General features: G+C 49.3%; 2 protein-coding genes across 2 annotated transcripts; both read left to right on the forward strand.

Annotated features, from left to right (window-relative positions):
* Window positions 1-41,515: 41,515 nt before the first annotated feature.
* Window positions 41,516-73,052, forward strand: LOC135056827 (tumor protein p63-regulated gene 1-like protein). Its single transcript, XM_063962466.1, has 5 exons — window positions 41,516-43,187; window positions 50,562-50,653; window positions 50,812-50,988; window positions 51,174-51,330; window positions 72,494-73,052. Exons 1-5 carry the CDS (start codon window positions 43,014-43,016, stop codon window positions 72,686-72,688), a joined length of 795 nt encoding a protein of 264 aa, XP_063818536.1. The 5' UTR covers window positions 41,516-43,013; the 3' UTR covers window positions 72,689-73,052.
* Window positions 73,053-76,954: 3,902 nt separating this feature from the next.
* Window positions 76,955-111,886, forward strand: P3H3 (prolyl 3-hydroxylase 3). Its single transcript, XM_063962467.1, has 15 exons — window positions 76,955-77,406; window positions 82,878-83,030; window positions 83,215-83,392; window positions 84,745-84,876; window positions 85,783-85,916; window positions 95,494-95,583; window positions 96,790-96,842; window positions 96,933-96,964; window positions 97,324-97,448; window positions 97,532-97,627; window positions 102,553-102,700; window positions 103,406-103,523; window positions 105,974-106,049; window positions 106,716-106,856; window positions 111,367-111,886. Exons 1-15 carry the CDS (start codon window positions 77,035-77,037, stop codon window positions 111,532-111,534), a joined length of 2,016 nt encoding a protein of 671 aa, XP_063818537.1. The 5' UTR covers window positions 76,955-77,034; the 3' UTR covers window positions 111,535-111,886.
* Window positions 111,887-130,204: the final 18,318 nt, after the last annotated feature.

Raw genomic sequence — 130,204 nt, forward strand, 5'->3', positions numbered from 1 at the left:
CCGACCTGATCGTAGCTGTGCTAAATTTAGCACAGCTACGATCACTTACACTGACATGCGGGGGGACGCCCAGCACACGGCAAGTCCGTCCAACACGTCAGGCCGCCCCCCCCCCCTCCCCGCATTAGTACAAAAGCATCGCACAGCGGCGATGCTTTTGTACTTGAAGAGTAACTCCCAACCAGCACAGCTCCTGCGGCTGGCCGGGAGTTACTTGTCGCTGCCCGGGTCACAGCGGCTGCGTGTTATGTCACACAGCCGCTTCGGCCCGCCCACCTCACGGTCCGGCCACGCCTGCATTGGCCGGACCACGGCCGCAAAACGGCGAGCAAACGCCGCGGTGCTGCCCCTCCCACCCAGCGACCGCCTCTGCCTGTCAATCAGGCAGAGGTGACCGCTAGGGAACGACAGCCGTCGGCTGTCAGCCATGTGCCGGCGCACTGCGGTGCCGGTGCATGTGCAGTTTTGACCTGATCGCTGCACTGCGATGAACTGCAGCGAGCGATCAGGTCAGAATGACCCCCATAGGACGATGCAGTAAAAGGATTTCCCCCCTCCCCTATGTACAGCGCAGAGACTTGCTGCAGATGCAGTGGCATACCCTCCAGCTGCACCTTTTTGGCAGGTACAGTAAAAAAAAATGTATGGTCTGTACCGATTTTTGGCTCTCCAAACTTCCAGTGAAAGTATGGGGAAAGGGGCGTGGCCACGGGTACAGTGACGAATTTGCTGCGATTTGTATGTGTAAATTGTTGGAGGGTGTGTTGCTGCAGATGCAGTGGGCCTATTTTGGGGTGTGGACCTGGAGCTGCAGCTCCATCAGCCCCACTGTTAATCCTGCTCTGAGAACACACAGCAGCCAAAGGGCAGAGCCTCCCATTGGATGTAACCTGTGTGGGAGGGCGTTTCTCGCCCAATCAGCTGTGGACTGGGTGTGATAGACCTGCTGCTAACCAAATGAGAGCTCCTAGCCACGCCCAGCGTTATACACACAGGCACAGAGTTACAGATCTGGGCAATTATATAGGAGATTTTTATTATTATTTTTTTTTGGGGGGGGGGGCTGCCTATTTTGTCAGTCCTGGGCCCCACAATTTCTGATGGCGGCCCTGGTACTCAGTACTTGGTTTGGGCCCTTTTTGCATAAATGACTGCCTCAATGCGGAGTGGCATGGATTCTATCAGCCTGTGGCACTGCTGAGGTGTTATGGAAGACCAGGATGCTTCAATAGCGGCCTTCAGCTCTTCTGCATTGTTCCGTCTCATGTCTATTATCTTTCTCTTGGCAATGCCCTATAGATTCTCTATGGGGTTCAGATCAGACGAGTTTGCTGGCCAATCCAGCACAGTAATCCCACGGTCATTGAACCAGGTTTTTTTACTTTTGGCAGTGTGGGCAGGTGCCAAGTCCTGCTGGAAAATGAAATCAGCATCTCCATAAAGCTTGTCTGCTGAAGGAAGCATGAAGTGCTCTAAAATGTCCTGGTATGGCTGCATTGACTCTGGACTTAATAAAGCACAGTGGACCAACGCCAGCACATGACATGGCTCCCAAAATCAACACAGACTGTGGAAACTTCACACTGGACTTCAAGCATCTTGGATTGTGTGCCTCTCCATTCTTCCTCCATACTCTGGGACATTGGTTTCCAAATGAGATGCAAAATTTGCTCTCATCAGAAAAGAGGACTTTGGACCACTGAGCAACAGTTCTTTTTTTTCTCTAGCCCAGGTAAGACGCTTCTGACATTGTTTGTTGTTAAGGAGCGGCTTGACAAGAGGAATCCGACATTTGAAGCCCATGTGAAGCTCCCCCACAATTTTGAATGGCCTTTTCCTGACAAACCTCTCCAGGCTGCGGTCATCCCTGCTGCTTGTGCACCTTTTTTCTTCCACACTTTTCCCTTCCACTTAACTTTCTATTAATGTGCTTTGATACAGCACTTTGAGAACATCCGACTTCTTTTGCAATTTCCTTTTTGAGACTTTCCCTCCTTGTGATTGTGAATTGTACTGAACCAGACTGAGAGACCATTTAAAGGCTCAGGAACCCTTTGGAGTCGGTTTGGATCAATTAGCTGATTAGGGTGTGACATTTTTAGCCTACAATATTGAACCTTTTCACAATATTCTAATTTTCTGAGATTCTGGATTTGGGGTTTCCTTAAGATGTAAACCTATACTTGCCTACCTGACCCTCTCCATGAGGGAGAAAATGCTCTGTTCCTGGACTTTCCTGGTAATGTATGATTGCCATCACCTGTGGTGAGCTAGTTAATTGATAAGAAAGGTGTTTCACCACAGGTGATGGCAATCATACATTACCAGGAAAGTCCAGGAACAGAGCATTTTCTCCCTCATGGAGAGGGTCAGGTAGGCAAGTAAACCACAATCATCAAAATTATAACAAAGGCTTGAAATATCTCACTTTGCATGTAATAAGTCTATATAATATATCAGTTTCACCTTTTAAGTTGAGTTACTGAAATAAATGAACTTTTGCACGATATTCTAATTCACCTGTAATGCACACAGAATTATTGCACACAGGTGTCCTGTTTGTGGGAGACACAGTTTCTTGTCATTTTATTGGGTTACACAATATACCTGAGTTCTAGCCTCTCACATGCATTAAGACTCAGCAAGGCGTCATTGATGCACCTGAGGGAATTACCTGTCTGCAGTAATAGCGACGTCGCTGCTAGTTACTACTGCATGCCTTATAATACTGTCCTGGGGGTAGTCATAAAAAGGGGCTTTGTCATACTATGACAAGGGACAATACAGGTCCACAGGTTTGCGCCCCACTTGCAAAGTGCTAGGTGGACCAGAACCCACCTCCCCTAAATACACCCTTGAATCGGCATGTTAAACAGACAAAACGTTATTGCACTAGCCACCTGTGCCTGAACGTAGGTCGTACATTCCTGCACTAGGGATGGTCATCAGTGGGTTACCCATCGATGGTCACCATCAACGGTACCAATGATGGGTAACCCCGATGGTGCAAAACCATCTGCAAGGGAACCATTAATGGTTTCACCCACTGATGGTCTTCCCTGCTTTACTATTCATTAAGCTATGAGCCAATCAGAGCCAGGGGCAGAGTTTTGATTGCATATCGGGGGCGGAGCTAAGTTCTGTGCCCCGATACCTTGAAAAATAAGAATTTACCTACCGATAATTCTATTTCTCGTAGTCCGTAGTGGATGCTGGGGACTCCGTAAGGACCATGGGGAATAGCGGCTCCGCAGGAGACTGGGCACAAAAGTAAAGCTTTAGAACTACCTGGTGTGCACTGGCTCCTCCCCCTATGACCCTCCTCCAAGCCTCAGTTAGGATACTGTGCCCGGACGAGCGTACACAATAAGGAAGGATTTTGAATCCCGGGTAAGACTCATACCAGCCACACCAATCACACCATATAACTTGTGATCTAAACCCAGTTAACAGCATGATAACAGAGGAGCCTCTAGAAAAGATGGCTCACTACAGCAATAACCCGATTTTTTGGTAACAATAACTATGTACCAGTATTGCAGACAATCCGCACTTGGGATGGGCGCCCAGCATCCACTACGGACTACGAGAAATAGAATTATCGGTAAGTAAATTCTTATTTTCTCTAACGTCCTAAGTGGATGCTGGGGACTCCGTAAGGACCATGGGGATTATACCAAAGCTCCCAAACGGGCGGGAGAGTGCGGATGACTCTGCAGCACCAAATGAGAGAACTCCAGGTCCTCCTCAGCCAGGGTATCAAATTTGTAGAATTTTACAAACGTATTTGCTCCTGACCAAGTAGCTGCTCGGCAAAGTTGTAAAGCCGAGACCCCTCGGGCAGCCGCCCAAGATGAGCCCACCTTCCTTGTGGAATGGGCTTTTACAGATTTTGGCTGTGGCAGGCCTGCCACAGAATGAGCAAGCTGAATTGTACTACAAATCCAACGAGCAATAGTCTGCTTAGAAGCAGGAGCACCCAGCTTGTTGGGTGCATACAGAATAAACAACGAGTCAGATTTTCTGACTCCAGCCGTCCTGGAAACTAGTGATGAGCGGATTCGGTTTTACTCGGTTTTACTCGGTTCTCAAAACGGCATCTTATTGGCTCACGGATGTCACGTGTTTTGGATAGCCAATAAGATGCCGTTTTGAGAACCGAGTAAAACCGAGTAAAACCGAGTAAAACCGAACCTCGCTCATCACTACTGGAAACCTATATTTCCAGGGATCTGACAACGTCTAGCAACTTGGAGTCCTCCAAGTCCCTAGTAGCCGCAGGCACCACAATAGGTTGATTCAGGTGAAACGCTGAAAACTACCTTAGGGAGAAACTGAGGACAAGTCCTCAATTCCGCCCTGTCCGAATGGAAAAACAGATGAGGGCTTTTACAGGATAAAGACGCCAATTCTGACACGCACCTGGCCCAGGCCAGGGCCAACAGCATGACCACTTTCCATGTGAGATATTTAAACTCCACATATTTAAGTGGTTCAAACCAATGTGACTTTTGGAACCCAAAAAACTACATTTAGATCCCAAGGTGCCACTGGAGGCACAAAAGGAGGCTGTATATACAGTACCCCTTTCACAAACGTCTGAACTTCAGGGACTGAAGCTAGTTCTTTTTGGAAGAAAATTGACAGGGCCGAAATTTGAACCTTAATGGACCCCCATTTCAGGCCCATAGATACTCCTGTTTGCAGGAAATGTAGGAATCGACCTAGTTGAAAAATTCCTCCGTCGGGGCCTTACTGGCCTCGCACCACGCAACATATTTTCGCCAAATGCGGTGATAATGTTTTGCGGTTATATCTTTCCTGGCTTTGATCAGGATAGGAATGACTTCATCCGGAATGCCTTTCTCCTTCAGGATCCGGCGTTCAACCGCCATGCCGTCAAACGCAGCCGCGGTAAGTCTTGGAACAGACAGGGTCCTTGCTGGAGCAGGTCCCTTCTTAGAGGTAGAGGCCACGGATCCTCCGTGAGCATCTCTTGAAGTTCCGGTTACCAAGTCCTTCTTGGCCAATCCGGAGCCACGAATATAGTGCTTACTCCTCTCCATCTTATAATTCTCAGTACCTTGGGTATGAGAGGCAGAGGAGGGAACACATACACTGACTGGTACACCCACTGTGTTACCAGAGCGTCCACAGCTATTGCCTGAGGGTCCCTTGACCTGGCGCAATACTTGTCGAGTTTTATAAACATGTGGAAGACTTCTGGGTGAAGTCCCCACTCTCCCGGGTGGAGGTCGTGTCTGCTGAGGAAGTCTGCTTCCCAGTTGTCCACTCCCGGAATGAATACTGCTGACAGTGCTATCACATGATTTTCCGCCCAGCGAAGAATCCTTGCAGCTTCTGCCATTGCCCTCATGCTTCTTGTGTCACCCTGTCTGTTTACGTGGGTGACTGCTGTGATGTTGTCCGAATGGATCAACTCCGGGTGACCTTGAAGCAGAGGTCTTGCTGTCTTTGCTGAGCTTAGAGCATTGTAAATGGCCCTTAGCTTCAGGATATTTATGTGAAGTGATGTCTCCAGGCTTGACCATAAGCTCTGCAAATTCCTTCCCTGTGTGACTGCTCCCCAGCCTCGCAGGCTGGCATCCGTGGTCACCAGGACCCAGTCCTGAATGTGCGGCCCTCTAGAAGATGAACACTCTGCAACCACCACAGGAGAGACACCCTTGTGCTTGGTGACAGGGTTATCCGCTGATGCATCTGAAGATGCGACCCGGACCATTTGTCCAGCAGGTCCCACTGGAAAGTTCTCGCGTGGAATCTGCCGAATGGGATTGCTTTGTAGGAAGCCACCATTTTTCCCAGAACCATTTCATTGATGTACTGAGACTTGGCTCGGTTATAGGAGGTTCCCGACTAGCTCGGATAACTCCCTGACTTTCTCCTCCGGGAGAAACACCTTTTTCTGGACTGTGTCCAGGATCATCCCTAGGAACAGAAGACGAGTCGTCGGAATCAGCTGCGATTTTGGAATATTGAGAATCCAATCGTGCTGCCGCAACACTACCTGAGATAGTGCTACACCGACCTCCAACTGTTCCCTGGATCTTACCCTTATCAGGGAATCGTCCAAGTAAGGGATAACTAAAATTCCCTTCCTTCGAAGGAGTATCATCATTTCGGCCATTACCTTGGTAAAGACCCGGGGTGCCGTGGACCATCCATACGGCAGCGTCTGAAACTGATAGTGACAGTTCTGTACCATAAACCTGAGGTACCCTTGGTTCGCAATCACTGCTCTGAGTGACTCAATCTTGAATTTGAGCCTCCGTATGTAAGTGTTCAAGATTTTAGATTTAGAATCGGTCTCACCGAGCCGTCCGGCTTCGGTACCACAACAGTGTGGAATAATACCCCGTTCCCTGTTGCAGGAGGGGTACCTTGATTATCACCTGCTGGGAATACAGCTTGTGAATGGCTTCCAAAACTGCCTCCCTGTCAGAAGGAGACATCGGTAAAGCCGACTTTAGGAAACGGCGAGGGGGAGACGTCTCGAATTCCAATTTGTACCCCTGAGATATCACCTGAAGGATCCAGGGGTCTACTTGCGAGTGAGCCCACTGCGCGCTGAAATTCATTAAGACGGGCCCCCACCGTGCCTGATTCTGCTTGTAAAGCCCTAGCGTCATACTGAGGGCTTGGCAGAGGCGGGAGAGGGCTTCTGTTCCTGGGAACTGGCTGATTTCTGCAGCCTTTTTCCTCTCCCTCTGTCACGGGGCAGAAATGAGGAACCTTTTGCCCGCTTGCCCACGAAAAGACTGCGCCTGATAATACGGCGTCTTCTTATGTTGAGAGGCGACCTGGGGTACAAATGTGGATTTCCCAGCTGTTGCCGTGGCCACCAGGTCTGAAAGACCGACCCCAAATAACTCCTCCCCTTAATAAGGCAATACTTCCAAATGCCATTTGGAATCCGCATCACCTGACCACTGTCGTGTCCATAACCCTCTACTGGCAGAAATGGACAACGCACTTAGACTTGATGCCAGTCGGCAAATATTCCGCTGTGCATCACGCATAGAAATGCATCTTTTAAATGCTCTATAGGCAATAATATACTGTCCCTATCTAGGGTATCAATATTTTCAGTCAGGGAATCCGACCACGCCAACCCAGCACTGCACATCCAGGCTGAGGCGATTGCTGGTCGCAGTATAACACCAGTATGTGTGTAAATACATTTTAGGATACCCTCCTGCTTTCTATCAGCAGGATCCTTAAGGGCGGCCATCTCAGGAGAGGGTAGAGCCCTTGTTCTTACAAGCGTGTGAGCGCTTTATCCACCCTAGGGGGTGTTTCCCAACGCACCCTAACCTCTGGCGGGAAAGGATATAATGCCAATAACATTTTAGAAATTATCAGCTGTTATCGGGGGAAACCCACGCATCATCACACACCTCATTTAATTTCTCAGATTCAGGAAAACTACAGGTAGTTTTTCCTCACCGAACATAATACCCCTTTTTGGTGGTACTCGTATTATCAGAAATGTGTAAAACATTTTTCATTGCCTCAATCATGTAACGTGTGGCCCTACTGGAAGTCACATTTGTCTCTTCACCGTCGACACTGGAGTCAGTATCCGTGTCGGCGTCTATATCTGCCATCTGAGGTAACGGGCGCTTTAGAGCCCCTGACGGCCTATGAGACGTCTGGACAGGCACAAGCTGAGTAGCCGGCTGTCTCATGTCAACCACTGTCTTTTATACAGAGCTGACACTGTCACGTAATTCCTTCCAACAGTTCATCCACTCAGGTGTCGACCCCCTAGGGGGTGACATCACTATTACAGGCAATCTGCTCCGTCTCCACATCATTTTTCTCCTCATACATGTCGACACAAACGTACCGACACACAGCACACACACAGGGAATGCTCTGATAGAGGACAGGACCTCACTAGCCCTTTGGGGAGACAGAGGGAGAGTTTGCCAGCACACACCAGAGCGCTATATATATACAGGGATAACCTTATATAAGTGTTTTTCCCCTTATAGCTGCTGTATTTTTAATACTGCGCGTAATTAGTGCCCCCCTCTCTTTTTTAACCCTTTCTGTAGTGTAGTGACTGCAGGGGAGAGCCAGGGAGCTTACCTCCAACGGAGCTGTGAGGGAAAATGGCGCCAGTGTGCTGAGGAGATAGGCTCCGCCCCCTTCTCGGCGGCCTTATCTCCCGTTTTTCTGTGTATTCTGGCAGGGGTTAAATTCATCCATATAGCCCAGGAGCTATATGTGATGCATTTTTTTTGCCATCCAAGGTGTTTTTATTGCGTCTCAGGGCGCCCCCCCCCCAGCGCCCTGCACCCTCAGTGACCGGAGTGTGAAGTGTGCTGAGAGCAATGGCGCACAGCTGCAGTGCTGTGCGCTACCTTGTTGAAGACAGGACGTCTTCTGCCGCCGATTTTCCGGACCTCTTCTGTCTTCTGGCTCTGTAAGGGGGCCGGCGGCGCGGCTCTGGGACCTATCCATGGCTGGGCCTGTGATCGGTCCCTCTGGAGCTAATGTCCAGTAGCCTAAGAAGCCCAATCCACTCTGCACGCAGGTGAGTTCGCTTCTTCTCCCCTTAGTCCCTCGATGCAGTGAGCCTGTTGCCAGCAGGTCTCACTGAACATAAAAAACCTAAAACTAAACTTTTCACTAAGCAGCTCAGGAGAGCCACCTAGTGTGCACCCTTCTCGTTCGGGCACAAAAATCTAACTGAGGCTTGGAGGAGGGTCATAGGGGGAGGAGCCAGTGCACACCAGGTAGGAGTCCCCAGCATCCACTTAGGACGTTAGAGAAAGAATAAAATTAACATTTGGTGGTTGTGTATCATCGATGGCGGGGAACCATCTGGTTCTCCCCCATTGATAGAAAAACTATTCTACATCAGCCATAGACCATCTATGATTTTGAATCATCGATGGTCGATGGCCATCCCTATCCTGCACATTTCAGCGGCACAGGCAGAGGGGGAGGCAGGGGCAGCGATGGCTCCTGATAAGAATTACAGCTTGCTGCCCCACACTTGCTGGGTAGGGAGGCCAATTCCAGGCCTTTTTTTCAATCGCGGGTATCGGGATTGAAAAAAGGTCAATCCCACCATCATGGGTGGGGTCCGGGCTCGCAGGCGGCAAGGTACGGTCTGGGCGGCTGGCATCAGACTGTGCAGCGTGACCTCTGACATCATGTCACGTTGCACAGTACACACTGCTGGGGGCAGGGGGAGCCAGGCAGCTTCTGAGCCTCCTGAGGACGCTCAACGCTGCCCAGCATTAAAAAAAACAATGGGGCAAGTAAATCCCGCAATCCCGGGGATTGGAGCTTCCGATCCCAGGATTGAAACCCGGCAGTTTTTTGGCCTAAATCCCGGGATCCCGCCCATCCCGATCCCGTGATTGGCCTCCCTATTGCTGGGCAACAGGGAAGAAGTGTCCCAGCAGATGGCACCCCTAGGCACGAGCATCAGTGGCGGAACTAGCGAGCGGTGGGCCCATGTGCGACAAAATGGCTTGCCCCCCCCCCCCCCATCCCATCCACGTCCACCCCCTCACCCCTGGAGAGGATCTGGTGAGGGGAACCTGCTCAGGGCCAGAGAAATGGATACCTGGCCACAGTGTCGTAATAACTAGACGTTTTAGCACTGTGTGCAAGAAACGGCATCGGAGCCCCACCCCTGCATGCAAAACAGGGGCAGTGCGCGCCGTAGGCGCGCGCAAAAATACTTAGTGGCGTGGCTTCGTGGGGAAGGGGTGTGGCCACAAAATAATACCAATTCATAAAACGGTGCACAGTAGTCTCCATTATTCAAATTACGCCGCACAGTAGCACCACTACACCAGGTAGAGACCCTTTTACACCTCACGGCGGACAGATTCCTCTTTTTACACATTACAGCAGACAGCGTCCCCTTTTTACACATTACGGCAGACAGCGTCCCCCTTTTTTACACATAACGGCAGACAGCGTGCCCTTTTTACACATAACGGCAGACAGCGTGCACTTTTTACACATAACGGCAGACAGCGTGCACTTTTTACACATAACGGCAGACAGCGTGCACTTTTTACACATAACGGCAGACAGCGTGCCCTTGTTACACATAGCGGCAGACAGCGTACACTTTTTTCACATAACGGCAGACAGCGTGCCCTTGTTAAACATAGCTGCAGACAGCGTACACTTTTTACACATAACGGCAGACAGCGTGCCCTTTTTACACATTATGGCAGACAGCGTGCCCTTGTTACACATTACGGCAGACAGCGTGCCCTTGTTACACATTACGGCAGGCAGATTCCCCCTTTTTACACATTACGGCAGGCAGATTCCCCCTTTTTACACATTACGGCAGGCAGATTCCCCCTTTTTACACATTGCGGAAAGCAGATTCCCCCTTTTTACACATTGCGGCAGACAGTCCCCCTTTTTACACATTGCGGCAAGCAGATTCCCCGTTTTTATACATTGCGGCAGGCAGATTCCCCGTTTTTACACATTGCGGCAGGCAGATTCCCCCTTTTTACACATTGCGGCAGGCAGATTCCCCCTTTTTACACATTGCGGCAGGCAGATTCCCCCTTTTTACACATTGTGGCAAGCAGATTCCCAGTTTTTACACATTGCGGCAGGCAGATTCCCCGTTTTTACACATTGCGGCAGGCAGATTCCCCCTTTTTACACATTGCGGCAGACAGTCCCCATTTTTTCTAGAAAAGAAAGAAAGAAAGAAAGAAAGAAAGAATTATACTTACCCTCTCCGCTGGCTCAGGCTCCTCGGTGCAGCGTCAGACGATTCCCGGGCAGGAGTGAAGGAGGAGGAGGGAGGTGGAGGAGGGAGCCGCAGCAGCGCTGTGTTATTGGTGGAGGCGCTGCTGCTGCTGCCCCTCTGCTTCACTATAGGCTGTTCTCGGAAGACAGCCTATAGTGAAGCAGAGGGGCAGCAGCAGCAGCAGCGCCTCCACCAGTAACAAAGCGCTGCTGCGGCTCCCTCCTCCGGCTCCCTCCTCCTCCTTCTCCCCCGTACCGCTGCTCCTCTCCTCTCTGGGCGGCTGTGCACTGCGGGCAGCGGTTGCCCGCAGCGCACAGCGGCATGTAATGAGTCAGTTTGACTCATTACATGCTTTGGGCCCCTGGACAGAGGCGGGCCCCAGTGCAACGCACTGGTTGCACTGGCGGTAGTTCCGCCTCTGACTAGCATGGTGGCAAATCCGCCACTGCCAGGTCAGTCACTAAGGCTAGTCAGTGGAACTGAAATCTTACAGTTGGATCAGAAATAAAAAATGGAAATATACTGTACATGTAAAAAAAATACATCGTGAGGGCCCTAGACACATTACCGGGTCACCTCACGCCCATTTTTATTTTATTTTAAATGCACTATAGGATTTATTTCGTGTAGTAGGTGGGGAGTGGACAAGACTGGCTTATATTACAGAAAGCAATAAAACACATTTGCCTCAATAGGAAAAAAAATAAAACACAATGGCTGCCGATAGTAATAAAAAAAAAAACTCTTTGTCTCCTGACAGGTACACATTGGCCCCCACAGGACTAAATAAAATACACTGGCCCATGCCAGGAAAAAAAAACCCACTGTACAGTAGAGATGAGCGCCTGAAATTTTTCGGGTTTTGTGTTTTGGTTTTGGGTTCGGTTCCGCGGCCGTGTTTTGGGTTCGAACGCGTTTTGGCAAAACCTCACCGAATTTTTTTTGTCGGATTCGGGTGTGTTTTGGATTCGGGTGTTTTTTTCAAAAAACACTAAAAAACAGCTTAAATCATAGAATTTGGGGGTCATTTTGATCCCAAAGTATTATTAACCTCAAAAACCATAATTTACACTCATTTTCAGTCTATTCTGAATACCTCACACCTCACAATATTATTTTTAGTCCTAAAATTTGCACCGAGGTCGCTGTGTGAGTAAGATAAGCGACCCTAGTGGCCGACACAAACACCGGGCCCATCTAGGAGTGGCACTGCAGTGTCACGCAGGATGTCCCTTCCAAAAAACCCTCCCCAAACAGCACATGACGCAAAGAAAAAAAGAGGCGCAATGAGGTAGCTGTGTGAGTAAGATTAGCGACCCTAGTGGCCGACACAAACACCGGGCCCATCTAGGAGTGGCACTGCAGTGTCACGCAGGATGGCCCTTCCAAAAAACCCTCCCCAAACAGCACATGACGCAAAGAAAAAAAGAGGCGCAATGAGGTAGCTGTGTGAGTAAGATTAGCGACCCTAGTGGCCGACACAAACACCGGGCCCATCTAGGAGTGGCACTGCAGTGTCACGCAGGATGTCCCTTCCAAAAAACCCTCCCCAAACAGCACATGACGCAAAGAAAAAAAGAGGCGCAATGAGGTAGCTGTGTGAGTAAGATTAGCGACCCTAGTGGCCGACACAAACACCGGGCCCATCTAGGAGTGGCACTGCAGTGTCACGCAGGATGTCCCTTCCAAAAAACCCTCCCCAAACAGCACATGACGCAAAGAAAAAAAGAGGCGCAATGAGGTAGCTGACTGTGTGAGTAAGATTAGCGACCCTAGTGGCCGACACAAACACCGGGCCCATCTAGGAGTGGCACTGCAGTGTCACGCAGGATGTCCCTTCCAAAAAACCCTCCCCAATCAGCACATGATGCAAAGAAAAAGAAAAGAAAAAAGAGGTGCAAGATGGAATTGTCCTTGGGCCCTCCCACCCACCCTTATGTTGTATAAACAAAACAGGACATGCACACTTTAACCAACCCATCATTTCAGTGACAGGGTCTGCCACACGACTGTGACTGATATGACGGGTTGGTTTGGACCCCCCCCAAAAAAGAAGCAATTAATCTCTCCTTGCACAAACTGGCTCTACAGAGGCAAGATGTCCACCTCATCTTCACCCTCCGATATATCACCGTGTACATCCCCCTCCTCACAGATTATCAATTCGTCCCCACTGGAATCCACCATCTCAGCTCCCTGTGTACTTTGTGGAGGCAATTGCTGCTGGTCAATGTCTCCGCGGAGGAATTGATTATAATTCATTTTAATGAACATCATCTTCTCCACATTTTCTGGATGTAACCTCGTACGCCGATTGCTGACAAGGTGAGCGGCGGCACTAAACACTCTTTCGGAGTACACACTTGTGGGAGGGCAACTTAGGTAGAATAAAGCCAGTTTGTGCAAGGGCCTCCAAATTGCCTCTTTTTCCTGCCAGTATAAGTACGGACTGTGTGACGTGCCTACTTGGATGCGGTCACTCATATAATCCTCCACCATTCTATCAATGTTGAGAGAATCATATGCAGTGACAGTAGACGACATGTCCGTAATCGTTGTCAGGTCCTTCAGTCCGGACCAGATGTCAGCATCAGCAGTCGCTCCAGACTGCCCTGCATCACCGCCAGCGGGTGGGCTCGGAATTCTGAGCCTTTTCCTCGCACCCCCAGTTGCGGGAGAATGTGAAGGAGGAGATGTTGACAGGTCGCGTTCCGCTTGACTTGACAATTTTGTCACCAGCAGGTCTTTCAACCCCAGCAGACCTGTGTCTGCCGGAAAGAGAGATCCAAGGTAGGCTTTAAATCTAGGATCGAGCACGGTGGCCAAAATGTAGTGCTCTGATTTCAACAGATTGACCACCCGTGAATCCTTGTTAAGCGAATTAAGGGCTGCATCCACAAGTCCCACATGCCTAGCGGAATCGCTCCCTTTTAGCTCCTTCTTCAATGCCTCCAGCTTCTTCTGCAAAAGCCTGATGAGGGGAATGACCTGACTCAGGCTGGCAGTGTCTGAACTGACTTCACGTGTGGCAAGTTCAAAGGGCATCAGAACCTTGCACAACGTTGAAATCATTCTCCACTGCACTTGAGACAGGTGCATTCCACCTACTATATCGTGCTCAATTGTATAGGCTTGAATGGCCTTTTGCTGCTCCTCCAACCTCTGAAGCATATAGAGGGTTGAATTCCACCTCGTTACCACTTCTTGCTTCAGATGATGGCAGGGCAGGTTCAGTAGTTTTTGGTGGTGCTCCAGTCTTCTGTACGTGGTGCCTGTACGCCGAAAGTGTCCCGCAATTTTTCTGGCCACCGACAGCATCTCTTGCACGCCCCTGTCGTTTTTTAAAAAATTCTGCACCACCAAATTCAAGGTATGTGCAAAACATGGGACGTGCTGGAATTTGCCCATATTTAATGCACACACAATATTGCTGGCGTTGTCCGATGCCACAAATCCACAGGAGAGTCCAATTGGGGTAAGCCATTCCGCGATGATCTTCCTCAGTTGCCGTAAGAGGTTTTCAGCTGTGTGCGTATTCTGGAAAGCGGTGATACAAAGCGTAGCCTGCCTAGGAAAGAGTTGGCGTTTGCGAGATGCTGCTACTGGTGCCGCCGCTGCTGTTCTTGCGGCGGGAGTCCATACATCTACCCAGTGGGCTGTCACAGTCATATAGTCCTGACCCTGCCCTGCTCCACTTGTCCACATGTCCGTGGTTAAGTGGACATTGGGTACAACTGCATTTTTTAGGACACTGGTGAGTCTTTTTCTGACGTCCGTGTACATTCTCGGTATCGCCTGCCTAGAGAAGTGGAACCTAGATGGTATTTGGTAACGGGGGCACACTGCCTCAATAAATTGTCTAGTTCCCTGTGAACTAACGGCGGATACCGGACGCACGTCTAACACCAACATAGTTGTCAAGGACTCAGTTATCCGCTTTGCAGTAGGATGACTGCTGTGATATTTCATCTTCCTCGCAAAGGACTGTTGAACAGTCAATTGCTTACTGGAAGTAGTACAAGTGGGCTTACGACTTCCCCTCTGGGATGACCATCGACTCCCAGCGGCAACAACAGCAGCGCCAGCAGCAGTAGGCGTTACACGCAAGGATGCATCGGAGGAATCCCAGGCAGGAGAGGACTCGTCAGAATTGCCAGTGACATGGCCTGCAGGACTATTGGCATTCCTGGGGAAGGAGGAAATTGACACTGAGGGAGTTGGTGGGGTGGTTTGCGTGAGCTTGGTTACAAGAGGAAGGGATTTACTGGTCAGTGGACTGCTTCCGCTGTCACCCAAAGTTTTTGAACTTGTCACTGACTTATTATGAATGCGCTGCAGGTGACGTATAAGGGAGGATGTTCCGAGGTGGTTAACGTCCTTACCCCTACTTATTACAGCTTGACAAAGGGAACACACGGCTTGACACCTGTTGTCCGCATTTCTGGTGAAATACCTCCACACCGAAGAGCTGATTTTTTTGGTATTTTCACCTGGCATGTCAACGGCCATATTCCTCCCACGGACAACAGGTGTCTCCCCGGGTGCCTGACTTAAACAAACCACCTCACCATCAGAATCCTCCTGGTCAATTTCCTCCCCAGCGCCAGCAACACCCATATCCTCCTCATCCTGGTGTACTTCAACACTGACATCTTCAATCTGACTATCAGGAACTGGACTGCGGGTGCTCCTTCCAGCACTTGCAGGGGGCGTGCAAATGGTGGAAGGCGCATGCTCTTCACGTCCAGTGTTGGGAAGGTCAGGCATCGCAACCGACACAATTGGAATCTCCTTGTGGATTTGGGATTTCGAAGAATGCACAGTTCTTTGCTGTGCTGCTTTTGCCAGCTTGAGTCTTTTCATTTTTCTAGCGAGAGGCTGAGTGCTTCCATCCTCATGTGAAGCTGAACCACTAGCCATGAACATAGGCCAGGGCCTCAGCCGTTCCTTGCCACTCCGTGTGGTAAATGGCATATTGGCAAGTTTACGCTTCTCCTCCGACAATTTTATTTTGGTTTTGGAGTCCTTTTTTTAATGATATTTGGTGTTTTGGATTTGACATGCTCTGTACTATGACATTGGGCATCGGCCTTGGCAGACGACGTTGCTGGCATTTCATCGTCTCGGCCATGACTAGTGGCAGCAGCTTCAGCACGAGGTGGAAGTGGATCTTGATCTTTCCCTAATTTTGGAACCTCAACATTTTTGTTCTCCATATTTTAATAGGCACAACTAAAAGGCACCTCAGGTAAACAATGGAGATGGATGGATTGGATACTAGTATACAATTATGGACGGGCTGCCGAGTGCCGACACAGAGGTAGCCACAGCCGTGAACTACCGCACTGTACTGTGTCTGCTGCTAATATAGACTGGTTGATAAAGAGATAGTATACTCGTAACTAGTATGTATGTATAAAGAAAGAAAAAAAAACCACGGTTAGGTGGTATATACAATTATGGACGGGCTGCCGAGTGCCGACACAGAGGTAGCCACAGCCGTGAACTACCGCACTGTACTGTGTCTGCTGCTAATATATAGACTGGTTGATAAAGAGATAGTATACTCGTAACTAGTATGTATGTATAAAGAAAGAAAAAAAAACCACGGTTAGGTGGTATATACAATTATGGACGGGCTGCCGAGTGCCGACACAGAGGTAGCCACAGCCGTGAACTACCGCACTGTACTGTGTCTGCTGCTAATATATAGACTGGTTGATAAAGAGATAGTATACTCGTAACTAGTATGTATGTATAAAGAAAGAAAAAAAAACCACGGTTAGGTGGTATATACAATTATGGACGGGCTGCCGAGTGCCGACACAGAGGTAGCCACAGCCGTGAACTACCGCACTGTACTGTGTCTGCTGCTAATATATAGACTGGTTGATAAAGAGATAGTATACTCGTAACTAGTATGTATGTATAAAGAAAGAAAAAAAAACCACGGTTAGGTGGTATATACAATTATGGACGGGCTGCCGAGTGCCGACACAGAGGTAGCCACAGCCGTGAACTACCGCACTGTACTGTGTCTGCTGCTAATATATAGACTGGTTGATAAAGAGATAGTATACTCGTAACTAGTATGTATGTATAAAGAAAGAAAAAAAAACCACGGTTAGGTGGTATATACAATTATGGACGGGCTGCCGAGTGCCGACACAGAGGTAGCCACAGCCGTGAACTACCGCACTGTACTGTGTCTGCTGCTAATATAGACTGGTTGATAAAGAGATAGTATACTCGTAACTAGTATGTATGTATAAAGAAAGAAAAAAAAACCACGGTTAGGTGGTATATACAATTATGGACGGGCTGCCGAGTGCCGACACAGAGGTAGCCACAGCCGTGAACTACCGCACTGTACTGTGTCTGCTGCTAATATATAGACTGGTTGATAAAGAGATAGTATACTCGTAACTAGTATGTATGTATAAAGAAAGAAAAAAAAACCACGGTTAGGTGGTATATACAATTATGGACGGGCTGCCGAGTGCCGACACAGAGGTAGCCACAGCCGTGAACTACCGCACTGTACTGTGTCTGCTGCTAATATATAGACTGGTTGATAAAGAGATAGTATACTCGTAACTAGTATGTATGTATAAAGAAAGAAAAAAAAACCACGGTTAGGTGGTATATACAATTATGGACGGGCTGCCGAGTGCCGACACAGAGGTAGCCACAGCCGTGAACTACCGCACTGTACTGTGTCTGCTGCTAATATATAGACTGGTTGATAAAGAGATAGTATACTCGTAACTAGTATGTATGTATAAAGAAAGAAAAAAAAACCACGGTTAGGTGGTATATACAATTATGGACGGGCTTCCGAGTGCCGACACAGAGGTAGCCACAGCCGTGAACTACCGCACTGTACTGTGTCTGCTGCTAATATATAGACTGGTTGATAAAGAGATAGTATACTCGTAACTAGTATGTATGTATAAAGAAAGAAAAAAAAACCACGGTTAGGTGGTATATACAATTATGGACGGGCTGCCGAGTGCCGACACAGAGGTAGCCACAGCCGTGAACTACCGCACTGTACTGTGTCTGCTGCTAATATAGACTGGTTGATAAAGAGATAGTATACTACTAATATTATATATACTGGTGGTCAGGTCACTGGTCACTAGTCACACTGGCAGTGGCACTCCTGCAGCAAAAGTGTGCACTGTTTAATTTTAATATAATATTATGTACTCCTGGCTCCTGCTATAACCTATAACTGGCACTGCAGTAGTGCTCCCCAGTCTCCCCCACAATTATAAGCTGTGTGAGCTGAGCAGTCAGACAGATATATAATATATATAGATGATGCAGCACACTGGCCTGAGCCTGAGCAGTGCACACAGATATGGTATGTGACTGACTGAGTCACTGTGTGTATCGCTTTTTTCAGGCAGAGAACGGATATATTAAATAAACTGCACTGTGTGTCTGGTGGTCACTCACTATATAATATATTATGTACTCCTGGCTCCTGCTATAACCTATAACTGGCACTGCAGTAGTGCTCCCCAGTCTCCCCCACAATTATAAGCTGTGTGAGCTGAGCAGTCAGACAGATATATATAATATTATATATAGATAATAGATGATGCAGCACACTGGCCTGAGCCTGAGCAGTGCACACAGATATGGTATGTGACTGAGTCACTGTGTGCTGTGTATCGCTTTTTTCAGGCAGAGAACGGATTATAAATAAAACTGGTGGTCACTGGTCACTATCAGCAAAACTCTGCACTGTACTGAGTACTCCTAATGCTCCCCAAAATTAGTAAATCAAGTGTCTCTCTAATCTATTCTAAACGGAGAGGACGCCAGCCACGTCCTCTCCCTATCAATCTCAATGCACGTGTGAAAATGGCGGCGACGCGCGGCTCCTTATATAGAATCCGAGTCTCGCGATAGAATCCGAGCCTCGCGAGAATCCGACAGCGTCATGATGACGTTCGGGCGCGCTCGGGTTAACCGAGCAAGGCGGGAAGATCCGAGTCGCTCGGACCCGTGAAAAAAAACATGAAGTTCTGGCGGGTTCGGATTCAGAGAAACCGAACCCGCTCATCTCTACTGTACAGTATATTACACCAGCTGCTGTGATGGCCTACATATAATACCAGTACAGGTGCCCATCACTACACCGCCCGGGGGGCACATCATGTTATATTGGCTGTGTATGCCTGCACATTACACCAGTAGTGCTGCCACTTGCAGCATAGCGGCACGGATATCCATTATTTTACACCAACGTGGTTCCTAATAAACATTAATCATAGAAGGATAGTCATCATGTTGTAGCGTATAGATTTGGATCACATTATACCAACAGAGATAACCAACACATCCAGGGCCGGTGCAAGGTGTCTCTGCAGCCTAGGAAAAGTTTCAGCCTAGCGACCCCTAATCTGTAACACCCCGCACCTCCCGGAGGTATCTTCATACATAGCCAGAGAAAAGGGATGACACTCAAGGACTTTTAAAATGAAAAGATATATTGTAATATATATAAACGTTAGGTGGCATATTAGGAATCGAATAGGACACTGAGGCCAGTTTCTCTAATGTGCTGTGCAACCCCCCCACCCCCACCCCCACCCTCTGTGGTCCTGCAGAAACCCCCATGGGTTACTTACCTTATGTTGTGTTCCCTCATTATTGGCAGGGTTCTTCCTACAGTCGGCCGCATTATAACGATGCTGCTGGGTGCAGACATGCAGACATGTAGCCAGGTACTGCTCGCTGCTGGAGAGCCGGGATCCAGGAGGAGGTGAATCCATACTTACCTACTTTCTAATTCTCCCCTCCGGGAGAGGGCCGGAGAGGAGACAATGCAGGAGACTTCAGGGGGCGGGGCCGGGCTGTAACATAATCAAGCCCTGCCCCCACATCGGGAAAATGACGCGTTTCGCGTCATTTGAACCCCTCCCCACGGACCCGCGAATACGGGAGAGTATGTCTCCATCCTGCCCGCATCACTAGGGTGCGAGCAGGATGCGGGAGACCTGTCTACTCTTCCGGAGGTGCGGGGGGGCTACCCCAAAAAACGGGAGCCTCCAGCAGCTTCCGGGAGAGTAGGCAAGTATGGGTGAATCAGGGCTATGAAGAGCGGCCGTGGGGGCGCCCCTCAGGAGCCATAGTTATATCTGCCTCCTATGTGCCTTCACATGACTCGATGTTACGTGTGTCGGCACGGAGGAAGCGCTGAGGCACTATGCAGCGCAGCCTGATAGCGGCCGCTGCACCTGATTAGACCTGCAGCCGCTGCCAGTGCAGTGTAAAAGGAGGATGTCGCGTACAGAGACACCCTTCACTTTATTGCTTGATGAATTCAGTGGCGCCTTCCAAGGGCCGGTGCCCCTAGGCAGCCGCCTAAAGCTGCCTAATGGGAGAGCCGGCCCTGAGTATATCGGCAGAGATCCCAATAACATGAGGAATGTATTGTGACAGCTCCTCGTGCTCATTCTGGGGGAGCCAGAGACTGAGTTCACAGGTAAAGCGGGACAAGAGGACTGGTCTCCAGTGCAACGCCTCAGCTTTTCTCAGCTTTATAAAATGAGCCCTTCAACACTAATGTAATAGCGCCTCCCAGTGGGTCAATTAGCACTCAAAACTGTATTATGCGTTAATTAGCGTTTGTAGTGCTGAGGGAGCAAAATACAGGACGGTCGTTTTACATTTTAGCACTTCTTTTCACTAGTCTTTTCAGTTTGTAAATGTAATATTTATTTAAGCAACAATGCGAGTTGCAATGTAGAATGTGCGCAGCTACTATATAAATGTTTGTGGCAGATGAGACTGATGGCGTTTCAGGTGCTGCCTCGCGCAGAGCAATCATTAGGTGTATTTTGCATTGTGCTAAATTCCATTAAAATAACCACCTCTCATTACTACGCAAATTACCTTGTGCAACTTTTACTAAACCTTTCACATGAGATGGGGGCATAGGCCACGGCTCATGGGGGAGTGCCTCAAGTCAGGAGGGCCTGGCTTCGCGGCACGCTCTGTATACCGGCCACAGGTGGGAGACGGAAGGAGGGCGGGCGGCCGAGCAGAGAGCCGGAAGGCTGCATTGCCCGGCCAGCCCCACTCTCTGTGTGGTTGGGGCGGCCCATTCAGCCATCGACCCTTTTGACATTTGCCAGAAGAGCCAGGTGGCCAGTCCGGCTCTGGCCGTATGGCAGGTGTAGTTTCTCTGCCTGAGTATGGTCTCTTGTGTGAGGGGTTCAGCAGTGGTGAAGAGAGGGGGGGCTCTTTACCAGGGCCCGGGCCTGTTTTTAGAGGCCTGGTGAGGGCTCGTGTCCCACTGCCCCCCTCCCCTCCTGCAGAGTGCAGCTCCTTATAAACGGGCGAGAGAGAACAAACTGCTGCAGCAGCCTCTCTCCCCAACCCACCGCACCCCCATCACCCTTGTTTGCCATTTAATTTAACTTTTTTTTAAAGACCAGAATCTGGCCACACCTCTCCCCACTGGCCACGCCTCTAAACGCTGACAATCGGAACACGCGCTGTGCGACTCACAACATCGGCTTACTGCGGGCAGCATCGAGATGCTCTGCATATGTATCTCAACTGCTACCATTTGGGGGTCCATGCAATGCCAATGACTGTTCCAGAGAGGTGACTGGAGGGTGGTTTTCGCCGGTGGGCGTGTCGACTGGCGTGCAATGTACCAGTGGACAGTCTGTTGCTCTAATGCCCAATGGCGCTGCTGATTTATGCTCGATTAGAGCCGCAGCCGGTGGGAGTCTCAGTAGACAAACCATCATCTGCGGAATTGGCATAAGCTCGCTGTAGCGGCTACAACAAAAGGCGCAGTCACTATCGCTTTTGCGACCACCACTGAATCAGGCCCTATGTGTTGTATGTATAAAATGCGTTGGGTACAGGATGCTGGCGGTCAGCATACCGACGCCGGGATCATGGCTGCTCAAATGCCGGCAGGGGGGTGAGCGCAGCAAAGCCACGCTGCGCTCGCCACAGATTCTACTCCCACTCTGCGGGTGTTGAGGACACCCACGAGTGGGAATAGCCCCTATTAGCCGGGATTCCTGCTGGCTGCATTGTCAGTGGTCGGAATTCCGGCGTCTGTACCCTGACCGCCGGGGTCACGACTGCCGGCAATGTAACTACATCCCGTCTAAAATACACCCTTTTTTGCTGGCACAAATATCCCCAATTATATCACTTTTTAATAGTTCAGTTGCAATTTGACTTATTTTTCTCAAAATCTGCTGCCCAAATATGCCGAGAGCTGGCACTGCCAGTCTGTGTATCCTGGTACTGGCAGGAGCAGGGCATCAGGTGGTGAGTCTGTCTGGCACAATGGAGGCTAAATGAACTGGAGTGTTAGCGGTTATTGATGCTTTCCCGTGTCCACCCTGCTCATCCATAGGAGGTGCAACTGATACCACAGTCCTCCTGCAACATTTTGACAGGAGCCACCTATAAATACTCTGTGCTGCTGTGAGCATTTTAAGCAACTGGGCAAAACCATGTTGCTCTGCAACTCAATTCAGGTTTGCCCTTTAGATGTCGGAATCAACCAGTGTTCTACCTATTTTTCTACACAGTCAGGTGGGTAAATGTAACCATTACTATAGTCACAATATAGGTACATCGTGATCCAAGATCCAACAAAGAAGAATCTACTGTTTGGCTGATCTCCATCAGAGATGCTTTGTTATTACCCCAGTCTGCAGGTGCCAACAACTCACAGGAACAATAGCGTACAGTATATATCAGATAGAACACTAATTATTCCACCTGTGCATCTGAGGAGATCCACATACCAGGAACAATGACAGGACAGGTGAGAGAACCAACAAGATAATATTACACCTCACATACCAGGAACAGTCACAGGACAGGTGAGAGAACCAGCGAGATAATATTACACCTCACATACCAGGAACAGTCACAGGACAGGTGAGAGAACCAGCCAGATAATATTACACCTCACATACCAGGTACAGTCACAGGACAGGTGAGAGAACCAGCGAGATAATATTACACCTCACATACCAGGAACAGTCACAGGACAGGTGAGAGAACCAGCGAGATAATATTACACCTCACATACCAGGAACAGTCACAGGACAGGTGAGAGAACCAGCGAGATAATATTACACCTCACATGCCAGGTACAGTCACAGGACAGGTGAGAGAACCAGCGAGATAATATTACACCTCACATGCCAGAAACAGGCGCAGGACAGGTGAGAGAACCAGCAAGATAATATTACACCTCACATGCCAGGTACAGTCACAGGACAGGTGAGAGAACCAGCGAGATAATATTACACCTCACATGCCAGGTACAGTCACAGGACAGGTGAGAGAATCAGCGAGATAAATATTATACCTCACAAACCAGGAACAGTCACAGGACAGGTGAGAGAACCAGCCAGATAATATTACACCTCACATGCCAGGTACAGGCACAGAACAGGTGAGAACCAGTGAGATAATATTACACCTCACATGCTAGAAACAGGCGCAGGACAGGTGAGAGAACCAGCCAGATAATATTACACCTCACATGCTAGAAACAGTCACAGGACAGGTGAGAGAACCAGCAAGATAATATTACACCTCACATGCCAGGTACAGGCACAGGACAGGTGAGAACCAGCGAGATAATATTACACCTCACATGCCAGGTACAGTCACAGGACAGGTGAGAGAACCAGCCAGATAATATTACACCTCACATACCAGGTACAGTCACAGGACAGGTGAGAACCAGCGAGATAATATTACACCTCACATGCCAGGTACAGTCACAGGACAGGTGAGAACCAGCGAGATAATATTACACCTCACAAACCAGGAACAGTCACAGGACAGGTGAGAGAACCAGCCAGATAATATTACACCTCACATGCCAGGTACAGGCACAGAACAGGTGAGAACCAGCGAGATAATATTACACCTCACATGCTAGAAACAGGCGCAGGACAGGTGAGAGAACCAGCCAGATAATATTACACCTCACATGCTAGAAACAGTCACAGGACAGGTGAGAGAACCAGCAAGATAATATTACACCTCACATGCCAGGTACAGGCACAGGACAGGTGAGAACCAGCGAGATAATATTACACCTCACATGCCAGGTACAGTCACAGGACAGGTGAGAGAACCAGCCAGATAATATTACACCTCACATGCCAGGTACAGTCACAGGACAGGTGAGAGAACCAGCAAGATAATATTACACCTCACATGCCAGGTACAGTCACAGGACAGGTGAGAACCAGCGAGATAATATTACACCTCACATGCCAGGTACAGTCACAGGACAGGTGAGAGAACCAGCGAGATAATATTACACCTCACATGCCAGGTACAGTCACAGGACAGGTGAGAACCAGCGAGATAATATTACACCTCACATGCCAGGTACAGTCACAGGACAGGTGAGAGAACCAGCAAGATAATATTACACCTCACATTCCAGGAACAGTCACAGGACAGGAGAGAACCAGCGAGATAATATTACACCTCACATGCCAGGTACAGGCACAGAACAGGTGAGAGAACCAGCGAGATAATATTATACCTCACATACCAGGTACAGTCACAGGACAGGTGAGAGAACCAGCAAGATAATATTACACCTCACATGCCAGGTACAGTCACAGGACAGGTGAGAGAACCAGCAAGATAATATTACACCTCACATGCCAGGTACAGTCACAGGACAGGTGAGAACCAGCCAGATAATATTACACCTCACATGCCAGGTACAGTCACAGGACAGGAGAGAACCAGCGAGATAATATTACACCTCACATACCAGGAACAGTCACAGGACAGGAGAGAACCAGCGAGATAATATTACACCTCACATGCCAGGTACAGTCACAGAACAGGTGAGAACCAGCGAGATAATATTACACCTCACATGCCAGAAAGAGGCGCAGGACGGGTGAGAGAACCAGCCAGATAATATTACACCTCACATGCCAGGTACAGTCACAGAACAGGTGAGAACCAGCCAGATAATATTACACCTCACATGCCAGGTACAGTCACAGGACAGGTGAGAGAACCAGCCAGATAATATTACACCTCACATACCAGGTACAGTCACAGGACAGGTGAGAGAACCAGCGAGATAATATTACACCTCACATACCAGGTACAGTCACAGAACAGGTGAGAGAGCCAGCGAGATAATATTACACCTCACATGCCAGGAACAGTCACAGAACAGGAGTGAACCAGCGAGATAATATTACACCTCACATGCCAGGTACAGTCACAGGACAGGTGAGAACCAGCGAGATAATATACACCTCACATGCCAGAGACAGGCACAGTCCAGGTGAGAGAACCAGCCAGATAATATTACACCTCACATACCAGGAACAGTCACAGGATAGGTGAGAACCAGCGAGATAATATTACACCTCACATGCCAGGTACAGTCACAGGACAGGTGAGAGAACCAGCCAGATAATATTACACCTCACATACCAGGTACAGTCACATGACAGGTGAGAGAACCAGCGAGATAATATTACACCTCACATGCCAGATACAGTCACAGGACAGGTGAGAGAACCAGCAAGATAATATTACACCTCACATACCAGGTACAGTCACATGACAGGTGAGAGAACCAGCGAGATAATATTACACCTCACATGCCAGGTACAGTCACAGGACAGGTGAGACAACCAGCCAGATAATATTACACCTCACATGCCAGGTACAGTCACAGAACAGGTGAGAGAACCAGCCAGATAATATTACACCTCACATACCAGGAACAGTCACAGGACAGGTGAGAACCACCAAGATAATATTACACCTCACATGCCAGGTACAGTCACAGGACAGGTGAGAGAACCAGCAAGATAATATTACACCTCACATGCCAGGTACAGTCACAGGACAGGTGAGAGAACCAGCAAGATAATATTACACCTCACATGCCAGGTACAGTCACAGGACAGGTGAGAGAACCAGCCAGATAATATTACACCTCACATACCAGGAACAGTCACAGGACAGGTGAGAGAACCAGCAAGATAATATTACACCTCACATGCCAGATACAGTCACAGGACAGGTGAGAGAACCAGCGAGATAATATTACACCTCACATACCAGGAACAGTCACAGGACAGGTGAGAGAACCAGCGAGATAATATTACACCTCACATGCCAGGTACAGTCACAGAACAGGAGAGAACCAGCCAGATAATATTACACCTCACATGCCAGGTACAGTCACAGGACAGGTGAGAGAACCAGCAAGATAATATTACACCTCACATGCCAGGTACAGTCACAGGACAGGTGAGAGAACCAGCAATATAATATTACACCTCACATGCCAGATACAGTCACATGACAGGTGAGAGAACCAGCCAGATAATATTACACCTCACATGCCAGGAACAGGCGCAGGACAGGTGAGAGAACCAGCAAGATAATATTACACCTCACATGCCAGAGACAGTCACAGAACAGGTGAGAACCAGCCAGATAATATTACACCTCACATGCCAGGTACAGTCACAGGACAGGAGAGAGAACCAGCCAGATAATATTACACCTCACATACCAGGAACAGTCACAGGACAGGTGAGAGAACCAGCGAGATAATATTACACCTCACATACCAGGAACAGTCACAGGACAGGTGAGAGAACCAGAGAGATAATATTACACCTCACATACCAGGAACAGTCACAGAACAGGTGAGAGAACCAGCCAGATAATATTACACCTCACATGCCATATACAGTCAAAGGACAGGTGAGAGAACCAGCGAGATAATATTACACCTCACATACCAGGTACAGTCACAGGACAGGTGAGAGAACCAGCAAGATAATATTACACCTCACATGCCAGATACAGTCACAGGACAGGTGAGAGAACCAGCGAGATAATATTACGCCTCACATGCCAGGTACAGTCACAGGACAGGTGAGAGAACCAGCAAGATAATATTACACCTCACATACCAGGTACAGTCACATGACAGGTGAGAGAACCAGCGAGATAATATTACACCTCACATACTAGGTACAGTCACATGACAGGTGAGAGAACCAGCGAGATAATATTACGCCTCACATGCCAGGTACAGTCACAGGACAGGTGAGAGAACCAGCAAGATAATATTACACCTCACATGCCAGATACAGTCACAGGACAGGTGAGAGAACCAGCAAGATAATATTACACCTCACATACCAGGTACAGTCACATGACAGGTGAGAGAACCAGCGAGATAATATTACACCTCACATGCCAGATACAGTCACAGGACAGGTGAGAGAACCAGCCAGATAATATTACACCTCACATGCCAGGTACAGTCACAGGACAGGTGAGAATCAGCGAGATAATATTACACCTCACATACCAGGAACAGTCACAGGACAGGTGAGAGAACCAGCAAGATAATATTACACCTCACATACCAGGTACAGTCACATGACAGGTGAGAGAACCAGCGAGATAATATTACACCTCACATGCCAGATACAGTCAAAGGACAGGTGAGAGAACCAGCCAGATAATATTACACCTCACATGCCAGGTACAGTCACAGGACAGGTGAGAATCAGCGAGATAATATTACACCTCACATACCAGGAACAGTCACAGGACAGGTGAGAAGCACCAAGATAATATTACACCGCACATGCCAGGTACAGTCACAGAACAGGTGAGAGAACCAGCCAGATAATATTACACCTCACATACCAGGAACAGTCACAGGACAGGTGAGAACCACCAAGATAATATTACACCTCACATGCCAGGTACAGTCACAGGACAGGTGAGAGAACCAGCGAGATAATATTACACCTCACATACCAGGTACAGTCACAGGACAGGTGAGAGAACCAGCCAGATAATATTACACCTCACATGCCAGGTACAGTCACAGGACAGGTGAGAACCAGCGAGATAATATTACACCTCACATGCCAGGTACAGTCACAGGACAGGTGAGAGAACCAGCGAGATAATATTACACCTCACATACCAGGTACAGTCACAGGACAGGTGAGAACCAGCCAGATAATATTACACCTCACATGCCAGGTACAGTCACAGGACAGGTGAGAGAACCAGCCAGATAATATTACACCTCACATACCAGGAACAGTCACAGGACAGGTGAGAGAACCAGCAAGATAATATTACACCTCACATGCCAGGTACAGTCACAGGACAGGTGAGAGAACCAGCCAGATAATATTACACCTCACATACCAGGAACAGTCACAGGACAGGTGAGAGAACCAGCAAGATAATATTACACCTCACATGCCAGGTACAGTCACAGGACAGGTGAGAGAACCAGCCAGATAATATTACACCTCACATACCAGGAACAGTCACAGGACAGGTGAGAGAACCAGCAAGATAATATTACACCTCACATGCCAGGTACAGTCACAGGACAGGTGAGAGAACCAGCCAGATAATATTACACCTCACATACCAGGAACAGTCACAGGACAGGTGAGAGAACCAGCAAGATAATATTACACCTCACATACCAGGAACAGTCACAGGACAGGTGAGAACCAGCGAGATAATATTACACCTCACATGCCAGGTACAGTCACAGGACAGGTGAGAGAACCAGCCAGATAATATTACACCTCACATACCAGGAACAGTCACAGGACAGGTGAGAGAACCAGCAAGATAATATTACACCTCACATACCAGGTACAGTCACAGGACAGGTGAGAGAACCAGCAAGATAATATTACACCTCACATGCCAGGTACAGTCACAGGACAGGTGAGAGAACCAGCCAGATAATATTACACCTCACATACCAGGAACAGTCACAGGACAGGTGAGAGAACCAGCAAGATAATATTACACCTCACATGCCAGGTACAGTCACAGGACAGGTGAGAGAACCAGCCAAATAATATTACACCTCACATGCCAGGTACAGGCACAGGACAGGTGAGAGAACCAGCGAGATAATATTACACCTCACATACCAGGTACAGTCACAGGACAGGTGAGAGAACCAGCAAGATAATATTACACCTCACATGCCAGGTACAGTCACAGGACAGGTGAGAGAACCAGCCAAATAATATTACACCTCACATGCCAGGTACAGGCACAGGACAGGTGAGAGAACCAGCGAGATAATATTACACCTCACATACCAGGAACAGTCACAGGACAGGTGAGAGAACCAGCGAGATAATATTACACCTCACATGCCAGGTACAGTCACAGGACAGGTGAGAGAACCAGCGAGATAATATTACACCTCACATGCCAGAAACAGGCGCAGGACAGGTGAGAGAACCAGCAAGATAATATTACACCTCACATGCCAGGTACAGTCACAGGACAGGTGAGAGAACCAGCGAGATAATATTACACCTCACATGCCAGGTACAGTCACAGGACAGGTGAGAGAATCAGCGAGATAAATATTACACCTCACAAACCAGGAACAGTCACAGGACAGGTGAGAGAACCAGCCAGATAATATTACACCTCACATGCCAGGTACAGGCACAGAACAGGTGAGAACCAGTGAGATAATATTACACCTCACATGCTAGAAACAGGCGCAGGACAGGTGAGAGAACCAGCCAGATAATATTACACCTCACATGCTAGAAACAGTCACAGGACAGGTGAGAGAACCAGCAAGATAATATTACACCTCACATGCCAGGTACAGGCACAGGACAGGTGAGAACCAGCGAGATAATATTACACCTCACATGCCAGGTACAGTCACAGGACAGGTGAGAGAACCAGCAAGATAATATTACACCTCACATGCCAGGTACAGTCACAGGACAGGTGAGAACCAGCGAGATAATATTACACCTCACAAACCAGGAACAGTCACAGGACAGGTGAGAGAACCAGCCAGATAATATTACACCTCACATGCCAGGTACAGGCACAGAACAGGTGAGAACCAGCGAGATAATATTACACCTCACATGCTAGAAACAGGCGCAGGACAGGTGAGAGAACCAGCCAGATAATATTACACCTCACATGCTAGAAACAGTCACAGGACAGGTGAGAGAACCAGCAAGATAATATTACACCTCACATGCCAGGTACAGGCACAGGACAGGTGAGAACCAGCGAGATAATATTACACCTCACATGCCAGGTACAGTCACAGGACAGGTGAGAGAACCAGCCAGATAATATTACACCTCACATGCCAGGTACAGTCACAGGACAGGTGAGAGAACCAGCAAGATAATATTACACCTCACATGCCAGGTACAGTCACAGGACGGGTGAGAACCAGCGAGATAATATTACACCTCACATGCCAGGTACAGTCACAGGACAGGTGAGAGAACCAGCGAGATAATATTACACCTCACATGCCAGGTACAGTCACAGGACAGGTGAGAACCAGCGAGATAATATTACACCTCACATGCCAGGTACAGTCACAGGACAGGTGAGAGAACCAGCAAGATAATATTACACCTCACATTCCAGGAACAGTCACAGGACAGGAGAGAACCAGCGAGATAATATTACACCTCACATGCCAGGTACAGGCACAGAACAGGTGAGAGAACCAGCGAGATAATATTATACCTCACATACCAGGTACAGTCACAGGACAGGTGAGAGAACCAGCAAGATAATATTACACCTCACATGCCAGGTACAGTCACAGGACAGGTGAGAGAACCAGCAAGATAATATTACACCTCACATGCCAGGTACAGTCACAGGACAGGTGAGAACCAGCCAGATAATATTACACCTCACATGCCAGGTACAGTCACAGGACAGGAGAGAACCAGCGAGATAATATTACACCTCACATACCAGGAACAGTCACAGGACAGGAGAGAACCAGCGAGATAATATTACACCTCACATGCCAGGTACAGGCACAGAACAGGTGAGAGAACCAGCGAGATAATATTACACCTCACATGCCAGAAAGAGGCGCAGGACGGGTGAGAGAACCAGCCAGATAATATTACACCTCACATGCCAGGTACAGTCACAGAACAGGTGAGAACCAGCCAGATAATATTACACCTCACATGCCAGGTACAGGCATAGGACAGGTGAGAGAACCAGCCAGATAATATTACACCTCACATACCAGGTACAGTCACAGGACAGGTGAGAGAACCAGCGAGATAATATTACACCTCACATACCAGGTACAGTCACAGAACAGGTGAGAGAGCCAGCGAGATAATATTACACCTCACATGCCAGGAACAGTCACAGAACAGGAGTGAACCAGCGAGATAATATTACACCTCACATGCCAGGTACAGTCACAGGACAGGTGAGAGAACCAGCGAGATAATATTACGCATCACATACCAGGTACAGTCACAGGATAGGTGAGAACCAGCGAGATAATATTACACCTCACATGCCAGGTACAGTCACAGGACAGGTGAGAGAACCAGCCAGATAATATTACACCTCACATACCAGGTACAGTCACATGACAGGTGAGAGAACCAGCGAGATAATATTACACCTCACATGCCAGATACAGTCACAGGACAGGTGAGAGAACCAGCAAGATAATATTACACCTCACATACCAGGTACAGTCACATGACAGGTGAGAGAACCAGCGAGATAATATTACACCTCACATGCCAGGTACAGTCACAGGACAGGTGAGACAACCAGCCAGATAATATTACACCTCACATGCCAGGTACAGTCACAGAACAGGTGAGAGAACCAGCCAGATAATATTACACCTCACATACCAGGAACAGTCACAGGACAGGTGAGAACCACCAAGATAATATTACACCTCACATGCCAGGTACAGTCACAGGACAGGTGAGAGAACCAGCCAGATAATATTACACCTCACATACCAGGAACAGTCACAGGACAGGTGAGAGAACCAGCAAGATAATATTACACCTCACATGCCAGATACAGTCACAGGACAGGTGAGAGAACCAGCGAGATAATATTACACCTCACATACCAGGAACAGTCACAGGACAGGTGAGAGAACCAGCGAGATAATATTACACCTCACATGCCAGGTACAGTCACAGAACAGGAGAGAACCAGCCAGATAATATTACACCTCACATGCCAGGTACAGTCACAGGACAGGTGAGAGAACCAGCGAGATAATATTACACCTCACATGCCAGGTACAGTCACAGAACAGGAGAGAACCAGCCAGATAATATTACACCTCACATGCCAGGTACAGTCACAGGACAGGTGAGAGAACCAGCAATATAATATTACACCTCACATGCCAGATACAGTCACATGACAGGTGAGAGAACCAGCCAGATAATATTACACCTCACATGCCAGGAACAGGCGCAGGACAGGTGAGAGAACCAGCAAGATAATATTACACCTCACATGCCAGAGACAGTCACAGAACAGGTGAGAACCAGCCAGATAATATTACACCTCACATGCCAGGTACAGTCACAGGACAGGAGAGAGAACCAGCCAGATAATATTACACCTCACATACCAGGAACAGTCACAGGACAGGTGAGAGAACCAGCGAGATAATATTACACCTCACATACCAGGAACAGTCACAGGACAGGTGAGAGAACCAGAGAGATAATATTACACCTCACATACCAGGAACAGTCACAGAACAGGTGAGAGAACCAGCCAGATAATATTACACCTCACATGCCATATACAGTCAAAGGACAGGTGAGAGAACCAGCGAGATAATATTACACCTCACATACCAGGTACAGTCACAGGACAGGTGAGAGAACCAGCAAGATAATATTACACCTCACATGCCAGATACAGTCACAGGACAGGTGAGAGAACCAGCGAGATAATATTACGCCTCACATGCCAGGTACAGTCACAGGACAGGTGAGAGAACCAGCAAGATAATATTACACCTCACATACCAGGTACAGTCACATGACAGGTGAGAGAACCAGCGAGATAATATTACACCTCACATACCAGGTACAGTCACATGACAGGTGAGAGAACCAGCGAGATAATATTACGCCTCACATGCCAGGTACAGTCACAGGACAGGTGAGAGAACCAGCAAGATAATATTACACCTCACATGCCAGATACAGTCACAGGACAGGTGAGAGAACCAGCAAGATAATATTACACCTCACATACCAGGTACAGTCACATGACAGGTGAGAGAACCAGCGAGATAATATTACACCTCACATGCCAGATACAGTCACAGGACAGGTGAGAGAACCAGCCAGATAATATTACACCTCACATGCCAGGTACAGTCACAGGACAGGTGAGAATCAGCGAGATAATATTACACCTCACATACCAGGAACAGTCACAGGACAGGTGAGAACCACCGAGATAATATTACACCGCACATGCCAGGTACAGTCACAGAACAGGTGAGAGAACCAGCCAGATAATATTACACCTCACATACCAGGAACAGTCACAGGACAGGTGAGAACCACCAAGATAATATTACACCTCACATGCCAGGTACAGTCACAGGACAGGTGAGAGAACCAGCGAGATAATATTACACCTCACATACCAGGTACAGTCACAGGACAGGTGAGAGAACCAGCCAGATAATATTACACCTCACATGCCAGGTACAGTCACAGGACAGGTGAGAACCAGCGAGATAATATTACACCTCACATGCCAGGTACAGTCACAGGACAGGTGAGAGAACCAGCGAGATAATATTACACCTCACATACCAGGTACAGTCACAGGACAGGTGAGAACCAGCCAGATAATATTACACCTCACATGCCAGGTACAGTCACAGGACAGGTGAGAGAACCAGCCAGATAATATTACACCTCACATACCAGGAACAGTCACAGGACAGGTGAGAGAACCAGCAAGATAATATTACACCTCACATGCCAGGTACAGTCACAGGACAGGTGAGAGAACCAGCCAGATAATATTACACCTCACATACCAGGAACAGTCACAGGACAGGTGAGAGAACCAGCAAGATAATATTACACCTCACATGCCAGGTACAGTCACAGGACAGGTGAGAGAACCAGCCAGATAATATTACACCTCACATACCAGGAACAGTCACAGGACAGGTGAGAGAACCAGCAAGATAATATTACACCTCACATGCCAGGTACAGTCACAGGACAGGTGAGAGAACCAGCCAGATAATATTACACCTCACATACCAGGAACAGTCACAGGACAGGTGAGAGAACCAGCAAGATAATATTACACCTCACATACCAGGAACAGTCACAGGACAGGTGAGAACCAGCGAGATAATATTACACCTCACATGCCAGGTACAGTCACAGGACAGGTGAGAGAACCAGCGAGATAATATTACACCTCACATGCCAGGTACAGTCACAGAACAGGAGAGAACCAGCCAGATAATATTACACCTCACATGCCAGGTACAGTCACAGGACAGGTGAGAGAACCAGCGAGATAATATTACACCTCACATGCCAGGTACAGTCACAGAACAGGAGAGAACCAGCCAGATAATATTACACCTCACATGCCAGGTACAGTCACAGGACAGGTGAGAGAACCAGCAATATAATATTACACCTCACATGCCAGATACAGTCACATGACAGGTGAGAGAACCAGCCAGATAATATTACACCTCACATGCCAGGAACAGGCGCAGGACAGGTGAGAGAACCAGCAAGATAATATTACACCTCACATGCCAGAGACAGTCACAGAACAGGTGAGAACCAGCCAGATAATATTACACCTCACATGCCAGGTACAGTCACAGGACAGGAGAGAGAACCAGCCAGATAATATTACACCTCACATACCAGGAACAGTCACAGGACAGGTGAGAGAACCAGCGAGATAATATTACACCTCACATACCAGGAACAGTCACAGGACAGGTGAGAGAACCAGAGAGATAATATTACACCTCACATACCAGGAACAGTCACAGAACAGGTGAGAGAACCAGCCAGATAATATTACACCTCACATGCCATATACAGTCAAAGGACAGGTGAGAGAACCAGCGAGATAATATTACACCTCACATACCAGGTACAGTCACAGGACAGGTGAGAGAACCAGCAAGATAATATTACACCTCACATGCCAGATACAGTCACAGGACAGGTGAGAGAACCAGCGAGATAATATTACGCCTCACATGCCAGGTACAGTCACAGGACAGGTGAGAGAACCAGCAAGATAATATTACACCTCACATACCAGGTACAGTCACATGACAGGTGAGAGAACCAGCGAGATAATATTACACCTCACATACCAGGTACAGTCACATGACAGGTGAGAGAACCAGCGAGATAATATTACGCCTCACATGCCAGGTACAGTCACAGGACAGGTGAGAGAACCAGCAAGATAATATTACACCTCACATGCCAGATACAGTCACAGGACAGGTGAGAGAACCAGCAAGATAATATTACACCTCACATACCAGGTACAGTCACATGACAGGTGAGAGAACCAGCGAGATAATATTACACCTCACATGCCAGATACAGTCACAGGACAGGTGAGAGAACCAGCCAGATAATATTACACCTCACATGCCAGGTACAGTCACAGGACAGGTGAGAATCAGCGAGATAATATTACACCTCACATACCAGGAACAGTCACAGGACAGGTGAGAACCACCAAGATAATATTACACCGCACATGCCAGGTACAGTCACAGAACAGGTGAGAGAACCAGCCAGATAATATTACACCTCACATACCAGGAACAGTCACAGGACAGGTGAGAACCACCAAGATAATATTACACCTCACATGCCAGGTACAGTCACAGGACAGGTGAGAGAACCAGCGAGATAATATTACACCTCACATACCAGGTACAGTCACAGGACAGGTGAGAGAACCAGCCAGATAATATTACACCTCACATGCCAGGTACAGTCACAGGACAGGTGAGAACCAGCGAGATAATATTACACCTCACATGCCAGGTACAGTCACAGGACAGGTGAGAGAACCAGCGAGATAATATTACACCTCACATACCAGGTACAGTCACAGGACAGGTGAGAACCAGCCAGATAATATTACACCTCACATGCCAGGTACAGTCACAGGACAGGTGAGAGAACCAGCCAGATAATATTACACCTCACATACCAGGAACAGTCACAGGACAGGTGAGAGAACCAGCAAGATAATATTACACCTCACATGCCAGGTACAGTCACAGGACAGGTGAGAGAACCAGCCAGATAATATTACACCTCACATACCAGGAACAGTCACAGGACAGGTGAGAGAACCAGCAAGATAATATTACACCTCACATGCCAGGTACAGTCACAGGACAGGTGAGAGAACCAGCCAGATAATATTACACCTCACATACCAGGAACAGTCACAGGACAGGTGAGAGAACCAGCAAGATAATATTACACCTCACATGCCAGGTACAGTCACAGGACAGGTGAGAGAACCAGCCAGATAATATTACACCTCACATACCAGGAACAGTCACAGGACAGGTGAGAGAACCAGCAAGATAATATTACACCTCACATACCAGGAACAGTCACAGGACAGGTGAGAACCAGCGAGATAATATTACACCTCACATGCCAGGTACAGTCACAGGACAGGTGAGAGAACCAGCCAGATAATATTACACCTCACATACCAGGAACAGTCACAGGACAGGTGAGAGAACCAGCAAGATAATATTACACCTCACATACCAGGTACAGTCACAGGACAGGTGAGAGAACCAGCAAGATAATATTACACCTCACATGCCAGGTACAGTCACAGGACAGGTGAGAGAACCAGCCAGATAATATTACACCTCACATACCAGGAACAGTCACAGGACAGGTGAGAGAACCAGCAAGATAATATTACACCTCACATGCCAGGTACAGTCACAGGACAGGTGAGAGAACCAGCCAAATAATATTACACCTCACATGCCAGGTACAGGCACAGGACAGGTGAGAGAACCAGCGAGATAATATTACACCTCACATACCAGGTACAGTCACAGGACAGGTGAGAGAACCAGCAAGATAATATTACACCTCACATGCCAGGTACAGTCACAGGACAGGTGAGAGAACCAGCCAAATAATATTACACCTCACATGCCAGGTACAGGCACAGGACAGGTGAGAGAACCAGCGAGATAATATTACACCTCACATGCCAGGAACAGTCACAGGACAGGTGAGAGAACCAGCAAGATAATATTACACCTCACATGCCAGATACAGTCACAGGACAGGTGAGAACCAGCAAGATAATATTGCACCTCACATGCCAGGTACAGTTACAGGATAGGTGAGAACCACCAAGATAATATTACACCTCACATGCCAGGAACAGTCACAGGACAGGTGAGAGAACCAGCGAGATAATATTACACCTCACATACCAGGTACAGTCACAGGACAGGTGAGAGAACCAGCGAGATAATATTACACCTCACATACCAGGAACAGTCACAGGACAGGTGAGAAACAGCGAGATAATATTACACCTCACATACCAGGTACAGTCACAGGACAGGTGAGAGAACCAGCGAGATAATATTACACCTCACATACCAGGAACAGTCACAGGACAGGTGAGAATCAGCGAGATAATATTACACCTCACATACCAGGTACAGTCACAGGACAGGTGAGAGAACCAGCGAGATAATATTACACCTCACATACCAGGTACAGTCACAGGACAGGTGAGAGAACCAGCGAGATAATATTACACCTCACATACCAGGTACAGTCACAGGACAGGTGAGAATCAGCGAGATAATATTACACCTCACATGCCAGGTACAGTCACAGAACAGGAGAGAACCAGCGAGATAATATTACACCTCACATGCCAGGTACAGTCACAGGACAGGTGAGAGAACCAGCGAGATAATATTACACCTCACATGCCAGGAACAGTCACAGAACAGGTGAGAGAACCAGCGAGATAATATTACACCTCACATGCCAGGTACAGTCACAGAACAGGAGAGAACCAGCGAGATAATATTACACCTCACATGCCAGGTACAGTCACAGGACAGGTGAGAGAACCAGCGAGATAATATTACACCTCACATGCCAGATACAGTCACAGGACAGGTGAGAGAACCAGCGAGATAATATTATACCTCACATGCCAGATACAGTTACAGGACAGGTGAGAGAACCAGCCAGATAATATTACACCTCACATACCAGGTACAGTCACAGGACAGGTGAGAGAACCAGCAAGATAATATTACACCTCACATGCCAGGTACAGTCATAGGACAGGTGAGAGAACCAGCCAGATAATATTACACCTCACATGCCAGGTACAGTCACAGGACAGGTGAGAGAACCAGCGAGATAATATTACACCTCACATACCAGGAACAGTCACAGGACAGGTGAGAATCAGCGAGATAATATTACACCTCACATACCAGGAACAGTCACAGGACAGGTGAGAGAACCAGCGAGATAATATTACACCTCACATACCAGGTACAGTCACAGGACAGGTGAGAGAACCAGCAAGATAATATTACACCTCACATACCAGGTACAGTCACAGGACAGGTGAGAGAACCAGCAAGATAATATTACACCTCACATACCAGGTACAGTCACAGGACAGGTGAGAATCAGCAAGATAATATTACACCTCACATACCAGGTACAGTCACAGGACAGGTGAGAGAACCAGCCAGATAATATTACACCTCATATACCAGGTACAGTCACAGGACAGGTGAGAATCAGCAAGATAATATTACACCTCACATACCAGGTACAGTCACAGGACAGGTGAGAATCAGCAAGATAATATTACACCTCACATACCAGGTACAGTCACAGGACAGGTGAGAGAACCAGCCAGATAATATTACACCTCATATACCAGGTACAGTCACAGGACAGGTGAGAATCAGCAAGATAATATTACACCTCACATACCAGGTACAGTCACAGAACAGGAGAGAACCAGCGAGATAATATTACACCTCACATGCCAGGTACAGTCACAGGACAGGTGAGAGAACCAGCGAGATAATATTACACCTCAAATACCAGGAACAGTCACAGGACAGGTGAGAGAACCAGCGAGATAATATTATACCTCACGAGTGATATTCCTATCACTCGTTACGAATTTTAAATGGTGCTCCAGCCAATCACGTCCTGTCGTGTTTAAAAAATTATCATTAGGAGGTGATTGGCTGGAGCATCATTTATCATTTGTAATAAGTCATAACAAGAATATCACTCATTGCTAAATCTGCAGCTAACTCCTATTACCGTAATGTGGGCTTTAAATATTAATGAATTAATTCAATTATTTGGAATGTCTGTGAGAACTATGTACGAGTGGGGGGGATATTATAGGAGGTGGGATGGGAAAACATCTTATCAGTGTTGTTCCTGGATCAATAATTATTGGTTTCTATTCACACTGTGGGCCAGTTATAAAGGGGAATTCTGTGTTATTGACATTTGCTAAACCGCACCTGATTATACCTGTAAGCAGATAGATTACTAAGTGATTATGCAAATAATGTAATGCAAATAACATGAGGAGAAAATGGTGAACAGGTCTGTGAGGGTTCCCAGTACAGGACGTCAGACACCTTATAGCCCAAGTGCGGCTGTTTTGCATCATTCTGGGGGCATGCCCAACACTACACAATGCAACATCTTCCCAACTGATGAAGCTAGGTGACCGAGCCTAGGGAAACACGTTAAGTGTAAAAGCTGCTATTACTACTATTACAAGTGCTCCACGCTACAACGGATCCAGATATGGACTTATAACAATCAGCTTTGGAACACCTGCTTTGGAATTTTCTCTGTGGGACATTCACATTACAGCACCGACTGGAGAGACCCAGCTTGAATACAAGTGGCACAGCTTGCTTGCTGTCAATTTAAAGCCTCTGGAAGCCTCCGTCCTTACGGGTAACACCAGCTGTACCGATTATTTTTCCCCAGGGAACTTTGTCCAGTGTTCTAGTCCGGGATCCATAGTGGACACTTATTAGCAGCCATTTTAATAGCTTCACAGCTCTATATATGCCCTAAATTTCATGTGTATATATGTGTATTTTAATTTTAGCTTTATTATTTGATGTTTAGCTAATAAATTTAAGTGTGTTTTTACAATCATCCATAGTTTTCTAATCATTTATTATTGGAGAAACAACCAGCGCCGGCTTCAGTGCTTTTCTTTGCTAATCTTCCCATAAACGTCTCTGACAGGTGATTGGCTAACACTATCCACCAATCAGAGTATTCAGTTGCTTACTGGGCCATGTTGAGACTTGCTGTGTCCAGCTGCATTATTGTACATATTAAATATATAGTGCTTGGAAGTCCACAAATGGTGGTCATTCCGAGTTGTTCGCTCGCTAGCTGTTTTTAGCAGCCTTGCAAACACTGGGAGTGTATTTTAGCTTAGCAGAAGTGCGAACGAAAGGATCGCAGAGCGGCGGCAAAATTTTTTTGTGCAGTTTTAGAGTAGCTCAATACCTACTTAGCGCTTGCGATCACTTCAGACTGTTCAGTTCCTGTTTTGACGTCACAAACACACCCTGCGTTCGCCCAGCCACGCCTGCGTTTTTCCTGGCATGCCTGCGTTTTTTCGAACACTCCCTGAAAACGGTCAGTTGACACCCAGAAACGCCAACTTAATGTCAATCGCTCTGCGGTCAGCAGTGCGACTGAAAAGCTTCGCTAGACCCAGTAGCGGATCTTGCCACAGGCAAGCAGGACTTTTGCCCGGGGCGCCGCCTTCCGGAGCAAGATCCGCTACTGTGCCCTCCCGCTGCTGTGCCCCCCGCTGTCACCCCCGCCGCTGTGCCCCCCGCTGGTCCCCCGCTCTGAAGGGAACCAGACACTACGCGTCTAGTTTACCTTCGTGGAGGGGACCTTTGTTGTGCGCGATGATGTCATCGCGCACCGCACAGCATTGTGGCACAGACGCTAGGGGTCATAATTGACCTCTAGTGTCTATGCTGATCGAGGAGAGGAGCGGCACTGGCGGCTGTCTGCAGCGGTCTGGATCAGGAACGGGGATAGTAAGTATACTTTTTTTTTTTTTTATTCCAGCGGCGCTACAAGGGGCACAAATGGGGGCGTTACTGACCACGCCCCCGTGTGAAGCCACGCCCCTATAGTTTTGCCCGGGGCGCAACCACAGCCAGAACCGGCCCTGGCTAGACCCTGTGTGAAACTACATCGGCCATTGTAAAAGTACGACGCATGCGAGGAAGTGCCGTTTTTTTGCCTCATCGTTGCACAGCGACCAAATGCAGCTAGCGATCAACTCGGAATGACACCCCCCCCCCCCATGGACAGCTAGCAGAAAGTTCCCTCACAGACCCTGTCCCGAAATAGGGGGCCCCCTTTTCACCTTTGCTAGACCATTTCTGGCATCTGCGTCTGCGTAAGCCCCTGTAGATGTAAATACGGACAATTTTTTTAAGCTTTCACAAATAAAAATATCTGTCACCACCTGCTTGCTGGGTTTCCAAGTTATTATATTGTTATACTTATTTTTATGTGTGTACCACAGTGTTTTAAGTACAAATTTTTAAGGGACACATGTGGGGAGATTTGAGATTGTGAAAGCAAAAAGAAAGTCTATAAGACCAGGAAACCTGGAATATGACGCTGTCACGTGATCTTAGTGTAATGGCGGGCTTATTTACTCTTTTTATCCTAACGTAATGCAATGCATTTTCCGGGTTGGCACAGATGTTGCACAGTGTTCCCCCTGCATGGTTGTGCAGACAGCAAAGATCATCTGTATCCCATCCCAGACCACTCCTGTCGATGTAACGGTCTCATACAGTATATGCCGAGGACGCCTCACTGTATGTATGCTAAGAGAACTGTCTCTAGGAGACATGGGGTCCGGGGGAAGGCAGAGAGCGCTGTGACTGAGGCACACACTGCACACAGACCAGTACTGGAGGAACTGGTTTCATTTCTTACATTTCCTGCTTCCCCTGTACAATACAAACACAACTGGGGCACAGAGCAAGAGACAGCAAGCGAGAGCAAGAGACAGACAGCTGGGGCACAGAACAAGAGACAGCAAGCAGGGAGCAAGAGACAGACACCTGGGGCACAGGATAAGAGACAGCAAAGGAGGGCAAGAGACAGACTGCTGCGACACAGAACAAGAGAGAACAAGCGAGAGCAAGAGACAGACAACTGGGGCACAGAGCAAGAGACAGCAAGCGAGAGCAAGAGACAGACAGCTGGGGCACAGAACAAGAGACAGCAAGCGAGAGCAAGAGACAGACAGCTGGGGCACAGAACAAGAGACAGCAAGCGGGGAGCAAGAGACAGACACCTGGGGCACAGGATAAGAGACAGCAAAGGAGGGCAAGAGACAGACTGCTGCGACACAGAACAAGAGAGAACAAGCGAGAGCAAGAGACAGACAACTGGGGCACAGAGCTAGTAGAGACAGCAAGCGAGAGCAAGAGACAGACAGCTGGGGCACAGAACAAGAGACAGCAAGCGAGAGCAAGAGACAGACAGCTGGGGCACAGAACAAGAGAGAACAAGCGAGAGCAAGAGACAGACAACTGGGGCACAGAGCTAGTAGAGACAGCAAGCGAGAGCAAGAGACAGACAGCTGAGGCATAGAACGAGAGACAGCAAGTGAGAGCAAGAGACAGACAACTGGAGCACAGAGATAGAGACAGCAAGCGAGAGCAAGAGACAGACAGCTGGGGCACAGAACAAGAGACAGCAAGCAAGAGCAAGAGACAGACAGCTGGGGCACAGAACAAGAGACAGCAAGCAAGAGCAAGAGACAGACAGCTGGGGCACAGAACAAGAGACAGCAAGCGAGAGCAAGAGACAGACTACTGCGACACAGAGCAAGAGACAGCAAGCAGGAACAAGAGACAGCAAGACATAGACAACTGGGACACAGAATAAGAGACAGCAAGAGATAGGCAACTGGGACACAGAACAAGAGACAGAAAGCCAGAGTAAGAGACACACAATTGGAACACAGAACAACAAGAGACAGCAAGCAAGAGACAGACAACTGGGCCACAGAAGAAGAGTGTAAGACAGCACTCTAAGGCAAGAGGCAACTAGGAAGGGAGTGTGGATAAGAGAAAGAGACACCTGTGAGAGACAGCATAGAGACAACGGATCACATACAGCGCCTGATGAACAAGTGTTAGATACTAGGAACTTGGACATCGCTCAGAAGTCCAGAAATGGACAAAGTGGAGACAGTCCCCCCTGAGACCCCATCACCTGCCGACAGCGCAGAGCCCAAATCACCAGTGGACGTCTTGTATACGCAGGAGCCCCGAGCTGCCTTCACTCCACAGACCATTGATGTAGAGACAAAGCAGAGCCCTTCCAAAGAGGACTTCTTCATATTTAGGGTAACTGTGACATTTATACACCCCATCTGTCCTTCTTGTGGCCCTAATCTAACCTGATCCCTCTGTCCTTCCATACTCTCCCTCTCTCGGTTCTGTAGTGTAAATATGTATGGGTGTACAGTTCTCCGTTATCCCATATGGATGTACAGTTCTCCGTTATTATATATGTATATATAGACTAGGTGATTCATCGTGCCCTGCGGGCGCTCTTCACACCGTTGTAAGGGGCTACGCTCCCTTAACCCTTGCACACCCTTGTGGCGTGCAAAATTTTTATTATATGGAGTATTACCTCCAATCATAACTGTGTGAGTGGTTAAATATTGCATGGACAAAGGGCGTGCGATGGTTAAGGGGTCGAAGCCCCTTGCAACGGCATGAACAGCGCACGCAGAGCCTGGTGAATCACTTAGTAGGTGCTGGGGTTGGAAGAGTGGCAGGAGCGGGGGAGATGCGGATGGGGTCCGGGGTGTTGCGAGTGGGGGAGGGACTGGTGCGGTCGTGCTATGTGTGGGGGAGGGTGCGTGGGTGCCACAGGTGGGGTCCGGAGCCACCGCGGGTGGAGGAGCAGTTATGGGGGTGCTGTTGGTGAGGGTGGGGTGGGTATGGTGATGCCGCGGGTGGGGGAGGGGCAGGGGTGTTGCGGGTGAGGGAGGGGTCCGGAGCCACCACGAGTGCTGGAGGGTGTGTGTGGGGGGGAGCCGCAGATGGGGCTGGAGGTACTGAGAGTGGGGGAGGGGCGGGTAATGCTTCTCCTCCTGGAAGCAGCTAAGCTGCTGTCCTCCGTTTGGCAGTGGCTCCCCGGAGACTCGCACAGCAGCCAAGCAGTTAGTCACTATTGTTAGCGCCGATGTCCGAAGGCGCCGCATTAGAGGGAAGAAGATGCACTCAATAAATTACAGCTCCCAGCAGGCCTTAGCGCCGGAATGCCTTGGCGTTAAGGGCTGCTGGGAGGTGTAGTTTATTTAGTGCGTGTACTTCCCTGTAATGAGACGCGTTGGGACACCGACGCTAACAATAGTGACTGGCTGGCAGAACTGACTGACTCGCTGAATCAATGTAAAAAGTGAGAGTGCTGTGAAGTCAGTGTCAGTGACACTGCATACCCACTGCACTGTACAGCACCGTCACCTTTTACATTGATTCAGCGTCCAGACATTACCCGCCGCGATATCACCCACTCTATCCATTACATTAGCCATCTTAGGGCTTCCAGGCTGGCAGGCCAGGTGCTGTGTTGTGGAGTCAGGGCTTCTGGGGATCTGGGTGCGGTTGTGGCGGGGAGGCACTTCTGTGACATCACGCGCAGAGGAGGCTCCGGGGCTCAGAGAGTATGCGGCGCAGGGAGGGCTATGAAAGCCTTCCGCTGCGCAGCTTTCATACCCATCTATGCCGGTGGCCGCAGCAGCTTTTGTTCCACCTGCACCGCAGCTAGGGAGTGGGGATTGTTGATGCCGGAGGGGCAGACGGACTGGCAGCAGGACATAGGTTTTTTTCCCCTATCTACAGTGCAGAGACTTGCTGCAGATGTAGTGGCATACCCTCCAGCTGGACCTTTTGGGCAGGTACAGTACCTTTTTTATGGTCTGTACCGATTTTTGGCTCTCCAAACTTCCATTGAAAGTATAGGAAAAGCGGCGTGGTCACGTCTCTTTACCCATGGCCACGCCCCCTTTTCAAATTTGTACCGATTTTTATGTGTAAATTGTTGGAGGGTATGTTGCTGCAGATGCAGTGGGCCTATTTTGGGGTGTGGACCTGGAGCTGCAGCTCCATTAGCCCCATTGTTATTCCTGAACACACAGCAGCCAAAGGGCAGAGCCTCCCATTGGGTGTAACCTGTGTGGGAGGGCGTTTCTCGCCCAATCAGCTGTGGACTGTGGACTGGGTGTGATAGATCTGCCACTAACCCAATGAGAGCTCCTAGCCACGCCCAGCATTAGACACACAGGCACAGAGTCACAGATCTGGGCTATTATATAGGATATATATATATACATCAGGGACGTACGGTGAGCTAAATGGCTCAGGAGGCACTGTCTAGCACCAGAGCCATATTTACAGACAATATATATATATATATATACTAGGTGATTCATCGCGCCCTACGGGCGCTCTTCACACCGTCGTAAGGGGCTACGCCCCCTTAACCCTTGCACACCCTTGTGGCGTGCAATATTTTTATTATATGGAGTATTACCTCCAAGCATAATTGAGTGAGTGGTTAAATATTGCACGGACAAAGGGTGTGCAATGGTTAAGGGGTGGAAGCCCCTTGCAACGGCGTGAACAGCGCACGCAGGGCCTGGTGAATCACCTAGTAGGTGCTTTGGTTGGGGGAGTAGAGGGTGCGGGGAAGAGGCGGATGGGATCCTGGGGTGCCATGGGAGGTTGCGGTGGTGCCGCAGGTGGGGGAGGGTGCGTGGGTGCCGCGGGTGGTGGTCCGGAGGCGCTGCGGGTGGGGGAGGAGCAGTTGCGGGGTTGCCCTGGGTGGGGGAGGGGTGGATGGGGTGGTGTAACGGGAGGTACGGGTGTGGGGTCGCTGCGGGTGGGGGAGGGGGTCCAGAGCTATCGCGGGCGCTGGAGGGGGTGTGTGGGGGTGCCGCGGATGGGGCCCGGAGGTACTGCGAGGGGGGGAGAGGCGGGTAATGCTTATCCTGCTTCTCCTCCTGTCAGCAGCTAGGCTGCTGTCCTCCCTTTGGCAGCGGCTCTCCCAGAGACTCGCACAGCAGCCAGTCACTATTGTTCGCGCCGGTGTCCCAATGTGCCGCATTACAGGGAAGAAGATGTACGCAATACACTACAGCTCCCAGCAGCCCCAAGGGGCGGAATGCTTCGGCGCTAAGGGCTGCTGAGAGCTGTAGTTTATGTAGTGCGTCTACTTCCCTGTAATGAGACGCGTTGGGACACTGGTGCTAACAATAGTGACTGGCTGGCAGAACTGTGTGACTGGCTGAATCAATGTAAAAGGTGAGAGTGCTGTGCAGTGTCAGTGACACTACACACATGCAGCGGCGCCGGAAGCACAAAACCTTTTCTCCCCCTTGGCGCCGGCAGCACAAAACCTCCTCTCCCCCTCGGCGCCGGCAGCACAAAACCTTTTCTCCCCCTCGGTGCCGGCAGCACAAAGCTTCCTCTCCCCCTCGGCGCCGCAGCACAAAACCTCCTCTCCCCCCTCCCCTCCCCTGTGTGACATTCAATGGCCGGGAGGGAGCCAAAGTGAGCGGAGCTAGATGGGAGTAAGGGGCGGAGTTACACGGAACCATGCTGCAGCAGGAGGATGATCTGCTACAGCTTCGGCCAGCCAGACTTCATTAGATAAGTGTCTGGAAAGAGAGTGAGTGTGTGTGTGTGTATATACAGTGTCTGTGTATACTGTATATATGTGTGACTGTGTATGTGTGTAATGTATGTACAGTATGTATGTGTGTGTGTTTGTATATATGTGTGTGTATGTGTGACTGCTGTATAATGTGTGTAAGTGTTACTGGTACAGGGGGCGTTACGTGTGCAAGCGACACTGGTACAGGGGGCGTTACGTGTGCAAGCGACACTGGTACAGGGGGCGTTACGTGTGCAAGCGACACTTGTACAGGGGGCGTTACGTGTGTAAACGGTGCTGGGGGAGGGGGCATTACGTGTGTAAGCGTCACTGGTACAAGGGGCATTACGTGTGTAAGCGTCACTGGTACAGGGGGCGTTACGTGTGTAAGCGTCACTGGTACAGGGGGCGTTACGTGTGTAAGCGGCACTGGTACAGAATGCGTTACGTGTGTAAGCGTCACTGGTACAGGGGGCGTTACGTGTGTAATTGTCACTGCTACAGGGGGTGTTACTTGTGTAAGCGTCACTGGTACGGGGTGGGGGGGCGTGACGTGTAAGCGTCACTGGTTCAGGGGGCATTACATGCAGGGCCGGCAACAGAAATCTTGGGGCCCGGTACACTGAGATCTCTGCGGGCCCCCCACCCCCTCCCCAACCCCCCCTTTATCTCAGACCCAGACATCCCTACCTGCAAACCTAATCCTCCCCCCACGGCCTAACCCTCCCCCCGCAGCCTTACCCTAAACCTCCTTGGCATCTTATGTTCGGGATTCCGGCAGTTGGGATGCCGGCGTCACCATTCTGACTGCTTGGATCCCAACTACATTCCGTGGGCAACAGTCCTTTCAGAAGCTAAAATGGTAAATAAATACAATCCAGGCACTTGAAATAGTATGTTTGCTGTAAGCTGCCATCATAAAAAAAGGGGGTAGTCAGACCCACAATAAACAATATATAAAAACAAAGAGGTGGTGGAGCTGATAAATTATTTATTGACTGGATAGAACAATATTAAAAGAAGTATATGTTTAATATACAAAACATTGTAAAAACAACAATGGCATTAATCAATAAAATAAATCTCACATAACATAAACACCCTGGATAAGCATATTTAACATACAATTCTATTAATATTGTTCTATCCAGTGAGTCAAGAAATCATTTATCAGCTCCTTTCAGAAGCCTAGTTCCAAAGACCCAATATCCTGGAGAGCCAAGAGCGCACACTTACCAGTATATATAGCCGCACGCCATCCAGACAAGGCTCCGAGTCTCCACAAGCTGACAGCCTGCCCGAGGCTGTTTTATTCCTCAGTCTGTCTGCGAGCCGCACCGGCCTTGCGGTCTCTATAGCCGCACTGCAGTCCCGCTCCTGCTTGGCTGCTCCTCACAGCAGAGACACAGGGCGGACGGGGAGGAGAGAAGTGGAAGACGCAGCGGTGTCGTGCATAGCTGTGCGCGACGTCTCAGCACACGGGGACTTCGGGAGTTCCGGACAGCTGACCTGGGGGTCTGGGAGCTTCACACAGCGGGCGGCCGGCGCGACGCCGCAATATCAATACTTATACTTACAATTGCAACCTTAAATCCATGCTGCAGCTGCCGCACTGCTGCAGGTGTACTTTGGGGCCCCTCACAATGTTGGGGCACGGGACAGATGTCCCCTTTGACCCCCCCTGTCGCCGGGCCTGATTACATGTGTAAGTGTCTCTACTACAGGGGTCAAAATGTGCGCTGTGCGTTTGTAAAGTATGCAAGGGTGTAAATTTATAGTTTGCAGGGGGGCGCCGAACACTCTAGCAACGGCCCTGACTGCACACCCACTGCACTGCACAGCACTGTCACCTTTTACACTGATTCAGTGTCCAGACATTACCCTCGGCGATATCACCCTCTCTATCCGCTACATTAACCATCTCGGGGCTTCCAGGCCGGCAGGCCAGGTGCTGTGTTGCGGAGTCAGGGCCTCTGGGAATCTGGGCGTGGCTGTGGCGGGGAGGCACTTCTGTGACATCACATGCAGAGGAGGCTCTGGGGCTCAGAGAGTATGCGGCGCAGGGAGGGCTATGAAAGTCTTCCGCTGCGCCGCTTTCATACACATCTATGCCAGTGGCCGCAGCAGCTTTTGTTCCACCTGCGGTGTGGCTAGGGAGTGGAGATTGTTGATGCCGGAGGGGGCAGGTGGACTGGCAGCAAGACATTGGTGGTCATTCCGAGTTGATCGCTCGCTAGCAGTTTTTAGCAGCCGTGCAAATGCTATGCCGCCGCCCAGTGGGAGTGTATTTTAGCTTAGCAGAAGTGGGAACGAAGGGATCGGAGAGCGGCTACAAAAATTTTTTGTGCAGTTTCAGAGCAGCTTCAGACCTACTCGGCGCTTGCGATCACTTCAGACCATTCAGTTCCTGATTTGACGTCATGAACACGCCCTGCGTTCGGCCAGCCACGCCTGCGTTTTTCCGAACACTCCCTGAAAACGGTCAGTTGACACCCAGAAACGCCCTCTTCCTGTCAATCACTCTGCGGCTGCCTATGCGACTGAAAAGCATCATCGCTAGACCCTGTGTAAAACTACATTGTTTGTTGTAATAGTAAGCCGCACGTGCGCATTGCGCTGCATATGCATGCGCAGAAGTGCCGAGTTTTTGTCTGATCGCTGCACAGCGAACGAATGCAGCTAGCGATCAACTTGGAATGACCCCCATAGGACGCTGCAGTAAAAGGATTGTTTTTTCCCCTATCTACAGCGCAGAGACTTGCTGCAGATGCAGTGGCATACCCTCCAGCTGCACCTTTTTGGCAGGTACAGGACCTTTTTTTTATGGTCTGTACCGTTTTTTGACTCTCCAAGCTTCCATTGAAAGTATAGGAAAAGGGGCGTGGCCACGCAGCTGTACTCGTGGCCACGCTCCCTTTCGAATTTGCATCAATGTTTATGTGTAAATTGTTGGGGGGGGTGTTGCTGCAGATGCAGTGGGACTATTTTGGGTTGTGGGGCTGGATCTGCAGCTCCATCAGTCCCATTGCTAATCCTGCTCTGTGAAAACACAGCAGGCAAAGGGCAGAGCCTCCCATTGGATGTAACCTGTGTGGGAGGGCGTTTCTCGGCCAATCAGCTGTGGGCTGGGTGTGATAGACCTGCCACTAACCCAATGGGAGCTCCTAGCCACGCCCAGCGTTAGAAACCCAGGCACAGAATCACAGGGCTATTATATAGGAGATATATATACATACATACATACGTATTCTCTATAACTCAACTCTTACTGTTAGGGGTCTGACTAATAATTTTACTGTCTTGGGGGGCGGGGGGGTAACCAAAATGCAGATTGGTTGGGCTTTGAAAAACAAAGCCCGTCATTTTGTAATGCTGTCTCCCCTCCCCTCCTGAAAAAAAACAAGCCTGGCGCCTGAGGCAATTTACAAAAGGTGCCTCATTAGAACTTTCAAAATGAGGTATGAAAACTATTTTGAAATTAACTTCCGCAAACTGTAGGAACTTATTTTAAAAAAAAAGGTCATTCTAATAAAATGAATTTGGTCTACCGAAATGTTGTCAGCTCCAGCAGTTTTCCTGCTCTGGCAGTTTATAAAATGGTGTGTAAGCATCAATTAGGGCCAGCAGGAAAACAACTGAAGTAAGCAAGAGCCTCCTTGAATTCTGTGTTGCATCTCCTGGACCTGACACACAAGCAATTAAACGGCTACTCAGAAAATGTAACATCTGCCCCGAGTGTAGCAGTTGGAAAGTAAAGTGGTAAAACAGAAGCCACATATTTTGGGTTGTGTTTGGGGGTGTAAAATTGAGCACAACGACTCCAAACGACGTACAGTACTTTGCAAAGGATGCTCCCTACTCCACCACTGCGTAGCCTGCGCAAAGTTACTGCACTTGCCCAAACGATGCCACCGATCTAGGTGCCAGTGGAGGCGCACAGAGTTTGTGCAGCGTGGGGTGACCGGGACGGGGTTGGCACAGTCCCTCTGATAGACCTCTTACCAATAACTGCAGTTTACTCTTGTAACATTTACCCATTTGTCCCCCAATAGCCCTCGGTTGCCCAGCAGGCTATACAGGAAATTCAAAGCCATTTATCTCAGGATGAGGACGGGGAACTGCAGAGCTCCTGGATCCTGGCTCAGTAATGCTTCGTTCCTTATTTTCTTTGCTAGCTTTTACTAATGTTCATCCCTATTCGTGTCGCACTCATCTCTTTTTTCTTCTTCTTTATTAATTTCTTTCTCTTCTGTGTCCTCATTTGCCTTTGAAGCTAACTGTGATGCTATGTCTCCTCCGCAGGATCAGCCACTGGGGCACAGAGCGTGAGGTCCTGGCGTTTATCTGTAATAAATCCCTACTGATCTGCTACTATGATTTTGTCGAGCTTGGTAGCTCGCGGGTGTTTCGTATCCCTCTGAATTACATCGACACATTGACCTGGGGACCTCTATCGTATCCTCGGATGGCCCTCAACAAGTGAGTGTTCTGGAGGACCCACTAAAGGAACCTTTGACAAGTGATGGTGGAACAGTTATGATATCATGTCCTGGTATTCTCTATGCTCTTCATACATCACTTTTCTTGTGTCATTGACTTTATTCTTTGTTTCCACACCGTTTTTACTCCTCCCTGTTGTTGTTGTTTTTTTGTTATGTCTCCAGAAGGGACGTCTATGCTCTCCAGGTGAAGTGGGACAAACTCCGAGAACCCCCTTCATTGTTCTCCTGGTGGAACCCTTGGACTGAGGATCTCTCGTACATTAATCTCATCCAACACCCTGGAGATACCACGGAAAAACACTTGAAAGACATGTGCCAGGTGAGGTGGGAGGTGACAATAATATACAAATATTAGTGACCAAACTTGGGATAACCCTTTTGGATCTTCTGAGCACCACATGAAATTATGTTAAAAGGTTGTAATTTAGAATAACATCTAAATATATGGTAGATTGTTGCCAGTGCTAAAAGTGGTTCTAGGGAAGTGGTGGAACTTACCCCTCAGTGGTAATGCCCTCTGTAGTAGTGCCCCCAGTGGTAATGCCCCAATTAGTAGTGCCCCTTACACACTCACACACACAAAAGAAAAACTTACTTTAAGCCCCACTCCCGTGTCCAACCACTGCCGTCCATTTGGCCACCCGTTCCTCGAAACTATGGGAGAGACGTCATGACGTTTCTCCCATAGTGCACACTGCGGGAGCTGGAAGCCGGTGCTCAGGAGTAAACTCCTGCCTCCGGCTGCCGCCGAGGGACAGGAGTCGGGTGTCCGCTGGTAGCAAAATCTCAGCGGGCGCCCGGAATCTCCCTGCGGCTCTGTGCTGACATCCTGGATTAGGTGGGCCGGAGGAGGCGGAACTGGTTCCGTCTCCACATGGAACTGACGGAACGCAGTTCCATCCCGTTCTGGCCCACTTTAACACGATTGTTACTTAATATGTATCTAAGCCTCATGTAGTCCTGCGCTCTTTAGAAATGGCGGACACTGGGCCTTATTCAAAGGCGAACGAAGACATTGCCCATCTGTGACTTTATGCAAATGTTGTTACAAAGCCCTTGTCTTGTGTACAGCCGTGCGTCCAAATGTGCAAGGACCGAGGCACCCGTTGTGAGTGTATATAGATGCTGCCTGCAGTGTATACGATGAAGCATCTGCAACATTCCCATATCAGGATGTGTTCAGCAACCTGGCTGTCGTCAGGGTTAGGGCTCGGGGGGAAAGGGCTAGACACTGGGGAGGGGGGGGGGGGGGGGAATAACCCTAGCCACCACTCCGCGAGGGTTAAGGAAGGTAGGGGACAGAGAATAGGGGGAGGGGTAAATATACTTACCTCATCCAAAGTCGGGATATCCAGTGTCGGGATGACGCAGTTGGTCATGTGACTGCCGGCATTTAGTATGTATTCCCCCCCATATCATGCATATAAGTCCAAACATCTGTCACATGTGGTGAGGTAAATGGTTGGGGAGGACTGGCTAGTACCAGAGCCAGATTTACACACACATATGTGACTCTATACACGGGTGCAGCGTATAGACTAACGGAAATGTAGTCAGTTTTTGTCAGAGACGGTAGCGGCTGCAGCGCCAACTACATAGTGCAGGCGGGAACCGCTTAGCAAATAGTGGACCAGATGTACTAAGCCTTAAAAAGTGATAAAGTGGAGAGTGATTAACTACCAGCCAATCAGCTTCTGTCATTTTCAAACACAGTCTGTAACATGGCAGTTAGGAGCTGATTGGCTGGTCCTTTATCTCTCTCCCCCATAAACATACATGTTAAGATGTATGTAATATATGTGCTGGCTAGTTTTATCCCGGGATGGCAGCGCCATGTATAACAGCCGCCGTGCGCACTCAGGACTCAACATTACGCATCACTCTCTTCCGAAGCCCACCCAGAGACTCCCATTGGCTAGGTTTCACAGGAGTCTCTGGGGGCGGGCTTTGAAAGAGAGTGAAGCTGAATGCTGCGTCCCAGTTGCGGTGGCAGCTGTGATAGACACAGTGCTGCCAGTGCACATACAGTGCATCCGGAAAGTATTCACAGCGCTTCACTTTTTCCACATTTTGTTGTGTTACAGCCTTATTCCAAAATGGAATAAATTCATTTTTTCCCTCAAAATTCTACACACACAATACCCCATAATGACAGCGTGAAAAAAGTTTTTTTGAGATTTTTGCAAATTTATTAAAAATAAAAAACTACTACTTTGTTGATGCACCTTTAGCAGCAATTACAGCCTCAAGCCTTTTTGAATATGATGCCACAAGCTTGGCACACCTACCTTTGGGCAGTTTCGCCCATTCCTCTTTGCAGCACCTCTCAAGCGCCATCAGGTTGGATGGGAAGCGTCGGTGCACAGCCATTTTCAGATCTCTCCAGAGGTGTTCAATCGGATTCAAGTCTGGGCTCTGGCTGTGCCACTCAAGGACAATCATAGAGTTGTCCTGAAGCCACTCCTTTGATATCTTGGCTGTGTGCATAGGGTCGTTGTCCTGCTGAAAGATGACCCGTCGCCCCAGTCTGAGGTCAAGAGCGCTCTGGAGCAGGTTTTCATCCAGGATGTCTCTGTACATTGCTGCATTCATCTTTCCCTCTATCCTGACTAGTTTCCCAGTTCCTGCCGCTAAAATACATAAAACACTAATTACAGGGAATTGACTCCCTGGAGAAAAAAAAAGAAGAAGAAGCGCTGTCTGCACCAATTAAAGGAGACAAAAAATGATATATTCAAAATATACTAAAAAAGATTTTATTATATTATAAATCTATTTTCACATAATGCTGCAGCACAAAATACACTCAATCAATGCATGATAAACATGATTAAATTCATAAAACCATTATTTAATACATTGCATATGTGTTTTTAAATTTTAGTATGTAACCAACATATGCCATTAATCAAGGAGTCTATAAAAGACTTTGTTTTGATTATGCTAAAACTTCAGAGGCTGATCCTTATTTATAGCTGTTATTTGCAATGTCCACTGGACTGGATATGGAATAGTATATACTGTTTTTCAAACACTCAATGTGTTCATAAGTCCCAAACTTATTAATATTCTTATTGAAAATGTGTGCACACACTGGTTGAGATAAGTGGGTAATTACTGTGGATGTTCCCTGTTAAGATCAGGGCCGGTTCTAGCCCTTTTGGCGCCCTGGGCGGAAAATAGGGGCATGGCTTCATACAGGGGGCGTGGCCAGTCACCTCCATATGATACAATGTTTAGCATGATCCCATGAGTCGACTCCCTCTGCTGGTGCTTATCCGTTTTTGCAGACTATCTGGAGTTAGATCTTAACCAGTAGCGGATCTTGCCACGGGCAAGCAGGACTTTTGCCCGGGGCGCCGCCTTCCGGAGGGCGCCGCACCATGGCAAGATCCGCTACTGTGCCCCCCGCTGTGTCCGCCGCTAGTCCCCCGCTGTGAAGGGAACTAGACGCTACCCATCTAGTTTCCCTTCGTGGAGAGGACCTTTGCTGTGCGGTGCGCGATGACGTCATCGCGCACCTCACAGCATTGTGGGACTGACACAGACGCCAGGGGTCATAATTGATCTCTAGTGTCTATCTATGCTGTGCTATGGGAGAGACTCCCATAGATCCGAGGAGGAGAGGAGCGGCGCCGGCGGAGGTCTGCAGCGGTCGGGAATCAGGAGCGGGGATAGTAAGTATTCAAATATTTTTTGTGTAAGCGGCGCTACTCCTACAGGGGGCACAAATGGGGGCACAACTCTACAGGGGGCGTAACTGACCACGCCCCCTGTACATAGCCACGCCCCTATTTTCCGCCCAGGGCGCTAAAAGGGCTAGAACCGGCCCTGATCTTAACAGGGAACATCCACAGTAATACCCACTTATCTCAACCAGTGTGTGCACATATTTTCAATAAGAACATTAATAAGTTTGGGACTTATAAACACATAGGGGGTAATTCAGAGTTGATCGCAGCAGGAACTTTGTTAGCAGTTGCGCAAAACCATGTGCACTGCAGGGGGGGCATATGTAACATGTGCAGAGAGAGTTATGATTTGGGTGTGGTGTGTTCAATCTGAAATCTAAATTGCAGTGTAAAAATAAAGCAGCCAGTATTTACCCTGCACAGAAACAAAATAACCCACCCAAATCTAACTCTCTCTGCACATGTTACATCTGCCTCCCCTGCAGTGCACATGGGTTTGCCCAACTGCTAAAAAAATTCCTGCTGCGATCAACTTGGAATTACCCCCCTTGGGTGTTTGAAAAACAGTATATACTATTCCATATCCAGTCCAGTGGGCATTGCATATAACAGCTATAAATAAGGATCAGCCTCTGAAGTTTTAGCATAATCAAAACAAAGTCTTTTATAGACTCCTTGATTAATGGCATATGTTGGTTACATACTAAAATTTAAAAACACATATGCAATGTATTAAATAATGGTTTTATGAATTTAATCATGTTTATCATGCATTGATTGAGTGTATTTTATGCTGCAGCATTATGTGAAAATAGATTTATAATATAACAAAATCTTTTTTAGTATATTTTGAATATACAGGTTGAGTATCCCTTATCCAAAATGCTTGGGACCAGAGGTATTTTGGATATGGGATTTTTCCGTATTTTGGAATAATTGCATACCATAATGAGTTATCAGGGTGATGGGACCTAAATCTTAGCACAGAATGCATTTATGTTACATATACACCTTATACACACAGCCTGAAGGTCATTTTAGCCAACATTTTTTATAACTTTGTGCATTAAACAAAGTGTGTGTACATTCACACAATTCGTTTATGTTTCCTATACACCTTGGCCCTCATTCCGAGTTGATCGGTCGCAAGGCGAATTTAGCAGAGTTACACACGCTAAGCCGCCGCCTACTGGGAGTGAATCTTAGCTTCTTAAAATTGCGACCGATGTATTCGCAATAATGCGATTACTAACTACTTAGCAGTTTCAGAGTAGCTCCAGACTTACTCTGCCTGTGCGATCATTTCAGTGCTTGTCGTTCCTGGTTGACGTCACAAACACACCCAGCGTTCGCCCAGGCACTCCCACCGTTTCTCCGGCCACTCCTGCGTTTTTTCCGGAAACGGTAGCGTTTTCAGCCACACGCCCCTGAAACGCCGTGTTTCCGCCCAGTAACACCCATTTCCTGTCAATCACATTACGTTCGCCGGAGCGAAGAAAAAGCCGTGAGTAAAAATACTTTCTTCATAGTAAAGTTACTTGGCGCAGTCGCAGTGCGAACATTGCGCATGCGTACTAAGCGGATTTTCACTGCGATGCGATGAAAAATACCGAGCGAACAACTCGGAATGAGGGCCCTTATACACACAACCTGAAGGTCATTTAATACAATATTTTTAATCACTTTGTGTATTAAACAAAGTTTGTGTATATTGAGCCATCAAAAAGCAAAGGTTTCACTATCTCACTCTCACTCAGAAAAGTCCGTATTTCGGAATATTCCGTATTTCGGAATATTTGGATATGGGATACTCAACCTGTATCATTTTTTGTCTCCCTTAATTGGTGCAGCCAGCGCTTCTTCTTTTTTTTTACAGGGAGTAATTTCCCTGTAATTACGTTTTTTTGTTTATCATAAGGAATGCAATTATCCTTATAAATAGGAGCAGCAGACTGTACCATTATGAAATCTCCATCTTCTCGGCAGGTGCTGGCGCCAGGGTCGGCAACAGAAATCTTGGGGCCCCATACAATGATATCATACCCTCCAACTGTACCTTTTTGGCCTGTACAGTACCGTTTTTTTAAGGTCTGTACCGGCCAAAAACGGCTTTGTACCGATTTTTGACTAAGTGCATCTCCATTAAAAGTATAGGAAAGGGGGCGTGGTCACGCCCTCTTTACCCGCGGCTACGCCCCCTTTCCTTATTTGTACCGGTTTTTACGTGTATAATAGGGGTCATTCCGAGTTGTTCGCTCGCAAGCTGCTTTTAGCAGCTTTGCACACGCTAAGCCGCCGCCTACTGGGAGTGAATCTTAGCATATTAAAATTGCGAACGAAAGATTAGCACAATTGCGAAGACACTTCTTAGCAGTTTCTGAGTAGCTCCACACTTACTCGGCATCTGCGATCAGTTCAGTCAGTTTCGTTCCTGGTTTGACGTCACAAACACACCCAGCGTTCGCCCAGACACTCCTCCGTTTCTCCAGCCACTCCCGCGTTTTTCCCAGAAACTGTAGCGTTTTTTCACACACACCCATAAAACGGCCTGTTTCCGCCCAGAAACACCCACTTCCTGTCAATCACATTACGATCACCAGAACGAAGAAAATAACTTGTAATGCCGTGAGTAAAATACCTAACTGCATAGCAAATTTACTTGGCGCAGTCGCACTGCGGACATTGCGCATGCGCATTAGCGACTAATCGCTCCGTTGCGGAAAAAAATAACGAGCGAACAACTCGGAATGACCCTCAATGTTGGAGGGTATGTGATATCTCTGGGGGCCCCCTACACTCTCAACTCCCCCCCTCGATATGTACTACATATATAAATATATGTTTGTGTTGGAAATTAAATTAATTAAATTTTAAATAATTTGTGGGTGGCCCGAAGTGCATTCAGCCAGACCCGGACCTAACCAATTTGATGCCCTAGGCAAGATTTTGTCTGGTGCCCGCTAGCACCGCCACTTGTTTCACCTCTGACACAGCACCCCTCTCCCAGCACAGCACCCATCACCCAGCACACTTTATCCTACACACAGCTCCCCCCCAGCATACTTTATCCTACACACAGCTCCCCCCCAAGCACACTTTATCCTACACAGAGCTCTCCCCCCTAGCACACTTTATCCTACACACAGCTCTCCCCCCCAGCACACTTTATCCTACACACAGCTCTCCCCCAGCACACTTTATCCTACACACAGCTCTCCCCCCCAGCACACTTTATCCTACACAGAGCTCTCCCCCCTAGCACACTTTATCCTACACACAGCTCTCCCCCCCAGCACACTTTATCCTACACACAGCTCTCCCCCAGCACACTTTATCCTACACACAGCTCTCCCCCAGCACACTTTATCCTACACACAGCTCTTCCCCCAGCACACTTTATCCTACACACAGCTCTCCCCCCAGCACACTTTATCCTACACACAGCTCTCCCCCCAGCACACTTTATCCTACACAGCCCCCCCCCCCAGAACACTTTATCCTACACACAGCTCTCCCCCAGCACACTTTATCCCACACAGCTCTCCCCCCAGCACACTTTATCCTACACACAGCTCTCCCCCAGCACACTTTATCCTACACACAGCTCTCCCCCCAGCACACTTTATCCTACACACAGCTCTCCCCCCAGCACACTTTATCCTACACACAGCTCTCCCCCCAGCACACTTTATCCTACACACAGCTCTCCCCCAGCACACTTTATCCTACACACAGCTCTCCCCCCAGCACACTTTATCCTACACACAGCTCTCCCCCCCAGCACACTTTATCCTACACACAGCTCTCCCCCCCAGCACACTTTACCCTACACACAGCTCTCCCCCCAGCACACTTTATCCTACACACAGCTCTCCCCCCAGCACACTTTATCCTACACAGCCCCCCCCCCCAGCACACTTTATCCTACACACAGCTCTCCCCCAGCAAACTGGTATCCGTTCACATGGTCGACCATGTTATGGTCGACAGTCATTAGGTCGACCACTATTGGTCGACATTGACATGGTCGACATGGACACATGGTCGACACATGAAAATGGTTGACACATGAAAGGTCGACACATGAAAAGGTCGACATGAGTTTTTTTACCTTTTTTTTCTTTTGGGGAACTTTTCCATACTTTACGATCCACGTGGACTACGATTGGAACGGTAATCTGTGCCGAGCGAAGCGGTAGCGGAGCCAAGGCACCATTCCCGAAGCATGGCGAGCGAAGCGAGCCATGCGAGGGGAAGCGGTGCACTAATTGGGGTTCCCAGTCACTTTACGCAAAAAATGACACCAAAAAAAGTTAAAAAACTCATGTCGACCTTTTCATGTGTCGACCTTTCACGTGTCGACCATTTTCACGTGTCGACCATGTGTCCCTGTTGACCATGTCAATGTCGACCAATAGTGGTCGACCTAATGACTGTCGACCATAACATGGTCGACCATGTGAGTGGATACCAGTTTGCTGGGGGAGAGCTGTGTGTAGGATAAAGTGTGCTGTGTTATCCTACACACAGCTCTCCCCCCCAGCACACTTTATCCTACACACAGCTCTCCCCCAGCACACTTTATCCTACACACAGCTCTCCCCCCAGCACACTTTATCCTACATACAGCTCTCACCCCCAGCACACTTTATCCTACACACAGCTCTCCCCCAGCACACTTTATCCTACACACAGCTCTCCCCCCAGCACACTTTATCCTACATACAGCTCTCACCCCCAGCACACTTTATCCTACACACAGCTCTCCCCCAGCACACTTTATCCTACACACAGCTCTCCCCCAGCACACTTTATCCTACACACAGCTCTCCCCCCAGCACACTTTATCCTACACACAGCTCTCCCCCCAGCACACTTTATCCTACACACAGCTCCCCCCCCAGCACACTTTATCCTACACACAGCTCTCCCCCCAGCACACTTTATCCTACACACAGCTCTCCCCCCAGCACACTTTATCCTACACACAGCTCTCCCCCCCAGCACACTTTATCCTACACACAGCTCTCCCCCCAGCACACTTTATCCTACACACAGCTCTCCCCCCCAGCACACTTTATCCTACACACAGCTCTCCCCCCCAGCACACTTTATCCTACACACAGCTCTCCCCCCAGCACACTTTATCCTACACACAGCTCTCACCCCCAGCACACTTTATCCTACACACAGCTCTCCCCCAGCACACTTTATCCTACACACAGCTCTCCCCCAGCAAACTGTATCCTACACACAGCTCCCCCCAGCACACTTTATCCTACACACAGCTCTCCCCCCAGCACACTTTATCCTACACACAGCTCTCCCCCCAGCACACTTTATCCTACACACAGCTCTCCCCCAGCACACTTTATCCTACACACAGCTCTCCCCCCCAGCACACTTTATCCTACACACAGCTCTCCCCCCCAGCACACTTTATCCTACACACAGCTCCAGAGCCGGCCTTAGGCATAGGCAAACTAGGCAAATGCCTAGGGCATTTGGTATGCTTAGGGGCACCAGCAGCTTCTGCTGATTAAAATGATATGCGGCATGCCTATATTCTGTGTGTGACTGCGGCTGTATCTGCATACGAAATGCTACGTTGGAGTGTATTCCTGGATATCACTGTAATGTAGCATTTCGTATGCAGATACAGCCATAGTCACACACAGAATATGGGCATGCTGCATATCATTTTAATCAGCAGAAGCTGCTTGTGCATCCTAGCCACATAGTGATGCAAATAAGATGCATTTTCATAACCAAAAGGCGCCCGACGTTAGCAGAGCTGCCAGCTGACTCATGCCAGGCATCTCCTGCAGAACTAGCGGTGGTGCTAGGGGGCACCAGCCAAAATCTTGCCTAGGGCATCATATTGGTTAGGGCCGGCTCTGCACAGCTCTCCCCCCAGCAAACTTTATCCTACACACAGCTCTCCCCCCAGCACACTTTATCCTACACACAGCTCTCCCCCCAGGACATTTTATCGCTGGCACTGTGCACATCTTCCCTCGCCCCCCCCCCACACACACACACACCACCACATGCAGCTCTTAACTACCTTTTTCTTTTGTTCCCCCAGTGATAGACACTGTCGGCGTGGGTGTCCTCAGGGCTCTCTTTATGTGGCAGGAAAGACGGAGGTGATGGCATCACGTTGTCTCATTCCCGCCGCCGCCGCCAGCACCAGCAGCAGGGGGACTTGCGGAGGCGGGCCAAAGGAGTTTGTGCAGCGCTGCTAGCCCGCCCCTTTTTTAATGTGGGAGACAGCAGGCGGGGACAACAGCGCTGTGCAGAGTATAGTGGACGGGCAAAGTGGGCTGGAGGTGCGGAGGGGGAGAAAGCATAAGGAGAGGTGCTGAACCAGCTGGAACATTTCCTGTCCTGTTACGTCCCGCAGCCAGCCACAGCATACTGTAATGAGTCAATTTGACTTATTATCAGTACTGCTGACATTGCCGCTTCATCGCACCGTACCTCCGCCACGTATCTCCACTGGATCCAGCAGGGTCCGGCAGCTGTGTTGCTGCCCTGCCCGCTGCATGGATCACACAGCATTCTTACGCGCTGCCTAAACATTTTGTGTGCCCCTGATGCTCGGGGCCCCCCTGATCCTCGGGGCCCCGTACGGGTGTCCCCTTTGACCCCCCCTGTCACCGGGCCTGGCTGGTGCCAGAGGGTATATACACTTGCCTGTGCAATTGTGAGTGTGGAGGCAATTGTATATACACACATTGTGATTTTTTGGTGAATTGTCGCTGAAAAACATCCCCACAGCATGATGCTGCCATCACCATGCTTCACTGGATGGTTTTGGCCTGGTGATGAGCGGTGCCTGGTTTCCTCCAAACATGACACCTGGCATTCACGCCAAAGAGTTCAATCTTTATCTCATCAGACCAGACCAGATCAGATCATTTTTTTTCTCATGGTCTGAGTCCTTTAGGTGCATTTTGGCAAACTCCAGCCAGGCTGCCATATGCTTTTTTACTAAGGAGTGGCTTCCGTCTGGCCACTCTACCATACAGGCCTGATTGGTGGATTGCTGCAGAGATGGTTGTCCTTCTGGAAGGTTCTCCTCTCTCCACAGAGGAATGCTGTAGCTCTGACAGAGTGACCACTGGGTTCTTGGTCACCTCCCCGACTAGGGCCCTTCTCCCACAATCGCTCAGTTTAGATGGCCAGTCAGCTCTAGGAAGAGACCTGGTGGTTCCAAACTTCTTCCATTTACAGATGATGGAGGCCACTGTGCTCATTGTGACCTTCAAAGCAGCAGATATTTTTCGGTACCCTTCCCCACATTTGTGCCTCAAGACAATCCTGTCTCGGAGGTCTACAGAGAATTCCTTTGACTTCATGCTTGGTTTGTGCTCAGACATGCACTGCCTTATAAAGACAGGTGTGTGCCTTTCCAAATCATGTCCAATCAACTGAATTTACCACAGGAGGACTCCAATTAAGCTGTAGGAACATCTCAAGGATCATCAGTGAAACAGGATGCACCTGAGCTAAATTTAGAGCTTTATGGCAAAGGCTGTGAATACTTACGTACATGTGATTTCTTAGTTTTTTTATTTTTAATACATTTGCAAAAATCTAAAAAAAAAAAATTCACGTTGTTATTATGGGGTATTGTGTGTAGAATTTTGAGGGAAAAAATTAATTTATTGCATTCTGAAATAAGGATGTAACATAACAAAATGTGGAAAAAGTGAAGCACTGTGAATACTTTACGGATGCACTTTTCTACGTACATCTCTGCATGTATGTTTATATGTTTGGTGGTTTATGCTTATAGAGAACGACTGTAGATGTGTTTCTGCAACAAGTCATCCAAATACTTATCTCAAAAATGTTGAATGAAACTTCCCTAAACAGCTACAAAGTAATGCAGAAACAACAGACAACGCTGCGCATGCCAGGTTTTGTATACGTGTTTTTTAAGTTGTGAGTTCCCTGCGCTTTTTTTAATTGCACAAATAGTTCCGCCCCCCCATGTTGTATGGCTCTGCCTCCCGCTGCTTTTATTCCCCTTCATTTTATCCCTCTGACAGCCCCAGCCGCTGTCTCACCCGAGCTCCCCCCTCCCATACTTACCCCATTCCTTCTTTCATAAGTCTACCAAGTCTTCTTCGCAATGGGAGCCATCGGGTGTGTGACCAGGCTTACACTGCGTGCGCACTGAGAAGACGGGACAGACCGTACACAATTATTATGTCGATTGTTACAGTTCGCTCACTTTAATTTTACAATGCATACATTCCTTGGGATGCCAGCCTGACCCATTTTATTCGGGGAACGTTTGTCTGCTCCTGAACGTAACACTGACTTACAGCGCTCTTTGATTTGACCTGGGCTAAATTAATGAATTGATTTAAAAAAATAAATAAATCTTTTTACGTCAACTAGAGAAGTGAACCCAGGTTAATTCAGCGCTTAGTTCAGTAGCAGACAGCTATCTCCTGGATAAAGTGGGTCAGATTAATGTCATTCCAGCGTGACCCATTTCAGCAGGCACACTGTCGCTTGCTTTCGTTTGTCCAATTAATTTTCCAGCTGTTGTCACCCGAGCTGCATTCAGTATTTTTTTGTCTTTTTTTATAAACATCATACCCGATTATCGCAATAGGACAATAAGTGGTAAACGGAAGACAGCCGCTTTGGATTGTCTTCTGGGTGAAATAGGTTCATGATGTTATTCCAAACTATTACTGTCACATTCTTCTATAAAGCATCAGCAAATCCTGTACCACGGCACGCGGGAAATATTATACATTAGACATCCAGAAATACTATGCTGTTATTAGCGCAGGTAGGAAATGTTACAGATTGCTAATTCCTGTAATACTCAGACCTGCTCTCAGCATTGCATGTTTTCCAGTTTTACTTGTATTGTGCCATGGATCAAGGCGTGGGTATAGTTGCCACGGTGAGAGAGTGGAGATGCTGTATGGGTGCTTTGAGACACCTCAGCTGTTGCAGATATGGGGCTTCTAGCTGGAGTGCCTTAAAAGTCCCCATGTAGCAGCATTTGGGCTGCAGACAGTTTCTTACCTTCTCTGGCTTACAGTAACCAAAAGCAAGCATGTGATTGGTTAGCAGGGTAGACAGTTTCCTATTGGTCAATGTAACAACAGCCATAGGTGGTCATTCAGAGTTGATCGCTAGCTGCATTCGTTCGCTGTGCAGCGATGAGGCAAAAAAACGGCAGTTCTGAGCATGCGTATGCGGCGCAATGCGCACGCGCGACGTACTATTACAACGAACTATGTAGTTTCACACAGGGTCCAGCGAAGCATTTCAGTCGCACTTACGGCTGCAGAGTGATTGACATGAAGTGGGCGTTTCTGGGTGTCAACTGACCGTTTTCAGGGAGTGTTCGAAAAAACGCAGGTGTGCCAGGAAAAACGCAGGCGTGCCAGGAAAAACGCAGGCGTGGCTGGGCGAACGCAGGGCGTGTTTGTGACGTCAAAACAGGAACTGAACAGTCTGAAGTCATCGCAGGCGCTGAGTAGGTTTTGAGCTACTCTAAAACTGCACAAAAAAACTTTGCCGCCGCTCTGCGATCCTTTCATTTGCACTTCTGCTAAGCTAAAATACACTCCCAGTGGGAGGCGGCATAACGTTTGCACGGCTGCTCAAAACTGCTAGCGAGCGATCAACTTGGAATGACCACCATAGCCTGATCAGTAGAGGGATCTTCAGTAAATAAGATTTTAAACCTACCGGTAAATCTTTTTCTCCTAGTCCGTAGAGGATGCTGGGGACTCCATAAGGACCATGGGGATAGACGGGCTCCGCAGGAGACATGGGCACTAAAAAAGAACTTTAGGTATGGGTGTGCACTGGCTCCTCCCTCTATGCCCCTCCTCCAGACCTGTTAGAGAAACTGTGCCCAGAGGAGACGGACAGTACGAGGAAAGGATTTTTGTTAATCTAAGGGCAAGATTCATACCAGCCCACACCATCCACACCGTATAACTTGGGATATACGAACTAGTTAACAGTATGAAACAACACAGCATCAGTCCGAGACTGACCAAAACTGTAACATAACCCTTATGTAAGCAAAAACTATATACAAGCCTTGCAGAATTTAGTCCGCACTGGGACGGGCGCCCAGCATCCTCTACGGACTAGGAGAAAAAGATTTACCGGTAGGTTTAAAATCTTATTTTCTCTTACGTCCTAGAGGATGCTGGGGACTCCGTAAGGACCATGGGGATTATACCAAAGCTCCCAAACGGGCGGGAGAGCGCGGATGACTCTGCAGCACCGATTGAGCAAACATGAGGTCCTCCTCAGCCAGGGAATCAAACTTGTAGAACTTTGCAAAGGTGTTTGAACCCGACCAAGTAGCAGCTCGGCACAGCTGTAATGCCGAGACGCCTCGGGCAGCCGCCCAAGAAGAGCCCACCTTCCTAGTGGAATGGGCCTTTATCGATTTTGGTAACGGCAATCCTGCCATAGAATGAGCCTGCTGAATCATGTTACAGATCCAGCGAGCAATAGTCTGCTTCGAAGCAGGAGCGCCAACCTTGTCGGCTGCATACAGGACAAACAGTGCCTCTGTTTTTCTGACCCGAGCCGTTCTGGCCACGTAATTTTCAAAGCCCTGACCACATCAAGGGACTCGGAATCCTCCAAGTCTCGCGTAGCCACAGGCACCACCATAGGTTGGTTCATATGAAAAGATGAAACCACCTTGGGCAAGAATTGAGGACGATTCCGCAATTCTGCTATATCCACATGGAAAACCAGATAGGGGCTTTTGTGAGACAAAGCCGCCAACTCCGACACACGCCTAGCCGATGCCAAGGCTAACAACATGACCACTTTCCAAGTGAGATATTTTAATTCCACCGTTTTAAGTGGTTCAAACCAGTATGACTTAAGGAACCGCAACACCACGATAAGGTCCCAGGGTGCCACTGGAGGTACAAAAGGAGGCTGAATATGCAGCACTCCCTTCACAAAAGTCTGTACTTCTGGGAGAGAAGCCAATTCCTTCTGAAAGAAGATGGATAGGGCCGAAATCTGAACCTTAATGGAGCCTAATTTTAGGCCCAAATTCACTCCAGTCTGTAGGAAGTGAAGGAAACGGCCCAGAAGGAATTCTTCCGGAGGAGCATTCCTGGACTCACACCAAGAAACATACTTCCGCCATATACGGTGATAATGTTTAGCTGTCACTTCCTTCCTAGCCTTTATCAGAGTAGGAATGACCTCATCCGGAATGCCCTTTTTCGCTAGGATCCGGCGTTCAACCGCCATGCCGTCAAACGCAGCCGTGGTAAGTCTTGGAACAGACAGGGCCCCTGTTGTAACAGGTCCTGTCTTAGAGGAAGAGGCCATGGATTTTCTGTGAGCATTTCCTGCAGATCCGGATACCAGGCCCTTCGCGGCCAATCTGGAACAATGAGAATTGTCTGTACTCCTCTTCTTCTTATGATTCTCAATACCTTGGGGATGAGAGGAAGAGGAGGAAACACATAGACCGACTGGAACACCCACGGTGTCACCAGGGCATCCACTGCCACCGCCTGAGGGTCTCTTGACCTGGCGCAATACCTCTGTAGTTTCTTGTTGAGGAGGGACGCCATCATGTCTATCTGGGGCAGTCCCCACTGACTTGCAATCTGTGCAAAGACTTCCTGATGAAGTCCTCACTCTCCTGGATGTAGATCGTGTCTGTTGAGGAAGTCTGCTTCCCAGTTGTCCACTCCCGGAATGAACACTGCTGTCAGTGCGCTTACATTATTTTCCGCCCAGCGAAGAATCCTGGTGGCTTCCGCCATTGCCACTCTGCTCTTTGTTCCGCCTTGGCGGTTTACATGAGCCACTGCGGTGATGTTGTCTGACTGAATCAGAACTGGTAGGTCGCGAAGCAAATTCTCCGCTTGACGAAGGGCGTTGTATATGGCCCTCAATTCCAGGACGTTGATGTGAAGACAAGCCTCCTGGCTTGACCAGAGACCTTGGAAGTTTCTTCCCTGTGTGACTGCTCCCCAAACTCGGAGGCTCGCGTCCGTGGTTACCAGAATCCAGTCATGAATGCCGAACCTGCGACCCTCTAGAAGGTGAGCACTCTGCAGCCACCACAGGAGAGATACCCTGGCCCTGGGGGACAGGGTGATCATCTGATGAATTTGTAGATGTGACCCGCACCACTTGTCCAGTAGGTCCCATTGGAAAGTCCTCGCATGGAACCTGCCGAAGGGAATGGCCTCGTAAGACGCCACCATCTTTCCCAGAACTCGAGTGCAGTGATGCACCTACACCCTTTTTGGCTTCAATAGGTCCCTGACCAGAGTCATGAGTTCCTGGGCCTTTTCTATCGGAAGATAAACCCTTTTCTGGTCCGTATCCAGAATCATGCCTAAGAAGGGCAAACGAGTCGTAGGAACAAACTGTGACTTCGGGATATTGAGAATCCAACCGTGTTGTTGTAACACCTTCAGCGAGAGTGATACGCTGTTCAGCAACTGCTCTCGTGATCTCGCTTTTATCAGGAGATCGTCCAAGTACGGGATAATTGTGACACCCTGCTTGCGCAGGAGCACCATCATTTCCGCCATTACCTTGGTGAAAATCCTTGGGGCCGTGGAAAGCCCAAACGGCAACGTCTGAAATTGGTAATGACAATCCTGTACCGCAAATCTCAGGTATGCCTGATGAGGTGGATATATGGGAACATGAAGGTATGCATCCTCTATGTCCAGGTACACCATATAATCCCCCCCTTCCAGGCTGACGATGACCGCTCTGAGCGATTACATCTTGAACTTGAACCTTTTTAAGTATAGGTTTAAGGATTTAAAATTTAAAATGGGTCTGACCGAACCGTCCGGTTTCGGGACTACAAACAGGGTTGAGTAATACCCCATCCCTTGTTGAAGCAGGGGAACTTTGACCACCACTTGTTGAAGACACAATTTTTTAATTGCATTTAAAACTATCTCCCTCTCTGGGGGAGAAGCTGGTAGGGCCGATTTGAAAAAGCGGCGAGGAGGCACCTCTTCGAATTCCAGCTTGTAACCCTGGGAAACAATTTCTATTGCCCAGGGATCCACCTGTGAGTGAACCCAGATGTGGCTGAAAAGTCGAAGACGTGCCCCCACTGGGGCGGACTCCCTCAGCGGAGCCCCAGCGTCACGCGGTGGATTTTGTAGAGGCCGGGGAGGACTTCTGCTCCTGGGAACTAGCTGTGGTTGGCAGGTTTTTTCCCCTGCCCTTACCTCTGGCAAGAAAGGACGATCCCCGTACTCTCTTGTTTTTATGCGACCGAAAGGACTGTATCTGATAATGTTGATTTACTTGCCGTGGCCGTGGAAACTAGGTCCGAGAGACCTTCCCCAAACAATTCCTCACCCTTGTAAGGTGAAACCTCCATATGCCTCTTCGAGTCGGCATCACCCGTCCATTGTCGGGTCCATAGGACTCGTCTAGCAGAAATCGCCATAGCGTTGACTCTAGAACCCAGTAGGCCAATGTCTCTTTGAGCATCTCTCATATATAAGACAGCATCTTTAATATGACCCAGGGTCAATAAAACGGTATCCTTATCCAGGGTATCAATTTCCGCCGATAAGGTATCTGTCCATGCTGCTACAGTGCTACAAACCCAAGCCGACGCTATCGCCGGTCTGAGTAAGGTACCAGAATGTGTATAAATGGACTTCAAGGTAGTCTCTTGCTTGCGATCAGCAGGATCCCTGAGGGTTGCCGTATCCGGAGATGGCAGCGCTACCTTTTTGGATAAACGTGTCAACGCTTTGTCCACCCTTGGGGAGGATTCCCACCGTATCCTGTCCTTAGTCGGGAAAGGATACGCCATAAGAATCCTTTTGGGAATCTGCAGTTTCTTGTCGGGAGATTCCCAAGCCTTTTCTAATAACTCATTCAGCTCATGAGATGGGGGAAAGGTTACCTCAGGTTTCTTTTCCTTATGATTGCGGACCCTCGTGTCAGGGACAGAGGGGTCATCTGTGATATGCAACACATCCTTTATTGCAATAATCATATATTGAATACTTTTAGCCAACTTTGGCTGTAACTTTGCATCATCGCAGTCGACACTGGAGTCAGAATCCGTGTCGGTATTAGTGTCTACTATTTGGGATAGTGGGTGCTTTTGAAACCCAGAAGGTCCCTGCGACATAGTGGCAGGCAGGGCTTGACTCCCTGTACACTCCCTGGACTCAGCTTTGCCCAACCTTTTGTGCAATAAATTCACATTAGCACTTAAAACATTCCACATATCCAACCAGTCAGGTGTCGGTGTTGCCGACAGAGATACCACACTCATTTGCTCCACCTCCTCCCTAGGAGAGCCTTCTACCTCAGACATGCCGACACACGCGTACCGACACACCACACACTCAGGGAATTCTCTTATCTGAAGACAGTTCCCCCACAAGGCCCTTTGGAGAGACAGAGAGAGAGTATGCCAGCATACACCCAGCGCCAATGACCCAGGGAATAACAAATATCTTTACCCAGATAGCGCTATTATTATTATTACACTGCGCCAAATTATGTGCCCCCTTCTTTCAAACCCTCTGTCACCGTGTTCAGCAGGGGAAAGTCCGGGGAGCTTCCTCTCAGCGGTGTGCTGTGGAGAAAATGGCGCTGGTGAGTGCTGAGGATTAAGCTCCGCCCCCTCAGCGGCTGGCTTCGGTCCCGCTTAAAATCTTTCAAAAACTGGTGGGGGATCTCTTATATATAGTATAGAGCCTATATATATATATATATATTTCAGCCAGATCGGAGGTTTAATTGCTGCCCAGGGCGCCCCCCCTGCGCCCTGCACCCTTACAGTGCTTGCCGTGTGTGTATTGTGTGGGAGCAATGGCGCGCAGTGTTACCGCTGCGCGTTACCTCAGTGAAGATCCGAAGTCTTCTGCCGTCTCTGAAGTCTTCTATCTTCACATACTCACCCGGCTTCTATCTTCCGGCTCTGTGAGGAGGACGGCGGCGCGGCTCCGGGACGAACGGCGAAGGTGAGACCTGCGTTCCGACTCCCTCTGGAGCTAATGGTGTCCAGTAGCCTAAGAAGCAGAGCCTAGCATTTAAGTAGGTCTGTTTCTCTCCCCTCAGTCCCACGATGCAGGGAGCCTGTTGCCAGCAGGCTCCCTGAAAATAAAAAACCTAACTAAAATACTTTCTTTCAGGAAACTCAGGAGAGCTCCCTGTAATGCACCCAGTCTCCTCTGGGCACAGTATCAAACTGAGGTCTGGAGGAGGGGCATAGAGGGAGGAGCCAGTGCACACCCATACCTAAAGTTCTTTTTTAGTGCCCATGTCTCCTGCGGAGCCTGTCTATCCCCATGGTCCTTACGGAGTCCCCAGCATCCTCTAGGACGTAAGAGAAATTGGAGATATCGTCCGAATCATGTATATGGGAGGCTCTACAATATTTTGCTTTGTGGTCCACAAATGTCCTGTTATATCCTTCTAGGAAGTATTTATTTGTGGTGCCGTCCAGGATGACCTTGGTGCACTACAATCCCCATCATACGAGGCAATACAATTGCAGGTGAAGTGTGCGAGTTGCTGTTGCAACACATTGGCACCGCATCTCGCAACCCTCATGACCTGACCCCCCTCTGAATCTGCACCTACTGGGCTGTGAATAAAATTGTGCAAGCCCGAACTACCGTAAAGTGTATTGCCCACAACTGGACTGACCCTATAACATGTTGACTAAACTTTTTTTTCATATTTGGGCATTTACAGTATTTGCTGGCGTATAAGACTACTTTTTTGCCCTGAAAAACATGCCTCCAAGTGGGGGGGTCGTCTTATACGCCGGGTGCACTTCAGTTGGGATAGACATAGCTGCCATAGTGGCCTTCCGATACTCGCCCGGTGCCCATAGTGGCCTCCCGATGCCCGCCCACCTCATCCTACATACCATCCAGTATCGCGCGGTATCCAGTGTGGCCGCGGCGGGTCACTAGTGCCAATTACAGGGAGATGCAGGGACTGGCCGGAGGCGCTGCAGTCGCGTTGTGGCCGTACAATGGTGACAATGACAGGTACTGTAATGGCACTAATACTAATGGCACTCATGTGAAACCGGTAACACTAAATGCACACAGGGGTATACTTTTATACATTTTACAACTTTCTCCTCGCCCCCTCCCCCCTTCTTATGCATACCTTGATAAATACTCCCTATCCAAATCTCTTATCAGGTCATAATATACAGTATGTCACAAATCTGATGTTCTTTTACGTTTTATTTGGTGTGTGGAAGGGGGTAGTCTTATACGGCGAGTATATAACAAACTCTATATTTTGAGTGGAAATGTTGGGGGTCGTCTTATACGCCCAGTCGTCTTATACACCGGCAAATACGGTAAATGCTCTTCGTTAATATATAATATCTTACGAAGCCCAGAGAATAAGAATAGAGAGAGAACTGCATATTATACAGAACAAAGGAAATTGCTGGGGAGTTTGAAGACGATAGGGAAGGTTCCAGGTATAGCTTTTTAAAACCTAGAACCTTGAGAAATTACGGACAGTTGCCAAATACGGTGCATCTAGATGACCTGTAGTTTCTTGAGGCAATCACAGGGACAAAAGTGTCCTGTCCTGGTAGGACTGGTATACGAGTCCTTCCTAACACCCCTTTCACACCGCACAAATAACCCGGTGTCGACACGGTATATTGCCAGGTCGACACGGGTCACTGTGCGGTGTATAATGGACCATGGACGAATTCCCGGGTCACCTGACCCGGTCATTCAACCCAGGTTATAAGAAGGGTTATTCCCGGGTCAGGTGCAGTGTGAACGGGTTAACCAGGTCGATATGACCCGGTACACGTTCAAAGCATAGGGAGAGGCGGCGCGGAGATGATTTCATGTCCAGCGCCGCATCCGCCCCCGCCCCCGATGCCAGCTCCGTCCCCACCCCGGATGGCAACCCGACTGCATATTGGCCCTCATTCCGAGTTGTTCGCTCGCTAGCTGTTTTTAGCAGCATTGCACACGCTAGGCCGCCGCCCTCTGAGAGTGTATCTTAGCTTAGCAGAAGTGCGAACGAAAGGATCGCAGAGCGGTGACAAAAAAAGATTGTGCAGTTTCAGAGTAACTCGAAACTTACTCCTAGCTTGCGATCACTTCAGACTATTTAGTTCCTGTTTTGACGTCACAAACACGCCCTGCGTTCGGTCAGCCACTCCCCCGTTTCTCCAGCCACTCCTGCGTTTTCATCTGGCACGCCTGCGTTTTTCAGCACACTCCCGGAAAAGGCTCAGTTACCACCCAGAAACACCCACTTCCTGTCAATCACTCAACGATCAGCAGTGCGACTGAAAAGCGTCGCTAGACCTTATGTGAAACTACGACGGCTTTTGTGAAAGTACGACGCGTGTGCGCACTGTGTACAATGCGCATGCGCATAAATGCCGATTTTTTTTGCCTGATCGCTGTGCTGCGAACAACGACAGCTAGCGATCAACTCGGAATGAGGGCCATTGCCAGGTTGGGATTGCGGTGTGTAGGATTCAATGCCAGGTTCCACCCGGGAAGGGCTCGTTTCCAATTCCCAGGTGGGACCCGGCATTGCGATCTGGAAGCGGTATTAGAGATGTTCACGTGCAGCGGTCCTCTCCTGGCATGTATGTATCTCCTTAATCACTATATACTGTATCTGTAAGCTTGGACTCAAAGATCTTTGAATAATTATTCTTCATCATTTCATAGGTCACTAAACCGAACATGTTGCCTCCAGGTCCTTCTCATTCACCATATGTATTTTGTGTTCTTCCAGCTGGATAAATTCATGGAGCGCCTGGTGGATATGGTGAAGCTGGCCCATGAGCGCAGTCCCCTCCCTGGTCGAGCCAATGGGCTACTGGTCCTAAACAGGCCCGTGAACACAGACACTTCTCTGGGACTTCTCTCATTGCTGAACAGCAAAGCCCGGCTGGGTTACGCCAAGCCAAGATGGGGCTTTGGGTTCTGAGCAGTAAACGTGGACCTCTTGTAGAGTGGCACAGAAGAGAAAGATCATGGCGCCACTGGATGTGACATACAGCGACTCAGAGCAGTGGATCGTGGAGACCGAATCGTCCTGACAAACCGCACAATGTGTCTGGGGGGAAGTTTTGAATCATTTCTCAGGTTCTCAAGGATGCGACGTTGCCCGGATTTAAAAAAAACATCTTACATCTTACAGACGTTACCTGGTCCTGCCTGTCGTTCTCTTCGCCTGCTTGGTACATAAAGTGGTATATTCTGAAAATGTCGCTATTTCTCAATATTGCAAACTGCACTATATAATATATTAGGATTGTTAAGTTAATATGTATTAAAGATTAAAAAAATGACTTTTGCAAATTGTATCACATCTGTGGCGGTTTTCCGTCCGGCTACGGTGGCTTGCTCAGTATATTTTATTAATGAGTATCCCCCCATCCTTGTGCAGGTGGGAGAGCCGCCCACAATTCTACACTCCCGTAGCACGCCCATAAAATGGTCCGTCTCTGTGCTTGCTCTTACACACCACCCTGTCACCGCCCAACAGGGGCGGACTGGTACTCTTAATCAGCCCTGGCAATGGCTTAGTGGGGCATGCTATGAGTCAAGGGGTTTTAAAGAGTATTTTATTCAAATCAATTTTTTTTACTCATTTGGTATAAAAGAGTGGGGTCTCCTATAGATTTTCGGCTGGGGTCTTAAAGACCCCTATATATATATATTACTGCAAAATTTCCCTTTCTCTCTAGGATGCCCCCTATCCCCCCCCACCCTTCCCTGTATCTCACACCACAGTACAATACCCCCTGCCCCCTAATCCCTTTATCTCCCCTCCCCATTGGCACCCCTCCTCCACTCCAACCCAAGTACATAATATAACACCTGTGGGTGACAGGCAGAGGGTAACAGCGTAAGGCGGGGTGGGGTGAGGGTGACAGAAGAATGCAGGGGGAGGCAGAGGGTGACAGGGGGAGGAGGCAGTGGATGACGGGGAGGCACAATGTCCTGCGTGGTACGGAGAACAGGGGGCATGTACCTTGGTGAGGGCAGGAACACAGCGGCTTCTGCTCTGTCTGTGACAGGGGACCCCGCCCCTTGTGCTTTCCTCAGTTTGGCACTCGGTCAGGCAGACTCTGATAGCGCCAGTTACACCAGTTGTGAGCTGCCTCTGATTCATAGACAGCAGTGTCTATGTCCACCTTCCCTCCCCTGTAGGATGCCCCCCTCCCCACATTCCCCTCCCTGTAGGATGCAACCCTGTCCGGTCCCCTCCCCTCCCCTGTAGGATGCCCCCCTCCCCACCTTCCCCTCCCTGTAGGATGCAACCCTGTCCGGTCCGCTCCCCTCCCCTGTAGGATGCCCCCCTCCCCACCCTGTAGGATGCAACCCTGTCCGGTCCCCTCCCCTTCCCTGTAGGATGCCCCCCTCCCCACCTTCCCCAAACTGTAGGATGCAACCCTGTCCGGTCCCCTCCCCTATAGGGCTTCCTACAGTACAGGGTGTTCCCCAACCCCCCCCCCCTTCCCTGTATCTCCCCTCCCCTATATAGAATGCCCCGTCCACCTTCCCTTCCCTCTCCTGTAGGATGACCCCCTCCTCTGCCCCCCTCCCCTGTTGGATGTTCCCCATCCTTCCTCCCCTGTATCTCCCCTGTGAAAAATGCCCCCCCCCCCCCCCCCGTCTCCCCGTCAGATTCCCCGGTCACCCTTCTCTGTAAGATGCCTCCCTGTCCTGTCCCGTCCCCCCCCCCTTCCCTGTGTAGAATGGCCCCCTCCCCTTACAGAATGTTACCCACCCCCCTTCCCTGTAACTCCCCTCCCCCTGTAGTATGAAGGATACGGCCCTTAGGTCGACACTCAATAGGTCGACGTGCTTTAGGTAGACACCTGGAAAAGGTCGACATAAAAATTAGGTCAACATGGCAAAGGTCGACATGAGTTTTTTTCTTTACTTCTTCATACATTACGATCCACATGGACTACGATTGGGAATAGTAACCTGTGCCGAGCGCAGCGGTAGCAGAGCGAGGCACCTTGCCCGAAGCATGAAGAGCAAAGTGAGCCATGTAAGGGGACACGTGCACTAGTTGGGGTTCCTGATCACTTTACGAAGAAAACGACACCAAAAAAAAAACATGTTGACCTTTTTTCCATGTCGATCTGACGACCTTTTCCATGTGTCGACCAAGAGTGGTTGACCTAATGAACGTCGACCTAAATGCGGTCGACCCATCAAACCCATTCCATAGTATGGTCCCCCCTGTCCTGTAGGATATTCCACGTCCCCCCTTCCCTGTATCTCCCCTCCCCTGTGTACAATGCCCCCCCCCCCACCCCTGTCCCCTTCCCCTCACCTGTAGGATATTCCACGTCCCCCCTTCCCTGTATCTCCCCTCACCTGTGTACAATGCCCCCCACCCCTGTCCTCCTTCCCCTCACCTGTAGGATATTCCACGTCCCCCCTTCCCTGTATCACCCCTCCCCTGTGTACAATGCCCCCCACCCCTGTCCTCATGTCTCCTTCCCCTCACCTGTAGGATATTCCACGTCCCCCCTTCCCTGTATCTCCCCTCACCTGTGTAGAATACCTCCCTGTATGCCCCCCTCTCCTGCCCCTGTATGATGCCCCCTTCTCCTCCCCCTGTATGATGCCCCCGTCTCCTCCCCTTGTAGCATGCCCCCTTCAGCCCTGTCGGATGCCCCCTGCCCCCCTCTCCTCTCCCTGTAGGATGCCCCCTGCCCCCTCTCCTCCCCCTGTCGGATGTCCCCTGCCCCCTCTCCTCCCCCTGTCGGATGTCCCCTGCCCCCTCTCCTCCCCCTGTCGGATGTCCCCTGCCCCCTCTCCTCCCCCTGTCGGATGTGCCCTGCCCCCCTCTCCTCTCCCTGTAGGATGCCCCCTGCCCCCTCTCCTCCCCCTGTCAGATGTCCCCTGCCCCCCTCTCCTCCTCCTGTATGATGCCCCCTGCCCCCCTCTCCTCCTCCGTCAGATGCGCCCTGAACCTGAACCCCTCTCCTCACCCAGTAGGATGCCCCCTGCCCCCCTCTCCTCCCCGTGCGATGCCCCCTGCCCCCTCTTCTCCCCCTGTAGGATGCCCCCTGCCCCCCTCTCCTCACCCTGTAGGATGCCCCCTGCCCCCCTCTCCTCCCCCTGTCAGATGCCCCCTGCCCCCCTCTCCTCTCCCTGTAGGATGCCCCCTGCCCCCTCTCCTCCCCATCAGATGCCCCCTGCCCCCCTCTTCTCCCCCTGTATGATGCCCCCTGAACCCCTCTCCTCTCCATGCAGAATGCCCTCTGCCCCCCTCTCCTCTCCCTGTAGGATGCCCCCTGCCCCCCCTCTCCTCTCCCTGTATGATGCCCCCTGCACCCCTCTCCTCCCCGTGTGATGCCCCCTGCCCCCCTATCCTCCCCCTGTGTGATGCCCCTTGCCCCCCTCTCCTCCCCCTGTAGGATGCCCCCTGCCCCCCCCTATCATCCCCTTGTGTGATGCCCCCTGCCCCTCCTCTCCTCCCCCTGTGTGATGCCCCCTGCCCCCCTCTCCTCCCCCTGTAGGATGCCCCCTGCCCCCCTATCCTCCCCCTGTGTGATGCCCCCTGCCCCCCTATCCTCCCCCTGTAGGATGCCCCCTGCCCCCCCTATCCTCCCCCTGTAGGATGCCCCCTGCCCCCCCTATCCTCCCCTTGTAGGATGCCCCCTGCGCCCCCTATCCTCCCCCTGTGTGATGCCCCCTGCCCCCCTATCCTCCCCCTGTGATGCCCCCTGCCCCCCTATCCTCCCCCTGTGTGATGCCCCCTGCCCCCCTATCCTCCCCCTGTAGGATGCCCCCTGCCCCCCTCTCCTCCCCCTGTAGGATGCCCCCTGCCCCCCTCTCCTCCCCCTGTAGGATGCCCCCTGCCCCCCTCTCCTCCCCCTGTAGGATGCCCCCTGCCCCCCTCTCCTCCCCCTGTAGGATGCCCCCTGCCCCCCTCTCCTCCCCCTGTAGGATGCCCCCTGCCCCCCTATCCTCCCACTGTGTGATGCCCCCTGCCCCCCTATCCTCCCACTGTGTGATGCCCCCCTCTCCTCCCCCTGTGTGATGCCCCCCTATCCTCCCCCTGTGTGATGCCCCCTGCCCCCCTCTCCTCCCCCTGTAGGATGCCCCCTGCCCCCCTCTCCTCCCCCTGTAGGATGCCCCCTGCCCCCCTATCCTCCCCCTGCCCCCCTATCCTCCCCCTGTGGGATGCCCCCTGCCCCCCCTCTCCTCCCCCTGTATGAGGCTCTCCTCCTCCTCCCCCGGCCGGGGAATGCACTGAGCAGGAGACTCTTCCTCCCGGTAGTCCCCCGGCCGCCCCCCAGCATGTGTGTCCCCCTCTTGCTCCTGTCCCTGGCACTGGCCCGGTCCCTCTCTCTCTCCCTGCCGCCCCCGGACGAGCTGCTGTGGGACGGGGTCCGCTCCTTCTCCCGGGGAGACTGGTCGGAGGCCCGGGACCGGCTGCTGGGATCCCTGCGGAGTCTCCGTGAGGTCCGGGGGATCCGCCTGCGATGCGGGGAGGAGTGCGGGCTCCGGCGGCACCGGCTGGAGGAGGCAGTGCTGGAGCGGGCGGACTGCCTGGAGAGCTGCGAGCGGCTGCTGCTGGGAGCCCCTTCCCTGTACCGACTGACACACGACACGGAGCGGACCTTCCAGAAGGGGGCGCCCTACAACTACCTGCAGATTGCGCACTACAAGGTGAGGGGGGCAATGCTCTGCAGCCTGGGTGCTACAAGGTGAGGGGGGGGGACAATGCTCTGCATTATGGGTGCTACAAGGTGGGGGGGGGACAATGCTCTGCAGCCTGGGTGCTACAGGGTGAGGGAGGGCAATGCTCTGCATTATGGGTGCTACAAGGTGGGGGACAATGCTCTGCAGCCTAGGTGCTACAGGGTGAGGGAGGGCAATGCTCTGCAGCCTTGGTGCAACTAGGTGAGGGAGGGCAATGCTCTGCAGGGAGCACAAAACAAGGTGATGGGGGACTGGGTGCAATGCTCTGCAGGTATCACATAACATGGTAAAGGGAGCTGGGGAGCAATACTCTGCATGGACCATAGTACAGGCTGAGGGGGACAGAGTACAATGCTCTGCAGGGAGCAGTTATTCTACAAGATGAGAGGCTGGGTGAAATGCTCTTCAGATAGTACACTACAAGTTGAGGGCTGAAGGTCGTCAGCAGTGTCTGAGTCAGGTGACATAATCTGCAGATAGCACACTATATAGTAAGGAGGACTAAGACCGAGTGCAATACTCTGCAGATTGCACACTATATAGTAAGGAGGACTAAGACAGAGTACAATACTCTGCAGATAGCACACTACATGGTGAGGAGGACTGGAACAGAGTGCAATACTCTGCAGACAGCACACTACATGGTGAGGAGGACTGGAACAGAGTGCAATACTCTGCAGATAGCACACTACAAGGTATGCAATTGAGTTGCCGGGAGTCCGTATCCTGGCGGTCAGGATAATCGTCGGTAAATCATACTGATCCCCTTTACAGATCGCACAGAGGGCTAGGGTTATAGGCCCTACACACATGCCGATATTCTGAAAGATATGAACGATCTCGTTCATAAATGAACGAGAACTCGTTCATATCTTTCAGTGTGGAGACTCCAGCGATGAACGATGCGCGGCCCCGCGCTCGTTCATCGCTGGTCTCCCGTCGGCTGTGCATGCAGGCCAATATGTACGATCTCGTCCATATTTGCCTGCACTTCAATGCAGCCGGGTGATGGGGGGAGTGAAGAAACTTCACTCCCCCCGTCACTGCCCCCCCCGCCGCCGGGTTGCTCGTCGGCCGTCGGGCACCTCGGCGGCGCATCGCCGAGTGTGTAGGGCCCCTGTCTGCAGGGATTGGGTGCAATGATCTGCAGAAAGCCAGTGTTAACTGGGGTGCAAGGGTTGCAATGGTCTGCTACAGTGAGTGACTGGGATATATAGTGGAGAACAGACATGTAAAGTGTTGGGAGGGGGCTCAGGACCAGAATGCACTGCTGTCACGTAGAGTTGCACACGTGGATGTGTGTACAGTATGTAAGGGGGATGGGTGGTTGCCGTATACACCCAGGTGCTGGAGAGGAGTACACTGTGGAGACTGCCGGCATCTTTGGTCATCTCATACATTTTTTACTTTTATATTTTTCACAGTTTGCTTTTCTTCTCCTGTTTGTGCCTGGCCATTGCTCCTCGGATATGGCTAAAACCAAACTGGGGAAAGGACCTCTGATGTCACCAGGACAGGGGGTGCAAGGCCCGAACAGGATAGCCGAAATATATCCTTGCAGGCTCGCTTTGCTTGCCACGCTTCGGGATCGGTGGCTCGCTCCGCTTCGCTCGCCACCAGGTTACTAAAGGGAGTAGTTGGTGGCGTGGATAGTGAGAGTACTATCCCACCGACCTAGCTCCTACCCCTGACGTCAGAGGTCCATTACCCCACTTGGGGGGTCATTCCGAGTTGATCGCACGCTGACGATTTGCGCTGCGATCAGGTCTCTACTGCGTATGCACCGCAATACGCACGCGCGTCGTACGGGTACAATGCGGATCGTTGCTGAGCTATGGATTTAACGAGAATCCATTCGCACAGGCGATCGCAAGGAGATTGACAGAAACAGGGCGTTTATGGGTGGCAACTGACCATTTTCTGGGAGTGGCAGGGAAAACGCAGGCGTGTCCGGGCGTTTGGAGGGCGTGTGTGTGACGTCAATTCCGGCACCAAAAATACTGAAGTGATCGCAAGGGCTGAGTAAGTTCAGACCTACTCTGAAACTGCACAAAATGTGTTTGCAGAGCTCGGCTGTACAGGCGTTCGCACACTTGCAAAGCGAAAATACACTCCCCCGTGGGCAGCGACTATACGTTTGCACGGTTGCTAAAAACAGCTAGCGAGCGATCAACTCGGAATGACTCCCTTGGTTCTAGTATGTACCATTGCTCCTCACCCTGAGCTTGTCAGAAGCTGCCGCTGTGTACTTGTTAGTTATAGGGCCACCGCTATGGTCACTGCTGCCAATATGTTCTAATCAGATCACACATTGGCTTAGCAGCACAAGCTGATTGTAAATCTCCCACAGCAAAGCTCAGTACAAAGCCTTTATCCCTGCCTGCCTGTCACCTCACACCCGCTGCCTGTCACCCCACATCCGTGCCTGTCACCCAAATCGTGTTATCTGCCTGTCTGTCTCCTCACACCCGCTGCCTGTCACCCAAATTGTGTATCTGCCTGTCTGTCGCCTCACACCCGCTGCCTGTCACCCCACACCCGCTGCCTGTCACCCAAATCGTGTTATCTGCCTGTCTGTCACGTCACACCTGTTGCCTGTCACCCAATCGTGCTATCTGCCTGCCTGTCACCTCACACCCACTGCCTGTCACTTCAATCGTGTTATCTGCCTGCCTGTCACCTCACACCCACTGCCTGTCACCCCAATCGTGTTATCTGCCTGCCTGTCACCTCACACCTGCTGCCTGTCACGCCAATCATGTTATCTGCCTGTCCATTATCTCACACCTGCTGCCTGTCACCCCCATCGCGTTATCTGCAGGTCACCTCACACCCAATCGCCTGTCACCCTAATCGTGTTGTTACCTCACAGCCTGTCACCCCAGTCGTGTTATCTGCCTGTCCGTCACCTCACACCCACTGCCTGTCACCCCAATCGTGTTATCTGCCTGTCACCTCATACCCACCACCTGTCACCCCAATCGCATAATCTGCCTGTCACTTCACAGTCTGTCACCCCAGTCGTGTTATCTGCCTGTCTGTCACCTCACACCCGCTGCCTGTCACCCCAATCGTGTTATCTGCAGGTCACCTCACACCCACCGCCTGTCACCCCAGTTGTGTTATCTGCCACCTAACACCCACCGCCTGTCACCCCAACCGTGTTATCTGCCTGTCACCTCATACCCACCGCCTGTCACCACAATCGCATAATCTGCCTGTCACCTCACAGCCTGTCACCCCAGTTGTGTTATCTGCCTGTCTGTCACCTCACACCCGCTGCCTGTCACCCCAATCGTGTTATCTGCAGGTCACCTCACACCCACCGCCTGTCACCCCAATTGTGTTATCTGCCTATCTGTCACCTCACACCCACCGCCTGTCACCCCAATCGTGTTATCTGCCTGTCTGTCACCTCACACCCACTGCCTGTCACCCCATTCGTGTTATCTGACTGTCACCTCACACCCGCTGCTTGTCACCCCATTCGTGTAATCTGTCTATCACCTCACAGCCCGTCACCCCAGTCGTGTTATCTGCCTTCTTTCACCTCACACCCGCTGCTTGTCAGCCCAATCGTGTTATCTGCCTGTTTGTCACCTCACCCGCTGCCTGTCACCCCAATCGTGTTATTTGCCTGTCTGTCACCTCACCCGCTGCCTGTCACCCCAATCGTGTTATCTGCCTGTTACCTCACACCCGCTGTCACCTCAGTCGTGTTATCTGCCTGTCATCTCACACCCGCTGCCTATCACCCCAATTATGTTATCTGCCTGTCTGCCACCTCACCCGCAGCCTGTCACCCCAATCGTGTTATCTGCCTGTCACCTCACACCCGCTGACTGTCACCTCAGTTGTGTTATCTGCCTGTCACCTCACACCCGCTGCCTGTCACCCCAATCGTGTTATCTGCCTGTCACCTCACACCCACTGCCTGTCACCCCAATTATGTTATCTGCCTGTCTGCCACCTCAACCGCTGCCTGTCACCCCAATCGTGTTATCTGCCTGTCTGTCACCTCACCCACTGCCTGTCACCCCAATCGTGTTATCTGCCTGTCTGTCACCCCACACCTGCTGTCTGCCTCTCGGTCACCCCAAACCTGCTGCGTGTCACCCCAATACTGCTGCCTGGGTGTTTGTCACCCCAATCCTGCTGCCTTTCTGCTAATCACCCCAAACCTGCTGCATGCCTGTCTGTCACCCTAAACCTGCTGCTTGTCTGTTTGTCACCCCAATCCTGCTGCCTGTCACCACAAATCCGCTGCCTGTGTGCATGTTGCCCCAAATCCACTGCCTGTCTGCTTGTTGCTACAATCATGCTTCCTGTCTGCTTGTCGCCCCAATCATACTGCCTGCTTGTCACCCCAGATCCGCTGCCTGTCTGTCTGTCACCGCAGTCCAGCTGCCTGCCTGTCTGTACTGGGCCGATATGTGGTTGTGCAACCAGCACTGACCAGAGTGACACCTGTAGATTTAACAAGTGACCACTTCCACCAGTCTGAAAGGAAAGAGGCTCACTCTAGCCCTGCCGCAGAGGAGCAGTAGCTCAGTACAAAGCCCTATTCCGTGCCTGCCTGTCACCCCACACCCGCTGCCTGTCACCCCACACCCGCTGCCTGTCACCTCACACATGCTGAAAGGAAAGAGGCCCTCCCTAGCCCTGCCACAGAGGAGGGCTCAGATACGCTTTGCATTTTTGTTCATTCTGGAAGCAATGCTGATTTTATTATTAATGGGATGGGTTATAATTATAACAAACAATGAAACAAAATTCCGATCCCAAATCCTGCCAAAGCCAAAAAGCCAAACACATGGCGGCTCAGGCTGGAAGTATGTGTTGCTGATGGGAGGCTCAGGCCATAGCCGTCTCTGGTGGGAGGCTCAGGCTGGAAGTATGTGTTGCTGATAGGAGGCTCGGGCCATAGAGGCTTAGGCAGGATGTAGCCGTCTGTGGTGGGAGGCTCAGGCAGGACGTAGCCGTCTGTGGCGGGAGGCTCAGGCAGGACGTAGCCGTCTGTGGCGGGAGGCTCAGGCAGGACGTAGCCGTCTGTGGCGGGAGGCTCAGGCAGGACTTAGCCGTCTGTGGCGGGAGGCTCAGGCAGGACGTAGCCGTCTGTGGCGGGAGGCTCAGGCAGGACGTAGCCGTCTGTGGCGGGAGGCTCAGGCAGGATGTAGCAGTCTCTGGAGGGAGGCTCAGGCAGGATGTAGCAGTCTCTAGTGGGAGGCTTAGGCAGGACGTAGCAGTCTCTGGTGGGAGGCTCAGCAGGATGTAGCAGTCTGTGGTGGGAGGCTCAGGTACTAGCTGCTACTAACTGGAGTCTCGGGAGCAGGTGTGTGCCCAGGTACCACATACCATAGCTGTTGCTGACAGTAGTCCTATACTGAATGTAGCCGACATTATTGGCTGTATCTGTGGCTGACTTACTCTTTCCACAGCTGGCGGAGTTGGATGAAGCTGCTGCCGCTGCATTCACTTTCTACATGAGGAACCCACGTCATGAACAGATCCAAGAGGATGTACAGCGATACCGCCGCATGAAAGGGGTCCAAGAGCAGAGCTTCCGAGACTTAGAGGAAGCTCCGTACAAGGTAAGCCTGTAAATAGGGGCTGCCGCCCTGGATGGTTGTGGCGGGGAAGTTCTCCCCACTTTGCTTGGGTATTGTGGTCACTCATCGCCGCTAGCTGGCCGTTACAGGTCGTCTCCAGTTGTGGGCTTTCTGCACAATGCTGTCTGAGTTACACTTTTCTGAGTGCTGCGTTCTATCTCCCCAGGCGCTCTTTTCCCAGGCGGTGTCTCTGCTGTCTGAGGGTAGAACGTCCACTGCAGTCTCAAAGTTGGAGGAGTCACTGGCGTCCTATCTGTCTGCGCTGCAGGAGTGCCGGTCGCTCTGTGAGGGAACGCGTGAGCACGAGAACCAGACTCACCGGGACATGTCTGAGGTGATTGCAGGTATTTACCGGAATCCCAGCCAGGAGCTGCTGTAAGTAGCTGGTACTATAACTTTCTCCTCCCTGTATGCTCCCCTAGTCCTTACCTCACTCCTCTTACCCCGCATGTCCTGTCCTGCTGCCTGATACGGGGCCTAATTCAGAGTTGATCGCAGCAGCAAATTTGTTAGCAGTTGAGCAAAACCATGGGGGTAATTTAGACCTGCTGTCTGAACTGCGCCGGCGCATGCCAGAGATGCAATCTGCATCTCTGCCCAGCGATCACCTCTGCGTTCGCTGGGCGGGCCGTCGGCGTTGGGCCGCCGTTTTGGTGGCGCGGTCCGTGCAACACAGGCGTGCCCGGACCGTTGGGAGCGGGCCGCGGTGGCTGCGTGACGTCGCACTCAACCGCTGCGACCCGGAGAGCGATGGGTAGCTCCCTGCCAGCGCGCAGGAGCTGCACTGGTAGGGAGCTACTCTTCAGGTACAAAAGCATCGCCGCCAAGCGATGCTTTTGTACCTGTGCGGCGGGGAGAGGGCCAGACATGCGGGGCGGACTAGCCGTGTGCTGGGCGTCCCCCCGCATGTCAGGGTGGCTGATTGTAGGTTGCACGGCTACGATCGGGTCTGAATTAGGCCCCATGTGCACTGCAGGGGGGAGGGGGGGGGGGGGGGCGTCAGATGTAACATGTGCAGAGAGAGTTAGATTTGGGTGGGGTGTGTTCAAACTGAAATCTAAATTGCAGTGTAGAAATAAAGCAGCCAGTATTTACCCTGCACAGAAACAATATGACCCACCCAAATCTAACTCTCTCTGCACATGTTACATCTGCCACACCTGCAGTGCACATGGATTTGCCCAACTGCTAACACATTTGCTGCTGCGATCAGGTCTGAATTACCCCCATAATTACACTTACAGATAATTATGTACAGGAGCTTGCATCCTGATGCATACCAAATGCAAATACAATATGAAATATTCCATAATCTTCCATAGTGTATTAAATGGTTGCTAGGAGCAACCTCTCCACTCTATCTATCCTTAAGATTTGATACTTCTGCCCCTATTTGTGCGGCCGGCCAGCGCCAGTGACTCCAGATCAACTACCACAGCTTACTGGACGTTGCTCTTGGCATCCAGACCAAGTGTCATAATCGCAACTTTGTGTATTTATTTGTGAGTTGTTATTAATAGCCCTTTATATGAGCAAACTCTTACTTTAGATGTATTCTTCCTTTCATAGTTTCCCCAAGTTTCCAAAAAATCATGGACAGGGGTCTTCCCCCTCTATCCGTTCTCTACCAGCTCTCACTTCCGGCATGCCTCTCACTAGCCGCTCTCCCTGTCTCCCTGCTCTGTTTCCGTCACAGAATATTACACGCAGGTTTTGCAGTGTAAACAGCGGTGTGTCCTAGAGGTAACCGTGATGCCGGGACAGAAACGTCCGGAACAGGACATCCTTGTGTCTCATCTGCAGATGCTGCAGGACGGCTACGCCCAGAGTAAGTTACGCTCTCCAATCCTTGCACTGGGATTCCTTTAATGTCCTTTTAAGTTGTTGTCCCAGAGTCAATAATAAGATGTGGGAATTAATTAAATACTGGTATAATAAGAACCAAAATGAATAAAAACTGTCTGGTCCGCTGGGTCCACTATGGCAATCCAGGGAAGATCTGGCTGTGTCATGCGGCTGATCTTCTGCTCCCAAGCTTGGGGTTTGGACTACGTTGCCGGAGGAGCTTGTTATATATTTTTTCCTTATGGTTGAAAATTGAAATAAAGCACTTCTCATTGCTGCTGAAAGATAAACCCTACCTTTATAAAGGTGGTCATTCCGAGTTGATCGCTCGCTAGCAGTTTTTAGCAGCCGTGCAAACGCTATGCCGCCTCCCACTGGAAGTGTATCTTCGCTTAGCAGAAGTGCGAACGAAAGGATCGCAGAGCGGCTACAAAGTTTTTTTTTTTGTGCAGTTTTAGAGTAGCTCAAAACCTACTCAGCGCTAGCGATCACTTCAGACTGTTCAGTTCCTGTTTTGACGTCACAAACACGAACTGCGTTCGCCCAGCCACGCCTGCGTTTTTCTTGGCATGCCTGCGTTTTCTCGAACACTCCCTGAAAACGGTCAGTTGCCACCCAGAAACGCCCACTTCATGTCAATCACTCTGCGGTCAGCAGTGTGACTGAAAAGCTTCGCTACAGCTTGTGTGAAACTGCATATTTCTTTGTACTTTTACGTCGCGCGTTCGCATTGCGCTGCATACGCAGAAGTGCCTTTTTTTGCCTCATCGCGGCACAGCGAACGAATGCAGCTAGCGATCAACTCGGAATGACTCCCTAAGTGAGTTGCATCAGTCAGTATGGGCAGAGCTCAGGTTTTGTTTTCTAACCCCTTTGGCTGTTTCTCTAGTTGGGAACTGGAAGTCCGCTGCACAGACAGCCCGGTCTCTATTGCTCTTCTTCCCGCACAATGAGACCATTATTGAGAGCCTACAAGGTTACGAAAAACGTCTGGAAGGCGCAGGGGGCAGCAACCTCCGAGAGGTAACAACGCTGGGGGAGGTTTTTAAGTGATTATTTTGAAGATCGTTATATCCTAACTATATATATATATATATATATATATATAATATAGTATCGTCACCAGATGTATTATTTACTATAAGTATGCTCCGTGGTTTCTTTAGCTAGCTACTGCAATATAGTTGTCCAAGCAGGAAGCATAAACCGTGTTGCTGGGGGATTAATGGGATTTGTAGGAGCGGGATAATGGTGTTTGGGATCCCCCAAGTGTACAAAACAAAACAGGTTTTTGGTATCTTAAGAAAAAAATTTACTTTAACTTCAAGCGCACTCGGATTAATATTATTTGTAGGAATATATTAATATAACTTTTATACCGCCTGTTGCAAAAGAATTCATGGTGGGAGCTAATGTTATAATGTTCTTACCATTGCAATTATCTTTCAGTGGACGGGGATAACTTGCCCTTCCATCCAATGCAAGAAAGTACATCGTTAAGCCTTTGGTGCAGCATTGATTTTTGGTATCTGGTCTCTAGGTCGACAGGTCAAAAGGTCGACAAACGTTTGTCACTTTTTTTCTTTTTAACTTTTTCATACCTTACGATCCACGTAGACTACGATTGGGAGTAGTAACCTGTGCCGAGCGCAGCGGGTCACCTTGCCCGAAGTATGGCGAGCGAACACGGTGCACTAATTGGGGTTCCCGGTTACTGTACGGTGAAGACGACACCAAAAAAAGATGAAAAAAAACTCATGTCAACCTTTTGACCTGTCGACCTAGAATCCCAGTCGACCTAGTTACTGTTGACCAATACTGGTCGACCTAGACACTGTCGAGCTAAGTGTGGTCGGCCTTCAATACCACATCCTTGATTTTTACACCTTCTAGTGGATTCCACCTTCAGACAACTTTGATAAAATGTTTTCCTGAAACTTTTAAGTAATTATTTTTATATTTCTTTCTCCACTTCTTTGTGTTTCACCAAAGTGTTTACAGAGGCTGTATAACGTATTTGTAGCCTCTTCCCTTTTTGTTGTCCTACATCATGAAACAAACATGCTTTTTGTGTGAAATACAAATCAAAATAAGCCACTCTAGCTTGTACGTATGGTTTGGGTACCGGAATGCCAAATCTATGGGCCCTCATTCCGACCCAATCGCGCACTTCTTCGCAGTGGTACGAACGGGTCTCATTATTGCGGCAACGACGCTGACAGTGAAGAACGCGGTCGCAGCGACGAACACAAGAAGATTGACAGCAGGAAGGCGTTCTCGGGCGTCAACTGACCGTTTTAAGCCGTTTTCAGGGAGTGGTGAGAAAAACGCAGGCGTGTCCAGGCGAACGGAGGGCGGATGTCTGACGTCAAAGCCGTGACCATCATCGCTGGACCCGTCGCACAGGGTAAGTATGTCCAGGGCTGGTCTTGTTTTGTGTGAAACTTTTTTAGCATAGCAGGGCTGCACAAGTGAACACAGCCCTGCTATGCTAAAATACACTCCCCCATAGGCGGAGATTAGTTGATCGCACCAGCAGCAAAAAGTTGCTTGGTGCGATCAACTCGGAATGAGGGCCATGGCGGGTCATTCCGAGTTGATCGCTCGCTAGCTGTTTTTAGCAGCCGTGCAAATGCTTAGTCGCCGCCCACGGGGGAGTGTATTTTCGCTTTGCAAGTGTGCGAACGCTTGTGCAGCCGTGCTGTCCAAAAACATTTTGTGCAGTTTGAGTAGGTCTGAACTTACTCAGCCCTTGCGATCACTTCAGTCTTTTTGGTGCCGGAATTGACGTCAGACACCCGCCCTCCAAACGCCCCGCCAGGACACGCCTGTGTTTTCCCTACCACTCTCAGAAAACGGTCAGTTGACACCCATAAACGCCCTCTTTCTGTCAATCTTCTTGCGATCGGCTGTGCGTATGGATTCTTCGTTAAATGCATCGCACAGCAACGATCGGCATTGTACCTGTGCGACGCGCGTGCGCATTGTGGTGCATGCGCAGTACAGACCTGATCGCAGCGCAGCAAAAATCGGCAGCGTGTGATCAACTCGGAATGACCCCCATAGTCTCTTGTCCAGCACAGAAGCTATTGTTGTCCCAGGGGCAGTTTCCGCTCTTTGTGCCACAGCAGAGTGTACATTTCTTATAGTTATAAGATGTCTCTTTGTAATCCCCCCAACAAATGTCCTCCTTATATGGATACTCCGTTATGAAGACTGGCTTGTGCTAGATGAACTAATAGTTTTGCTATATTCATATTTGTTTATGATGGACTTGACCCAGCTCCAGGGTTATTAACCGTGCTTGAAATCTCACATCTTGTTTTTTACTTTTCAATAACCCTTCTTATACACTTTGAATGTTTTTTTGACCTTCACGATGAAGCTCTTATTTGGAAATTTACTAACTAAACATGAGGCCTTTGACAGACCTGGTATATTTAACTTCTAAATGTACTGACACACTGTAAATGTACACGGACTCCAGAGTACAGTACTACGTGTTGATCATTGTAAAGAATAAATTATATATATATATATATATATATATATATATGTACCCCTTGATGAAGTCTGTGTGACGAAACGCGTTGGGCATCTAAGTGACCTCTGACTCAGATAAGCACTTTAATACTTTTGCACGTTATTATTTTATGTATATCTGTATATGCTTTTTATCCCATTTTTTAGAAAAAGTTTGTATAAAATTTTTAAAAATTGTTTTAAATAAATGTTTATATATTTTTAAATATCTTGTAATTATTTATAGACACCATTGGTCGCTACCCCCCATCCCTTTCTTTTATAAACTTAATTATTTCGGGGATTTACCATCCCAGTTTTATTTGGGGAACCAGCTGACGCCCTATACATAGAGAGTGTTAATATATTACAGCCATACTTGTTGGGTTAAAAAAGGATTTTATTTTCTGTGGCGCAGTATTTTCCCTCCTTTTCGATATAGATATAGATATATATATATATATATATAATGTAAATGGTTGTATGGGGAGCGCTTGGGTAAAAGTTAATGGGGTATATGCAATTGCGGTCGAATTCGCGGCAATTATCGCCGTTTTTTAATTCGACCAAATTCGCCAGGTGAATCCCGGCAGGTGCCTGCCGGGATTCACCATATTCAATGAAAAACGGATTCGCCAGAATCGCGGGCGAAAATCGGCCGATTTGGTGGATTTTGCCGCGATTTTAAAAAACGGGAAAAAACGTGAAAAACCCGAAAAAAAAATGGCGTGGGGTCCCCCCTCCAAAGCATAACCAGCCTCTGGCTCTTTGAGCTGGTCCTGGTTCTAAAAATGCAGGGGAAAAATTGGCCAGGGATCCCCCGTATTTTTAAAACCAGCACCGGGCTCTGCGCCTGATGCTGGTGCCAAAAATACGGGGGACAAAAAGAGTAGGGGTCCCCCGTATTTTTAACACCAGCATCGGGCTCCACTAGCTGGACAGATAATGCCACAGCCGGGGGTCACTTTTATGCCGTGCCCTGCGGCCGTGGCATCAAATATCCAACTAGTCACCCCTGGCCGGGGTACCCTGGGGGAGTGGGGACCCCTTCAATCAAGGGGTCCCCCCCCCCCCAGCCACCCAAGGGCCAGGGGTGAAGCCCGAGGCTGTCCCCCCCCATCCAATGGGCTGCGGATGGGGGGGCTGATAGCCTTTGTGATAATAAAAAGATATTGTTTTTTCCATTAGTACTACAAGTCCCAGCAAGCCTCCCCCGCAAGCTGGTACTTGGAGAACCACAAGTACCAGCATGCGGGAGAAAAACGGGCCCACTGGTACCTGTAGTACTACTGGAAAAAAAATACCCAAATAAAAACAGGACACAGACACCGTGACTTGTACAACTTTATTACATACTGCCGACACACACATACTTACCTATGTTGACACGCCGACTGCCACGGTCGCCGACGATCCGAGGGTACCTGTGAAAAAATTATACTCACCTTCCAGCGTCCAGAGGTACATCCACGTCCAGAGGTAAATCCACGTTCTTGGCAAAAAAACAAACCGAACACCGATCCATACCGGACTAGAAAGGGGTCCAATGTTTTCACATAAGACCCCTTTCTCCCGAATGCCGGGACATCACGTGACTCCTGTCACTGACGTCCCTTCAGCCAATCAGGAAGCGCTACTTCCGTGGCGCTCACCTGATTGGCTGTCCGCTGTCTGTACTGTGACAGCGCATCGCAAAGCCGCTCCATTACTTTCAATGGTGGGAACTTTGCGGGTAGCGGTGGGGTCACCCGCCGGTCAGCCGCTGACCGGCGGGTGACCTCACCGCTAGCCGCTAAGTTCCCACCATTGAATATAATGGAGGGAGCTGTGCGATGCGCTGTCACAGTGCAGACAGCGCTCAGCCAATCAGGTGAGCGCAACGAAGTTGCGCTTCCTGATTGGCTTAGAGACCTGTCAGTGACAGCTGTCACTGACAGGTCTCATTCGTGGAAAGGTGTCCCATGTGTCAGCATGGGACCCCTTTCAGTCCGTTTTTGGTGCGGGTATTTGCGTTTTCTTATTTTGCCAAGTCCGTGGATTTATCTCTGGACCATGGTTGAGGTGAGTATTTTGAACTTTTCTTTACAGGTATCCGTGGATTCTACATGGAGAAGAGGACCGATGTCGGCGTGTGAACATAGGTAAGTATGTGTGTGTGTCGACGTATGAAATAACGTTTTACTGTCGACGGTGTGTGTGTCCTGTTTTTATTTGGGTATTTTTTTCCCAGTAGTACTGCAGGTACCAGCGGGCCCGTTTTTCTCCCGCATGCTGGTACTTGTGGTTCTCCAAGTACCAGCTTGCGGGGGAGGCTTGCTGGGACTTGTAGTACTATTGGAAAAAACAATATCTTTTTATTATCACAAAGGCTATCAGCCCCCCCATCCGCAGCCCATTGGATGGGGGGGGACAGCCTCGGGCTTCACCCCTGGCCCTTGGGTGGCTGGGGGGGGGGGACCCCTTGATTGAAGGGGTCCCCACTCCCCCAGGGTACCCCGGCCAGGGGTGACTAGTTGGATATTTAATGCCACGGCCGCAGGGCACGGCATAAAAGTGACCCCCGGCTGTGGCATTATCTGTCCAGCTAGTGGAGCCCGATGCTGGTGTTAAAAATACGGGGGACCCCTACTCTTTTTGTCCCCCGTATTTTTGGCACCAGCACCAGGCGCAGAGCCCGGTGCTGGTTTTAAAAATACGGGGGATCCCCTGTCAATTTTTTCCCCGCATTTTTAGAACCAGGACCAGCTCAATGAGCCCGAGGCTGGTTATGCTTTGGAGGGGGGACCCCACGCCATTTTTTATGATTTTACCCTTCCAGCATAAAAAAAAAAAAAAAAAAAAAAAAATAATATTTTAAAAAATATATAAATAATATTTGTGCCTCCCAAAAAAAAAAAAAAGTACCTAATCCCTTCTAATATAAATAGATCTGCTATTCCCAAAAAAAAAAACACCAAAAAAAACATGTTTAAATTTTTTTTATTTGTTTTCACCCTCCAAAGTGTGGCGGATTGAAAATGACGAATTTGCTGTCTAAAAGCACTGCTGTCGAATTTCAAAACTTTAATTGAATATGCTTTGGTCGAATTGCAGCACTTGTATCATTGCAGAAAAGTCGAATTTGCAAAAATTCGAATTTCAAAAAGTCGAATTTTGAAAGTCCGTTTTTTGGTCGGAAAGCACTGGATTGCATAGGGGAATTTTTTTTTTTGGTCGAAAATGACCCGAAATTCGACAATTTCGGGAATTCGACCACAATTGCATATACCCCAATGTCTCTTAACGTTTTTTCCAAGGAAAAACTCCTTTAGGTTGAATGTAGCCACGGAAAAGTAGATGTTTCTGGAAAAAACCCTCTCACCAGAATCACCCAGACAGCAAAATCACCCGTTAGTCCATATCCTTTATAAAAAATTATTTATTAAAAATCTTTTTGTAAAATTATATTGTAAAGCTCTTACACTTATCTTGACATTCGTGGGAAATGAGATCTTATTGGGACTTGCTGCCCACCCCAGCCGGGGAGGAGCTCCTAAGACAGCTTGTCCACCCACTATGTCTAAGACAGTCACACTATGGCGGACAAGCTGTCTTAGGAACTCCTCCCCGGCTGTGGTGGACAGCAAGTCCCAATAAGATCTCATTTCCCACGAATGTCAAGATAAGTGTAAGAGCTTTACAATATAATTCTACAAAAAGATTTTTAATAAATTAATTTTTATAAAGGATATGGACTAACGGGTGATTTTGCTGTCTGGGTGATTCTGGTGAGAGGGTTTTTTCCAGAAACATCTACTTTTCCGTGGCTACATTCAACCTAAAGGAGTTTTTCCTTGGAAAAACCGTTAAGAGACATTAACTTTTACCCAAGTGCTCCCCATACAACCATTTACATCGTTAAACCACTGGTTCTCAACTGGCAACAGGACCTATTTGGGGAATAGCTGCTGGTCCCTCCAAGGACTATTGTGCCTAAGGTGGTTTATTTTTAGCGCAATTTGGTCATTCTATTGTTATATATATAAAAATTGTCACTTAACCGCTAACATTTTAGTATATTTATGCTGCTTAAAGATCGTAGTGTGATCATTGAAAATGGAATCCAGTCTTTAGGTCGACCACTATTGGTTGACAGTAAATAGGTCAAATATGGTTTCTAGGTCGACATGAGTTTTTCACTTTTTTTTTTTCTTTCATTTTTTGACCTTTTTCATACTTTACGATCCCCGTGGACTACAATTGGGAACGGTAACGTGTGCCGATCACAGCGGTAGCGGAGCGAGCCATGCGAGGGGACACGGTGCTCTAATTGGGGTTCCCAGTCCCTCTACGAAGAAAACGACACCAAAAGTAAAAAAACTCATGTCGACCTAGAGTCCATGTCGGCCTAGAAACCATGTCGACCTACTTACTGTCGACCAATAGTGGTCGACCTAGACACTGTCGACCTAAGTCTATTCTATCTAACATACCACACCCATTGATAATAGATATATTTATTGCGTATCGATTTCCCGCGTTTGTAAACATTATATGGAAGTTGTGGAAGCGGGTTCCAATATTTTATGAACGTATTATATGGCCATCGTCAGCAGATATTTTATACATCCTCACCGTTAATCGGGAAGATAATCGGGCCTACATTGATTAATTCATGTGGATTCTACAGGTGTGAGTAATTTCTATCAGAGCTCTGTGGCTGGGGACAGAAACGTAACGCGAGTCACGTCTGTATATAACGCGAGTCACGTCTGTATATAACGCGAGTCACGTCTGTATATAACGCGAGTCACGTCTGTATATAACGCGAGTCTCGTCTGTATATAACGCGAGTCACGTCTGTATATAACGCGAGTCACGAGTCACGTCTGTATATAACGCGAGTCACGTCTGTATATAACGCGAGTCACGTCTGTATATAACGGGAGTCAGTCACGTCTGTATATAACGGGAGTCACGTCTGTATATAACGGGAGTCACGTCTGTATATAACGGGAGTCACGTTTGTATATAACGGGAGTCACGTCTGTATATAACGCGAGTCTCGTCTGTATATAACGCGAGTCTCATCTGTATAATGCGAGTCGCGTCTGTATATAACGCGAGTCACGTCTGTATATAACGCGAGTCACGAGTCACGTCTGTATATAACGCGAGTCACGTCTGTATATAACGCGAGTCAGTCACGTCTGTATATAACGCAAGTCAGTCACGTCTGTATATAACGCAAGTCACGTCTGTATATAACGGGAGTCACGTCTGTATATAACGCGAGTCAGTCACGTCTGTATATAACGCGAGTCACGTCTGTATATAACGGGAGTCACGTCTGTATATAACGGGAGTCACGTTTGTATATAACGCGAGTCATGTAAAAAGTGATTTTAGATATATAGTTTGGTTAACATTCAGTTTTCTGTGTGTCAGTCATAAGTTTATGGTCTTCTAAGTGTATGGATAACAATCATATTGTAAAAATAATTAGAAGAGCAGGTTTAAATAAATATATAAGTCCCCTCAGTGCCTATGTCCATTCTGTTGTAACATGAGTCGCGCATATAAACAGTAACATTTAACCACGAAGAGTGCACATTATTTTCTGCTTCTAAGCATTAATTATGACTACCTACCACATATATTATTGTCTTAAGGTGGGTACACACTGGCCGATATATCGCGGGTCCGTCGCCCAGTGTGTACGGGCAATATGTCTGTGAACTCCGTCGTTCACAGACATATCGCATAAGCCCCGCAGCACAGCCGACGGCCAAAATATCCACCGATATATTGGCGCATCGCTGTGTGTACGGGCGACCAGCCGGACGCCCGTACACATGCTGTGGCGGCCGGCGGTGATTGGCAGCTGAACTGGGCGGGCGGGTGTACACGCCCGCCCAGTTCATGACGTCAGTCCCCGACGGCTCGGGCAGTGTGTATGCACAGCACACTGCCCGATCCATCCATAGATATATCTGTCGATCAATTGATCTGCAGATATATCTATCAGTGTGTACCCAGCTTAAGTTTTACAATGTTGAATTTCAGCTTTAGTTTAGTGTGTGGGACATTTAAACCCCTAAAATTGAACATGAAATATAATAAACCATAGAAGTAGGTAAATAGGCACTCGGTTACGGAATACATCTACCAGGGTGACCGCCTCAGATTGTAATGTCGCCTATATCCTATCATATACAGTAAATATAAAAAAAAGTGGTAAAATACATAGAGGTGTTTATGAATGATAATGCAATGTACTTAGTAGATGTTGTATATACACACCAGGAGATTAAAGTTGCCTGAAGGTGAAAGCCTTTGTGTGTTACTATGGGGTATGTTCAATTAAAGTCGGATCCATTCCGACATGCATTTGTCGGAATGGATCCGACAAGCCCTATTCAATGAGCGGCCAAATCCAACTGTCTGATTTGACCGTTCCCGGTGTCCTGTCCTGCTGCTGCTGTCGACGGCTGCCAGGGGGAGCTGTCTGAGGCGGCCGGGGGGAGCTGAATGAGGCGGCCGGGGGGAGCTGTCTGAGGCGGCCGGGGGGAGCTGACTGAGGCGGCCGGGGGGAGCTGTCTGAGTCGGCTGGGGGGAGCTGTCTGAGGCGGCCGGGGGGAGCTGTCTGAGGCGGCCGGGGGGAGCTGACTGAGGCGGCTGGGGGAGCTGTCTGAGGCGGCCGGGATGCGCTGCCGGGAGTGAGGAGCCTGGCCGGGGGGACGCCCAGCTCAATCCGTCTTTTTTTTAAAGTCTGATTGAGATTGTCTGTCTGAAACAGGACCAAAACCTGTCGAATTTGGTCCCGTTTCCAACAGAAGCATGCAAATCTGCGGCTACTCCGCCGATCCACGTGCTTTCCGACAAGTCGGGGATTGAATAGGTGGGAACCCCTTCCGACCTGAGAAAGTCGAAAACTGCCGTCTTTCTGACAAGACGGCAGTTTCAACAGCAATTGAATATACCCCTATGCCTGGGCTATCAGGCTGTCTTCCAGTTATACCGTGTTCTATGTGCTGCCCTCTCTGGTCATGTATGTACACTTCCTAAATGTGTCTCCTTGTCTTGTGTTTGTATGTAGAACATAGCGTCATATGTGCGCCAGACTCTGTCAGAGAAGAAACTTCTGTATTATGCTATGGAACATCTGGACATCTCATTCCAGGACCCGGTCAGTTTCATGTTTTGTTACTGGATTTTGGGTGTTCTTCCCTGTAACTGATCAGCAAATGCATGGACCCTTGTTTCTCTGCAAGCCTATCTCACGGCGTGTGCCTGATATCCTGTTCCCAGTACAGTTACCCTGCTCCACTTGAGAATGTGCTTTGGTGTAAAAGGTCCCTCCATTGTGTGCATTCTAGATCAAATATCTTCCCCCCTCCCATATCCTCTCCCTCCTACACCTCCAACATCCTCTCTCTCCACACTCCCACTCGTCTTCTCCAGTCAGTCGGTGACCGTCTCCTCTGCTCCCCATTGGTCACCATCTCTCCCTCCTGCTGCTTCCAAGACTTCTCCCGTGCTGCCCCAAACCTATGGTCCGCTCTCCCTTCCTCTCAGACACTCCCCAACCTACATTGCTTCAATTGCTTTCTTAAAATGCTCAGTTTGATGTAGCCTACCAAATCTGTGCTGGTTCTTCTTCCTACATCCTTTACCCCCTCATCTTTCCAATGCTCCCGCTCCTTCCCCTTAGAATGTAAGCTCCCATGGGTAGGGACACCCCTGCTTTTGTTTCATCCCCTCCCCCTATGCTCACATAACTAAGCCGGGTTTCTGGTCTTCCTGTATCAGTGTTGTACTGAATGGATGTACCCTATTAGTAACTAGTAAAATGGTAGCCGGGTCTCCTCAGCTCGTCCCTGTCCCATCCCTCTCCTCTTGGCCCCGCTGTGATGCTTGCCTGTGTTGGTTCTCTTCTCCTGGAATAACCCCTCTCCATACCGACATTCAGAGCCGCTGGTGGGTAGAGGGTCTGCGCCATCTTAGATGCTACGTATTATATAGATATACAGCCAATCTATGGGGATGCTGTCAGTTTACCTACAATCAAAATACCGACATTTAAAATGTTGACATGAGTTTTTAATTATTTTTTTTTATTGAAACTGACTTGTTCATACTTTGCCATCCAAGTGGACCCGGAGGGGGAATATAACAGTGCCCGAAGCATGGCGAGCACAGCGGTACACATATACGGTGTCCATGTCAACCTATGTTGACATACTCACAAAAAATTTTATGAAAACCTTGTGTCAACGTTTTGACCTGTCGACATTTTAAAGGTCTGTATTTTGTCCTTGTTGGGATTTTGATTGTAGGTATTTCATACTAAACCCACTCTATGTACCATGTAATTGTAATGTTGTGTTTCCAGGATGTGTGGACACCAGAGGAAGTTATACCAGAGAGTATTAGGGAAAGAGTCAGGTCAGTTAATGTTGTGAACTAGCAGCCATGTTTACTTCTCCGTGTGTTGGGTTTTCTGTGATAGTAACCAGGATTTCCTTTCTCCACTAGGACAGAGAGAGAATCTGCGGAGGAGAATGGGAGTGAGTATGAGGCTTCCTCAGGGGATTACTCGGTGTGGTCATATGATGCGGAGCCTCTTGCCCCTCAGTATGGGTGCGGTCATGTGATGTGGTGTCTCTCTCACCTCAGTATAAGTGCAGCGCGTTGGTGCTGCGGTTATTTGATGCGGACTCTCTCCTACCTTAATAGAAGTGCGGCGCTTTGGCGGTGTGATCATGTGATGCAGAGTCTCCTCAGTATAAGTTTGGCGCGTTGGTGGGTGCGGTTATGTGGTGTGGTGGCTCTTGCTCCTCGGTATCGCTGCAGTCATGTGATGTGGTGTCTCTAACACCTCAGTATCACTGCCGTCATCTGATGTAAGTTCCTTTCTGTCCTGCAGAGGAGCTTCCTTATGAGCAGGTGACAATCACCCTGACCCCGAGACAGATGAATGGGACAGCTAGAGCCACCCTGGATGGAGTCCTCAGCGAGGATGAGTGTGATTCGCTGCTCAACCTGGTGCAGGTAAGTGTAATGGGGGATAATTGACCGTATGTGAAGCATGGACCGGTCTTCCACTGCCACCCATCTCTCCTCTGTTCACCCAGGAAGCTGAAGCATCTGAGGACGGGTTCAGGGCAAGGAAATCGCCTCACACCTCTCACGAGAGAATCCAAGGTCTGAGTGTTCTGCGAGCTCTGCAGGTAATCTGCCAACCTGGACACGTGTTCTATCATTGCTTTCACAGCCATGGCTTATTGTCCTGCAATGTGCCTGCTCCACAACCCACCATCTGCAGGATGACTCGGGGAACAGAAGACCTTCTGTAACACACTATATATAGGAAGGACAATGGCTGGTCTGGGAGTCTGAACAATGCAGAACTTAGGGGGACATTTACTAAGCAGTGATGAGAGCGGAGAAGTGAGCCAGTGGAGAAGTGGCCCCATCAACCAATCAGCAGCTCTGTATCATTTTATAGTATGCAAATTATAGATGTTACTTCAGTGCTGATTGGTTGCCATGGGCAACTTCTCCACTGGCTCACTTCTCCGCTCTTATCACTGCTTAGTAAATGTCCCCCTTAGAATAATATGGGCCCCACTGGAGGTCAAGATGGGAATCTCCAATAACAATATGTTATTCATAAAAAATATATTGCCAAAGCAAACCAAAAAGAAATAATTATAATCGACTAAAACCATATGCAGGTATGAAATGCAGTTCTGACCATATGGGGCTTGCGTGGGAACGTGGAAATGTTGTGCTTGGTGCAGTTGCTGAGCAGATCAACACTGAGGAGGAGAGTGATAAACTGGAGAGAGGTAATGTACCAACCAATCCGCTCCTAACTGCCATTTTACAGGCTGTGTTTGGAGCTGATTGGTTGGTATCTCTCCACTTTATATCTCTCCAAGTTTTGACAAAGCTCCCCCTAACTCAGCCAGGCCTTTCCCCCAGCCCGTTATCTCTGCTGCTGTTATTACGATCAGTTCAACGAGCAGCCGCATTTATTGTACTGCACACTAATACATACATCAGAGGTCACTAATTATAATATACCAGAGGTCACCATGGATTTCCCTGACCTATAGACCGCTATAGGCATGCAGCCTTGTGCCTTAGTATAATCAGGGACCTCTTCTCCGGTGACTTGTAATATCCGTATGAGTACACTAGGGAGAGCTGCTGAGTAACGTATACGGAGATGTATTAACCTCCCTGGCCTCATATGAGTACACCGTGTGCTGTTCTGTTACATTGTCCTGTGGCTGTTTAATCCCAACGTTTTTTCACAGGGGATGCTGGGGCTTGTGGTTCCATGTCGCAGGTAGCCCCAGTCTTTCTTGTAACAGCGGTTCTTCGTGTGATCATTGATTTTGTTACAGCAAAGTGCTTCTGACGTACGCTGGAGGAAGAGAAATGATGATGCACACTCCTAGCACTGAGAACACGGATAGTAAAAATAATTTAACTAAACCCTCACAATTAACATGGAGTAATAATTGAAGTTCTTAGCACACATTTGCGCAAATATGCGGGCCCATGTACCGCGGCCAGGTGACTTCATCACATGGGTCCCTAACATTCCTAATACTATCACATTCTATACATTTATTCAGGACTTACCTCTAAATAGGGTCTTTTCAATGGGGGTCATTCCGAGTTGTTCGCTCGTTGCCGATTCTCACTATGCTGCGATTTGTTGCTAATTGCGCATGTGCAAGGCACGCAGGGCGCATGCGCTTAGTTATAAAACTAAAAACTTAGCAGTTTTGCGGTTGTTCGCGCGGCGCTTTTCAGTCGCACTGCTGATCGGTGAATGATTGCCAGGAAAGGGGCGTTTCTGGGTGGTAACAGCGTTTTCCCAGAGTGTGCTAAAAACGCAGGCATGTCAGGGAAAAACGCGGGAGTGTCTGGAGAAACGGGGGGGAGTGGCTGGCCGAACGCAGGGCGTGTTTGTGACGTCAAACCAGGAACTAAACGGACTGAGATGATCGCAGTCTGTGAGTAGGTCTGGAGCTACTCAGAAACTGCAGGGAATTATTTATTAGCAGTTCTGCTAATCTTTCGTTAGCAATTCTGCTAAGCTAAGATACACTCCCAGAGGGCGGCGGCCTAGCGTGTGCAATGCTGCTAAAAGCAGCTAGCGAGCGAACAACTCGGAATGACCCCCACTGTGTGATCTGAAATGCAGGAACCCAGCTAATTAAAACACCTGAGGGTGAATGGGAGGGGTGCCAATACCAGAGGAAGGAAGCCTTGCCTTCCAGTGTACAATATATACACACACATAGAGGAAAAAGGGGGGGACCTGGACTGCACATCCTACTACTAAATATATCAAGAGGTGCTGTCATGCTGAGGCTTCTAATACTATGCTGGAGGAAGAGAGATGCAGATGCACACTCCTAGCACTAAGAACCTGAAGAGAGATGCAGATGCACACTCCTAGCACTAAGAACCTGAAGAGAGATGCAGATGCACACTCCTAGCACTAAGAACCTGAAGAGAGATGCAGATGCACACTCCTAGCACTAAGAACCTGAAGAGAGATGCCTATGCACACTCCTAGCACTAAGAACCTGAAGAGAGATGCAGATGCACACTCCTAGCACTAAGAACCTGAAGAGAGATGCCTATGCACACTCCTAGCACTAAGAACCTGAAGAGAGATGCAGATGCACACTCCTAGCACTAAGAACCTGAAGAGAGATGCAGATGCACACTCCTAGCACTAAGAACCTGAAGAGAGATGCAGATGCACACTCCTAGCACTAAGAACCTGAAGAGAGATGCAGATGCACACTCCTAGCACTAAGAACCTGAAGAGAGATGCAGATGCACACTCCTAGCACTAAGAACCTGAAGAGAGATGCAGATGCACACTCCTAGCACTAAGAACCTGAAGAGAGATGCAGATGCACACTCCTAGCACTAAGAACCTGAAGATAGATGCAGATGCACACTCCTAGCACTAAGAACCTGAAGAGAGATGCAGATGCACACTCCTAGCACTAAGAACCTGAAGAGAGATGCAGATGCACACTCCTAGCACTAAGAACCTGAAGAGAGATGCAGATGCACACTCCTAGCACTAAGAACCTGAAGAGAGATGCAGATGCACACTCCTAGCACTAAGAAACTGGAGAGATGCAGATGCACACTCCTAGCACTAAGAACCTGAAGAGAGATGCAGATGCACACTCCTAGCACTAAGAACCTGAAGAGAGATGCAGATGCACACTCCTAGCACTAAGAACCTGAAGAGAGATGCAGATGCACACTCCTAGCACTAAGAACCTGAAGAGAGATGCAGATGCACACTCCTAGCACTAAGAACCCGAAGAGAGATGCAGATGCACACTCCTAGCACTAAGAACCTGAAGAGAGATGCAGATGCACACTCCTAGCACTAAGAACCCGAAGAGAGATGCAGATGCACACTCCTAGCACTAAGAACCTATCTATGAAGGAATGGTTTATAATATGTTTTGTATATTGCTACCTGGGCTTTCATTTGGGTGTGGTTCATAGGGTCGAGCACACTTAGGTGACAGTGTCTAAGTCGACCACTATTGGTCGACAGTAACAAAGTCGACACAAGCATTGTGTCGACATGACAAAAGGTCGCCATGAGGTTTTTACTTTTTTGGGTGTCTTTTTCTGCGTAGAGTGACCGGGAACCCCAATTAGTGCACCGTGTCCCCTCGCATGCTTCGGGCAGGTTACCGTTCCCAATTGTAGTCCACGTGGATCATAAAGTATGAAAAAGTTCAAAAAAATTGTGAAAAACTCATGTCGATCTTTTGTCATGTCGACCTAGGAACCCGGTCGACCTAGAGACCGGATACCTTTCATTTACAGTTCTTGTTCTGCTTATTCATAAAGTAACAATATACTACACAGCGCTGTAGATTAAGGGTCGGCTGGCCGTAATAACCCTTTAATCCGGGACACCTTTAATTTGTGCAGGTTCTGCGGCTGGTTAGATCCTGATGTAATGAAGGCTTGAATTTGGCCAGCCACAGCACCTGTGTATACCACAGCCTAATGGTATCTGCGTTCATCTCTGCACATGCTGGGGGCTGCCCAGCACAGGATGATGCCGCCTCCCCGATGCGTCCGCATTGGAACTAAGGTTGACTCCTGGCAGCTCAGCCTGGCTGCGCTGTCAGGCAGACGGCAGCCATTTATTTTTTTCAGAGCTGCTGCATGTGACGCCACGCAGCCGGGCCAAAAAACGTTCCTGCCCCCCCCCCCCCAACGCCGCGTTGCCTCCCTGCAAACGCCCATCGCTGTCCGTCACATTGCGGTCGCACCCATCCTGTTTGTTTGTTTTTTTAAACTGGGCAGGTTACCCATGGCATCAGTGGGGATGCGACTGCAATGTGTGTGGCCACGCGGCTGCTGCGCATTCGCAGTTTGCCGCCATCGGCAAACTGCGCTGCGGGCCGCTAATGCAGCCGGCTCTGAATGACCCCCTCAGTGCACTGTGCATCCACCTTACCTGTGGGCTGCGATTACAGCTATGAGGAGTCAGACTCAGGACTGAGTAGAAGTAGCCTGGAGTGAAGAGCGACACGTCACCCCCGGCCAGGACTACAGGAGCTGTCAATGTAACTGCCTGTACCGGGTGGTGGCGGGGCTACGCACGAGGACTGGAGGCTGCAATACTGGAGTATCGTTTTGCGTCCGTGGCCATTGTAAGATACGGGGGGAGCGTCAGTTACCGGTGGTGCGGGACATGAAAGTACGGGCAGTGGGTGGTCCCCAGGGGTGTCATGGCTTCTGCCATAAGCTATGGGGGAGGGTACTGAACGGATGACTCGGCCCTTAGGATCTGCTTCTGTGTATGGCTAGCTTACGTCCCTATATGCACAGTTTAGCTGCCTCTGATTGATTGATTGCACCTGGACTCCTCTCACCTACAGTATATTATATGAACCTTTATCACATTCAGTAACTGACGTCTCCATTCGGACTACTGCAGGAAAGAAAAGGGCGATTCTATCCCTGGGTGCGCTGTATTCTGTTACATTTGCTTTGCGTCAGGCAGAGCCTCGGTTCTGTAGCAGATGGGCTGATAGCGATGTTCTTATACCTGTCTTGTTGGGTCTGTGTGCAGATGGCGTCATCAGGAGCACTGGACCTCAGCCACACGCACCTTTATTACCACGTCACCGAGCGGGCTCGTGTACTGACGCAGGCTTACTTTGACACGAAGACTCTGCACTTCTCGTACGCCCAGCTGGTGTGTCGGTCGGCCATTGACGGTAAAACCCCTGTGTATAGTGACATGGTGTCTGTGTAAGGAGAGTGTCTGGCACCCTGCACCTGTCCGAAGTGTTCTTTATACTCACCTGATGGTAGTCATGTGACTTCAAACCACATGGCATTACTTCTTGTCTACAGTTGTCCTCCCTTCCTCTGTATCCTTCCCCGCTACTGCTCCTTTTCTTTTCCCTATTACATTCCCTCTGTCAACCCGCACTTATCCTTCTCTCTCTCCCCCCTCTACCACTCTGTCTCCTATGCCCTCTCCCACTCGCGCCCCCCCTCACACACACACACACTACTTCCTCTATCTTCCACCCCCCTCTTTCTTCTTACTCCCATTCCCTATCTCCTCCTCTCTCTTTCTCTCCACCTCCGTCCCTCTCTCCCACTCCCCTTCTTTCTATCCCCCTCTCTCCCTATTTTTGTCCCCTTCCCTCTCTCTTCTCTCCCTCCCCTCCCTTCTCCGCCTCAGTCACTCTTTCCCCCTTCGTCTCTCTCCCTCTACCCCTTTTCCTTTTCTCTCTCCCTTACAGATATCTGGAATCTCTCACTAGTGCACACCTGTGTGAATTTAGCCATTGATCCTGGATGTGTAGACTGTATTTTAAATTATTGGAACAGAATTTCAGTTGATTCCTATATTTGGGTTCCCACAATATTTTCCTCATATCTCTCTCTCTTCCTGTCACTGTGTATGTCAGGAGAACAGGAGGGACGCACAGATCTCAGTCATCCTGTACATTCAGATAATTGTATCTTGGACCCAGAAGAGAAGCGGTGCTGGAGAGAGCCCCCTGCATACATACACAGAGACTACAGGTAACAGATAGGTCTCAGGCAGAGAATGTCTGAGGTGAGGGAACGGCTGAGGTCGAGTACCGACTCAGGTGAGGGAATGGCTGAGGTCGAGTACAGACTCAGGTGAGGGAATGGCTGAGGTGGATTACAGTCTCAGGTGAGGGAACGGGGAGGTGGATTACAGTCTCAGGTGAGGGAACGGGTGAGGTAGATTACAGACTCAGGTGAGGTGAAGTACAGTCTGAGGTGAGGGAATGGTTGAGGTGGATTACAGTCTCAGATGAGGGAATGGCTGAGGTGGATTACAGTCTCAGGTGGAGAACAGCTGAGGTGGGTTACTGTCTCAGGTGAGGAACAGCTGAGGTGGGTTACTGTCTCAGGTGAGGAACAGTTGAGGTAGATTACTGTCTCAGGCGAGGGAACAGCTGAGGTGGGTTACTGTCTCAGGTGAGGGAATGGCTGAATTGGCTTACTGTCTCAGGTGAGGGAATGGCTGAGGTGGGTTACTGTCTCAGGTGAGGGAATGGCTGAATTGGCTTACTGTCTCAGGTGAGGGAATGGCTGAGGTGGGTTACTGTCTCAGGTGAGGGAATGGCTGAGGTGGGTTACTGTCTCAGGTGAGGGATTGGCTGAGGTGGGTTACCGTCTCAGGTGAGGGAATGGCTGAGGTGGGTTACCGTCTCCGGTGAGGGAACGGCTGAGGTGGGTTACTGTCTCAGGTGAGGGAATGGCTGAGGTGGGTTACTGTCTCAGGTGAGGGAATGGCTGAGGTGGGTTACTGTCTCAGGTGAGGGAATGGCTGAGGTGGGTTACCGTCTCAGGTGAGGGAATGGCTGAGGTGGGTTACTGTCTCAGGTGAGGGAATGGCTGAGGTGGGTTACTGTCTCAGGTGAGGGAATGGCTGAGGTGGGTTACCGTCTCAGGTGAGGAACGGCTGAGGTGGGTTACTGTCTCAGGTGTAGGAATGGCTGAGGTGGGTTACTGTCTCAGGTGAGGGAGCGGTTGAGGTGGGTTTCCGACAGAGGTGAGGGAACAGGTAAGGTGGAATATAGTCTGAGGTGAGGGAACGGCTGAGGTGGGTTACTGTCTCAGGTGAGGAACAGCTGAGGTGGGTTACTGTCTCAGGTAAGGGGAATGGCTGAGGTGGGTTACTTTCTCAGGTGAGGGAATGGCTGAGGTGGGTTACTGTCCCAGGTGAGGGAATGGCTGAGGTGGGTTTCTGTCTCAGGTGAGGGATTGGCTGAGGTGGTTTACTGTCTCAGGTGAGGGAATGGTTGAGGTGGGTTACTGTCTCAGGTGAGGAGCAGCTGAGGTGGGTCACTGTCTAAGGTGAGGGAACGGCTGAGGTGGGTTACAGTCTAAGGTGAGGGAACGGCTGAGGTGGGTTACTGTCCCAGGTGAGGGAATGGCTGAGGTGGGTTTCTGTCTCAGGTGAGGGATTGGCTGAGGTGGTTTACTGTCTCAGGTGAGGGAATGGCTGAGGTGGGTTACTGTCTCAGGTGAGGGAATGGCTGAGGTGGGTTACTGTCTCAGGTGAGGGAATGGCTGAGGTGGGTTACTGTCTCAGGTGAGGGAACGGCTGAGGTGGGTTACAGACACAGGTGAAGGAATAGGTAAGGTGGAATACAGTCTGAGATGAGGGAACAGCTGAGGTGGGTTACTGTCTCAGGTGAGGGAACGTCTGTTGTGGGTTACTGTCGCAGGTGAGGGAATGGCTGAGGTGGGTTATAGTCTCAGATGAGGGAGCGGTTGAGGTGGGTTACAGACACAGGTGAGGGAACAAGTAAGGTGGAATACAGTATGAGGTGAAGGAACGGTTGTTGTGGGTTACTGTCTCAGGTGAGGAACAGCTGAGGTGGGTTACTGTCTCAGGTAAGGGGAATGGCTGAGGTGGGTTACTGTCTCAGGTGAGGGAATGGCTGAGGTGGGTTACTGTCTCAGGTGAGGGAATGGCTGAGGTGGGTTACTGTCTCAGGTGAGGAGCAGCTGAGGTGGGTCACTGTCTAAGGTGAGGGAACGGCTGAGGTGGGTTACAGTCTAAGGTGAGGGAACGGCTGAGGTGGGTTACTGTCTCACGTGAAGGAACTGCTGAGGTGGGTTACAGTCTGAGGTGAGGGAACGGCTGAGGTGGGTTACTGTCTCAGGTAAGGGAACGGCTGTTGTCGGTTACTGTCTCAGGTGAGGGAACAGCTGAGGTGGGTTACTGTCTCAGGTAAGGGGAATGGCTGAGGTGGGTTACTGTCTCAGGTGAGGGAATGGCTGAGGTGGGTTACTGTCTCAGGTGGATTACGGTCTCAGGTGAAGAACAGCTGAGGTGGGTTACAGTCTGAGGTGAGGGAACAGCTGAGTTGGGTTACTGTCTCAGGTGAAGGAACTGCTGAGGTGGGTTAGTCTCAGGTGAGGCAATGGCTATATTATTTGTGAGTATCTGTGATTTATTCTTAATCCATTCTATACCATTCTATTTATAGTGCGTTCCTCTACCTGAACAATCACTTCCAAGGTGGAGATCTCTTCTTCACAGAACAGGATGGCGTGACTGTCACGGTGAGTTAATTGCGATCCGCTATGACTGACCCTGAAATGCCCACCTTCTCTCAGTTCCTTATGCAGACGTGGGACAGGACTCTGCTGGGCTCTTCCAATAGACCCCTTCCGCGGTATAAGTACAGCCGCACACTTACCAGCGCCATAGCGGGGGAGTCCAGCAGTGTCACAGCTCCTCTGTGCTTTAGTGACTGGTAGACGGCCATAAATGCCACTCCCGGTTTGCATGTACAAGTAGTGGTCGGGTCTTTTACTTACATGCCTGCAGAAATCACGGAACGGGGGCCTGGAGCACTAATGTAGGGAAGTGCTCTCAGACAAAATACCCGTGTATTGCCAACAAATATACTAATTATTACACAGCCTGAGCGCTGATGTATGTTATTTAACATAACTTTGTACCCGTTCTATTCTACCTCAGTTATTGCATTTCTCTTGGAACCTTTAGTAAAACACTGAAAAGGAAGAATCTCGGTTATTTCTTAAACGAATTGCATATTACAAATTTGATTTCCAGGTAGATTCCTGATTCCCTGCTATAACATAGGAACTGGCGCTAGTGGAGCCATGCTTGAGCATTGCAATAAAAAAAACTTTATTCATAAAATGACAGTTTTCCCTGTAACCCACTGATGTCATTGCTTCCCGTCTTATTTCAATGAGCAGGCAGAGGTTCAGCCACGCTGCGGCCGCCTGGTCCTATTCAGCTCCGGCGGAGAGAATTCCCATGGCGTACGGGCGGTGACGGAGGGTAAACGGTGCGCTATAGCTCTGTGGTTCACTGGAGCAGCGGAACACGCCGAACAGGTAACTGTAGTAATTAATCCATGATAACAAAGCCAAACGTGTATCGCTACATTGTATATTCTTGTGGAACTTGTTTTCCAACTGTCACTTCTGCCTATTACGGCTTGTCATTTGCCCCCGGGTTATTTACCTTCCGCTCAATTCCTGGGATTTTCTCTTTGTTATATTTCATACCGGGAAATACCTAGATCATCCAAACATGCAAATCTCTGTGTATAAAACACACGTTAATAACATTGGTGTGCAGCCTTTTGGCAGCTGGAGATCTGGAAGAGAAGGATTTCCTGTTGCAGAGCATTTCTCCTCTGCCTGCAGGATCTGCAGTGCCATCTATCTGAAGGCTCTGCAGCCTCGCATTATAGCATTTCTGAATTCGTCACCGTCTTGACCTGTTAAGCCGTACAATTCCCATTACAATTGTGATTTTGCGCAGAGGACCTGTATACGCTGTAAGTGACGCGTATTTTTACTGTATCAGCGGCTTTAATACAAAGGATTACCATCCACTGTGGGGCTAATTCTGAATCACAGGGATCTTGTGGGAGTGTATCTGAAGCTCCGTGCGTTTGAGTCATGTGTACGGGGAAGGGAGACTGTTACTGACGTCTTGCACCCAGGGGCTGATTCAAGTGCCGACACTGATGGTTGCACCAGCCGGGGTAAAATCATTGGCGGAGCGGGTTTCTGGTTGCACACGCATTAGTAGAACGCATTAGTATACTGCGCCTGCCAGCTACTACAGACACTTTGCCTGTGACTCAGAATCAGGCGGCTGCATTGGGGAACCGGTGCCGCAAATCAGTCACTTCCGAGTGAAAAAATTCAAGTGGGGTCATTGGAACCAACGCGTTTCATTCTCTTCTCCGTATACTAATGTTAAAGAGCACAAGTAAAACCGTGATTTTTAAAGCCAGCGCATGACATTAATGAGAGAATACAGGGAAGAGGCCGAGGCTGTGGTATCGGCAGTGATTATATACTGGGAAAGATAAATTGCTAGGGTGCAACAAAAAAACAAAACCCTTTTCAGGGCACTGCTTAGATGTAATTAAGTATAGCGTGTTAGGCATTAAAATATAACTTTTAGGGGGGGAATGCAATTGTTTTGTTTTTTTGGGGGAGCCTGATGGGCGATATACAATTGTTTTGCTGATGGGCGTGACTGATGCGGGCAGTGGGGCACCCATTCCTTATCAGGCTTGTCGCGCCCTAGTGCATCGGAATTAGCTGGGTAAAGCAGCTAAGCCCGTGCAAAGTATTGAGCCCACTGCCGCAGTGGTAATTAGGAAGCCCAAAAGACAGACTTTTGGCGGATTTCTGCTTGCCACCTCAGGAGGGTGCAGGCAGAAGTAAAGGGCACGCCCTTTGACAAAACCGGCTCAGTGGAAAAAAGAAACACATGCTGCAAAATGACTTTGGCCCCTTTTCAGCTTGATATGTCTTGAAATATAATACCAGGGATCTGTGTTTGGCTGCTGGAGATGAACGGGCACATGCCACCAGGTTAGAGGTTGGTGGAGTAGACGCCAGGTGGCAGGAAAAATTCTAAATCCATGTAGATGTTCCTTGTGCCCCTTTCTCACTGAGACCCTCAACTGAATAGTTCCTGTCGGACGCCATTACTTACGGGTGCCCAAAAACAACTGAATCCCCCCCCCCCCTTAATGTGATATTAATTAAAATAAATGAGCAAAGAGAAAGATGCATTTGGGGTCTATGTACTAAGCCTTGCCAATCAGCTCCTCAGCCAGTCCGCTCTTAACTGCCATGTTAAAGGCTGTGTTTTAACAGTGACAGGAGCTGATTGGCTGCTACTTTGTCCGATTGGATCCGTCAGCTACAGGTGACTTTACCCACCGGCTTCAAGTACCGGAATGGCTTAGTACATACGGGAAAGCTGTAAAAACTAAGAAAACTGGATTCTCTGAGTTTTTACCACATTTTTGGCTTTAGTACATCCCGCCACCTGTGTTTGAAAAATGACAGGAGCGGATTGGTTGGGACTTTATCGTCCCCTAGTAACGGCATTAGGGAACACCTGTCCGCTTATGTCTCACATGAAACATCAAAAAGCAAAAAATAATTACAACCCTAGCTAGAGGCAAATCTGTGCATTAATTATGTCCGGTGTTCAAGTGAAATGCACCGATGTAATGAGTGATTAGCAGATGTGCTTCTTAACAGATGTAGGCAACAACAGACAACACCTTATAATTTGATATTTATAGATATAGTGAAACTGACGTCGCTGCTTTCTCTAATATGTGGGTGTGTATAGGAGAAGGATAGAGTAGTGAGTGCAGTGCCCCTCTAGCTGCTCCGTGCCTGCCACGTTGGACAGCTGCTGCGGGGAGTGTGTAGGGCAGGAGTCACTAGGTAGTAAGTTAGGTCACGTATTAGTGTACGCCGGTGTGTGGTCCCTGTTGCGGACCGGATGAGAGAGTGACGGGAAAGAAGAGAGATGAATACCTGTGTGGCTTGTGTGAGGTTTGCAAATCAGTGTCTCCATCTGCTGTATCATAGTGTATGATGGGGGTCATTCAGACCTGATTGGACGCTACGTTTTTTTGCAGCGTTGCGATCAGATCAGAACTGCGCATGCACCGCAATGCGCAGATGCGTCGTACAGGTACAAAGTGGATCGTAGCTGGGTGATGGATTTATTGAAGAATCCATTCCCACAGCCGATCGCAAGGAGAGTGACAGGAAGAAGGCGTTTGTGGGTGGCAACTGACCGTTTTCAGGGAGTGGTTTGAAAAACGCAGGCGTGTCCAGGCGTTTGCAGGGCGTGTGTCTGATGTCAATTCCGGGACCGGACAGGCTGAAGTGATCGCAGCGGCTGAGTAAGTTCTGGGCAATTCAGAAACTGCACAAAGTTTTTTTTTTTTTTTGTACAGGGCGGCTGCACAGGCGATCGCACACTTGCACAGCTAAAATACACTCTCAGGTGGGCGGCGACTATGCGAACGCAGGACTGCAAAAACCAGCTAGCGAGCTATCAGGTCTGAATGACCCCTGATATCAGCAGCAAAAAAAATCCCTAAATCAGTGGTTCCCAACCTGTGTGTCGTGGCCTCGGATTGGTGGTCCAGGGTGAAATTCTAATTATTTATAGTCAATGTAACGGACAAAACCAGAGCTGGTGGCTGCTAAACATACAATATGTGGACAAACGGAAGCAAGTCCTGGGCCTAATTCAGACCTGATCACAACAGCAAGCTTTTCCTCTAATGGGTAAAACCATGCTGCACTGCAGGGGCGGGAGGGGGGGGGGGGGGGGGGGGTGGGCAGATGTAACATGTGCAGAGAGAGATAGATTTGGGTGGGGAGTGTTCAGACTGAAATCTAAATTGCAGTGTAAAAATAAAGCAGCCAGTATTTACCCTGCACAGAAACACTATACCCCACCCAAATCTAACTCTCTCTGCACATGTTACATCTGCTCCACCTGCAGTGCACATAGGCCCTCATTCCGAGTTGTTCGCTCGTTAGTTTTTTTTGCAACGGAGCGATTAGTCACAAACTGCGCATGCGCAATGTTCGCAGTGCGCCTGCGCCAAGTAAATTTGCTAAAAAGTTTGGTATTTTACTCACGGCCTAACGAAGAAATTTCATCGTTCTGGTGATCGTAGTGTGATTGACAGGAAGTGGGTGTTTCTGGGCGGAAACTGGCAGTTTTATGGGTGTGTGGGGAAAAACGCTGCCGTTTCTGGGAAAAACGCGGGAGTGGCTGAAGAAACAGGGAGTGTCTGGGCGAACGCTGGGTGTGTTTGTGACGTCAAACCAGGAACGAAACTGACTGAACTGATCGCAGTGTAGGAGTAAGTCTCGAGCTACTCAGAAACTGCTAAAAAATTTCTATTCGCAATTCTGCTAATCTTTTGTTCGCAATTCTGCTATACTAAAATACACTCCCAGTGGGCGGCGGCTTAGCGTGTGCAATGCTGCTAAAAGCAGCTAACGAGCGAACAACTCGGAATGAGGGCCATGGTTTTGCCCATTAGAGAAAGAGTTTGCATTTACGATCACCACACAATTGCACTTAAGGATGACATATAAACACAAATTACTTGATTTAATATTTCTTTCTAAGGGGCAGTGTATTAAGCCTGGAGAAGTTATAACACACCAGCCAATCATTACATATTGTAGCTGATTGGCTGGTGCGTTATCACCTTACACTTATCACTGCTTTATCACTTCAACAGACTTATTACATCTACCCCTATATTTCTCCATAAGAAACTTTGGGCCTTAGGGGTGGTGTGAAAAAAATTCTGATACTCTAGGGTCCTGTGATTCAAAAACGTTTAGGAATCACTGATATTACCTATAAATAATGATACATCCGGCACTACAAAAACAACAACGATGTAACCGCATTACGTTTTCATGCGACTGAGAATCTGCACTATGTGAATGAGCCCCTCTAAGGATAAGAGACAGGGCCACTTAAACCCTCCTCTGGGACTCCTGCGCTCTAACTCGTGTCTATATTTTTCCCTGGCAGGAAAGAGGCCAAGCTAAGATTCTGATGACGGGCGGCATAAGTCAGCAAGAGAAAACAGATGATCAGACAGACCAGACCGGGAAAGAGACAAGTGAGAAAGAGACTGGAAAACCGTCTGGCCGACAACAGAGACGGAGGGTTTCCAGGAAAATTGAGGATGAACTGTGAAGGCGGTGCAAGAGACCGCATGAGATGGACAGCCGTGAGTGCAGCAGCCCTCTGTCCGGATTTCAGGTTCTGCGGGACGGTGGCGGCAACGTGTACAAATCTCGGGCTCAGAGAAACTTTAACATTAAAACAAGTTTACTGATGAAGGGACGAACGTTTGTGGGTGGAGCTTCTGCAGGACACGGGCATTGCTGGGTTAATAGAAATGGTTTGCAGGCCACCCTGTATGCGCTAATGTATTACATCTTTCCGGGGTAAAACGCTGCAGAGTCACAGTCAGTGATGGGTTAATGAAATGGTCATTTGCAGTGTAATTTTGTCATTTTTATAATAAAGCCTGCAGTCTGCTCTCCGCGTGTCTGAGGGGGGGGATGATGTGAGTTACCGGTGCTGCCAAAATCCCAGGATACCGTGTGCACAATAAGGTGTTTGTGTGTGCAGCCTGGGGGTAAAACAGCAAGACGCCTTATATGGGGACGATGTGGAAGAGGAATGAAGCCATGAGATGGCTTTATAAGACGACGACCTGGGAGATGTGTATGGGGAGAGACACCCGGCGCTAGTACTAAACAGCAGGGTGACTTTATATACACAAAAAGAAACAGAGAAGAATTGGACTTGAAGTGGCGCACTCAAACATTAAATTGATACATAAAATATAACTTGTATTAGAGTATATTTGTTAAAAAGACCTGTAGCTGTGAAATATTAAAACCAAAAACATATAAATTGACAAAACAAAGTGTGATATGTGTGAATAAAAACACACACTGTGCTAACTTTGTAGTGCTACACATATATAATATAGGCTTACTGAGGGTACTGTAAAGTGCAATATTCCAATAGAAAGCTCCCCCTCAGTTTGGGCGCTGTGACCCCTCACTTATGTGCAATCATATACTTGTACAGCTATGAGTCAGTGTTTATCCTCACTAGTGATCTCAATGTAATTAGCTGTTCTCAATCAATTTACAGCAGGTAATATCTGAAGTCAGTATCACTTTAAGTGAATAATCTGTTTGGGCGCAGATAGTGCTGAGAGAGGGGGCACGGACAGTGCTGAGAGAGTGCACAGACCGTGCGAAGAGAGAGTGCACACAGTGCTGAGAGAGGGTGCACAGACAGTGCTGAGAGACGGTGCTGACAGTGCACAGATATTGCTAGAGAGGGCGCACGGACAGTGCTGAGAGAGAGCGCCCGGACAGTGCTGAGAGAGGGCGCCCGGACAGTGCTGAGAGAGGGCGCCCGGACAGTGCTGAGAGAGGGCGCACGGACAGCGCTGAGAGAGGGCGCACGGACAGCGCTGAGAGAGGGTGCACAGACAGTGCTGAGAGAGGGCGCACGGACAGCGCTGAGAGAGGGTGCACAGACAGTGCTGAGAGAGGGCGCACGGACAGCGCTGAGAGAGGGTGCACAGACAGTGCTGAGAGACGGTGCTGACAGTGCAGATATTGCTAGAGAGGGCGCACGGACAGTGCTGAGAGAGAGCGCCCGGACAGTGCTGAGAGAGGGCGCCCGGACAGTGCTGAGAGAGGGCGCCCGGACAGTGCTGAGAGAGGGCGCCCGGACAGTGCTGAGAGAGGGCGCCCGGACAGTGCTGAGAGAGGGCGCACGGACAGCGCTGAGAGAGGGTGCACAGACAGTGCTGAGAGACGGTGCTGACAGTGCAGATATTGCTAGAGAGGGCGCACGGACAGTGCTGAGAGAGAGCGCCCGGACAGTGCTGAGAGAGGGCGCCCGGACAGTGCTGAGAGAGGGCGCCCGGACAGTGCTGAGAGAGGGCGCCCGGACAGTGCTGAGAGAGGGCGCCCGGACAGTGCTGAGAGAGGGCGCCCGGACAGTGCTGAGAGAGGGCGCACGGACAGCGCTGAGAGAGGGCGCACGGACAGCGCTGAGAGAGGGCGCACGGACAGTGCTGAGAGAGGGTGCACAGACAGTGCTGAGAGACGGTGCTGACAGTGCACAGATAGTGCTGAGAGAGGGCGCACAGACAGTGCTGACAGTGTACAGATAGTGCTGAGAGAGGGGGCACGGACAGTGCTGAGAAAGAGTGCACACAGTGCTGAGAGAGGGGGCACGGACAGTGTTGAGAGAGGGCGTACGGACAGTGCTGAGAGAGCGCACGTACAGGGCTGAGAGAGGGTACACAAACAGTGCTGAGAGACAGTGCACAGATAGTGCTGAGAGAGGGCGCACGGACCGTGCTGAAGAGAGAGTGCACACACAGTGCTGAGAGAGGGTGCACAGATAGTGCTGAGAGAGGGCGAACGGACGGCGCTGAGAGAGGGCGCACGGACGGCGCTGAGAGAGGGCACAGAGACATCGCTGAGAGAGGGTGCACAGACAGCGCTGAGAGACAGTGCTGACAGTGCACAGATAGTGCTGAGAGAGGGGGCACAGACAGTGCTGAAGAGAGAGTGCACACAGTGCTGAGAGAGGGCGCACGGATAGCGCTGAGAGAGGGTGCAGAGACAGTGCTGAGAGAAGGTGCAGAGATAGTGCTGAGAGACGGTGCTGACAGTGCACAGATATTGCTGAGAGAGGGCGTCCGGACAGTGCTGAGAGAGGGCGCCCGGACAGTGCTGAGAGAGGGCGCACGGACAGCGCTGAGAGAGGGCGCACGGACAGCGCTGAGAGAGGGCGCACGGACAGCGCTGAGAGAGGGCGCACGGACAGCGCTGAGAGAGGGCGCCCGGACAGCGCTGAGAGAGGGCGCCCGGACAGCGCTGAGAGAGGGCGCCCGGACAGTGCTGAGAGAGGGCGCCCGGACAGTGCTGAGAGAGGGCGCCCGGACAGTGCTGAGAGAGGGCGCCCGGACAGCGCTGAGAGAGGGCGCACGGACAGCGCTGAGAGAGGGCGCCCGGACAGCGCTGAGAGAGGGCGCCCGGACAGCGCTGAGAGAGGGCGCACGGACAGCTCTGAGAGAGGGCGCACGGACAGCGCTGAGAGAGGGCGCACGGACAGCGCTGAGAGAGGGCGCAGAGACAGCGCTGAGAGAGGGCGCACGGACAGCGCTGAGAGAGGGCGCACTGAGAGAGGGTGCAGAGACAGCGCTGAGAGAGGGCGCACGGACAGCGCTGAGTGAGGGCGCACGGACAGTGCTGAGCAAGAGTTCATGGACGGGTGCGCGGATAGTGCTGAGAGGGGGCACGGACAGTGCTGAGAGAGAGTGCACGGACAGGGCTGAGAGAGGGGGCACGGACAGTGCTGAGAGAGGGGGCACGGACAGTGCTGAGAGAGGGGGAACGGACAGTGCTGAGAGAGGGGGGCACGGACAGTGCTGAGAGAGGGGGAACGGACAGTGCTGAGAGAGGGGGCACGGACAGGGCTGAGAGAGTGCACAGACAGATGAGAGACTGCATGGACAGCGCTGAAGAGAGAGTGCACGGACAGCGCTGAAGAGAGAGTGCACGGACCGCACTGAAGAGAGAGTGCACGGACCGCGCTGAAGAGAGAGGGTGCACAGACAGTGCTGAAGAGAGAGAGTGCACAGACCGTGCTGAAGAAAGAGTGCACACACAGTGCTGAGAGAGGGGGCACGGACAGTGCTGAGAGAGAGGGCACGGACAGGGCTGAGAGAGGGGGTACGGACAGCGCTGAGAGAGGGCGCACGGACAGTGCTGAGAGAGGGCACGGACAGGGCTGAGAGAGGGGGCACGGACAGGGCTGAGAGAGTGCACAGACAATGCTGAGAGAGAGAGTGTGCATGGAGAGAGTTAACCAGTTTCCAAGAACTCATTTGCTAATAAAATGTTTCAGGTTTGTTTAACCAAATGAGTTACAAGCTCTCTCCATGCAGCCATCGCTTCATGCCTCTCACATGTGCAAACGGTCTGACTTCTTGCTGTCTCCTGACAGTCACGGATACATCCATATTTCCTCACCTCTCTTTCATGGTAAGAAAAGAGGACACACCACCAGTCTCTAAGTACTCCACCATCGGGCTGTAGGCCTCGTGTGGCGCTGATATACCTACAGTAATCACTGGACGTCACTGTGGTTTATCAGCTTGATATACCCACGCTACATAGAACCTCTCCGTGTGCAGAGGCGTTCCTGATTTCCTGGCAGGGGCTTCATACACCCGATCTAGGTCCCAGCATAGGGGATCTGCATTAATGTGGGTGGTTACTATTAATAATCGAGCTTTATTATTATTATTTAGTAATGAATTATCTGAATAAGGGGGATTCATAGTAACTGGGAGAATTCGTGCTGAGCTGCAGCGCATACCTAGGATATTTAACCTTTCATTAACCCTAACTAGAAGGTAGAATCAAAGGGGTCAAATCCCTGGATCAACCCCCCCCCCCCCCCCCCCCCCCCTATATTACTACGCTAATAACTACATGTCACGATCCGGGTATCTGGACGCCATTACCTGCCGTTTAGGTGTCTTCTGAGACTGGCCCAGCGTTCCAAATCCGGATCTCATCTGTGTCAACACTCTGCACATCCCTCCTGTCATTCTGAGACACTACCACAGCGGCGCCATGTTTGAATCCAACATGGCGTCTCCCGTCCTCCGCCGCCGTTACTGTGTTATTGCTGCAGGTTCTCAGAATCATGTATCATGCCTGCCGCGGCCTCTGCTGCCCTCCAAGTGTCTCAGCATATAACTATCATCTGGCGTCTCCTGTCCTCCGCGGCCGGCGCCGCCATTATCATTATGTTTGCACATTTCATTTCAAACCAGTTTTCCCTCCAGGTTCCAGCATGGGCGCAGCCATGTTGGATTTGATCACATGCTCCAATTCCTCCAATCCACCATCTCTGGAATCTGCATAATTGCCCAGCCAATGCCTGCATAGCAGCAGGTATAAGTATCCTGTGTCTAGGCCAGATAGATGTCAGTGCTTTGAATGTCATACCTTGTTCCAGTCTCTCTCTCCTGTGGTTTGTTTCTCCAGGTTCCAGCTCCTGTCTCCAGCATCCACAAAGAGACCCGCACCTGCTTTCCATCCTGCGGTGCAGCCTGACTTTGCAATCCTCTGTGACTGATCCAGCTTTCAGCTATTACCTCGTTTGCTTCCAAGCTTTCAGCTATTAACCCATCTGTTTCCAGCAACCTGCTTCCAACAGAATTCAACCTCCTTAAAGAGCCGGTGTTCTCCCAGCGGATTTCTACTTACCAGCAGTATCCATTACCACCGGTAACCACTCTTCATTTCATCTGTTTCCACGCACCCTAGCATCTTTTAGTTTTAACTCCGTGTCTCCACCATCTGGCTGGTTCCGTCCAGTGACTCCTACAGTGCATTCCAGTTACCAGCATCATCTCATACACCTACTGGCGTGTTCCTCGGTTGTCTCCACTACTACAGCCTGGCCTGGTAAGGTTATTCTACCCAAGGACTATAACATCCGTTCTGCAACCTACCAGTGCCCTGTTATACCTTTTATGGTTTAGTGATCCAGGAACTGTATTATCTGCCACTGCTAATACTGACTGTGAACGCTGTTGTGATTATACGGAGTCTGTTTAATAAACTTTCATTTGACTTTTAACCTGCTTGTCATGGTCACACCTTCGGGTTTCCTTCCACACTTACATGTCCAGGGGTCTGATTAAACCAGCTAAGTTTAACTTCATTCCAGCCCCTACAACTGAGGCTTCCTCCCGTCAGCCTAAACCCTCAGTTGTGACAGTAAGCACTGACCATATGAATCCAGCCGGAGACCAGGATCAAGCGGCTAGACCTATGCAAGAACTGGCAGCCAGACTCGAACATCAGGAGGCTGCACAAGGTCACATCATCCGCTGTCTCCAGGATCTCTCTACTCGGCTGGATGGGATTCAGACGACCCTCCGTGGACCTGGCACGTCTGGTGCGTCCACCACAGTGACTCCAGCTGTAACCCCACCCACCTTGCCCATTTCCATACCACGTCTCCATCTTCCAACGCCAGCAAAATTTGACGGATCTCCAAGGTTCTGCAGGGGATTTCTCAACCAATGCGAAATCCATTTTGAGCTTCAATCTGGCAACTTCCCCAGTGACCGTACCAAAGTTGCTTATATTATTACTCTCCTCAGTGGCTCAGCCCTTGATTGGGTATCACCGTTATGGGAGAAGTCTGATCCCCTGCTGTCCTCCTATACTGACTTTGTAGCATCATTCAGGCGCATCTTCGACGAGCCGGGCCGGGTTTCCTCTGCTTCATCTGAGATTCTCCGTCTACGCCAGGGAACACGTACTGTGGGACAGTATCTTATACAGTTCAAAATCCTGGCATCTGAACTGGTCTGGAACGACGAGGCCCTGTATGCTGCATTCTGGCATGGCTTGTCAGAACGCATTAAAGACGAGTTAGCTACCAGAGACTTGCCTTCTAAGTTGGATGAGCTAATTTCACTATGCACGAAGGTTGATCTACGGTTCAGAGAGAGAGCAACCGAGCGAGGAAGATCATCTGTTCCTAAATCTTCTGCTCCTCCTCCTCGTCAACCATCTCCATCCAAGGATGAGCCTATGCAAATTGGTCGTTCCCGTCTATCTCCCGCTGAGCGCCGAAGACGCCTCTCCGAGTCTCTATGTCTCTACTGTGCAGCTCCGTCGCACACTATCAACGCCTGTCCCAAACGTTCGGGACTCCAGATCCTAGCTCGCCAAGGAGAGGGCCGGCTAGGAGTAATGATCTCTCCATCTCCTCATGATTGTAACCTCCCAGTGTCGCTCCAAATTGCTCAACGTTACAGGAACGTCATTGCCCTCCTTGATTCCGGAGCAGCTGGGAATTTCATAACCGAAGCTTATGTTAAACGGTGGTCCCTACCCACCAAGAGACTGTCCTCGTCCATCTCTTTGACTGCCGTGGATGGCAGCAAGATTTTTGACGCAGTCATTTCCTTAAGGACTCTTCCAGTTCGTCTGAGAGTGGGAGTTCTTCATTCTGAGTATATTTCTTTTCTAGTGATTCCAAGAGCCACACATCCAGTGGTTTTAGGCCTTCCATGGCTCCGTCTCCACAACCCATCGATTGACTGGACGACTACGCAAATACTGGCATGGGGTCCCTCCTGTGCTGAGACTTGTTTAGCCAAAGTTCTTCCTGTTTGTTCTTCCTTCCCCAGGTCATCTGATGTTCAGCCTCCTCCATATCAAGACTTCACGGACGTGTTCAGTAAAGCCTCTGCTGATATCCTTCCTCCTCATAGAGAATGGGACTGCCCAATCGACCTCATTCCAGGGAAGGTTCCACCGCGAGGCCGAACTTATCCGTTGTCTCTGCCTGAGACACACTCCATGGAAGAGTACATCAAAGAGAACCTGGCGAAGGGTTTCATCCGACCATCTTCTTCTCCAGCCGGCGCAGGCTTCTTCTTCGTTAAGAAGAAAGACGGTGGTCTGCGTCCGTGCATCGACTACAGAGGTCTGAACGACATTACCGTCAAGAACCGATACCCTTTACCCCTGATTACCGAGCTCTTTGATAGAGTTAGTGGTGCAACCATTTTCACAAAGCTGGACTTGAGGGGTGCCTACAATCTCATCCGAATCCGTGAGGGTGACGAGTGGAAGACCGCCTTTAACACCCGTGACGGACATTATGAGTACCTCGTCATGCCCTTCGGATTGAGCAATGCTCCAGCAGTCTTCCAGCACTTCGTGAATGAGATCTTCAGGGACATCTTGTACCGCCATGTCGTGGTTTATCTAGATGACATCCTCATCTTTGCTAATAATCTCGAAGATCATCGTTTCTGGGTAAAAGAGGTTCTTTCCCGTCTCCGTGTCAATCACCTCTATTGTAAATTGGAGAAGTGTGTGTTTGAAGTTAAAACCATTCCGTTTCTAGGTTACATTGTGTCCGGTTCCGGACTAGAGATGGATCCTGAGAAACTCCAAGCAATCCAGAATTGGCCTATACCCTTAACCCTCAAAGGGGTCCAGAGGTTCTTAGGGTTCGCCAATTATTATAGAAAATTTATACGAGACTTTTCCACCATTGTGGCGCCTATCACTGCATTAACCAAGAAAGGTGCTAATCCGTCCAAGTGGTCCGAGGAAGCTACGCAGGCCTTTCACCTTCTGAAGCAACGGTTCATCTCTGCACCAGTTCTGAAACAGCCCGACACCGACTCTCCTTTTATCTTAGAGGTAGATGCCTCCTCCGTTGGAGTAGGAGCAGTGTTATCCCAGAGGGCCAAAGATGGACATCTACATCCTTGCAGTTTCTTCTCCCGGAAGTTCTCCCCAGCTGAGCGCAACTATGCCATTGGCGATCAGGAGTTGCTGGCCATCAAGCTCGCTCTGGAGGAGTGGAGATACCTGTTGGAGGGAGCTTCCCACTCAATCACCATACTTACCGACCACAAAAATGTTTTATATCTCAAAGGCGCACAATGTCTGAATCCTCGTCAGGCCAGATGGGCACTTTTCTTCTCTAGGTTTGATTTTAAACTCCAGTTCTGTCCGGGTTCTCAGAATCGTAAGGCCGATGCCCTTTCCCGCTCATGGGAGCAAGAAAATGAGTCCGAGTCTGCAGACAAGCATCCTATTATTAATCCGTTGGCATTCTCCACGGTAGGGATGGACTCTACGCCTCCACCAGGGAAAAGTTTTGTTAAGCCAGTTCTAAGGAAGAAGCTCATGCATTGGGCCCATGCTTCCCGTTTTGCTGGACATACAGGCATTCAGAAAACCCTTGAATTTATTTCTAGGTCCTACTGGTGGCCAACTCTGAAGAAGGACGTTATGGAATTTATTGCCTCCTGCCCAAAGTGTGCCCAACACAAAGTCTCCCGCCAGTCGCCTGCGGGGCAACTGGTTCCATTATCTGTTCCCCGTCGACCATGGACCCATTTGTCGATGGACTTTGTTTCCGATCTACCTATCTGCAACAAGTTTAATACCATCTGGGTGGTAGTTGACCGGTTCACCAAGATGGCACATTTCATCCCTCTCACCGGTCTTCCGTCAGCTTCCAAGTTGGCTCAAGTATTTATACAAGAGATCTTCCGACTTCACGGTCTTCCTGAAGAGATCATCTCGGATCGTGGAGTACAATTTGTAGCCAAATTTTGGCGAAGTTTGTGTCAAGCCCTCCAAGTCAAGTTAAAGTTTTCCACGGCTTACCATCCTCAGACCAATGGTCAAACCGAGAGGGTGAATCAGGACTTGGAGGCCTTCCTCCGTATATATGTGTCTTCCTCTCAAGATGACTGGGTTCAACTCCTTCCTTGGACCGAGTTCAGCCACAACAATCAATACCATTCTTCATCTTCTTCTACACCATTCTTCATTAATTATGGATTCCACCCTAAAGTCCCAGAATTCCAACCACTTCCCGCAACTTCTGTTCCAGCAGTGGATGTCACCTTGCGTCAGTTTTCAAATAACTGGAGGAACGTCCGCGCAGCCCTGCTTAAAGCCTCATCCAGGTATAAGAAGTTTGCCGATAGGAAGCGTGGAGCGGTTCCTGCTCTCAAGGTTGGGTGATCGTGTGTGGTTGTCCACGAAGAATTTGAGGTTGAGAGTTCCCAGCATGAAATTTGCACCTCGCTACATCGGTCCCTTCAAGATTGAACAAGTCATCAATCCTGTTGCCTACAGATTACAGTTACCACCCTTCTTGAAAATACCCAGGACATTTCATGTTTCCTTGTTGAAACCGCTGATCCTAAATCGGTTTCATTCCGCACTTCCTCCAGCTCCCAAAGTTCAGACTCAACGGGGAGTCGAGTACGAGGTGGCCAAGATTTTGGACTCACGTTTCCGTTACGGTCAGCTATCTCATTGACTGGAAGGGCTATGGTCCTGAAGAACGCTCTTGGACCAATGCCTCAGACGTCCATGCTCCTGCCTTGGTCCAAAATTTCCACTCAAAGTTTCCTTTAAAGCCTAAGAAGTGTCCTGGGGCCACTCCTAAAGGGGGGGGGTGCTGTCACGATCCGGGTATCTGGACGCCATTACCTGCCGTTTAGGTGTCTTCTGAGACTGGCCCAGCGTTCCAAATCCGGATCTCATCTGTGTCAACACTCTGCACATCCCTCCTGTCATTCTGAGACACTACCACAGCGGCGCCATGTTTGAATCCAACATGGCGTCTCCCGTCCTCCGCGGCCTCCGCCGCCGTTACTGTGTTATTTCTTCATGTTCTCAGAATCATGTATCATGTATCATGCCTGCCGCGGCCTCTGCTGCCCTCCAAGTGTCTCAGCATATAACTATCATCTGGCGTCTCCTGTCCTCCGCGGCCGGCGCCGCCATTATCATTATGTTTGCACATTTCATTTCAAACCAGTTTTCCCTCCAGGTTCCAGCATGGGCGCTGCCATGTTGGATTTGATCACATGCTCCAATTCCTCCAATCCACCATCTCTGGAATCTGCATAATTGCCCAGCCAATGCCTGCATAGCAGCAGGTATAAGTATCCTGTGTCTGGGCCAGATAGATGTCAGTGCTTTGAATGTCATACCTTGTTCCAGTCTCTCTCTCCTGTGGTTTGTTTCTCCAGGTTCCAGCTCCTGTCTCCAGCATCCACAAAGAGACCCGCACCTGCTTTCCATCCTGCGGTGCAGCCTGACTTTGCAATCCTCTGTGACTGATCCAGCTTTCAGCTATTACCTCGTTTGCTTCCAGCTTCCAAGCTTGCAGCTATTAACCCATCTGTTTCCAGCAACCTGCTTCCAACAGAATTCAGCCTCCTTAAAGAGCCGGTGTTCTCCCAGCGGATTTCTACTTACCAGCAGTATCCACTACCACCGGTAACCACTCTTCATTCCATCTGTTTCCATGCACCCTAGCATCTTTCAGTTTTAACTCCGTGTCTCCACCATCTGGCTGGTTCCGTCCAGTGACTCCTACAGTGCATTCCAGTTACCAGCATCATCTCATACACCTACTGGCGTATTCCTCGGTTGTCTCCACTACTACAGCCTGGCCTGGTAAGGTTATTCTACCCAAGGACTATAACATCCGTTCTGCAACCTACCAGTGCCCTGTTATACCTTTTATGGTTTAGTGATCCAGGAACTGTATTATCTGCCACTGCTAATACTGACTGTGAACGCTGTTGTGATTATACGGAGTCTGTTTAATAAACTTTCATTTGACTTTTAACCTGCTTGTCATGGTCACACCTTCGGGTTTCCTTCCACACTTACATGTCCAGGGGTCTGATTAAACCAGCTAAGTTTAACTTCATTCCAGCCCCTACAACTGAGGCTTCCTCCCGTCAGCCTAAACCCTCAGTTGTGACACTACATACATAGGCTTGCCATAATGTCCCTTTAATCCAGGAGGGTGTGGATGAAAAGATCGACAATGAATAGTAATGTATTAGGTCGACGGAGTCAAAAGTTCAACATGGACAAGGTCGACAGGTCAAAAGATCGACATAGAAATTATGTGTTTTTTTTAGTCATTTTGTATATTTAACTATATCTAAGCCAACGTAGTGGAAACGTGTACCCTTGCGGGCTCGTAGTCCACGTGGATTGTAAATGATGAAAAAGTTGAAAAAAAAAAAAAAAAAAGCTTGTGTCCACCATATGTGTGTCGACCATTATGTCAACCTTTTAATTAAACCCGTCTATCATCCAGAATCCAATCCGGGACACCTATGATTTACTCAGTTCCGCGAATGGCTACATGGAAGCCTGCATTACACCTGGTTTTACTCAGCCCCAGAACCTGTGTAAATCATAGGTATCCCGGATTAAAGGGATATTGGGCCTAATTCAGATCTGATCGCTCGCTAGATATATTTTGCAGCGCTGCGATCAGATAGTCGCCGCCTATAGGGGAGTGTATATTTGCTGTGCAAGTGTGCGATCGTATGTGCAGCCGAGCGGTACAAAAACAGTTTGTGCAGTTTATGAGTAGGTCTGACCTTACTCAGCCACTGCGATCACTTCAGCCTGTCCGGTCCCGGAATTGAAGTCAGACACCCGCCCTGCAAACATCTGGACACGCCTGCGTTTTTCCAACCACTCCCTGAAAACTACCCACAAACGCCTTCTTCCTGTCAATCTCCTTGCGATCGGCTGTGCGAATGGATTCTTCATAAAACCCATCACACAGCAACGGTCCGCTTTGTACCCATGCGTTGCGCCTGCGCATTTGCGGTGCATACGCATGCCCAGTAGTGCCCTGATCGCTGCGCGGCGAAAAACACTGGCAAGCGAACAGATCTCAATTAGGCCCATTGTGGCAAGCCTATACATATGCTATTTCTTGTGTGTCAGGAGTCCGTATTTTAACTCCGCTGGTGAATTTGTCATTGCAGTAGGGAATGGTACAACTTATTCTCTCTTACCGTAAAGAATCCTTCCTTGAGCCGAAACGGTCTTTCTTGCATTTCTAGCCAATGACCACTTGCCCTCTGGATGGTCCTTGGTATGAAAATGTAATTAGACAAATCTTTCTATTAACCTGGGGATATATTTATTAATTAGGCTCCGATTTTCCATACGAAACAGACCTAGCTTTACTAACTTCTAATAATTTTACCATTTTAACGGGACTTTAACTAGTGGTGAGCAAGCGCTGCCGTCGCACCAGGGTACAATGCAGAGGGGCCGTTAACACCTGTGCATGGTGTCTGGGACGCCTCCCTGCAGCCTGCAGGCCCACCCAGTCCTTCCCTCAGCTCCACTCCACTGCCCGGCCGCTTCCCTTCCCTGACCCAAGGCTGATTCGCTTATTGGGGGTGATTCTGAGTTGTTCGCTCGTTAGCTGCTTTTAGCAGCATTGCACACGCTAAGCCGCCACCTACTGGGAATGTATCTTAGCATAGCAGAAGTGCGAATGAAGGGTTCGCTAATTTTCTCGTAACGATTACCCCGCAGTTTCTGAGTAGCTCCAGACTTACTCAGCCATTGCTACCAGCTCAGTCCTTTTCGTTCCTGGTTTGACGTCACAAACACGCCCTGCGTTTGCCCAACCACTCCCCCGTTTCTCCAGCCACTCCTACGTTTTGCAACTCGAACGCCTGCGTTTTTCCGCACACTCCCATAAAACGGCCAGTTACCGCCCGGAAACACCAACTTCCTGTCGATTACTATGATCAGCACAGCGATGAAAAAACTTCATTACGCCGTGAGTAAATTAACAAACTTTTGTGCTAATTTACTTGGCGCAGGCGCACTGCGTACATTGCGCATGCGCAGTTTGCGACTAATCGCTCCGTAGTGAAAAAAAATACAGAGCGAACAACTCGGAATCACCCCCATTGACCCTCATTCCGAGTTGATCGCTCGCTAGCTACTTTTAGCAGCCGTACAAACGCATAATCGCCGCCCACGGGGGAGTGTATTTTAGCTTTGCAAGTGTGCGAATGCCTTTGCAGCCGAGCTCTGCAAAAACATTTTGTGCAGTTTCTGAGTAGCTCTGGACTTACTCAGCCCTTGCGATCACTTCAGTCTTTTTGTTCCCGGAATTGACGTCAGACACCCGCCCTGCAAACGCCCGGACACGCCTGCGTTTTCCCTACAACTCCCAGAAAACGGTCAGTTGCCACCCATAAACGCCCTCTTCCTGTCAATCTCCTTGCGATCGCCCGTGCGAATGGATTCTTCGTTAAATCCATCGCTCAGCAACGATCCGCTTTGTACCCGTACGACGCGCCTGCGCATTACGGTGCATATGCATGCGCAGTAAAGACCGAAAAACGGCAGCGAGCGATCAACTCTGAATGACCACCATTGTGCGCTATAGGTTTGCTTGTTACCTCTGTATTACTGTACTAATCTTTGTACTGTGTGCTTTGTTTTTAATGTCTATAATGCGCCTTAAGTCCTCTTGGTGAAAGAGCGCTATATAAATAAAAGTCTGATGCGGTGGGAGCTCAGCTTCCTGGTCCCGGTGGCGGCTCAGCCCTCGCTTTGTGACATTATGACATCACATGTGCGGAAGATAGGGCTCATTATCGCCCTGCAACGGCTCTGCATTCCTATACCTTTTGATAATTGGGCTTACAACCTTCTCCCGTGACCTTACAGCAAGGGGCTCAAAGCTGTACCCCTTATTCAGTATGTGCTGTAACTAGTGACTTATACAAAGCTACTACCATGGGGTCGTTACAACGGTGTACATCTAATCACGCCCTGATTTCACCCCTTTGGGGCATCAAATATTTGCGATCTCGGGGCATATGCACGCACTTACACGCGGGGCGAGACAGCTCGCTCCTAATTGAGTTGACCCCTTTTTGTTAAGTATTATACCGGGGATAAATCAGGCCCGTTGTGTGCTGCAACTCCGCTCATCGGAATAATCCCCCATCATATACTATGATGTCTCTTGTGCCCGCTTCCTTTTCTGAACCCTGCTTCTATGTCAGGCAATTCATGCTTCACGTACAATTGTTGTCTCCACTGGATGATCTTGAGCAGGATTTTGCTAGAATGTGGATTGTGATCAATTGTACTGATCCCCGGGGGACCCACTAATAACTTGGGGGGGGGGGGTATACTATGTACTAAGCCTTGGATAGTGATAAAGTAGACAGATAAAGCACCAGACAATCAGCTTCTAACTGCCATGTTACAGGTTGTTTTTGAAAAATGACAGTGACCGTAAGAACTGGTTGGTTGGTAGTTTATCTCTCCCCACTTAGTAACATAGTGACTAAGGTTGAAAAAACGACAATTGTCCATCGAGTTCAACCTATTTGTGGTCTCCTATGCAGTCTTATTATAGGACTAGTTATTTTTATGTTAGGACTGGTTATATTAACTATAATGCGTGCCTACGCACCATAACCCTGAATATTTTTATCCAATAGGAATTTATCTAACCCATTCTTAAAGGTGTTGACTGAGTCTGCAGTTACTACTCTCTCAGGCAGGGAATTCCAAACACGTATTGTCCTTACTGTGAAAAAAACTTTTCGCTTCAATATGCGGAAACTCCTCTAACCTAAGCGGGTGACCATGTGTTCTCTGTGCTGATCTTATAGAAAACAGGTCCCTCCCAAGCTCTGTGTATTGACCCCTTATATATTTGTAGATGTTGATCATGTCCCCTCTTAGTCTCCTCTTTTCTAATGTAAACATGCCTAGCCTTGCAAGCCTTTTCTCGTATTCCAGCGTCTCCATGCCCTTGATTAGTTTGGTCGCCCGCCTCTGAACCTTTTCTAGCTCCAGGATATCCTTTTTGTAATATGGTGCCCAAAATTGCACACAGTATTCAAGATGAGGCCTCACTAGTGATTTATATAATGGAAGTATAATACTCTCGTCCCTTGCGTCAATTCCACGTTTTATGCATGCTAATATCTTATTAGCCTTCTTTGCTGCACTCCTACTTTGGGTACTGCTGCTTAATTTGTTATCTATGTGAACCCCTAAGTCTTTTTCCAGTACAGAATCCCCTAATATTACCCCATTTAGTATGTAAGTGTTAATTTTGGTCTTGCCCCCACAGTGCATTACCTTACATTTTATCAGTCTCCAAGGCTTAGTACATCTCCCCCTATGGATAATGTTATAAAGGAGCTGAATCCTCCATTAGACAACCTAGGCCCCTGCTCCCACAGTAAGGCCCCATGGGGCTTGGGTCAGGAGAGGTCGGAGACCCGGTTGTGTCTGCGTCTATTTGTGGTCAGCCATGTGCAACTTTTTGCAGATGCCGCTACAAAACCCTTCCCAGGTCCGTACCAAAGGATGCATCTGTAGACGCCACCTGCAATGGCCCCAGATGGTGTCTGGGCTGGTGCGTTGTCCTGATAGAGGACCATTTCTCCACAGCCCTAGCCTCTTTCTTCTGATTCTTTCCCATAAAGTTTCTAGAACATTTTTGTAGTACTGTTGATTCCCTGTGGCTCCTTCTGGTGCCCAGCCTGCCGAAATAACAGCCTTGATATCAAAGAAAACAATTAACACGGCTTTGAATTTGGATTTCCTTTGACGTGCTGGCTTCATTTTTTGGTGATGATGGTGTTTCCCAGTGCATGGCCTGGCGTTTTGTCTCAGGATCGTACTGGAAGATCCATGTTTCATCACAGGTAATAACTTTATCTAAAACATGCAAATCCGCTTGAATTTGCTCCATAATGCTGTAAAAACAAATTGGGGATTTTCATTCTGCTCAGCAACGAGAGGCCTGGGAACCATCTTAGCACAAACCCATGTCATGTTAAGATCTTGATACAAAACTTCCCCAACAGTTTCTCTGTCGATGTTTCCCTTTTCTGCTGTCACTTGGATGCTGAGTCACCGGACAATTAGAGCAATTTTCTGAATTGTCTCCACATTTTCGCTTATTTTTGATGGTCAAGGCCAAAACCATGTCTTGTAAATGGGGTTTAGTATGAAATACCTACAATCAAAATCACGACGTTCAAAAATACCGACAACAATTGACCGACGGTCAAAATCCCGACAAGGTCAAAATACTGTCATTTAAAATACTGACAGGTCAAAAAGTTGACATGAGTTTTTCATAGTTTTTTTGTGTGTGCATGTCGACATAGGTTGACATGGACACTGTATAAATGTACCGGTGCTTCGCTGCGTTCGACACACTATTATATTCCCCCTCCAGGTCCACTGGGATGGTAAAATATGAACAAGTCGGTTTCAATGAAAAAAATCATGAAACCTCATGTCGACTGACCTGTCGACATTTTAAATGTCGGTCAATGGTTGTCTGTATTTTGACCTTCAGGAATTTGATTGTAAGTAAATTCACCACATCACCAGCCAGTCAGCTCCTAACTGTCAATTTACATATTGGAGCTGATTGGCTAGTGCGTTTATCACCTTGCACTTATCACTGGTTTATCACTTCCTTATGCCTTCTCCAGGTTAATACGTCTGCCCCAGTATCTCCAGCGACTTTATCTCCATCCAAGGCTTAGTAAATAGACCTCTTAGACTTGGGGATTCAGAATTTTAAAACACTGAACTTGCGTAATCTTGTGTTGTCCTGGATGGTGGCTTGACACTTAATCATGCATCAGCCACACTCAAATCCTCACTCTTTCACCTGAGGAACATAGCCAGAATCAAGCACTTAATTCCCTCAGATGATCTGCCTAAAGTCATACATGCAATTGTATCATCTCACCTAGACTACTGTAATGCCCTCTACCTGGGTCTCTCAGTAAAAGAATTGCACCACTTGCAGATGGTTTAAAATGCAGCGGACAGACTATTAACCAACCAGTCCTGTTCCAGCCACATAACACCCATCCTCTACTCCCCCCACTGGCTGCCTGTAAGACAACAAATCGTTTTCAAGATTGGCTTACTGACTTTCATAGCCCTACATGACCAGGGCCCAAGGAACCTGAGCAGCTTCTGACCCCATACTGTAGATGAAGAACTATTAGCAATACCTTGAATCTACCAGAATTCATCTGGGGGTCAAACATTTAGCCATGTGGCTTCGACTCTATGGAACTCACTGCCCCGCACAGTGCGAGAGGCCCCAACTATAGAATCCTTCAAAAACAGACGTAAGACTTTCCTGTTCAGTCACGCGTTTCACTCACATACCTTTTGTTCCCAAAAAAATACAACCCAAATACTGAGTTCTCTCCCCCGTTAAGTTTATTTTGTATTGTAAATGCATATGTAAAGGGAGAAAATAACATTAATATTATTTTTATTATTAGTCTTATTAATGATTGCCAGGCCTTAATGTACACACCAAAAAAATGTGACTGACCCAAAGTCCAGTTTAGCTTAACGAGGCAGTGTGGTTTATTGAGCAAATGATAGAACAGCCGTTCTCACTGTTACCCTCGTTAAAGAGCTTGTAGCGGAGCATGGATTAGACAGATCACCAGCCGGCGGCTGGCTCTTGGGTGCAGTTGCTGTGCTGGTGCTGAAACAGCGGTATAGAGTAACAGGTCAAAATCTCATCAGCTAAGGTGGAGACGTCTATCTCCAACCTTGTCACTCATAGACTGCAACAAGATGGCACCACGCAGTAGTAGCAGTGGCGGCCATCTTGGTAAGGGAATGAAGCATCATTCCCAGAGGAGCCATGTTGGACACTGTGCAGTAACCCTCTCCTCTTCTAACAGGGGTATGGGTCGTTGGATAGACACAACTTAGGTTGAATCATTAGGCCGACCATGGAAGGTCGACATGCATTAGGTCGGCAGGGACAATATGTCGACATGGTCATTAGGTTGACATGTACTATGTCGACAGGTCAAAAGGTGAACATGTTTTTGTTTCGTTTTTTACTATTTTTGGTGTCATTTTCTTCGTAAAGTTTCTTCATTAGTGCACCGTGTCCCCTCACATGTCTCACTTCGCTCGCCATGCTTCGGGCAAGGTGCCTCGCTCCGCTACCGGTTCGCACGGCACAGGTTACAGTTCCAATCGTAGTCCACGTGGATTGTTAAGTATGAAAAAATCCCCCCCCCCCCAAATAAAAAAATGTCAAAAACTCATGTCGACCTAGTACATGTCGACCTTCAGTGGTCGACCTACTGACTGTCGACCTAAGCTGCGTCGACCTAACGACCATATCCCTCTAACAGCTAGAGCATCAAGGGGGTTATCCCATTTGCCGCGATAACACGATCAATGATCGCTGCTAAAGTTTTTGCACAGCTTATCGCAGACTACACGCTCCTGTTTATTGCACCTATCCTATTCCAAAATGGCGATAACGGGATTTGCGCGATAATTCCAGCTGACAAAACCGGAGATAATTATATAGGAAAAATGGGGGAAAATCTGCCTTTACCCCCCAAATAGCC

The sequence above is a fragment of the Pseudophryne corroboree genome, chromosome 3 (assembly GCF_028390025.1).
Source record: "Pseudophryne corroboree isolate aPseCor3 chromosome 3, aPseCor3.hap2, whole genome shotgun sequence".
In the NCBI taxonomy this organism is placed as follows: Eukaryota; Metazoa; Chordata; class Amphibia; order Anura; family Myobatrachidae; genus Pseudophryne; species Pseudophryne corroboree.

Coding starts and splice junctions, on each gene's coding strand:
- P3H3 (XM_063962467.1), top strand. CDS start 77,035: ATGTGTGTCCCCCTCTTGCTCCTGTCCCTGGCACTGGCCCGGTCCCTC. Junction 84,877..85,782: donor GCAGGACGGCTACGCCCAGA/GTAAGTTACGCT, acceptor CTGTTTCTCTAG/TTGGGAACTGGAAGTCCGCT. Junction 85,917..95,493: donor GGGGCAGCAACCTCCGAGAG/GTAACAACGCTG, acceptor GTTTGTATGTAG/AACATAGCGTCATATGTGCG.
- LOC135056827 (XM_063962466.1), top strand. CDS start 43,014: ATGGACAAAGTGGAGACAGTCCCCCCTGAGACCCCATCACCTGCCGAC. Junction 43,188..50,561: donor AGGACTTCTTCATATTTAGG/GTAACTGTGACA, acceptor GTCCCCCAATAG/CCCTCGGTTGCCCAGCAGGC. Junction 50,989..51,173: donor CCTCGGATGGCCCTCAACAA/GTGAGTGTTCTG, acceptor TTATGTCTCCAG/AAGGGACGTCTATGCTCTCC.